Source organism: Paroedura picta, chromosome 3, assembly GCF_049243985.1.
Source record: "Paroedura picta isolate Pp20150507F chromosome 3, Ppicta_v3.0, whole genome shotgun sequence".
Classification (NCBI taxonomy): domain Eukaryota; kingdom Metazoa; phylum Chordata; class Lepidosauria; order Squamata; family Gekkonidae; genus Paroedura; species Paroedura picta.
Window position 1 is genome coordinate 164,926,797 of NC_135371.1, and position 112,700 is coordinate 165,039,496.

General features: G+C 48.1%; 2 protein-coding genes across 7 annotated transcripts; one reads left to right on the top strand and one right to left on the bottom strand.

Annotated features, from left to right (window-relative positions):
* Window positions 1-6,720: 6,720 nt before the first annotated feature.
* Window positions 6,721-87,798, top strand: STAT6 (signal transducer and activator of transcription 6). 4 transcript variants are annotated; one of them, XM_077329224.1, is made up of 24 exons: window positions 6,722-6,938; window positions 19,897-19,989; window positions 34,863-35,018; window positions 37,501-37,639; window positions 38,881-38,964; window positions 40,610-40,739; window positions 41,474-41,535; window positions 43,109-43,257; window positions 44,508-44,639; window positions 54,271-54,459; window positions 62,220-62,307; window positions 64,552-64,674; window positions 70,395-70,487; window positions 70,826-71,032; window positions 71,120-71,214; window positions 73,207-73,343; window positions 75,538-75,684; window positions 76,660-76,723; window positions 78,185-78,277; window positions 78,593-78,658; window positions 79,514-79,606; window positions 82,892-82,981; window positions 85,214-85,363; window positions 86,301-87,798. In XM_077329224.1, exons 2-24 carry the CDS (start codon window positions 19,955-19,957, stop codon window positions 86,413-86,415), a joined length of 2,637 nt encoding a protein of 878 aa, XP_077185339.1. In that variant the 5' UTR covers window positions 6,722-6,938; window positions 19,897-19,954; the 3' UTR covers window positions 86,416-87,798. The 4 variants fall into 4 exon arrangements, with proteins under 4 accessions (XP_077185341.1, XP_077185339.1, XP_077185340.1 ...); XM_077329225.1 differs by having other exon boundaries at window positions 19,901-19,989; XM_077329226.1 differs by lacking the exon at window positions 78,593-78,658 and having other exon boundaries at window positions 6,721-6,938.
* Window positions 87,799-90,226: 2,428 nt separating this feature from the next.
* NAB2 (NGFI-A binding protein 2) lies at window positions 90,227-108,244 on the bottom strand. 3 transcript variants are annotated; one of them, XM_077329228.1, is made up of 7 exons: window positions 107,502-108,244; window positions 102,683-103,448; window positions 101,143-101,276; window positions 99,741-99,792; window positions 97,742-97,865; window positions 95,028-95,228; window positions 90,227-93,213 (listed from the first exon to the last, which is right to left on the bottom strand). In XM_077329228.1, exons 1-7 carry the CDS (start codon window positions 108,227-108,229, stop codon window positions 93,113-93,115), a joined length of 2,106 nt encoding a protein of 701 aa, XP_077185343.1. In that variant the 5' UTR covers window positions 108,230-108,244; the 3' UTR covers window positions 90,227-93,112. The 3 variants fall into 3 exon arrangements, with proteins under 3 accessions (XP_077185343.1, XP_077185345.1, XP_077185344.1); XM_077329230.1 differs by having other exon boundaries at window positions 107,510-107,647; XM_077329229.1 differs by having other exon boundaries at window positions 107,506-107,638.
* Window positions 108,245-112,700: the final 4,456 nt, after the last annotated feature.

Below are 112,700 nucleotides of genomic sequence, written 5' to 3' on the forward strand. Positions count from 1 at the left end.
GGAATTCCAGCTGAAAAAAAAAAAAGGAGAAACATTGAAGCATGGAAGCTAAGCTACAAGCAAGAATAATTGCACATCCTTGGAAGATATCAAATATATTCACTTCTTACTTTGTTTAGACATTATGGTTTAGATGCTAAGGTAGAGCATCTTAACATTATTTCCATGGGTTTCAGTGCATGACTGAATTTAGTTTCTTAATCCTAGAATTGGCTAATTTAACAAGGGTGGCTGTGTGACTCTTGTAATGGCTAGCAAGCATAGGATTTCATATCTGAGGAGTTCAGCATCCCCCAGAGTAGGGGTAGACAACCTGTGGTCCTTCAGATGCCCATGGACTACAATTCCCATGAGCCCATGTCAGCATTTTATGTCAGGGGCTCATGGGAATTGTAGTCCATGAACATTGTTTGCTGGCAGAGGCTCATGGGAATTGTTTGCTGGCAGTGTTTGCTGGCAGGCGCTCCTGGGAATTGTAGTCCATGAACATCTGGAGGACCACAGGTTGACTACCCCTGCTCTACTGAGTTCCCTCCCCAAGCTCCACCCACAAATCTCCAGCTATTTCCCAGTCTGGGGCTGTCAACCCTACCCAGATGCAACCCCTGATGAAAATGGAAAGCCGATCCTGCAGTGCTGGCTTGTCATGGATGCCCCGGAGACTCCTCAGCCTGGCTTCAAAGTTCCCAGTCTGCCCTCCCAAAGCAGCCCATTTCTCATGGAAACTGATCTCTGCAGTTGGGGGAACACTGGCAGAACTCCAGGCCCCACCAGAAGGTCGGCCACCCTACCTGCAGGGCAATGAGCAAAGACTGGGCAGACCCGAGTCCAGCATCCTCCTGCAATGGGGGCAGCTGTTTCCAAATAGGTGTTTCCTATGGTGTGTGCCCAAAGGAGAAGCCAAGGGTAGTCAACCTGTGGTCCTCCAGATATCCATGGACTACAATTCCCATGAGCCCCTGCCAGCAAATGCTGGCAGGGACTCATGGGAATTGTAGTCCATGGACATCTGGAGGACCACAGGTTGACTAACCCTGATCTAGAGGAGAGGTTATCACCTTCTTTGAGACAGTGGGCATCTTTGCTGTTCTTGTTAAGGCCCCAATATACCCTCTGCTTTGCAAGGAGAAATGTGGCATTCATTAATATTTCTGGGACACTTTATAGTTAGACTATGCTCTTCATCTGCTTAAGAGAGCCAGCTTGGTGCAGTGGTTAGGAGTGTGGATTTCTAATCTGGTGAGCCATATTTGTTCCCCGGTCCTCCTCCACATGGAGCCAGCTGGGTGGCCTTGGGCTCACCACAGCACTGATAAAGCTGTTCTGACCGAGCTGTGATATCAGGGCTCTCTCAGCCTCACTCACCTCACAAGATCTGTTGTGGGAAGAGGAAAGGGAAGGTGACTGTAAGCCATTTTGAGACTCTTTCGGGTAGAGAAAAGTGGCATTTAAGAACAAACTCTTCTTCTTCTTAACACATGAGAATGCACTTTGAATGAGCGTTGCCCCACAACGGTGGCTTTTGAACAATATTGCACAATATGGGCTCCGTGTTAGACATTCTTATCCACAATACATATCAGTTGGAGCTTCCCTTTCTATATTTTATTTTAACACCCAGCAAGCCCTAAGGTTATGCATTGGTGTACTGTAGAAGTGCATTTAAACTTATTTGACCACTGAGGCAGACCCCTTAGGGGTTGAAGCACATCTGGGTTTTGTTTCTTATACCTTTGCTGATTCTGTACTTTCTGCATAACACAGTTGATGGAACTGAGATTTTACCTATGTTTTTAATTTTTATTGTGTGCATGCAATTATAGTAAATGTGTTCGTATTTTAAACAAAAAAAAATGTTTTTGCAGCTCAGCCTTTAGATTCCTAACGCTTTGTGGTTTGGTCACATAGCCTTCCCAGAACTCTTTGCATACCAGGAATAGGCCAATGCTGGCTCTATGGGAGGTCAGTCCCATCCAAGAGAATTTCTGGCTATCCCAGGAGTGATACAATTGGGGCCATTCTGCACTAGGATCTATGTAGCAAATTGGTTGCGGAATGAAAAAATGCCATTTTAAGTAGTGGAATTCGTTGTTATGCATACCTGCCTTTGTAGTGGAATCCAGTTGCGTTTCTATCGTTTCCCACAGGCTTCCGGTCTCGGCAAAAATCGCTAGCCAGGAAGCGATATTGCCGACCTTTGTCCCACCCCTGGCCATCAAGCAGCCAATGGGCGGCCGTTATCATGCTCCCAAAAAGCCCCTTTCCCTTTAAGGAAGGTTTAAAAAAAACACACACACACGTTGCAACAAATCTGTGTTGATTCGTTGCAATGGAGAGACCCATCCAGCTAGCAGGTGGTGTTTGAGCTGCTGTTTCATCATTGCCACGCTCCCCCCCCCCGAGTGAAAAAAAAAATAACACCCCCCCCCCCCGCATGGGCGCAATTTTCGGTTGAAAATAGAGTGAAAAATAAAGGGAAAATAAACCAGCAAACGGGGCTGTGTGTTGCTTGGTGCTTGGTGACTTAAAACAGCTCTGGGGAGGGACTGCAGCCAGGGAAGCCTCGCTGGGTAAACGAAGGCTTGCCGGTGCGTTGATCTCCTCTCACTCCGAGAAAAGAAAATGGCGATCGCTTCGCCAGAAGATCAGAGGAGAGAGCTAGGGGGAGGGACTTTGCAGAAACCGCAACAATGGTAATGCACAGAACTTTCCCGCTAGTGTTGCAGATTGGTTGCAAGAGTGTAGCGCTTTCCGGAGGGTGAATCCACTTTTTGGGATTTCCCTGAAAGCGCTACAACAAAGCGCTTTTTGCTGATCAGGAGTGTTGCAGATTGTCAACGACATTGTGCATAACAGCAAATCAGTAGCGATTTCAATTTGCAACCATTGTGCAATTTTGAACGAGTGCGGAATGGCCCCTGGTCTGTACCAAGGAAGGGCTGGGCCATGTACTCTGGAATATTGATGACAAAGGAAGGTGGATAATCTCTCCAATGACCCTCCACACCTGTAAGGATCATTCCCTTTAAGATCAATTCCCAATGAAGTAATCTCCCTCATCCTTAATTGCTGGCACATCAGACTCCTATTAGGGTGGGTCCACCATGCCTACAGCACCTCTTCAGACTTAAATAAAAATGTGGCAGACACCTGAGAAACTTCCTGTTCCCCTGTTTGTTACGTCAACACTGGAGGTTTCCCAATGAGCCAGGCTTCTTCATCAAAGATGGGCTCAACCATTAGCACAGTCTCTTGTTGGCAGCAGAGGAGAGGACTTGCAGGAACGGGTTTAAACTATGTGGAGAATGATATCAGCTAGATATCAGGGTCAGGTTCTGGGATTCAAAGCAGCAGCTGGACCGAAGCTTCTCCTGGATGCGTTAGGCTAAACCTGCATTGAGCAGGTATCATAATCGCCCCCCCCCCCAATTTCCTCCGGAGTGTTGACATAGAAGTTTAACTGGCCTAGAGATCTCCACCCCTCCCTACCACTATGTTCCTTTCATTTTTTTTCCTGTGCCTTCCCACTCACCCCCATCCCAGATTATGACATGTAGAGACTCTTTTATCTATCCCTTTCCTTGGTTCGCATTGTAGGGGTTGGAAATTTACTGCCAGGGATGACAGGGGAACCAGAGTAGATCATAGAGTTGGAAGGGGCCATACAGGCCATCTAGTCCAACCCCCTGCTCAACGCAGGATCAGCCCTAAGATGTCTCCTAGATTCAGACCTTTTAGATCAGAAGCCTCCCCTATGGGAACTGGATTTCCCGCCTAAACTGTGGGCCATTTCGCACGGCTTAAAAATAGCACAATGGTTGCTAATTGAAAACGCTACTAATTTGGCATTACCCACGACGTCGTAGACAATCTGCAACACTCCTGAAACCGATCAGCAAAAAGCGCTTCGTTTTAGCGCTTTCAGGGGAATCCAGAAAAGTGGATTCACCCTCCGGATAGCGATACACTCCTGCAACCAATCTGCAACACTAGCGCTAAAGACCTGTGCGTTACCATTGTTGCGGGTTCTTCAAAGTCCCTCCTCCTGAGCCTGTCCTCCAAACTTCCGGCGAAGCGATCGCCATTTTTTTTTCTCGGAGCGAGCGGGGATAAACGCACCGGCGAGCCTCTTTCTGTTTAGAGGCTTCCCTGGCTTCAGTCCTTCACCTTTAGTCACTAAGCACAAACCACATAAAAGCCCGTTTGCTGAAATAAAGTCCCTTTATTTTTTACACATTAATTCAGCCCAAAATCGGGGCCGTGAGAGGGGGGGGGGATTTTTTTTTTATCACTCGAGGCAGCGTGCCAATGATCATACAATCAAACGACAGCTCACATTAGGCAGCTGGATGGGTCTCTCCGTTGCAACGAATCTACCTAGATTCGTTGCTATGGGTCTGTTTTTTTTTTTTTTTAACTTTCTTAAAGGGAAAGGGGCTGTTTGGGAGCATGCTAACGGCTGCCCATTGGCTGCTTGACGGCCAGGGGCGGGACGAGCTTGGCAATAGCGCTTCCTTTCTAGCGATTTCTGCCGAGACCGGAAGCCTGTGGGAAACACTAAAAAACGCAACTGATTCCACTACAAAGCCAGGTGTGCAAAATGACGAATTCCACTATTTTAAATGGCGATTTTTCATTCAGTGACCAATTTGCAACAAAGATCCCCGTGCGAAATGGCCCTGTGTCCTCTCCCCCCCAACATATATAGACCTGAGAGGGTTATCCGTGCTTGTCTCTGTCAATGTTCCTGTTCTTGCCCTGTTTTGTCTCGCTTTGCCTTATGGAACCCTTCAATAAAGACTGACTTCTTAGCGCTTTGTATGGAGCAGTTCTATGCCATGGGGGGAGGGGGTCTTTTCTGGTTAGCCAGACCAGCCCACGGTTTGTGACTGCAGGGGGTGGGAATAGATGACTTGTCTGTCCCCTTCCAACTCCAGGGTTCTATGATTCTAAGTAGCAGGCACTCTGTAGGGGAGTTTGATCACGTGATGTGTCCAAAGTACGTGAGCTTTAGCCGTAATATCTTGCTTTCTAATGACACAGTTGGTTTGCTCCTCTCTAAAACTGTCTTGTTGGTCACTTGGGCTGTCCATGGGATTCACAGCATTCGTCTCCAACACCAGAATTCGAAAGCATCTCTTCTCCTCCTGTCTTCCTTCTTCAGGGTCCAGCTTTTGCATCCATAGGTTGTTATGGGGAAGACAATGGGGTTGACTAGCCGGCATTTTGTATTAAGGCTGGATATCCTTCCTCTTCCATATTCGGTTCATGCCTAGCATTGCGTTCCGGCCCAGTGTTATTCGCCGTCTGATTTCATGGCTGCATCCAGCACTTGGAGTGATCATGGAGCCAAGAAAGATGAAATCATCAATACATTCAAAGGAAGGAGGCAGAAGGAATCAAATCATTTGAGTTTCTCCTCCCTCCCTCCCTGCCCCAACCTATCGTCCCCTTTGAAGCAATTCAGATCCGAGAACTAACCCCCTTAGCAACAGAAAACGGTTTCATTTTTCCAGGGCATTAGTGGTTAGATTCCCAAATGGTGTCCAGGCCTTCGCAAAGCTAGCCACCAGAGTTAGCAGGAGACTGGGGCACCTTGCAGGGCAAAAGGAGAACTGGGTCATCAGTTTAGGTGGGGCCTGAAGATCTCCCCAAAAGACAATTCATCTCCAGACTATGGAGATAATTTCCAAAAATATCTGCATTGGAGGGTGAATTCTATGGCATTATAATCGGGTTAAACATAGTTTTAAAATCATAGAATCATCACCCTGGCAACAAAAGTGCATCTAGTCAAGGCTATGGTCTTCCCAGTTGCAATGTATGGCTGTGAAAGTTGGACCATAAGGAAGGCCGAGCGTCAGAGAATTGAGGCTTTTGAACTCTGGTGCTGGAGAAGACTCTTGCGAGTCCCTTGGACTGCAAGGCGAACAAACCGGTCAGTCCTAGAGGAGATCAGCCCTGCCTGCTCCTGAGAAGGCCAGATCCTGAAGATGAAACTCAAATACTTTGGCCACCTCATGAGAAGGAAGGAAGGACTCCCTGGAGAAGAGCCTAATGCTGGGAGCGATAGAGGGCAAAAGAAGAAGGGGACGACAGAGAATGAGGTGGCTGGATGGAGTCACTGAAGCAGTCTGTGCAAACTTAAATTGACTCCGGGGAATGGTAGAGGACAGGTAGGCCTGGAGGATCATTGTCCATGGGGTTGTGATGGGTCGGACACGACTTCGCACCTAACAACAACAACAACAATACAGGCCATCTAGTCCAACCCCCTGCTCAACGCAGGATCAGCCCAAAGCATCCTAAAGCATCCAAGAAAAGTGTGTGTCCAACCTTTGCTTGAAGACTGCCAGTGAAGCACCCTATCCCTGATCCTCCTTGCGGCCCGCTTCTAGGCGGAATTACAACCTCCCACCAACCGAAGTTCGAATCCCAGCATCACCTCCAAAGCCCCAAAAAGTTAGATTCCGGTGTGTGTTTGTGTGTGTGTGGGGGGGAGAATCCGTTTCCGCGGACCCGAAGAAACCCCCGAAAGCGGCCTTTGAGGATGATCTCCACAGTCCCGCCGGACGCGATCCGATCCCCCCAAAGCCCCCTTCACGCATTTCCCCGTCTGGAGTTGGCAACCGGGGGCTCGCGTCTCACACGCCTCCGCGCTGCGCTGCGCCCTTCCCGCTTCCTGCTCTCTCTCTCGCCTACAAAAGAAAAAAGAAACACACACACGAGCGCCACTTTCGCTTGCGATTCGGTTTCTCGGTGACGCCAGCAACATCCTTCCCTCCCAGCTCTCGGAAGCCCTCTCCTTCCTCCCCGCGCCCCAGTCGCACGCGTCTGGCCCCGGGGCTGCTGCCGGCGAAGGAGAGCTCTCGGGCCGCGTTAACGCCAAGGGGGCTTTTCTCGGCGAGCGAGCGGCGACAGAGCGCCCGGCGTGAAAGGTACCCGCTCCGGGGTCGGGCAAAACCCGCGGGGAAAGGGACGGGCGGGCGCTTCCTGGGAAAGGGGATGGGGGCGAAGAGCCGCTGAGGCTGCGGTCCGGAGAACGCCGTCCCCCTGGGAAGTCAGGGAGTTCTTGGTCGGAGGAAGGGCGCTCGCACTCGAAAGCTCACGCCCTCGATAAATCTTTGTGGGTCTTGAAGGTGCCCCTGGGCTCTGATTTTATTGGGTGCAATGTTAAGGTGACTAGATTTTAGCATTGGTAAAGGGAGACACCATTGACGGGGGAGGGGCTTCTTGATTAAAATTTGATCTATATGAAAGAACGCATAGAACACAAAGATAGTATTGTCACATATATATATATATATATATATATATATTTATTTATTTATTTATTTCAACATAAGTACAATTTGCCAGGTGCCCCCAGGTGTTCCTCCAAAAGTTGGACCATCTGGTCGCCTTAAACCAGGGGTAGTGGCCCTCCAGTGGTCCGTGGACTACAATTCCCATGAGCCCCTGCCTGTGTTCGCTGGCAGGGGCTCATGGGAATTGTAGTCCATGGACCTCTGGAGGGCCGCAGTTTGACTTAAACAGAGTCCAGCAGCAGCTTGAAGATCCACTGTGTTTTAGCCAAGGTTTATGTGCCTTGGTGTGCACACGGTCTTCCTCACAGTGTCATGGAACTCTGAGGATTTCCGCACGGAATCGAGCGCAGGGAAGCGCACACCTTGAAACAAACTTTGTTGGTTTTAAAAGTGCTGCTGGATTCTCGGTCTGTTCTGCTGCTTCCGACCAACGTTGCTACCCACTTGAATCTACTGTCCTGGGAAGTTTTATTCAAGGTATGACTTTTTGTGTGCATGCACACTTCCTCAGATATGCGAAAGCTCATACCTTGAGTAAAACTTGGTTGGTCTTAAAGGTGCCCCTGGACTCAAACTTTGTCCTGCTGCTTCAGACCAACACGGTTACCCACTTGAATAATTTCCCTGGGAGTAAGCTCCACTGAATCAAATAGGTAAATTCTGAGTAGACCCGGGCCCATTGTGTACACAGTTGGATAGTGCACTTCCAGTGTGCTTTTATAGCTGGTTTTTCCTGTGTGGAACAAGGAAACCTACTTCTAAGGTGCATTATCCAGCGTGTGCATCGCTCAAGCACCTTTAATACAGACACACCTCAAATGCAGCATGAGCATCTTTTAAACTACCATTGAAGATTTGTCTTTTGTGCTTTCACAGACAAGACTGCAGTTTGTTTAGAAAAAAAATAACAAAACACAACAGTTCAGATAGGTAGGTGGTCTAAAGCAGGAGAACAGATCCGGAGTCCAGGGGTACTTTTCAGACCTGCCGGCTTTGATTCTGGGGAGCTTTCGTGGATCTGAAAAAGGGTGCCTGCCCAGGAATGTGTATCCCCAGAATCAAACTTGCTTGGTCTTAAAGGTGCCACTGGTCTCAAACTTCGTTCAAAAGAAAACACTAAAAGAGATTATAATCTAGTGTGCATGTGTGTGTGTGTGTGTGTATGTATATATATGTGTGTATATATATATATATGTGTGTGTGTGTATGTGTGTGTGTGTGTATATATGTATGTGTGTGTATATATATGTGTATATATATATGTGTATATATATATATATATATATATATATATATATATATATATATATATATATATATATATATATATATATATATATATATATATATATATATATATATATATATATATATATATATATATATATATATATATATATATATATATATATATATATATATATATATATATATATATATAATAAATAAAACCTTTATTGGCATAACAATAAGAGGCAAGTACAGCCAAGCAGGGTAAAATTATAATAGAATAAAATAAGCTAATATTATAGACTAAAATACAGTAAAATCAACTGATTAAAACATCTTAATTCTAGCTCGATAAACAGCCATTTTTAAAAATCTAGTATTTTTAAAATCTAGTATTAGAAACCCTGTACCGGGTTTCTAAGCATCAAACAGATCATAAAAGAGAACTCTACAATAATCGATTCTGGCCTAAATTGGTCTTAAAACACTTCATCAAAAGTCAGGGGGGGACCATGTTATTGTCAGCCCTTGTTGAAAATAACTATCAGTCCCGAACTGAATACACAGGCATTGGTGGTGAAGGTAGGAGTGTCAAGTGGGTGGGAAGCTGGTATTATATCAGTGCTTTGTTTTTGTGGCCTTTTCTTGCATGCCCAGGGAAATGCCAATCGCTACTTTGGGAGGAGAATTTCTTCCAGGCCAGACTGGCCAATGATTCTGTTTTTTTGGAGGGGAGGGCGTGCATTATCTGGACATGGAATTGGAGTCACTGTAGGTGGGCAGGTAGTTGTGAATATCCGGCATTCTTCCGGGGGTTGGACTACATGACCCCGTGGGATCCCTTCCAAAACTATGATTCTATTCTAAGTCACAGTTGACTTATGACCGTCCTGTGGGGGTTTACAAAGCACGACCCACTCGGAGGCGGTTTGCCCTTGCTTGTTCCATGTCATGCCCTTAGCATTCCTTGGAAATCTCTCATCCAAATACTAGCTGGGGCTGATCCTACAAAACTTCCAATATCTGATGAGATTTCCCCCACTGGTGAGCAAGTAAAAGAAATATGTGCATTTGTTTGAAAAGGGGGAATGCCCCGTGAGGCTTTCGTAACAGAAAACAAGTGACAGAATCTTGTGGTACTTAAAGACAAAGTACACCTTGTAGTGCAGTGGAGCACTTGATCGTAGTCTGTATGTGTGAGGAGTAATTCTCAAGTGACATTCACCTGTGATTGAAACCACATTTATACAGGGACCCATCCGGAGTTTTCACTAGTGAACAATTGCATGTTGGTTCTTTCTTACAAGTAGAACTCTGCTCGGCTCTGGTTCGGTGGAGTCCTGTGTTCTGTTTTGGGCACCCCAGTTTAAGAGGGATGTAGACACACTGGAGCGCGTCCACAGGAGGGCCACAAAGATGGTGAGGGGTTTGGAGACCAAGACGTATGAGGAAAGGTTGGGGGAGCTTGGTTTAGCCTGGAGAGGAGACGACTGAGAGGGGAACTGATAACTATCTTCAAGTATTTAAAAGGCTGCCATGTAGAGGATGGAGCAGAGTTGTTCTCTCTTGCTCCAGAGGGACGGACCAGATCCAATGGGATGATATTAATTCAGAAGAAATTCCGTCTAAACATCTGGAAGAAGTTCCTGAGAGTTAGAGTGGTTTCTCAGTGGTTCTCCATCCTTGGAGATTTTTAAACAGAGGCTGGATAGCCATCTGACAGAGAGGCTGATTCTGTGAAGGCTCAAGGGGGAGGCAGGTGACAGTGGATGAACGATAGGGTTGTGAGTGTCCTGCATAGTGCAGAGGGTTGGACTAGATGACCCAGTAGGCCCCTTCCAACTCTATGATTCTATGTATGTGTGGGCTCCACAGGTATTCATTGCAACAGAGATAAAACAATAGCTTAAACTTTTTAGAGGTATATGTTCACCCTCAACAGACAGAAAACAAAATTTAAAACGATTCCTTTAAATAAAATGAAAGGTCGAACAATGCTTTGGGAAGCTGCAGCTATACCATGTAGGAGTCTATTGAACAAAGACGAACGTTTAGTCTCGGATCTGTAGATGCCATGAGATCAGGAACACAGATTAATGCGTTGTATTGAGGCTCTAGGGAAATCTCCACAGTAAAAGAAATCTGGAGTACTGTGGCATCTCAAAAAACCAGTTCCAGCATCAGCTTGCATTCTGCCTGAGGAAGTGAATTTCTTCCAGGCCAGACTGGCCAGGGATTCTGGTTTTGGGCATAATCTGGGCATGGAATCGGGGTCACTGCTGGTGGGCAGGTAGTTGTGATTTTCATGCAGTCTGCAGGGGGTTCAACTAGATGACCGTGGAGGTCCCTTCCAACTCCCTAAGTGATCTTTGTTTTCCAGGATTTTCCTTTTCTGGTGGCTGCATGCTATTGGAGCTGATAGTTTGTGATCTGATTCTGCACGGCTATTTTTACATATTTATATTCTCTCCACACAGTTTTTTAAAAAAAACACCCAAATATGGTTTTGCAAAGTGGTTATATGTGCAATCCTGAATTACGAATCAGAATCGCTCTGACACAAATCTCACCGTGGCTGTGATTTGAGGTTCTCTCCACTTCTGTCCCCCTCTTCTTTCTCTCCGACGGGATAACAATCTCAGCCTCGCAGGGTTGTTGTTCAGGATTACAGCACGAAGGTGCCCTTTATAGTGCTGAGGACTCTGTGAATCCTATGGAGTGTTCAGCAGTCAGGGAGGTTATGCTAAGCCCATATTGTATTGAGATCAAGGGGAAGTGGTCGGAAAAGATATTTGAGAACTGCACAAGCAGAATGGTGTCTTTTGAACAGGAACAAGTAGTCGTTCTGAAGGTGATGAGTAAGACCCTTTTCATCAAGTGGGTGGTGGTACAGGAGGATTAGCAAAATCTCACGGGGAGTCAGGGGTTTCCCGCCGGTCACACATGAGTTACTAGCAGTTTACTGGCCGCTCCAGAATTTCTGACGAGTCTTTTGGAACTGAGGTTCTCAACCTTTTAGCTCTGTTGTTGTTGTTAGGTGCGAAGTCATGTCCGACCCATCGCGACCCCATGGACAAGGATCCTCCAGGCCTTCCTGTCCTCTACCATTCCCCGGAGTCCATTTAAGTTCACACCGACTGCTTCAGTGACTCCATCCAGCCACCTCATTCTCTGTCGTCCCCTTCTTCTTTTGCCCTCGATCGCTCCCAGCATTATGCTCTTCTCCAGGGAGTCCTTCCTTCTCATGAGGTGGCCAAAGTATTTGAGTTTCCTCTTCAGGATCTGGCCTTCTAAGGAGCAGTCAGGGCTGATCTCCTCTAGGACTGACCGGTTTGTTCGCCTTGCAGTCCAGTCTTTTAGCTCTAGTGACTCACAAGTCCACATTTTAAAAGGTGACCCATTTAAAAACAGCAGAGGATGCGCAGATTGATGAAACTGAGAACGCCCGCTTCCTGCTTTAACAAACTTTGCAACCCAACTTTTTTGTTGGGATACGCAGGCTGCAAAACCCTTTTCTGGAAGGCCCAGGAAAAAGTGTAGAAAAGATCTGCTCTAGCCTTAAAACATTTTTTTTTTTACTTCACAGGGTTTCCCCTTTGCTCTGTTTAGCCAGTGGCTTCATTTCTGGTACTGTTCCTAGTCCCTGTACTGATAGATTCAAGCAGGTAGCCATGTTGGTCTGAAGTAGCACAACAAAAATAGAGTCCAGTAGCACCTTTGAGACCAACAAAGATTTATTCAAGGGGCGAGCTTTTGAGTGCATGCTGTTGGTCTCTTGATAAATCTTTGTTGGTCTCAAAGGTGCAACTGGACACTGTTTTTGTAGTCCCTGCCCTGTTTTTGTCGGGGAAAAGAGCTGTCAAGCAGTAGCTGATTTATGGCAGTTTGGTAGGCTGATCCCGTTTGCCTTCCAGAATCTGAAGAGATAGACCTGGCCTCCACCATCCAGGACATCCAGTGCTTTAGGACTCAACAGAACTTGGTAACAGGCCAGTTTGGGAGTAGATAGGAATATTTTTCATTGCTGAGAAGTAACTCCCACCAAAGAAAAACTTGGCAAGCCATGTGCTGGGGGGAGAGAAAGAAAGGGAATAACAACTGGGTTTTATTTATGGACTTCACTTGTTCCCTGCCTTTGTGTTCAGTGGGAACGCCAGAGCAGCGTAAGTCATTCTCCTCTCCATTTGATTCCTGATGCAACGCTGGAGGTTGGTTTGTCTGACAGTGAATGTCACGAGCCCAAGGTGGCCCAGCAAGATTCCATGGCAGGGTCGGGATTTGAACTCGAGTCTTCCGGATCAGATCTGACACACTAACTGACGTAGTTCTGTCCCGCATATTAGGCACTTTGTCCTCTGTCTGGCAACTAGGCACAGGGTATGGAATTCTCAACAAACAGACTAACTTTAGCTCTGTTAAACCACTGCAGCTTTCTTTTCCATCTGTTACCCAGAGCTTGTAGTGCTGTACCCCTCCACCTTTTCAGCGCTACTGGCTTGAATGTCTCTCCCTTACCAGCTGCTTAGATTGGCAGTTTTTCCACATTTTCTACAGTTTTTCCTATGGAGTAATTTCTCAGAGGGAGCATCCAAAGCGTTTCACCGCCCAAAGGAGTCTCAGAGCACCTTACAATCACCTTCCTGGCCTCTCTCCACTACAGAAACCCTGTGAGGTAGGCAGGACTGAGAGAGCTCTGACAGAACTGCTGTGGCCGGCCCAAGGTCACCCACCTGGCTGCATGTGAAGAAGAACTGGGGAATCAATCCTGGCTCTCCAGAGTAGAAGCTGCTGCTCTTAACCACTACACCAAGCTGTAGTGTTGAAAGTGGTCTCCGGTGAAGTTAGAAGCAGGGTGGAAATATTTATTTAAAATTAATTAATGAATTCAGACCAGTGTTTAACCCCAATGAGCAATACAAAATGCAGTTTTCATGTTTGTTCTTTGAAAAAAAAATTTCCTTCCTTCTGAGAGCCATCTTGGTGAAGTGGTTGAGAGTGGCAGCCTCTAATCTGGATTTGATCCTCCACTCCTCTTCCACATGCAGCCAGCTGGTTGACCTTGGGCTTGGCACAGTTCTCTCAGGGCTCCCTCTGCCTCACCTACCTCCCAAGGTTTTGTTTCAGGGAGAGGAAGGGGAGGCGACTTTGAGCCACTCTGAGACTCATTCAGGTTCTTCTTCTTACAAAGACTGTCATTTTGGTGATGCCAGAAACAATCCAACCTGGGCTGAAGAAAATTTAAGACCACCTCTTTAGGGATTAGAGGAGGAGAAAACATGGCATTGCCAATCTCCAGGTGGGGCCTGCACATCTCCCTCTGGCACACCTGACCTAAAAGAGCAGGAGTCCAGAAGTACTTTATAGATTTGTGTCAAGGTATGAGCTTTTGAGAATCGGCAGTGCCCTTCCGTCCTCTCTATTGGACAGTCTGGTCCTTAAAACAAAGAATAAGTGGATAGAAATCTGAAACCACAGCATTGAAATGAGCATTTAGGCAGTTATGTTTCTCTGGATAAGGGGAGGGGAGTTGGGCAGGAGCTCCCCAGTTCACCTTTATACAAAAGCAAGGGGCCTACAATTTAGTATCATCAATACAGCTTCTATTGCAGTCCGTTAAAAGTCTGAAATTAGTAAGCAGCTTTATTTTCAGGTCTGGCCTGGAGAGATAATGTATCCTCAGTGTAACAATTCCAGAAGCAGTCCTTAGATTAATACACAGTAAGCACAGCAGGTAGGTAATCTAGATATATATATTCTCATAATAAATCTCTGTTTCCTAATAACTCTTCCTCAACTGCTTACGTAACCAGACCTATAGTCCCACAAATCTCAAAGATGTCTTCTGTTGTGATGTTCAAAATAACAGAAGCTTGGAGATAATTAATCACTTGTCTTTCCAGCCCATAATAACTCCAAACAGTATTTATTCTTATGCCCGATTTCAGTGGTCCCCAACCTTTTTATCACCGGGGACCACTCAACGCCTTTTACTGAGGCCCGGTGGGGGGGGGTAGTTTACTCCTCTACTCTCAACCACTGCCCTAGCACTCTCTGATCGCTATGGTAATGTTTAAACATCCCTTCAAAATAAGATACAGACACGCCACAACAATGAAGTGTGTTGTAAAGGGCTGGGGGGGGGGATGAAGTAAAGGGCCGGGGGGGGGGAGAAGGCGTCCTTCGGGGCCCACCTCCAATTAGTCGAAGGACCACATGTGGTCCGCGGCCCACTACCCTATTTAATCCAAGGCTCTAGGCACATCCCACTTTAAAAAAAATGTCTCAAGGTCATCCAAATTCTGGACAAAGACTAGATTCTGCAACTTGTGTAAAGATGCAATTGTGTTCATTCCCCCCCCCCCCGTTCTTTCTGTCACTTCTTCTACATGCTTATAACAGGTTAAAAAGAGATAACCAAACATTTATTGGGTGACATGGCCATATATGGTCCCCCTCCCAAATTGGCCCATGGCGGGCCTGGAGGGTGTGGGAAGGGGAGGTACCCTGGTGGGCGTGTCCACAGCTCTGCTTCCCAATCCTATTCCGCACGATCGTGCCATTTCTGGGGATTCTCAAAGCCTGAAGAATGTTTCAGGAGTTTCTCAAGGTTAACCAAGTTGAGAAAGGTTGAGTTACAATATACCCCTTGTCTCTGTTGGAAAAGACAATGCCTGATGTACAAAGATGAGGAGAAGAAGAAGAAGAAGAGTTGGTTCTTATATGCCGCTTTTCCCTACCCAAGGAGGCTCAAAGCGGCTTACAGTAGCCTTCCCATTCCTCAGAAGAGAAGAAGACCCTGAAGGGGGCAGCAAGGGGGCTGTTAGACAGGTCAGAGAGTTCAGGACCTTTCTCTATTAAGTGTGCTTTCTTGTCTGTCCTTAGATTGCTACTCTTAGGGCAATTTCCTCCTTCTTCTCGGAAGCTTCGGTCTCTCTTCTACTTGGGTAGCCATGTAGAGCAGGCGCCTGTCCCTATCTCTCCGCTGCACCATCACGGTGTGCAGTTCCATAAATAAATCCTTTTGCATCCCTTATCCTAAAATACAGCATGTGCATATATTTATTTACCCTGCTAACATCGACAACCTGGTGAGATAGGATAAAATAGTGTGGTAAGACATTTAATGAAGGCTGAAAGCGGCAAAAACAAAACGGTGCATATTCCTAGCTCCCCTTAGGAAGAGCTCCCCAGAGGTTTAGTACTAGAGCAGGGATAGTCAACCTGTGGTCCTCCAGATGTCCATGGACTACAATTCCCATGAGCCCCTGCCAGCTTTTGCTGGCAGGGGCTCATGGGAATTGTAGTCCATGGACATCTGGAGGACCACAGGTTGACTACCCCTGTACTAGAGGGTCTGTTAAGCCGGGGGGGGGGGTGGAGGTGTGGAGGGAGTTTTTGGCCTTCAGGGGGATTGTAACTGGGGAATTTTAATGATTGTTTCATGGGGTTTTTATTATTGAGAGTTGTTAACCACCATGAGCCACTTTGGGAGTGGCAGCATAGAAATCTAAATGGAAATAAATAAATATTCCAGTGTGATGCAGTCTGCCCTCACAATTGTACCACCACAGAGTCTGACTGGACACATGTCATTCTCTGAAAGCACCTTAATGCCACATTCAAATTTAACTAGGGAGCTAATTTGAGCACCCTTGAAAACATGCCACCACTCCCCACGCCAAAAAAAAAATACCCCTCCAAGATGGTAAAGTTTCATGAGAGGAACTGTACCATATCGAAGGAGGCGGCATGAAATAAACTCCAAATAAAGATTTAAACAGCAGCTTCTTTCATATGTTTTATTAAGAATACAACGTGTAGTTTTCTTTGTAATAGATACAGAAAGGGAGAGGGCTAGGATTGCCAATCAGGTCAAAGAACTACAGATGGGGAATAGGGGATGAGATCTCCGACCAAGAAGGCTCAGCTCCATCACCAAACTACAGTTCCCAGAATTCTTTGGGAGAAGCCATGACACTTGAAGAGGCAGATAATCAGAAATAATATAATTGTTAGGGATTCCAGACTCCAGATGAGAACTGAGGATCCCTCAGAATTACAGCTCATTCCCAGAGATCTGTTTAACTGAAGAAAATGGATGCTTTGGAGCAGGGGTAGTCAAACTGCGGTCTTCCAGATGTCCATGGACTACAATTCCCATGAGCCCCTGCCAGCATTTGCTGGAATGGGCTCATGGGAATTGTAGTCCATGGACATCTGGAGGGCAGCAATTTGACTACCCCTGCTTTGGACTCTTGGGCGTTATATCTCCCAAATTTCTAGGAGTTTCCAAACTGGATGACAATCCTACTATAATAACAACAACAATTTTTATTTTTGCATCCTGTTCCTAAGACTTCAGGGTAGGTGACAACATGGGTTAAAACACAGATTGTTTAAAAATCAGTATACATGTTAAAACTTCTCTACATTAAATCAGCCCCATTCAGCAGAATTTTTTTTGGGGGGGGGGGTATTCCAAGTTTTTATGGGGAGGCAGGACTCCCCTCTATTTCCAGCAGTGAGACTAGAACATTTTATTGTTCTGTCTAGTCTCATCCACAGGCGACTGGCAATTAGAAATAGTTGAGATAAAGATATTGTAGGTTATTTATACCGAGACAGATTACTCATTCTTAGACTGGGAAGCTTATATTGTGTCAGATTTCACATTCCCAGAATTGGGAATATTAGTGTTAAATATAACCGAAAGATTGTCAGGAAGTGAGAATTTTTTGACCTCATATATTTTTCCAGCAGCTGCCAAACTTTAAAGAGAACCTTTGAAAGCAGATGATTAGAACTTGCTGGTTTCTGTTCCGGGAAGTTAAATTTTTATAACGAAAGTAACATTTCATTCGCCTGACAGAATTTTTTTTCATAGAGAGAGAGAGAGCTTTCCCACCTCCACGTGTCATTTTCAGGAAAGCAGAGAGCCAGAATCTGGGACCAAAGTCTGATGTGAAAAATACATTTGTGTTAATATAGTTGGTCTATTGAAGCTATTGTGCTTGCCTTGATGAATAATCATATCTTAAAATAAACGAGCCTGCTTTTTAAATGGCGTATAATCAGATGTACAGCTTGGATATGCTGTGGATGCTTCTTAATTGCTTTCTGGCTATGCTCAGCGGAGCTTCACCTATTACATCAACATTTTATGTTAGCAACTTATTAACTTTAGTATTTAGTGATAAGTGATTTGTTGGCCAAAACAAAGTATCTCATAATTCCGAAGTTTCAAAGGGCCTGCAAAATGGCACCCTTCCACCAGACATTCAGTGGAGGTCTGGCTTTTACCTCAACAATCTATCTGGATCCCTTTGCCTACCTCCCATTATGGGGGTTCTGTTGGAATCCCCCACCTTTTGGAAAATGTTGAGACTTTTTGAGCTTGGCTCTTATGAAATGCATCCTAATAGCTTGTAGGATAGTTTAGCGTGAAGTGAGTTTCGTAGGAATTAAGAAGCAGATTTTAATAAAAATTGTAGTATTTCTATTTGTTGCTTTATATTTCTATTTGTTGCTTTATATTGGTACTTTATATTTTTATTATTATTGTACACCACCCCGGGACCAATTTTGGAGAGGGGCAGTTTAGAAATTTCAAAATAATGATTTATTATTATTATTATTTATTTGATTTATTGAAGCAACTAAAAGAAGCAGTCAGAGACAGGGGCACATGGCAGAGACCTTCCTGCAGAACAGTGGTCCTCAACCTTTTTATTACCGGGGATGACTCAACGCTTGACAATTTTACTGAGGCCCGGTGTGTGTGTGGGGGGGTAGTTTACTCCTCTACTCTCAACCACTGCCCTAACGCTCTCTGATCGCTATGGTCATGTTTAAACATCCCTTCAAAATAAGATACAGACACACCACAACAATGAACATAAGGAACATTTTATTTTCATGGAAATTTTAACTCATGACAATGACAAATCAATGGGAACCCTGAGCTTGTTTCTCTGCAACAAGATAGTCCCATCTGGGAGTGATGGGAGACAATGACACCCGAAGTGTAAAGGGCTGGGGGGGGATGAAGTAAAGGGCCGGGAGGGGGGGGAGAAGGCATCCTTTGCGGCCCACCTCCAATTAGTCAACAGACCACATGTGGTCCGCGGCCCACGGGTTGGGGACCGCTACTGTAGAATCACAGGTCGGAAACAACTGAACAGATAACAACATTTGATTTATTGCCCGCCACTACCATACAATGGCTTGTGGTCGGTTACAGTGTCCTCTTTAAAAATCCCATTAAAACCCCCATTAAAAGGACAGACTGATGCAATATAAAATACATAGCAACAGGTGATAAATAAAACAAGCCCTGCACCCAAGACTGATAAGCAAGGAAGTAAATAAATAACTAGGGCTTTGGAGAATGTGTCTTCTGATAGTAGCAAGAAACCGGAACAAAAAAAAATGTGTTGTTGAGTTGCAAACCCAAAGGAGTGTTCAAGATGAGTGGACATATCCTCTGCATGGCAATTTCAGCCTTTCTTAGCTGTCTCCCACCCAAGTACCCAACATGGCCCACCTTGCTTAGCCCAGAATCTGACAGATTTGGGCTAATCTGGGCTATTCAGTAAGTGTTCTCCAAACTTATAGTTGAATGGCAAATGACTTGGGAGCTATTAAGGTTGTAGATTTAACCACTTAGAATCATAGAGCTGGAAGGGACCTCCAGGGTCATCTAGTCCAACCCCCTGCAGAATGCAGGAATTCACAACAACCTGCCCACCCACACTGACCCTAATTCCATGCCCACATAATGCCCCCCACAAAACCAGAATCCCTGGCCAGTCTGGCCTGGAAGAAATTCACCTTCTGATCCCATAATGGCAATTGGCATTTCCCTGGACATGCAAGAAAGGTCCACAAGAGCCAAGCACCGACACAATCTCTTCTCTCCCCTCCCCCCCCATTACAATCTGCCTAGGTTCACAGAAGCAGCAAACAATCAACAAACTTCTAAGAACAGTACTAAATTAAATATCTCCAATATCAAGACCAACTTCAACCACATCCAGAACTGCTAACAGGCCTGGAGAAGAATGTTCTGCCTCTTTTAACAGAGGCTTAATGGGAATGTTTATTGATTTACCTGTGTATCATGGAAAGTTTCACCTGCCCATTTCCTGCATTAAAGCTCTTATTAAAGAGGGCAGGGTTTTTTTTTCTGCTGGCCTATATCAGCAGCTTTCAACATGTCGATAGCAGAGGCGTCAGCGGAGGCGTCAGCAGAGAGACGTTATCAGGAGAGAACAATTTCACAGAGCCTGTTGCTTTCTTCGAAGGTTTTGCTAATGGAAGTGGAAATGTTCTTACAGGTGACTTGATTTTTTTTTTTAAGACAGAAACATTTGGCAGGAAGTGGAGCACCTTTCAGTGGGCGGCCGGCCGCAGACGAGATGTACAAATCTTACCACGTTCTATACCTAATTAGGTAACCGACATTGTTCATACATTCCAGGACTTTGAATCTGATTCACTTGCACAGCTTGAACACCTAGTAAGGAGTTAAAAAAAAAATTAAAGGAAACACTTATGCCCTGCCTTTGCTCATGGTTCTAGGCAGCTTGCATCCACAAAATCCAGATTGTGTGTGGGTGTTACTTCCAGGTCAGGAGGTTAATTTCTTCCAGGCCAGAGTAGCTTGGGATTCTGGGGGGGGGGGGGGGGTTGGGGGGCATCATCTAGGCATGGAATTGGGGTCAAATGTGGGTGGGCAGGTAGTTGTGAATTTCCTGCATTCTGCAGACTAGAGAGCCAGCTTGGTGTAGTGGTTAGGAGTGTGGACTTCTAATCTGGTGAGCTGAGTTTGATTCCATGCAGCCAGCTGGGTGACCTTAGGCTTGCCACACCTGTGATAAAGCTGTTCTGACTGAGCAGTAATCTCAGGCCTCTCTTAGCCTCACCTCCCTCTGTTGTGGGGAGAGGAAAGGGAAGGCGAATGTAAGTCACTTTGAGACTCCTTCTGGTAGAGTAAAGCAGCATATAAGAACCAACTTCTTCATCTTCTTCTTCTCCTCCTCCTCCAACTTGATGATTCTCTGAAAAGCTCATGCAGAATAAGGTTTGCTTCGTCTTTAAGGGCCCCCAATACAGTTTATTTTTATTGCGGCAAGCTAAATTGGCTATCCTTTCTGAAACTACATGTGAAAAGAAACAGTTAATTAGAAAAGGCAGCGTTGTTGTCCCTCCCGAAAGGAAATTTGCTTTGGCATCACATACTGAGTTTTAATTTCTATCCACTCTCTTTTAATCTTTTCGTAGTGAACATCCAGCCTGCATCACACAGTTTGATGACCTTTTGACAGGTCTTTATAAAAAAAAAAAAAGTACCCTATGAGCTTCATGTTTGGGATTTATCATCAGACCACTGAAGCTACTGGCTACCTCTGCCTCAGCAAAAGGAAGTCCCGAATTTCCTATCACTGAGCAAAGTCAGGATCTTTTGGTGTTTGTAGCTTCTTATTGAGGGCGTAATGAGAGGTTATGGCCCACATGTGTGGGATCACGGTTTCGTGACTAGACTCACAGTGAGGAGGGAGAACCAGTGCTCTTTAATGGTGAGTTCCCGCAAGATACATCCCACTCTGAGTCTGGTAGTACACTCACTAGCTGACCTTCTGCCCTCATGGAAAAGCCATCCTGAAATTTCCTGCCACCAAGAGAAGTGAAGGGTCATTTCAGTGCCTGGACTCACTTACGGGAAAACATACATTCTGTACTGGCATTAATTAACAGGAAACCTAGATGCCAGAACTTGTCTCCTGCAACCAAGACTTGGCTTTCCCTCCTCACTGAAGAGAATACTTAATTGTCGTTTTCAAAAAAGACTCTGGCATTTGCCCCTGGGCTTTTCCAGCAAGGATGTTATGCTTGTTGCTTCAGGAAGTCAGTTCACAGAGGCAGTGAGAATGGCTGGGTAGATGAAATTAAAGGGAAGAATTAAATTGGGAGGATCTTTCTAACAACCTCATTGAGACCCATTTGGCTAATCTGTGAAACAGCAGGGCCTGTTTATTTCTAATTTGCCTCTGATTAAGCGCGGCTTAAAGCAAGCAGAGTTGATATTCGGTGGACGTCACTGTAATTTCCTCCCCTGATAATCTATATCAGGATTGTTAAAGATTGTGGAATCTTGTGCTTCTACACATGCCACTGCAAAGCACCCCCCCCCCCAAAAAAATCTCAGGTTGGCTTAGAACTACCATAGCTCATTGTTCATGTATTTATTAATATATTCCTTGCTTTTCTTCTACATCTTTCTCATCTCCTCCATTTCACCCCGACCACAATCCTATGAGGTAAACTAGGCTGGGAGTGTGTGTCCACTCCAAGCTCGGTCAGTGATCTTTCATGGCAGAGTAGAGCTTCAAATCAGAGGCTAATGTCACACATCTTGGGCAATTCACATCCAGTGTGCTTTTGCAGCTGGGTTTTCCTGTGTGAAGCAGGAAAATCTACTTTTAAAGTGCAGTGAAAGCGTGTTATCCAACAGGTGTGGAATAGATCCTATGTTGACACTGGAACCACGGTACCACACTGGCCCTCAACTGTACCACACTGGTATGGTTTGACCACTTTTGTGAGTTGTTATATACTGCATGTTTTGAGGGGGAAATAGAGCCAGAGGCCAGAAAGTGGAAAAGTGAGGGCTGGCAGGAGAAAATTGGATTTTCTCTTTCCTAGAAGTACTTGCATCTTCCTTTCTTGTATTTTCTAACGGAGCACTTCTAGAGAAAAGTATGAGGTTGAATCCAGTTGGATTCACTTTTCACTTCTCACTCACTTTCCTCCGTCTCATGTAACCCCCTGCGTTGAGCAGGGGGTTGGACTTGATGGCCTGTATGGCCCTTCCAACTCTATGATTCTATGATTCTATAACCCTACTCTCTACCCAATTTAGGGTCCTGACACTAAAACATTAAAATGTTTGATATAGAGAATTCAAAATATAAACACACAGGGAATGTTTAAAACATATAAATAAAACATAATAGGAACACAGGAAAAACGTAAACATGCAAATCTGGGCTCCCCAACCTTTTTGAGGCTGTGTGTATGAGTATAAAATGGCCATGGTGGGAGGTGGAGCCAGCCATGAACACAGAGGATACTGCAGGGGACGAGGAGTAAATGTTAAAAATACACTGGGAGAGATGTCACAGATTGAATAAAACCAGGACTGTAGCGGTAGATGTCTTCGGTGGGCTATCAGAAGCTCTACTGGGCAGGAGCCAAACTGGCTACACCCACTTCCTAAAAAATACTCGGTAGGTTCCCGGAATGGTGTTGCAGGTATCTGGGTGCCCCTAGGCACCATGTTGGGGACCCCAATGTAAAGAGATGTACACCATAAAACACCTCCGTAGTTCCCATATTCCCCAGGGGTGTTACGTTGCAGATCATCAAGCTATGCATACCGTGGTTTTCCTTCCTTGCTAGCAGACTTGACCGTTGAACTATGTTGTTTTCTGTTATGGTAACACGCAATCCCCGCTCTTGAAGAATAGTTTCAATAGTGAGAAGAAGACGGGTGTTAGTCAATTTTGTCTGACTGTTTTGGAAAAAAAAAAAGCTTTCTAACCATAACATAGAGATGGGAAACATTCCCACAGCTCTTGAGGCTTACTTAAATTAGTTGGGATAAATTGTCTTGGGACTGTCTGAAAGTAAACCTCATGAGATGGTTTGGCTGGACAGACAAGAGTCAGGGCACGTACGCAAGATTTCAGCCCAGAATATCTTTAACGCTACAGAATCGTTATATCTTTCGGGCAGGGGTAGTCAACCTGTGGTCCTCCAGATGTTCATGGACTACAATTCCCACGAGCCCCTGCCAGCGTTTGCTGGCAGGGGCTCATGGGAATTGTAGTCCATGAACATCTGGAGGGCCACAGGTTGACTACCCCTGCTCTAGGGTATCTAATCTATATACATTACATTGTGACGGTGCACTCTGACAGAATGCTGAAGGTTCCAAAGCCTCCTATTGGTGGGATCCCCCCCCCCTCGGGGCCAATTGCTGCTCTTGCTCAGGATTCCACATCCCTCCCCCCTTCCCTTCAGGCCTGCTGTGAAGGGAGCTTCTGACAGCCCCTGACTGAAGGGAAGGACGTAGTTCTGAGAGCAAGGCAGGGGAGTCTGTGGGCATGGGTGTGGATCCCTTTTGAGGGAGGGAAAGCTTCCCCCTTCTGCCTAACCTCTGGCTGACAGGGAGGCCACAGAAAAGCCCCTTCTCACGTAAAATACTGCTGTGGCCAGCCTCACTGCTGGAGGGGAGACGCAGCCAAGCCACGAGTGTCTCTCTGAACCACTCTCTGAACATTTGAGGCCTACCGCACAAGGTTGTTGTGCAGATGCAACTGGATGCTGTTGTGTGTGTGGGGGGGGGGGTTGCCTCCTTTTTCATCTGCACAAAAACCCTGTGCAATAGGCCAAAACTGTTCCATCTCCACAACAACTTTTGTGGGAGGCCTCAAATGTTTATTTTGCATAACAGCCCTGTCTACCCTCCCAAGCAGCCATTTCTGCCTGGGAAGCTGATCTTTATTGTCTGGAGATGAGCAGTAATTCCAGGAGATCTCCAGGCCCCACCTGGAGGTTGGCTACCCTTGGGTTGGAAACGTTTGGAAGTGGGGCCTCAAAAGGGTATAATGTCTCCGCAGCCCCTCAACCAGCCACAGCACCCCCTGACCTATTTCAGGTCAAGAAAACATTGCAGAGAGGAGGAAAGGTTGCCAGATAGGTGTAGGTTCATGTCCTGGAACGCATTTCCTCAGTGTGCATAAACTGACTTGGGTCAGGACTGTGTTGCAGAGAGAGACCTCTTCTTAGGGTTGCCAGCTTCCAAGTGAGGCACAAAACCCAGACCAAACAATGAACTAGTGCCTGTTGTATTACAGAGCGCAAAGGGCTTTACTACTAATAGTCGTATGGAAGTCTGAATTTATTAATGCTTAAAGCAGCCTTTTCCAACCTTTCGACCTTGGAGGAGCCCCTGGAAATAATTTTTGAGGAACCCTGGAAGTGATGGCAGCTGGCCGTGCTCTCTGCCATACCCTCAGAAGTGACATCACTACCTGCACCCTTATCCCTCCTCTTGCTCCCTCCCCTGGCCTTTACTACTGCTATGGTGGCTCTGCCTCATGCAGGCCAGAAAGAAGAGTAGGAGCCAAGAAGACAACCCAGGCCTCCTCCTCAGACCATGGCATGTAAGAACTCCTGCAAGACCCCCTTCAGAACTCCCATGGACCCCCACGGGTCCATGCACCTCTAGCTGGGAACCCCTGGTTTATAGGTTAACAGTGGATTCTAATCTGGTCTACTAAATAAGCTAATACAGATGCCTATGTACTAAAGCAGAGGTCCCCAACATTTTCTGAGCATGTGGGCAGTTTTGGAATTCTGACGTAGAACGGAGTGCTTAACCACAAAATGGCTGCCATGGGAGATGGAGCAGCCCCACCCACCCACATGCACTCACATAGAGAAGATGACCAAATGCAAGGGGCAAGAGAAGGAATTTTAAAAACATAGTCTGGGAAAGGAGAGAGAGAGAAAATAAAGCCAACGCTGCAGCATCAGCTTCCTCACTGTTATTTTGATCCATGGAGCCATTTAGTTCTCCAGTGGCCAATCAGAAGTCTTGCTGGGCATGAGTCCCACCTGGCCTTGCCCACTCTCTAAAAACACTTGGGTGCCAGGAAGGGTGTTGGTGGGTGCCGTAGCACCCACGGGCACACAATGGGGGCCACTGTGGCAAAGTCAGACTCTCTTGTTGGCGTGCTGCTAACTTGAAAAACGGGTCCCTGTGCGCTGATATAAACCTTTCACAGGTGATGCATAAACAGTTCTCCAATGTATTTTTAGATGAAAAATAGCCGCAAAACACTGACAGAGGAACTGGGGAGTAGGGGGAAGGGGAATGTGACTACTCTGCTTGCCAGCGGTTTTAGCAAGCTGCAGAGATACGGTAAGAGGCTGGCAGGGGGATACACAGGGTTGGCTTACTGAACAGTTAGATGCACATGAGCAGTGAGGTGTGCCTTTGATTTAAATAAAGGGGGTGGGAGTGGGGAGCAGGGGAAGGAGAGCATGCCTCACCTATCCAAAGTTCTGAACAAAGTGAAATAGCAGGGTACAATGATTGCAAGAAGTCTTTGAGAACTTTCCAGCCCAGACTTCCCCCCCCCTTTTTTGCCATCGTAATTAATCCTGTAGACTTTTAAAAGCAAGAATTGCTCACAGGTGGTTTGCAATTACTTGTCTCTGCATCTGGATTTCCCTGCTGGTTTCCCATCTGAATAGTACCCAGGGCTCATTCTGCACACATAGGATAATGCACTTTCAATGTGCTTTGGCAGCTGGGTTTTCCTGTGTGGAACAGGAAAATCTACCTCTAAAGTGCATTGAAAGTGCATTATCCTACGTGTGCAGAATAGGCCCAGGGCTACCAAACTCTGATGAGGTCCAGATCAGGGTGGCCTTGTCTGTAGCCTATTTCCCCTGAAAGAATCAGTCTAGAATAGATTTCTCATCAGTTTCCTTGCCCCGGTCGAGCGGTCTTTCAGGGCGAGCTGCACCCAGATTTGTACTTCGGACTGTTGTTTATCTTGAAAACACATTCCCTTTTAGGTTGTCTAGCTAAGTCAGCAGCCCTGTACTTTCACTCTCGAATAAATGCCTGTTCTACATGGCAAGAGCATGTTTGCCTGTTTCTCTCCCTCTTCCGATAAGGAAGGTCACGCTAAGGGTAAGATGACTCCTCTGAAAAAATTGTACACAAAAGGTTTCTTGTTTTTGTTTTAAATTACAGAACATATTTTACCTTTGATGCAAATGTAAGATGACCCACCCACTCTTTTCTTGATGGAACACTTGGGGGGGGGGACACTCATCTTGTTTGGGGTACATACAGGGTACCTGTTCAGAAGAAAACAACAGGTGCGAAGTGACCTGGATGAAAATAAAGGGTACTCTGTATCTTTGTATAATGTTTAGCCCTGTGGCCCTTTCTCAATTGTCAGGCTCCCTTGAGAGGAAGGAATTTGTAATGAGGCATGGAAAAGAGGGGTGGAGGGCTTAACTCTCCCAGCAGCTTGTTTGCCTTGGACCTCCTTGCCCACATTAGATATATATGGGTCCAAAGCCCCTGTAGATGAGAGAGTTACTCACACAGAGGAGGGTTCAAGGCATTCCACAGAAGGGTTAAGCACTCTCTTCCCCCACATCTTCCCCCCCCCCACACACACACACAGAACAAAAAAGTGTCCTGCGTCGCTGTATGCTGTGAAGTTCGATCGTCAGAGTCACTTTGCAGGTTCGTTTCCCACGCCTGTCAAATTCCGGTGAAAATATCTCCCTTGGTTGTTCATTTAGAAAGGTTAGAAGATTTGTCCCTCCCTCCTTTCTGTATGTTTAGTGTTAGGTTCCTTCCTCCTCTTCCGTCAATCACAGGTCGGTTCCCACTTCCTCTTTCTGTGGTTTTGCTTGTTTATTGCTGTTTCCTAGATTCATGCATTTTCATTTCTTCGCCCTGCCTGATTTTAAGAACGCCCGTATTACCTTGGCTCTGACCTGGATGGGCCGGGGCGATGCCCGTCTCATCAGATCTAGGAAGCTAAGCAGGGGAGGCCCTTCTTAGTACTTGGATGGGAGATCACCAAGAAAGTCTATGCAGAGGGAGGCAATGGCAAAGCACCTCTTAGATGCACATGTGCAGTGAGGTGTCTCTTCCCTTGAAAACCCTACTATGGCATCATCATAAATCAACTGATTTGACAGCACTTTCCATGATAAAGCACTACTAGGGTTTCCAGGTCCTCCCCAGCAACCAATAGAGCAGGGGTAGTCAAACTGCGGCCCTCCAGATGTCCATGGACTACAGTTCCCAGGAGCCCCTGCCAGCTTCGCTGGCAGGGGCTCATGGGAATTGTAGTCCATGGACATCTGGAGGGCCGCAGTTTGACTACCCCTGCAATAGAGGATGGGAGGGGATGGGGTTACCAGATCCAGGCTAGGAAACTCCAGAAGATTTGGGGATGGAGCCTCAGAAGGAGTGGGACCTCAGTGGGGCACAATGCCATGGAGTCCCCTCTCCAAAGCATCTGTCATCTCCAGGGGAACTGATTTCTGTAGTCTGGAGATGAGCTGTAATTCTTGGAGATCCTCAATTCCCTCCTGGAGGCCGCCATCTTTATGTATCACCTTCCGGGCTGGCAAAATAGAGAAGCAATCTCATTTTTTTTTCAACAGTACATTGATGCATAAAGTTAAAGGTGAAGGTATCCCCTGTGCAAGCATCGGGTCATGTCTGACCCTTGGGGTGATGCTCTCTAGTGTTTGCTTGGCAGACTCAATGTGGGGTTTACCCCCCAGCAAGCTGGGTACTCATTTTACCGACTTCGGAAGGATGGAAGGCTGAGTCAACCCTGAGCCGGCTGCTGGGATCGAACTCCCAGCCTCATGGGCAGAGCTTCAGACTGCATGTCTGCTGCCTTAGCATCCTGTGCCACAAGAGGGTCTTACATTGCTGCATACATAGTATTAAACCAAAGGAGATGCAGTCCCTCTTCACCACAGATAACACCTTGAGGGAGATTTGTAAATGTTTCAGCCACATTTTTAAAAAAATCTCATTCATGTGGGAAAGCATGTATACGGTCTCCCTCATTGAGAAAATGAGCAGACCCACAAATTACTTTGGACATCTAGTGCAAGCCTCGACCAGGGCTTCGTGAAACCCTCAGGTTTCACGAAGGGTTTCGTGAATGGGTGAGAGTTAATTAATTTTAAAAATATAAATATGTATGTATGTATGTATGTATGTATGTATGTATGTATGTATGTATGTATAATTTGTTAAACATTTATCAGTGATATGACCCATATCATCATGTTGACCTATTTTCCCTTTCCAAAATGGCTAATGGGGGTGGGGAGCGGAGAGAACCTGGGTGATTGTATGCACAACTCTGCTTCCCAACCCTGTTCGGCACGATTGCGCCACTTCTGGGGGTTCTCAAAGCCTGAAGAATGTTGCAGGGGTTTCACAACGGTAAAAAAAGTTGAGAAATGCTGATTGCGTATGACTCCAAATGATGTTTGTATGGGTTTGCGAGAAAGAAAGGGTCATTCCAGGAGAGGCTCACTCCCTTTTTTTTTAGTTTTAATGCTCTTGGAACACTTGCTTTGCATCCTTGCATGCACACTCTGAGGCTGAAGTGATGCATGATGTTGGTTGTTAGTGAGAGATAGGGCCTCTTGTGGCGCAGAGTGGTAAGGCAGCAGACATGCAGTCTGAAAACTCTGCAGACATGCAGTCTGAAAGCTCTGGCCATGAGGCTGGGAGTTCGATCCCAGCAGCCGGCTCAAGGTTGACTCAGCCTTCCATCCTTCCGAGGTCTGTAAAATGAGTACCCAGCTTCCTGGGGGATAAAACGGTAATGACTGGGGAAGGCGCTGGCAAGTCACTCCGTATTGAGTCTGCCATGAAAACATTAGAGCAGTGGTCCCCAACCATCAGGCGGCGACTTGGTGCCGGGCCGCGAAGGCCCTGGCACTGGGCTGCGGCTCCCTCTCCCTGCCCCCCCCCGCAGTAAGAAACTTACCAGGCTGCAAGCTTGCGGCCCAGCAAGCTTCTTACTGTGGGAGGGGGGGAAAGGGAAGCAGGGCCGCGCCCGTGCTTTCCACATGCGTGGCTGAGCCGCGTATGTGCGCATGCACCATGCACAGCTGAAAACGAGCATGCACTGCACTATTGCGCATGCGCGCATGCACGAAACTGCCGTGCATGTGCATTTTTGGTCACACATGGTGCATGCGCGGTGGCACGGTCTCTCATGGTGCATGCGCAGCTGCGCATGCGCGGCCGGGCAATCACCCTGCTTTCCGCCACCGGTCCCCAGCCTCAAAAAGGTTGGGGACCACTACACTAGAGGGCGTCACCCCAAGGGTCAGAGATGACCCGGTGCTTGCACAGGGATACCTTTACCTGCTAGTGAGAGAGAATGTTACATTATTTGTCAAAAAATGTAAAGGAATCACTATGTCTGTATTGTGAATATAAAATGAAACCATGTAATAACCAGGTTGTTAATGTTATGTGAACAAGGGAAAAAGAAAGTGTATCTCTGAAGAGAAAAGGTTACTGTTAAAGATTGTGTCTATTCTCTAGTATGAAAGTAAAAAATATTCAGTATTACTAGAGAAGATGATATACCTTATCTGGCGAGCTGGGTTCGATTCTGCACTCGCCCACATGCAGCCTGCTGGGTGACCTTGATAACCGGGCTGATAAAGCTTTTGCACTACTAAAGTGCATTGAAAGTGCGTTATCCAGAGTGTGGGGAACAGATCTCAGCTATCTTCCTGTAGGATTTCAGAGGAGGGCAAGTGTGTTGTGTGCTTTCATTTTTACTGCTCACTCTTGAGGACATTCCTTGAATTGGTCATCTTTCTAATCTGGACAGCCAGAAGTTGTATTACATGCTATGATCACACAGCATTTGCAGCCCAGGGTACTAGTGGGAATTGAATTTAACTCTCAGTACAGCATTCTGAAGAAGACACAACTGAAACAGACCTTGGCTGACCTCATGCAAAACTAAATGTTGATCTCAATATTTTAGAGTTTATCTGATACGTGTCGCTTTATTTTTTGCAACAAAAGCCGCACTCTCGCTGGCCCATTTTCTTCTGTGTTGGCTCCTCTCCTTGGCTGAGGCTTTACCTCCTTCCTCCCCTTGTCTAATTCATCTTCTCTGGGGGCTATTTTTTAGTTGTTGTAACAAAACTGTGGTTCCAACAGTGGAGTTTTTTTCAATATCTGTTCCTGTGCAGACATTGCATTTCTCATTCTTGGGCTTCTTTTTCAGACTAATTTTGTTTTTTTTAATCACCTTTTCCTCCACATGTGGATATTCCCTATATATCCCCATTGTGCGTATTTTTTAATCTGCATGGCTCCTGCAACCGATGGCTATTAGGTTTAAGGAATTCCCATGGTAGTGTGCGTCAGTATTGTATTGTATCAATGACGTTAATGCCTATATGCATTCTACATTTTAGATGTTTAGACAGTCATTTCTGTTCATCAGTGTACATTTATAGAGAGGCTTCCAATCAGCCCTGTTCATACCTGTGAAAGTGAATGCATATGCATTCCACATGTACATCTGTAGGTGTTACACTGATATTCTGTTCATGTGGAAGGAGGAAGCCCTCCAAGCACATGTTTCAGGAGCATAAGTTGTGCAACTGCATAACATGTGGAATGGAAAAAAATGTGGATTTTCCCTGTGGATGCAGCTTCCATCCCTCTGGACTGGACTGTTGTCCTAGCGAATGCAACCTGCATAGAATCACAGAATCATAGAGTTGGAAGGGGCCATACAGGACATCTAGTCCAACCCCCTGCTCAACGCAGGATCAGAATATTAGAATATAGAATATCCACCCGTTTCCCAATGGACATGATACAACAATTGCATGAATTGGATGCATGCTGAGGACTCGTGCTCTCCTAATACACATTGCTGGTGGACTCCTGCATCAATAGAATGTCAATTTAATATCTCCAGAGGGTTGCACAAACTTTTCAGATGAAGCTGGCTATTGCTGCCTGGATAAATACAGGGTTGAAATCGCATATTTATATATCACGTAGGAATTGTTCAGTGCAATCACAATGACTAATTAAATGTTAAGTGTTCAGATCTTAAGTGCATTCAGTGTTACTTGTGTTCAGCGCTCATGTGTTCACTATAATGGCTTAGTATGTTGTTGTGGTTTTCATTTTAAATGTTAGGTACCTTCATAGAAAGAGCCTCTTGTGGCGCAGAGTGGTAAGGCAGCAGACATGCAGTCTGAAAGCTCTGCCCATGAGGGTGGGAGTTTGATCCCAGCAGCCGGCTCAAGGTTGACTCAGCCTTCCATCCTTCCGAGGTCGGTGAAATGAGTACCCAGCTTGCTGGGGGGTAAACGGTAATGACTGGGGAAGGCACTGGCAAACCACCCCGTATTGAGTCTGCCAAGAAAACGCTGGAGGGCGTCACCCCAAGGGTCAGACATGACCCAGTGCTTGCACAGGGGATTCATTTACCTTTACCTTTTACCTTCATAGAGATTTCTACTGTGCAGCACCTCTCAGTTGTGAGCATGTGTCCCTGTTAGGCACATTAAGGATACTGCAGGCAGCATGGCTGTCACTTTTCCAAAAAACGCACGGCTGCAGTCCTGCAAGCCATGTTCATTCGCTCCACAATGGCCCTTTATGACCTCCCCAGCAATGTCTGGTTGATCACTTGCAGAGTGCACTGAACTGGATGGACCTTTGGCTTGATTTGGCAGAGCACTTCTGTTGTTGTGAACTGTCGGAGTCAGCCTAGATGCTGTATCAGCATTCCATTACTGGGCTGGTACCTCTGTTAGAAATGTTTGTGGAGGGGGAGGGGCTGTGTAAGCGTTGTGGGAGGGAACAAACCAGAAATGAGTCCTGATCTGCACATGAGGTAGCCATATGGGGCCCAATGATTCACTGCTGCTAAACCCGAATCCTCCCAGAAGTTGCTTCTGGTTATTAGCCAAGCATTTATCATTCAGGGGTAGTCAAACTGTGGCCTTCCAGATGTCCATGGACTACAATTCCCAGGAGCCCCCGCCACAGTTTGACTACCCCTGATTTATATCATCAAAGCCGTGCCCTACTGAAATCAAGTAGCTTAAACACACTTGAGAGCTGGGTTGTAGCATTTAAAACTCAGCATATTTCTTGTCAAGGACTTTGTATAACATTACAAAACCCTATAAATACATTTGCTTAAGTTTGTCACGCCTTTCAAGGAAATGTGGTGCAGACCCGTTTCCCCACACACACACACACATACGCACCAGCATGAAATATGGAAGAGGGGAAGGATGAGAAAGCGGGAGGGCCAAAAAAGAAAAAAAAGACAAGATGAATAGCTTATTTATTGAGGAAAGCTCCTTGAATGGTTTGCCAGGAAAATTAGTTATGCAAGAGTAGAATCTTGCGGCTTATAATTTTCAAAATAAATGCTCTTCCTTTGTTTCTGATATGGAAGCATCCATCCTTCCTGGGCAGAGTCTGCACTTATTTTCTTTATTCCATTGTCAATCCTGTTGAATTCAGATCGCTTTGAACTCGGGTCTTCCTCTTTCCCCCCCTCCCCATTGAAACAGGAAAGTCTTCTGCATGTGGTTAGTGTAGTTCAGAAGGGGAGGGGCCAAGCCTCTTTCTTTCTTTTCTTGAAGGGGGGGAGGAGCCAGGCAGGGAGCCTCTTTCTTTTCTTGGCGGGGGGGGGGGGGGAGGAGAGGATCGAAGAAGGCAGAGAAGGGAGAAAAAATCCAGGACCGACAGAAGTTGAGAGCAATTAGGGGCTTCTCCTTTAAGGCAAGCTTATCACATGACCAGGTGTGGCCTATCAGAGGTTCTCTACCACGGAGCTTTCTTTCCCAAATGGATATTGAGCATTAAAAGCACTAAGATATCGCACAATAAAGGTAGGGTCACTACGGATCAATCCTTCTTGCTGCAGAAGGAAAATTTAAATCGCCCAAAATCCAAACGGAAATCGCATTCTGTGTAGAGGGCAGGGACTGAATCGACCTGGGGTTGGAATAAAAGCTCTGTGCAGTTTACACCCTGATGTGGAAGTATCAAACAAAATTCTTCATCAGCCTTTCACAGTTGTTGAACCATTGAGAACCCCTGGAAACATTCTTCGAGAAACCTCAGAAGTGGTGCAATCATGCAGAATAGGTTTGGGAACTGTGGACACGCCCACCTGGGGCCTCTAACCTTCCCAGCCCCTCCAGGCCTATCATTGGTCATTTGGGGGAAGGGGTGTGTTGACATGACCATATAAGGTTCACATCATCCGATAAATACTTTAACAGATTAAAAAAATATCTGTAACAAATGAATTAACTCCCACCCATTTGGGAAACCCTTCCAGGGCTGTCATGAAACCCTGTTTGTGAGAGCCTGTGCTAGATTGTAAGATAGCGTAGCCATGCTGGATCAGACCAGGGTTCCAACAAATTTTATATCCTGTTTCAAGCAGTAGCCAACCAGACACCCTTAAGAAACCCACAAGCGGGGCATGATGAAAGTGTTATACTCAGTAGCATGGCCTCTCTGAACAATTTACTGAAGGGTACACCCCCCCCCCCTCCCCAAGGAATAGCTGCTTGCCAAGCGTCCTCTTCTGACACTGGGTTTTCTCCTTGCGCTGGACGAGTGCTTCCGAGATGGGGGAGCTTTATGTGGATCAGAGAACCACTGCCAGCTTCAAATTTCTAAAGGATTTATGAAAATAGCAAGGTTTATAAGCATATAGACCAACCAAGCCAACATCTGCAGGGCCCCTGCCCCCCCCCCCGAAGCCCACTAAGACTCCTGGACCTGTTTGAATTACTATTGCTTATGTTATACTGTTACCCGGTTATACCAGTTAATAATACGAATGTTATAATTATTATATGTCTGGTTCCATGTATAGTTTTAGTTATCGTTATATGTAAACCGCCCTGAGCCTTCGGGAAGGGCGGAATATAAGAATGAATGAATAAATGAATGAATGAATGAATATCTTTAGCACAGGACAGAGTTAAGCAAAAGAGTCAAAAGAAATTGGGTGAAACACAGTTGTTCTGCCCCCCTGCTAAAACATACCCTATCTGATGTTAAATATAAGGGTTCCAAGTTCCTACTCCATGTTCAGTGCTCACCTGGCAGCCACGTGGTCCAAGATGGTTGCTCACCACTTCTCAAATCAGGGCAACTTCCTCCTTCAGTGGTCAGCAGGCAAAAGAGATCACTTTCTGTGGTCAGCAGCAGCTATCTCTCTCTGTCCTCTCCCACCTGGGTTACCCAAGGTCCTGCGGGGAACAAGAAGTCCCATCCCCCTTTAAAGGATGCTCCTATGTGTCCTAGGTAGTTCTGGGAAGAAGTTTCCCTCACCCTCCAGATACCTGATTCCTGGCTAGGCCAATTTGCAATTGAAGGGAGGTGAACAAGTGATTAACATTGCCCCTCCCCTCCCTCCAAAGCTCAGGGGGGGGGGAATGGTATATTTCTGAAATAGCAAGGAAAGGGGCATGGGCATTTTGCCACAGTGACTTACAATTTTTTTTCTGTAAATATGGTTATCTCTATATTGATGTTTATGATATGGCCTCTTGCAAGTGGGAATTCTTGTAAGTGGGACCTCCCTGAATTGTAAATGAATAACCGCATGTTGGCCAATATACTGCAACTTCCTTCTCTTTGCTGTGTCGTAACAGCCAGCTTCTTCTTTTCCATCTGTGGAGGACCAGTTCCAAGATGGCCTTGTGGAGCTCGGTTTGTAAACTTCCTCCAGAGCTGTTCAATGGCTACAGTGAAGAGTTTCCTCGTAGCCTGCGCTGCTTCCTCGGAGACTGGCTGGAGACGTACCCTTGGTAAGTTTAGGAGGCGATGTAGCAGCTTTGGTTTTGCCCAGACTTATTCTGTCCATACCAGAAGCGGCATATAAGAACCAACTCTTCTTCTTCTTCTTCTTCTTCTTCTTCTTCTTCTTCTTCTTCTTCCTCTTCTTCTTCTTCTTCTTCTTCTTCTTCCTCTTCCTCTTCCTCTTCCTCTTCTTCTTCTTCTTCTTCTTCTTCCTCTTCTTCTTCTTCTTCTTCTTCTTCTTCTTCTTCTTCTCTGGAAAAATTCTAGATGGGATCCAAGCCCTGGCTTGATGGCATTCCTACACCATTATCACATTTTAGGTCGTAAAACAGACATTTTATTGGCCTCTTTAACAGTTCCACAGCTACACAACAGAAAGTTGCCATTCCACTTTCTTGGCATCCTCCTTTCTCGACTCCTGCTGCCTGCCCCCACATGCTGTGCCAGAGTGACATGTTTGTATCTCCAGCAGGCATGCTGAACAGTGGGCAAAGGCCCCTGTGTGTTCGTGTGTGTATGGACTGTGAATCTGAGCAAATATAATTCCCCAAAGGAAGCTTCAAAGTGCAAGTGTACTCTCACTTGATAATGCTCTAGGCCTAAAGCAAGCTGAGAGAGAGAGAGCAAAAGGGCTATTCTAATTGCTGTGCATAAGTTAGGGATCATTACCATGTTTGGTGCAGGCCATACTAATCTACTCTGTGGATTTCACAATGAATGATGACCGTCGCTCTCTTCCATAACTAGAATGTTGGTCTTGATAGAAGCTTGGCTTGATCCAGCAAGACAAATATGATTCTGAAGGCAAGACCTTTTATCCAGTTTAATTGGTGTGGCATTCCCCACAAAACCCTCCATCAGTTATGGTATCAAAAAGGCTAGTGATCTCTGATTGAGACACATCTCCTACTTTAAGGTTGTCACTTGGAGGAGGGCAGGATGCTGTTTCTGTTGTCTGCAGAGGAGAGGACATGCAGTAATGGGTTTAAACCAGTGGTCCCCAACCTTTCTGAGGCTGGGGACTGGCAGGGCAGCGGGTCGCGCCCACGCCCCGCGCATACGCCGGGCTGCGCCCGCGCATCGCAAATGCGCCATTTGCGGCTGAAATTGCGCATGCGCAAAAGTGCCGCGCATGCGCAATTTCGGCCGCAAATGGCTCATTCGCGCATGCGCGGCCCTGATTTCCTCTCCCCGCCCTCCCACAGTAAGAAGTTTAGAACTTAAGCTTGCAAGCTTGCGGCCCGGGAAGTTTTTTACTGCGGGAGGGGCGGGGAGAGGGAGCTGCGGCCCGGCGGCATGGCCTTCGTGTCCCGGCACCGGGCCGCGGCCCGCAGGTTGGGGACCACTGGTTTAAACTACAAGTACAACGATATAGGCTAGATATCAGGAAAAAATTTTCACAGTCAAAGTAGTTCAGCAGTGGAATAGGCTGCCTAAGGAGGTGGTGAACTCCCCCTCACTGGCAGTCTTCAAGCAAAGGTTGGATGCAAACTTTTCTTGGATGCTTTAGGATGCTCTGGGCTGATCCTGCGTAGAGCAGGGGGTTGGACTAGATGGCCTGTGTGGCCCCTTCCAACTCTATGATTCTAAGCTGGGGAAAGCTCCTCCAACTTAAGTGGGTACCCCTGCAGGGCTGAAGGAAGGTTTTACGCTTTGCTTGCAGAATGGTAGATTCCCAGGCAAGAATTGGCAGCATTCTTCCATACTACAATTCCCAGAATTCTTTGGAGAAAGCCTTGGCATGTAGACCAGTTCACATTTTTAATGTAGATCAGCTTTTAGGATAGCCATTCTAGAATTACAAACAGGGATCCTATCTCCAGAGAAAAACACTCAACACCGCTGTTATACTTTCTTTAAGCTGTTTTTGTTTTATCATTACATGGCCACAATCGAAAAAGGGTTTTCAATGGGGTGAGGCCAAATTTGGCTAACAGACTCCTTGTTCCATAGGACTGTTCTGGTTTGCCTACACTTGTGGATTGTAACAGCCTGTGGCAGTCCTTAAGTTCTAAACTTTTTCACCATTGAGAAACCCCTAAAACATTCTTCAGGCTTCAAGAAACCCCAGAAGTGGCTTAATCATGCAAACTAGAGTTCCCAACTAGAGTTGGGAAACAAAGTTGTGTACACACCCACCCGGGGCTCCTCCCCTCCCTCCCCTCTCCAGGCCAATCATTGGCCATTTTGGGAATGGGGGCAGGTCGACATGACCATCTATGGTCATATCACCCAATAAATGTTGAACAATTTTTTTTAAGAAAAAAAATAACTCCCACCCATTTGGGAAATACTTCCAGGGCCATCAAGAAACCCCAGGTTTTCACAAAACCCTTGTTGGGAATCTGTCTTATGGATTCCTCCACATGTTTTGTAGGTCGTAGGTGGCCACTGGGGGATGTGCATGTTCTGAAAAGAGGTGGGTTCAGCTGTGACGTTTGTCTTTTCAACGTCTTCATCTTTGCGTATGTTTCTTCTCGTTCTCCTCAGGGAATTCATCACCGGGTCGGATACTTTTGATGCCTTCATGGCTGACAGCCTTCTTTCTGCCATGGTGGAGAGACTGCAGGACCTGGCCAGTAACCACTGCCAACCCAGCTTAATTCTTCAGTTCACTTCTAACTTGGAGGTACGTCTGAGACCTGAGGGGACTGGGCTGGAAGGAGATACCATCAGCGCCTCTGGCCTTACCACTCATCATGGTGTTTTCTGGGTTGGTTGCTAGCTTTCTCAGCTTTGATAAACTCTCTTTGTGGACGGTACTAGCTGTTTCAGGGCAGGCTGTCCTTCCATCTTGCATAGGCCCTTGTCTCCCTTGATGGTATTTGGGGCAAAGGCATGGAGGTATAGCCTGGGCTGCATCCTTAAGTGACTTAGCCTCATAACCGGGTTGAAGGACTAGGTTTCCCCCTCACCAAGATGGGTCTGATAACTAAAAGTGTTGCTGAATTGTTCAGATAGACCGTTTATGCACTGGGAACTTCACTCCCCCAGCTCCCGTGCAGGAGCACAAATTGGGAGCGGATGAGGTGCACCAGGCCAAGTGCTCCCCCATGTGGGTACAGGAAGAGGTGGGGCAACCTGCCACTACTAAAACTCCAGCCTGCAGCCCGGCATGAAACCTCCAGTGCATAAACGGTCATACGGGGCATCCCCTAGGAGCAGTCTCTGTCCAGATAGAGGGGTGATTGTGGGACATGGGAAGCCCCTCAATCCAGAGGAACACTCATCCCCTCCAGGTTTGGCCTGTGGTTTAATTGCAGTTCTGGGAAGATGAGTCCTTAATCCTGGTCTCCAGATGCAGTATGAGGAGATCCAGAACCTTTAGGTGCTAAAATGGATTGTGCCATTCAGCCATGGGTTGCGTTCATAAGAAAGCTATGTGAGAAAAAAACTAGGAAAGCACAGAGATGGGCTGAATTAGAACCTTGCAGCCTGGCCTGCTGGTTTTCTCCATGCAGAAACCTGTTTTTCTTGTTGTTTTTTAACATGGTAGAAGCAATCAAACAACTGCTCTACCTACTTCTAGGGTGAAATGCTACAATCCATGTTAACTACTAACACCTCATCCTACTGCCTGCATAGACTAGGTTTCATAGGCACCAGGTAGCCTAATGAATTACAATCAGCTCCACCCTTTATACAGAAAGACTGGATTGGCCTTAGCCAAGATTGGATCCTTCTGTGTGTAAACGTGTTTTGGGAGTTGGAGGCAGGTGCATGGACCACCCCAGTGGCTTCAGAATCCTCTTTCTTCACAGGCTCAACTCCCCAGCGCCCTAAAACAGTGTTAGCTAATCTCTGGAAGAGCTGCTTTTCAGGTCGAAAGGGAAACACAAATTGCATTTCTCTTCTTCTTTCTAATGACAGAACGCGTATCGGCGAGAACCACTGAAGCTGGTGAGGACTGTGAAACAGATTCTAGAAGCAGAGCGGGTCATTGTGCAGAACAAGGTAGGGTGGTCAACCCACACACATACAGACACAAAAAACTGTTCTTCAGTTTCAAGTTCTAGTCCTGGATTATCACCTTGGTCCCTAGATACTACATCTACAAGACAACGATGGGGACAATCGGTCCTACCACCCTCAATCTCACAACACCTAGAGGACCGCCAGAGGGTTTAGCCCTTTGGAAGATTCTGCCGTTTCCCTACTGCATCCTGCTTCTCCGGCAGTCAATTGGCGCCTTGGTTCATTGGTGGGCCATGCCCCAAGAACAGCCGTTCTCAACTTTTTTACTGTTGAGAAACCTGTGAAACATTCTTTGGGCTTTGAGAAACCCCAGAAGTGGTGTAATAATTCAGAATATGGTTGGGAAGCATCGCTGTGTATACGCCAACTCTATCTATCTATCTATCTATCTATCTATCTATCTATCTATCTATCTATCTATCTATCTATCTATCTATCTATCATCTATCATCTATCATCTATCATCTATCATCTATCATCTATCATCTATCATCTATCATCTATCATCTATCATCTATCTATCTATCTATCTATCTATCTATCTATCTATCTATCTATCTATCTATCTATCTATCTATCTATCTATCTATCTATCTATCTATCTATCTATCATCTATCATCTATCATCTATCATCTATCATCTATCATCTATCATCTATCATCTATCATCTATCATCTATCATCTATCATCTATCATCTATCTATCTATCTATCTATCTATCTATCTATCTATCTATCTATCTATCTATCTATCTATCTATCTATCTATCTATCTATCTATCTATCTATCTATCATCTATCCATCCATCCATCCGTCTATCATCCGTCTATCATCTATCGTCTATCATCCGTCTATCATCTATCGTCTATCATCTATCCCTCTATCCTCTATCCATCATCTATCTATCCTCTATCCATCATCTATCTATCATCTCTCTCTCTCTATCATCTATCATCTATCATCTATCCATCTATCCATCTATCCTCTATCCTCTATCATGAAATGCTGATTGAGAAAGTCTACCCTACAACCTCTCTGCATCCAGACTTCCTTGTGCCATGCCCTCTCACCACAGTTGTGCCACACATCCCTCAGCTCTACACAATGATTCACAAGGCTTACTTTACTTGGGCGATCTTGCCAGTACGTCCTGCCACCCCATGAGGGTCACTTGTTTTACAGCTGAGCAAAGCCTTCAGTGGGCAAACCGCTGTTACCATGCACGTGTTGAAAGCAAAGTCATTGTATGACTGGTGAACAGCAGCAGGTGAGGTTGCTTGATGGAAAAGATTCCTCCATACCGCAGGCCCTTGGTTTGCACCCTCATTACAGATGTTGCTCTACTCGCGTTTCCTGTCCCTGGATCCCTCGGTCCACTGCTTTGACTCCAGTGAGGTCATAGCTCTGCCACACCCTCTTCCTATGATTCTGAAGTCAGGTGGTTTTCCCAAAGAAGCACATTGGACCTCAACAAGGGCCAGAGCCTTCTCTGTCCTAGCCCCCACCTGGCGGAACGAGAGCCAAACACCAGTACAGTTTCTTCTGCCCACTTGCAATCTGCCTAAGTTCACAGAATCAGAAAAAGAAGTTGGGAGGACCGTCTCTTATTTCTGCGTCTTATAGTTTCAGCGGCTGACCCTCCACCTGCACCGCCAGCAGGAGGAACTGAAGTTTGCGTTTGATCTGCAGCGGCTGCAGTACAAGCTGCAAGAGATCCGGGCCCTCTGTGGGAACCTGACAGACGGCTCAAGAGGTGAGCGCTTGGAAGGTCGTGAGGGCAGAGTGTCGAAGGGGACCCGTCAGGGATGGGGGTTCAGAGGAGTTTGGCTTCCAGCCACGAGAGCTTGGCAGCCAATGCTAACTGGAAAGCCTTTGCAGGTATTGAGGTAGGCTATCCTTTTACTGGTTGAACATGGCTTTGAAAGACAAATTAACTTGAAAGACAAGTTGCCAATGCATGGTGGCTGTTAGGTTTAGTTTTCAAAAGAAATATTTATTTAAAGCATTTGTTAGCCGCCTTCTACCTTGCTACAGGAAGCAGAATTGTTGCTCTGAGACATGAACCGACAAAGATATAACTCCGCTTACGATGGCACTGGTCAAGCCCCGGGGGGCATGGATTCAAAGTGTCTGAAGGATTATCTCCAATGCTCAGAGGTCATCCACAGGGGTTCTGCTATAAGAATCCACCTTTGCACAGGCCCATCTTGCAGGAATTGAAGCTCAGACATTCTTGAAAGTTGCATCTAATTGTGGAACTCCCTTCCCCAGTAACTTTTCCACGTGCCCTTGTCATACACCTCCCTGTAGTTCTGACACTCTTGTGTGTAGGATTTTAGGGTATCTCTGCTTGCCCTGAGGATTCCATGAGGTCTTTACGGTTTACATTTACGCATTGTAATTTTTGCAAGCTGCCCGGAGCAGGTGTTATTGATGGAACGGAGGAATGCACAGCCCCTAAATGAACCGTTGCTTTTCCATTGTCAGTTTCTCTGCAGACAAACACAGTGGATCCACAGTTCTCAACACAAGGGGACCTGCAAGTGAATGTGAGTGCTTCTCTTTGACAGGGCGGGGAGGGCCTGTGGCTCAGCAGTAGAGCATCTGCTTGGCTTACAGATCAGTCTTAGAATCTCCAGTTAAAAGTGCATCTGCCAGTAAGTGATGTGCAAGACCTGGGGCAGTGATACTCTGTATTCTTACTGGTTGGGGGGCAATAGTGGGAAGGCTTCTGGAGCTCTGGGCCCACTGGAGGGCCTCCTGATCACTGTATGGCATAGAGTGTTGGCCTGCATAGGCCATCAGCATGATCCAAGAGGGCTTCTCATGTTCTCAAAGCCACTGGTGGACCTCATGTTGGCACCTGGGTTTGGGCCACTGTGTGACACAGAGTGTTGGACTGGACGGGCCATTGGCCTGATCCAACATGGCTTGTCTTATGGTCTTAAAGTTGCTGGTGGACCTCCTGATGGCACCAGGGTTTGGGCCACTGTGTAACACAGAGTGTTGGACTAGATGGGCCATTGGCCTGATCCAACATGGCTTCTCTTATGTTCATAAAGCCGCTGGCTGACCTCCTGATGGCCCCTGGTTTTGGGCCACTGTGTGACACAGAGGGTTGGACTGGATGGTCCATTGGCCTGGCCCAACAGGGCTTCTCTTATGTTCTTAAGGCTGCTAGTGGACCTCCTGATGGCACCTGGGTTTTGGTCACTGTGTGACATGGAGAGTTGGACTGGATGGTCCATTGGCCTGATCTAACATGGCTTCTCTTATGTTCTTTAAACTCTTGGTAGACCTCCTGATGGCACTTGGGTTTCAGCCACTGTGTGACACACTATTGGACTCTTGGTCTGATCAAGATGGCTTGTCTTTGGTTCTTAAAGTCACTGGTGGTCTTCCTGATGCCACCTGGACTTTGGCCACTGTATGACACAGAGGTGGACTGTATGGACCATTGACCTGATCCAACAGGGCTTCTCTTATGTTCTTAAGGCCTCTGCCTGTGACCCTGGAGAGCCACTGCCTTTCTGAGTAAGCTCTACTGACTTTGGTGGATTGTGCATCCAATTCAGTATGGCAGCCTCGTGTGTCCTTTCTGCGACTGTTGCTTATCTTGCGGCCCCATTTCTATGTTAACAAGAGTTTGTTTGTTTTTTAATTGTGGTAGGCTTGGGAAGAATTGCATTTTACCAAAAGTACTAAATAGGAGCTGAGGTCGTGGGAAAAAATGCACTTTCTCTCCATTAGAAATGAAAACAGAGGACATCTGTGCCCCCCTGCAACAAAAGATTTTCCAAGTCTTTTTTTCAAGAGGGGATTTTGCAAATGTCCTTAGGTGGCAGAGACAATGTTTTTGGCAGTGCTAGTAGCCGACGTGGAAGGGTGCTTAAGGGAGCTGGGTAGAGCCTTACAGGCAGTCTGTAAGACTATGGTCTATGTTCTTCCGCTCACCTTACATCAGCTAAGCAGACAGCGATACCTGCCTGTTCTAAGTGAAAGCAGAGACTGTGGCTTCTGGAATTATATACTGCATACCCTGGGTGCCTTGTGAATTTCGCCACTGTGCATCCGGTCCGTCAGTCTATCAAAACAACTTGCCTTTTCCCCTTCTCCCTCCAGGCTCTTTGTACACTGTTCTCAGAAGTAACCAAAGAGCTAGAAGCTGCAAAATCCCAGCTGCTGAAGAGGCTTGACATCTGGAAGAGGCAGCAACAGCTGGCTGGGAATGGAACTCCCTTCGACGAGGACTTGGCTCCACTGCAAAAGAGGTGAGTCTCACGTCACAAGCGCCATCTGCACGGCTGCTGTTCTGGAATTGTGGGAGGTTTTTAAGGCAGGCTGCAATGAAAGTTGCCCCATTTGTATTGATGGTAAAGGTTCCTAGATGTAAAACTGTGAACATCTCTCTTTGGCATTGTACACAGTGCTTTAGTGCAGGGGTAGTCAACCTGTGGTCCTCCAGATGTCCATGGGCTACAATTCCCATGAGCCCCTGCCAGCATTTGATGGCAGGGGCTCATGGGAATTGTAGTCCATGGACATCTGGAGGACCACAGGTTGACTACCCCTGCTTTAGTGGACAGCCTGGAAACCGATGTCCAATACATTCCTTGTGGGGCAGATTTCTCAAACGTTTCCCCACTGCTACAATCCAGAAGAGCTTGGCTGCCAGTGGCAAATATATAGATCCCTACATGCCCCATACCCAGATTCTGTGCCAAGAAGTGGTGAGTTCTGCAACCTGTGTGAATTATGCAAATAGAGCAGATTTGCATAGTTTATTTCATATTGTGGGCTCTTTTGCATAATAAATTCTGTTTTTGCTCTTTTTGGCAGCACACAAATAGCTTTACTGGACATTGAAATGCCTGCAGAAAACCCCATTTAGCCACTTCTTTGGCTCCCGAGATCTCAGCATGCATATAGCTTTGGAGCCACATGGACTAGAAACTTGTTTCTTTAAAGTAAAAATTTGCGAGCTCAGCAAGCTTTGCTGCTCTCCTGCAGAGGAAGTTCAAAGATCTGTGGGAAATGCTGGCAATTCTAATTGCATTTTTATTTCCTGCATGATGCTGTTTTTGCTGCATTTCTTAAAATCTTGCGATTCATCTTGGCCCTTAGTGAGAAAGGCAGACTATACATGAAGCAAATAAATAAACTGCAACTTGCACACATCCCTACTTACGTCACATAACCATAGATCAGGGATGGCCAAACTGTGTCTCTCCAGATGTCCACAGACTACATGAACCCCTGCCAGTTGGCCATGGCTACAGCTTGGCCACCCTTCCCATAGATAGGCAGGGAAGCTTTCGTTCAGAACTGCATGCTAAGCACATCTGCTGGCAAGCAAAGGAATTCCTTTTTCTTGGCCTAAGACCAAATGGCACCAGTCAAAATGAATGTCAATATAACCACCACTTGTTCCTTGCAGCTTGTGAAAACTTGGCTTGGATATGGAATATGGTTTGGGGGTGGGGGAGAAGCAGCCCAACTGATCCAGCATCTTTCTTGACAGGTTTGAAAGCCTGGTGGACGTCTGTTTCCAGCTTAGCCAGCAAGTGGCAAGCCTGGTAGCTCAGCTGGGCTCTGTTCTTCAGTCCTGTGTCAAGGAGCGCCTGGAGAATGTTTTCAACGGTCTCATCAAAAGGTAAGGCTGAGTGCTCTCAGATTATAAATTGTAGGGGCCCTTGGTGGCAGCCACTGGCTATTGTCTCTGGCAGAGCAGGCTTTTCCTCTTACCAAGTCCTGAGAATTAGAGCATCAGCATTTCATTGTGCCTCAAGTGCGGACACTCCTGTTACTGAGCAGGTTAAATAAGACAGCCTCAATAAAGTTGCAAGAAGGGAAATCCGGGAGTCTGTGAAATGTTCATGCCCCCAGTGGTGAGAGAGGGAGTCCAGTCACCAGCCTACGTAAACCATGAAAACTTACCCATAGAATCATAGAATCATAGAATCATAGAATCATAGAATCATAGAATCATAGAATCATAGAATCATAGAATCATAGAATCATAGAATCATAGAATCATAGAATCATAGAGTTGGAAGGGGCCATACAGGCCATCTAGTCCAACCCCCTGCTCAACGCAGGATCAGCCCTAAGCATCCTGAAGCAGTGGTCCCCAACCTTTTTATCGCCGGGACCACTCACCGGGGACCACTCAACGCCTTTTACTGAGGCCCGGGGGGGTAGTTTACTCCTCTACTCTCAACCACTGCCCTAGCGCTCTCTGATCGCTATGGTAATGTTTAAGCATCCCTTCAAAATAAGATACAGACACGCTACAACAATGAAATGTGTTGTAAAGGGCTGGGGGGGATGAAGTAAAGGGCCGGGGGGGAGAAGGGGCCCACTTCCAATTAGTCGAAGGACCACATGTGGTCCGCGGCCCACAGGTTGGGGATCGCTATCCTAAAGCATCCAAGAAAAGTGTGCATCCAACCTTTGCTTGAAGACTGCCAGTGATCACTTCCATAGCAGAATCTGTGACAGAACCAAGGAGTCCTGGTTTCCAAACACTCCGTTATAGCCCAATAAAGAGCCCCATGACCCCCCCCCAAGCCTTTTGTGAAGGGCTTGATTAGTGTTCCATCTAGTCCAGCACCCGGTCTCTCATAGTGGCCAATCAGTTCCCCTGGACAGCCAACAACAGGGCAAAGAGGCCGAGGCCTTCTTGAGAACTTAAGAAGAGCCTAGCTGGATCAGATCAGTGGTCCCTCTCGTCCAGCGTCCTGTCTCTCGCAGACCTTTTCCACGCCAGGAATTTGCCCCACCTTACCACTCGTCCATGGTGAGTTAAATTCTAGATGACGTTGTCATTGGGCTGGGACCATCCCTGTAGTGTCTGCCCAAGAGCAGACTCATTCTTTGATGAGGTCTCCCATCCCCACCTTGGAATCTTGGCATAGTTACATGCAGCACGGGAGTGTCCCTCCACACACTGCGTAGCTGTGGTTATTGCTGGGGTGTGGAAGGAAGAGAAACAGACTGGCAGCGGCACCCTCTCTCTTGCCACCCTCTCTTCTTGGGCGCTGTGATAAGATCGGTGATGAACCCTGGCGAGGAGCTGCTGGTTGCTTAACAGTGACTTGCTACCGCCTAAAGATTGAAGATGCATTCCTGATAGACAACAGCTGCCTGAGAGAACTTAGGCATTTGTTTTTGTGTGTGTGTGTGCAGTGTTCTCTCTTTTTTTTTTGCTTTTTTTTAACAGAATTTTTATTTTATTTTCCAAAATTAAAGATGAAACAGTATGAATAATCTACATTATTAATACAGAAAAAGATTGGTTATGCTCTTCATTTGATACACTTAATTCCCCATTTCAGTCCCCTTTTAGATTATTTTCTTAAGAAATTCAGATAAGGGCCCCATAGTTCTTGGAACACCTCTTCTGTTCTTCCATTAACTATCAGTGTCAATTTGACCATCTTGGCAAAGTCCACTAGTTTGTTCAACCAGTCTTCTATCGAAGATAGTTCTTGCGTTTTCCATTTCTTGGCCAATTCTAGTTTTGCTGCCGTCGTCGCGTAGAAGAATAAACTTTGTGTGTGAGTTGGGAGGCACTGCAGAGGTATACTTAGTAGCATAGATTCAGCTTTCATAGGAAATCTAAGACCCCACATTTTCTGCACAATGGTGTGTATTTTTGCCCAGAAATTATAAACTTTTTCACATTTCCACCACATATGAAAGAAAGAACCTAGTTTATCATCACATTTCCAGCATTTGTTATCACAGTTTTTAGCAATTTTGGCGATCACTTTTGGTGTCACATACCACCTGTAAAACATTTTATACCAATTTTCTTTAAGTATTTGACTATTAGTATACTTAGGTATTCTAGACCATGCTAGTTTCCATTGTTCCATTGTCACATTTGTCTCAATATTTTGCATCCATTTAATCATACATGGCTTAACCCGTTCCGTTTCTGTCTCATACCTTAATAGCAATTTGTATATTTGGCCCTGTAAGTGTGGTTTGTCTTGGATTACTAAGTTTTCAAATTCTGGTATTGGAGCCTCTAGATTTAATGGTTGCTGAAACTCTGCTTTGAATCTAGATAGTAATTGGATATACTCTAACCATTGAATTTCTACTCTTTCTTTCTTTATTCTTTGCATATCCTTAAACTTGCCGGTTTTTAATATTAAGTCTTTGTACTGGAGACAAGTCAGCCTTTTCTGTTGAGCTTTTGCCAAAATATGCTTCGATTGGCGATTTCAGTATTGATGGTGCTGGAGTGCCACTCGGAGGAGCTTCGCGGCTCCTGATTCGCTCCTCCGAGTTTTTATCACGGACAGTGCCCGCCCCCTCTCCTTCCACTTAGCCCTTAGCCTTTTATTTATACTGCTCCGCTGGAGCGGTGTAAAGATTTGAGAAATGGTGGGGGTTTTGCAAGTATCATCCCTTCAGCCATGCAAGGGTTAAACTGAATTTCTGTGGGCAAATAACCCCAAGTTTAGTGTAGAACCAATTAGGTGTAGAGTAGATCCTTCCCACCAAAACCAGGGAAGTTTTGTTCTTAATGAGGTGACCTAAAGATTGACTATTGGCTAATCAGTATATTGGAGATAGCTGGTGCTATTCTGCAAGTACACAAGAGTTGGAGTTTTGGGGGAGAACTTCCACTCCTTCTTTCTTAGGGTCAGTGGGAACAAAAGAACCAAGATGGAATAGGTCAGAATGAGAGAGATGAGTTACTTAGATGGTTGTTTTCTTTCCACATGCTCGATTCCCTGTTTTTAAAGGGTTTTTTTTGGGGGGGGGTGGAGAAGTTAAACACACACATGTCCATGCTGTGTTATTCTGCTGTGTTTTATTTACTCTGCTAAATATCTGACATGTGAGGTTACAGACCCAGAATATTCTAAGAAGCAGCTGTTTTAGCTTGCAGGCAACAGGGAGCAGAATAATTTATTTTTTGGGGGGGTGTGGGGGGGTGTATTTTCCCAAATAAACCTATTGGATTTGCAAGCAGAAGGACTTTTCCCTAGAGTTTGAAGTGACAGCTGGAAGACAACCCTTTGATTTATGCCAAGGAGGGACAGGAGAATTTAAATTGCCCACCTGCAAGAGTCCAGTCAGGGATGTATCCAGTCAGCTATCCAGCTATCCAGTCAGGGATGTAATGCAGCTCACCAGCCTGTAGGTAAAATACCCCCTTCAAGTTCCAAATTAAATGGCCAGATCTACCCACTGTGGAAATCATAGAATCATAGAATCATAGAGTTGGAAGGGGCCATACAGGCCATCTAGTCCAACCCCCTGCTCAACGCAGGATCAGCCCAAAGCATCCTAAAGCACCCAAGAAAAGTGTGTATCCAACCTTTGCTTGAAGACTGCCAGTGAGGGGGAGCTCACCACCTCCTTAGGCAGCCTCTTCCACTGCTGAACTATCAAGAGTTCTCTGTGCACCAGTGAGTGAGAAAGCATTGCATGCTATTAAAGATGATCACCCTCAGAATGCAAGAGCAAGGAGGGGGAAATTCCCGGAAGCCGTTGTGAAAGCATGCTATGTAATACTTACCTCTATAAGTGCTAAGGAGAACCCTCTAGTGGCTAGCAGTAATACTTAGGTTGAAGCTGGAGAATCAATACTCCAAAAGAGTGGATAAACTCGCACGGCTCTTGAGACAGAACTTGTACACTTTTAAGCTGCCGTGAGGGAAGTGACGTCTCTGCACATTTGGATGCCACAGGAGAGCCAGGAGAAATGAATGCTATGATTCCGAATGGTTTCTGTTCTAATCAGATTGCCTTTTTAGTTCGGAACCCAAAGGCTGAACTGCAAAAATAGTTTTTAACATTTGCAGGTATTTATTACATAAAGTGCACTAATTCAGCATATTAAAAACAGTCGTCATAATTTAAAAACATCACATTCCTAACTACACTTGGAAGAGTGCATCCCTCACAATAATTTGACCACTCACAATAATTTGACCACTGAGGAAGACCCCTTGGAGTCGAAATGCATTTGGTCCAGTCTGTGTTGGTCTATTCCATGTGCAGATTCAAGTGGGGTCTGAAGTAGCACAACAAAAATAGAATCCAATAGCACCTTTAAGACCAACAAAGATTTATTCAAGGTGTGAGCTTTTGAGTTCAGGCACTCTTCCTCAGACTAAATGAAAAACCATCGTAACTATTCTGTGTTCTTCTTCTCTATGTGTTACATACACTGTCTGTCTTGTGTGGGTCCAAGAAAGCCAAGAGATGGGAATTGATAACATTGGGTGTGAAAAGCAATGCCAGGTGTGGCAAGATCAACACACATACCTGGCATAGCTTTTCACCCCCAATGTTATCAATTCCCATCTCTTGGCTTTCTAGGCCTCACATGAGACAGTGTATGTAACACATAAAGAAGAACACAGGATAGTTTATGATGGTTTTTCATTTAGTCTGAGGAAGGGTGCTGGCTCATGCCTTGAATAAATCTTTGTTGGTCTTAAAGGTGCTACTGGACTCTTTTTTTTTAAATTCCACGTGCAGTTAGAAATGTGATGTTTTTTAAAAGTATGATGACTATGTTTTTAATAGGTTGAATTAGTGCACTTTATTTAATAAATCTTTGAAAATTAAACAACAAAATTATTTTTGCGGCTCAACCTTTGGGTTCCTAACTTTTCTGGTTAGGTTGGGTTTTGGTTTTGCATTGCTAATCAGATTGCCGCCTTGGAGTCACAAGATCAAAAACATGCTGACTGTAAATCACTACCAAGCGGAGGACAGGGGGGAACTGATTAAGAGACAACGGGAGCCATATTCTTAAAGATTGAAATGTAGAAATGGAAAGTTTTGCATGCTATAACTACCGACAGAAGAGGCACATTGCAAAATTCTGTAGATTCAAAAAAAAAAGCGGGGAACAGCAGAAGGATAAAGATTGCAGATGCTTCCTGTTTGTGTAGGTGAATCCACACAGGACTGAGCTGGAGGTCCCAGGTAGGATTCTAGCAGCCTCAAAAACAGCCAATGTGCTTCAAGGCTCCCAGCTGCAGAAACCTATCCTTTTAAACTAATCAAGCACCTCTGGGCCTATGGCTCAGCTGCGGGAGATTCTCTTGTTGTTTAAACGTATCTAAGTTGTGGTTTGTTCTTGGAGGGGGTTTGTTCAATCTTGCTGCTTCCTTCAACATGCACTGACCACTGAGATCAATAAAGAGCTGTTTGGTTCCTCCTTGCAAACCTACACGTTACAGCAGGGGTAGTCAACCTGTGGTCTGCCAGATCTTCATGGACTACAAGTCCCATGAGCCCCTGCCAGCATTTGCTGGCAGGGGCTCATGGGAATTGTAGTCCATGGACATCTGGAGGACCACAGGTTGACTACCCCTGTATTACAGTACTCACACACAATGAAGCTCCAAGCAGGAGGAGAGACAAAAGTAAACAGGAAAGGACGCTTCCTTAACAGTTTACATAAGTTATCTCTGACAAATGTGAAGAACCTTTGGCAGTTAGATTCTCGATCTTTTTTCTCATATTTGCCATGAGAAAATTGCTTTATGGAACTGAATGAATTATGGGTATAATTTGGTCCAGGGAGTTGGAAGTCCATTGCCCATAGAAGGAATTGGGGCAGTTAAACTGAGCGTCTTAAGTGCTGCAGAAGAGTCTGCCAAAATTCTTCCAAAGGACAGTGCTTTTGCTCCACGAGCTAATCAGAATTTATTGTCTATCAGAAGGCTTTGTGAAAAAAAGGAAAAACAGTTTACGATCAAAGATGATGTGTGTAGCATTTTTCATTCTGAGTTCAGTGTTGAAATACTGGGAGAAAAGATTGGCCATTATTACTATTTGAAGCATGTCGGTGAGCCATACAAGACAAAATAAAGGATCCAATTCTAAATGCTTCCTAGTGTGGCACAAGAGACTGAGACCTATTCCACATGATAGCCACCACACCATGTTGCCTCTGGGTGTTGGAGAGTGTTTAGGCCAGCACATCTCCCCTGCCCCAGAGTTGGACCTCCAGACGAGGCAGCTGGGGCAGCAAGATTCCACTGCAGGGGCCATGGAGCAGCTGGGGCATTTTTTGTCCCTTCTGGGACGCCATAGGTTGGGGAAGGAGCCGGGCCTTGACAGGGCATGGAATGAAAAATTAAACTGTGCTGCTACAGAATCAAAATTTTCAACAAGGCGGGAGCCCTGCCTATCGGCAAGCCTGAATGATGGACAACATCACTATGTGCTGACAATCGTGAATGACCTGATATTGTGCTGTCAAAGCAAAGAGGATGTACAAGAAACTGCTGAGAACATCAGCAAAGTGGTAGAAGTGAAACAGCTGGGAGAATGAATCATTACATTGGAATACGAATCAAGAAGACCGAATGGAAATTTCCTCTTGAGCCCCAAACAAACGCCAGTTGCCGAATCAACAATGGAAGCGGAGTCCGTATTCTCCTTCAAATGCATCCAGTGGGCTTGAGTGGATCATCTATCTACTGAGAGCAAGAAGGTTTACACAAGAGGATTTGATGAAGATGAGCCTATGCCAGGAATCTTGTTTGAAGCTAATCAGGCATGCACAGCTCTAGCCAAGACTGTCTGAAAGCATCAGTGTGAGAATCAAGCATATTGCTGCCAAATATCATTCTGTGAGGGAGATACGCAGCCACAAAGATCGGATGAACTCCAACATTTCTCTACCCGAAGGAATCTCAAAGCGGCTTACAGTCGCCTTCCCATTCCTCTCCCCACAACAGACACCCTGTGAGGTGGGTGAGGCTGAGAGAGCCCTGAGATTACTGCTCAGTCAGAACAGTTTTATCAGTGCTGTGTTGAGACCAAGGTCACCCAGCTGGCTGCATGTTGGGGAGTGCAGAATCAAACCCAGCTCGCCAAATTAGAAGTCCACACTCCTAACCACTACACCAAACTGGAAGCTCAGGTGCTTGCACAAGAAGCTGGACCGTCATGACTTCAATAGAAGAGGTGTAGGGTTTTGCAAGTCTCATCCTTTCAGTTATGAAAGTGTTAAACTGAAGTTTCTGTACATCAATAATCACAAGTTTAACATAGAACCAATTAAGTGTAGACTAGATTCTTCCTACCATAAAGGGGGAGGTTTTGTTCTTAATGAGGTGACCTAAAGATTGATTGTTGGCTAAGCAATATATTGGCAATAGCTCTTGCTATTCTGCAAGTACAGAAGGGATGGAACTTTGAGGGGAAACTTCCTTTCCTTTCTTCTTGGGATCAGAGGGAACAAAGAAACAAGATGGGGTAGATTTAATTTGCTTTACTCTGCTCAGGTTCGGCCTCACTTGGAGTACTGTGTTCAGTTTTGGGCACCACAGTTGAAGAAGAAGTTGGTTCTTACATGCTGCTTTTCTCTACCAGAAGGAGTCTCAAAATGGCTTACAGTTGCCTTCCCTTTCCTCTCCCCACAACAGACACCCTATGAGGGAGGTGAGGCTGAGGGAGCCCTGAGATTACTGCACAGTCAGAACAGCTTTATCAGTGCTGTGATGAGAGGGATGTAGACAAACTGGAGCACGTCCAGAGGAGAGCAACAAAGATGGTGAGGGCTTTGAAGACTAAGATGTATGAGGAAAGGTTGGGGGAGCTTGGTCTGCTTAGCCTGGAGAAGAGATGACTGAGAGGTAATCTGATAGCTATCTTCACATATTTAAAAGGCTGCCATGTAGAGGAAGGAGCAGAGTCGTTTTCTCTTGCCCTGAAGGGACAGACCAGAACCAATGGGATGAAATTAATTCAAAAGAAATTTCCTCTAGACATCCGGAAGAGGTTCCTGACAGTTAGAGCAGTTTCTCAGTGGAACAGGCTTCCTCGGGAGGGGGTGGGTTCTCAATCTTTAAGAATTTTTAAACAGAGGCTGGAGAGCCATCTGACGGAGAGGCTGATTCTGTGAAGGCTCAAGGGGGTGACAGGTGACAGTGGATGAGTGATAGGGTTGTGAGTGTCCTGCGTGGTGCAGGGGGTTGGACTAGATGACCCAGGAGCCCCCTTCCAACTCTATGATTCTATGAGCTAGGAAGATGAGTTAGTTAAATGTTATTTTCTTTCCATGTATTCCTTTCCCTAATTTTGAAGTAAACTTTTAAAGAAGTTAAACCAGGGTTTCATGAAACCGTGGCGTTTTGTGAAGACTCTGGAATGGTTTCCCAAATGGGTGGGAGTTAATAAATTTTTATATTTTTAAAAAATTTGTTATTGATATGAGTATGTCAGCCTCTGCTTCCCGACCATATTCTACATGAGAGTACAACTTCTGGGGTTTCTTGATGCCTGAAGAATATTTCAGGGATTTCTCAACAGTAAAAGGTTGAGAATGGCTGAGTTAAACACACACATCTGTGTTGCGTTATTCCTCTGTGTTTCATTTGCTCTGCTAAATAGCCAACAGACACAATTTGTCCTTTTTCTCCCACTCTGGGGACTAAAAAAGGTTTATAAATTGAAGTGTGCAAACCCAAATACAATGTAAATAAAGACCTACAACCCTGCAGGTCCTCCCTTTTCTTCCAGTATACCTGTGAAACCAGGTGATCGGTCACTGAGTTGTACCAACCAGGTACTAGTCCTATCACCACAGTCCACACAGGGCCCATGGCTGTGAGGCATGGTCTTAAGATACAAGGGGGCTAAGAGCCCTTTGGCTCATTCCAATGCCACAATCTGCAGATAGAGAGGGACAAATGCTTTTCCAGGTTTGGGAACTTTGGGATGGTTGGGTTTGGAGAGAGGAGGAACCTCAGCAAGGTACAATACCAGGTAGTCCACCTTCCACACCTGGTGGAAAGAGCTCCCCAATGAAATCAAGGCCCTCTCAGAACTCAAACTGTTCTGTAGGGCCTTCAGAACGGAGCTCTTCCACCTCCATGTGAACCAAGGACACTGACTGATAAGGCCGATTTCCCAGGGCGGGAGAATGGCCTACATCAGGGGTAGTCAACCTGTGGTCCTCCAGATGTCCATGGACTACAATTCCCATGAGCCCCTGCCATTGTTTGCTGGCAGGGGCTCGTGGGAATTGTAGTCCATGGACATCTGGAGGACCACAGGTTTGACTACCCCTGGCCTACATGCTATCTGGTTGCAAACCAAAGGATGTAGAGAAACCAAGAATGCAGGAGCAGGGGTGGGGTGGGGGGTGGAAGAGGAGGATTACTGTGGGCCACTCAACCACAGAACGAACTTCCCAGGCCTCCCGAGAGACAAAACAGGGCATCATATCACAGCCAAGAACATCCTCATCAATGGTGGGTTCCCTGACCTCTTCTCATGTCTCCTTTCAGCGCCTTCGTGGTCGACAAGCAACCGCCTCAAGTTCTGAAGACCCAAACCAAATTTCAAGCCACCGTCCGTTTCCTGCTGGGCTCCCTGCTGTTCAAAGCCACCCAGACGTCCTTCTCAGTCACGGCCAACATCGTAACGGAGAAACAGGCCCGGGAACTGGTAGCCGGGCATCCTGACGCCAGCCTCAAGTGAGTGAAACTCTGGCGGCAGCATTGCCTGTTTTCCTAGGCTGCTTTGAGAAAGCCTCAAGCATAACTGTGATATAAATCAACAGGGCCTTACTTCTCTGGTTCTCCTCGGTGGCTCCTTGTACGTAATCATCTGTCTTTCCACATCACCTTTTCCTATGGCCTTCTCTTTGTTTAGCTCACTGCCACTCTGACCTGGCTGGCTCAGGCTGGCCTGATCTTGTCAGATCTTAAAAGCTAAGCAGGGTTGGTCCTTTGGATGGGAGACTACTGAGGAAGTCCAGGGTTACTACGCGGAGACAGGCAATGGTGAACTACCTCTGCCCCTCTCTGCCCTGAACTGATCTCATCGTATCTCAGGAGCTAAGCAGGGTCATGCCTGGTTAGTTGCCATGCAGAGGCGGCAATGGCAAACCACCTCTGCTCCCCTCTGCCCTGATTTGAGTGGCCCAGGCTAGCCTGATCAGGTCTCGGAAGCTGACCTTGCTTAGTTCTTTTATGTTTAGACCACCCCTCTCTAACAATAGCTAACAATAGCTAACATAAAATTATTCGCAACTAAAGCTAATCAATTTAGAAACCTGTTCTGTTGCTACTAACAAAGAGTCTGGGATCAAATCGTTCTAAAATTCAGGTTACCTTCCCAGATTCAGATGGGGGTTAGGAGTGAGGGGTAGGGATGGGAGGGGGGACCTAGGGTGGGAGACCACCAAGGAAGTCTAGGGTCACTGCCCAGTTGCAGGCAGTGGCAAACCAGCTCTGAATGTCTCTTGACACCACCTCTGTATGTCTCTTGACACCACCTCTGAATGTCTCTTGACACCACCTCTGAATGTCTCTTGAAACCACCTCTGAATGTCACTGTGAATCAGCTGCAACTCGAGGGCACATCCCACCCACCACTCTCCCGCTGTGATTCATTTTCCACGCACACAACACTGTCCATTCAATCCCCAGCCCACATCCCAATGTTTGCTGCACATGAAGGGAAATGAGTGGTTAAGCGTATCCAGCTGTGAACAGCTGCTTTGCCGAGGGAAAACCATAATCAGTGCAGATGGAAGACTGATAGGTGGCTGAGAGGGCCATGCAGAAAGGCAGCAAATCTTAGAATCATAGAATCATAGAATCTTAGAATCATAGAATCTTAGAATCTTGGAATCATAGAATCTTAGAATCTTAGAATCATAGAATCTTGGAATCTTGGAATCTTGGAATCTTGGAATCTTGGAATCATAGAATCTTGGAATCTTGGAATCATAGAATCTTGGAATCTTGGAATCATAGAATCTTAGAATCATAGAATCTTGGAATCTTGGAATCATAGAATCTTAGAATCTTAGAATCATAGAACCATAGAGTTGGAAGGGGCCAGACAGGCCATCTAGTCCAACCCCCTGCTCAACGCAGGATCAGCCCAAAGCATCCCAAAGCATCCTAAATCTTTCTTCTGAGCACCCGCTATCCTAAGCCAAGTGGCACATTCCCAATTCCATTGAGGCCAAATGAGCTGAGAAGGGTGTGACTCTGTCGATGGCATTCTGTGCTGCTGGAATGGGCTGCAGCTGGGTTTGGCAAATAGATAAATACTTATTATTTGATTTAGGATCCAGTTTCAGGCTCAGTGTGTTGCCAAGCCTGTCCTACGTACGCAATTTTACAAGTTTCAACTTTCCATCAATTAGACATGCCAGGTGCCTGCCAACCCAAAGAATCCCTTAGAGCAGGCTGCCTCAGCTTTGTCACTGTTGAGAAACCACTGAGACATTTTTAGGGCTTCAAGAAACCCCCAGAAGTGGTACGATCGTGCAGAATGGGATTGGGCAGCATAGCTATGTATGCACCCACCCAGGGCCCCTCCCCTCCCCCTCATTGGCCAATTTGAGAGCAAGGGTCTGGTCAACATGACCATGTCTGTTTAATAAATTTTAAAAATATATTAAAGATTAATTAATTCCCACCCATTTGGGAAACCCTTCCAGGGCCAACAATAAAGCACAGGGCTGTCAAGAAACCTGCTTGAAAGGTCTCAAATGAGGCAAAATTAGAAGAAGAAGAAGAAGAGGAGGAGGAGGAGGAGGAGGAGTTGGTTCTTATATGCCGCTTTCCCCTACCCGAAGAAGGCTCAAAGCGGCTTACAGTCGCCTTCCCATTCCTCTCCCCACAATAGACACCCTGTGGGGTGGGTGAGGCTGAGAGAGCCCTGATATCACTGCTCGGTCAGAACAGTTTTATCAGTGCCGTGGCGTGACCTTGATCAGCCCAAGGTCACCCAGCTGGCTGCATGTGGGGGAGTGCAGAATCGAACCCAGCATGCCAGATTAGAAGTCCGCACTCCTAACCACTACACCAAACTGGCTCTCGCTAGAAAGCGAGGCAAAGTTAGAAGGCAAAAGGTGTTTGCCTTTTTTGACTCAAGCTGCAATTGTGAAAGCTGCAGTTAACGTGCTCATTAAAAAAAAAACGATTTGAAAGAATTTTGATAGCATTAATGAGTTATTGTTTCAGTGCTGGCAGCTGCCAAAATCATGATTATAGGTCTTGCGGGTGAAGGCTTGCTTGCATAATTTGCAGCAGAGGTAGAAGGTGAGGCAAGTGATTTCATGCACCTGATAACCTACCCCAATTAATGCAAGGAAGCAGATGTTTCATCCGCAGCATTCTTACCTTACCTTTGCCCAACCTGCCCAGGCTAGCCCAATTGTCTGGTTGGCTGGAAATTTACCCTGGTTTGAGACCTTTGCTACTGTGCTTTAGAGAGAAAGGTGGGTCCTTTTCCTTCTCCCTTAGAGAGAAGAAGAAGAGCTATTCCATGCTCTGAATTAAGTAATTTCCGGAGATGTAGGGGGTTGGCTCGGTTCTGACAAGTAGTGCTGGTTTTTCACATCCTGCTCTTGACTATCTGAAGGAGTCACAAGGCAGCTCACAAAGATGTTTCCCTTCCTCGCCTCACAACGGACACCCTGTGAGGTAGGTGGGGCTGAGAGAGCTCTAACAGAACAGCTCTGCAAGAACAGCTCTGTAGTGGTTAGGAGTGCGGACTTCTAATCTGGCATGCCGGGTTCGATTCTGCACTCCCACACATGCAGCCAGATGGGTGACCTTGGGTTTGCCACGGCACTGATAAAACTGTTCTGACCGAGCAGTGATATCAGGGCTCTCTCAGCCTCACCTACCCCACAGGGTGTCTGTTGTGGGGAGAGGAAAGGGAAGGTGAATGTAAGCCACTTTGAGACTCCTTCGGGTAGAGAAAAGCAGCATATAAGAACCAACTCTTCTTCATCTTCAGTAATATCAGGGCTCTCTCAGCCTCACCCACCCCACAGGGTGTCTGTTGTGGGGAGAGGAAAGGGAAGGTGAATGTAAGCCACTTTGAGACTCCTTCGGGTAGAGAAAAGCAGCATATAAGAACCAACTCTTCTTCATCTTCAGTAATATCAGGGCTCTCTCAGCCTCACCTCCCTCACAGGGTGCCTGTTGTGGAGAAAGGAAAGGGAAAGGCAATTGTAAGCCGCTTTGAGCCTCCTTTGGGTAGAGAAAAGTGGCATATAAGAACCACTTCTTCTTCTTCTTCGAGAACTGTCAAGCTCAAGGTTATCCAGCTGGCTGCTGCATGTGGAAGAAGAGTGGGGAATCAAACCCAGCTGTCCGGATTAGTGGCCGCCGCTCTTAACCAGGACACCAAGCTGTTACACCGGCCAGGTCAAAAACATGCATGAGCTCTTGCTCATTGTGAGATTGAAACCAGATGCTCGGCCACAATAACACTCCATGATTATTTCATTTCATCTTCACCTTGCCAATCCACTTTCATCCCTCCTTCAGAAGCAGAAAAGCCCTGCCAAGTCCCATCTTCTAGCTTTGTGCTCTGCAAGAACAAGAGCCAGTTTGGTGTAGTGGTTAGGAGCGCGGACTTCTAATCTGGCATGCCAGGTTCGATTCTGCACTCCCCCACATGCAGCCAGCTGGGTGACCTTGGGCTCCCCACAGCACTGATAAAACTGTTCTGACCGAGCAGTGATATCAGCGCTCTCCCAGCCTCACCCACCCCACAGGGTGTCTGTTGTGGGGAGAGGAAAGGGAAGGCAGTAATATCAGGGCTCTCTCAGCCTCACCCACCCCACAGGGTGTCTGTTGTGGGGAAAGGAATGGGAAGGAGATTGTAAGCCGCTTTGAGCCTCCTTCGGGTAGGGAAAAGCGGCATATAAGAACCAACTCTTCTTCTTCTTCTTCAACTGTAAGAGAACTGCGATAAGCTCAAGGTCACCCAGCGTGCTGCCTCTGGAGGAGGAGTGGGGAAACAAACAAATATTTAAATACCACTTTTCTGAAAATAATAACCCCTAGAAGGCATTTCTAACCACACTGATGGGCAAACAGAGACTCCCCAGGGACTTTTCATGCCAGGAAAAAGGCACGAGGAGAGGACTATGATTTGAAGTTGGACAGGGCCATACAGGCCTACCTGTTGCTCAATGCAGGATCGGCCTAAAGCATCCCTGACGGGAGTGTTTATCTAGCCGCTGCTTGAAGGCGATCAGTGAGGGGGAGTTCACCGCATTCCTAGACAGCCGATTCCACCGCTGAATTACTCTGACCGTAAAAGGCCCCTCTCCTGATGTACCATAGTCCTGATCTCACAGAGCAGTTCTCCTAGAGCTCTTTCAGCTCCACCTACTTCACAGGGTATCCATTGTGAGAAAAGGAAGGTTTTCGTAAGCCACTTTGGGTAGTGAAAAGTGGGGTATGAAAAACCAGCTCTTCTTTTTCTCTTCTGATCCACCCCAACCCCTAAACATCTAAGAATTATTACATTCTGAGCATGGAATTTCCCATGCTTGTCTGGTAGGCAGGACTGGTGGTGGACAAATAGGACTTGATAACTTGTGACTATACTATGAAAGGAGAGTGTGCAAGATGTTAAGCAGAACAGATTTTTGCTGTGGTGGGGAGAGCAGTTTCCCCAAGGACTGAGATGGTGTCTGAGAATCTGTCTGAAGATCTCAGATGTCTGTGGACCATTCAAAGCTTACCTGAAGCAAAGAGAAAGAGGCTGCATTCAGGTGTGTCATGTATCCTGTTTCCTGCCCCTCTCTTAACATCGCACAGGTACACAAGACAGTTCTGGATGTGCTTTGGACGGGTTTCTGATCTCTGTCCATGCAGGAGGACTGCTATACAATTGCATGTCCACCTTCCAGGGCTTTAGAGCACGATTTCAGACAAGGTTTTGAGTGTACTGGGATTCTGGAGCGAGCCCAATAAACCTTTGCACCTGCCCAGACATGCTAGCTTTGCCTGGAAGCACCGGCAAAGGTCACCAAAGAGAAGAAGAAGAAGAGTTGGTTCTTATATGCTGCTTTTCCCTACCCCAAGGAGGCTCAAAGCAGCTTACAGTCGCCTTTCCCTTTCCTCTCCCCACAACAGGCACCCTGTGAGGTGGGTGAGGCTGAGAGAGCCCTGATATTCCTGCTCGGTCAGAACAGCTTTATCAGTGCTGTGGCGAGCCCAAGGTCACCCATCTGGCTGCATGTGGGAGAGTGCAGAATCGAACCCGGCAGCCTTCCCATTCCTCTCCCCACAACAACAAAGAGGAAAGAAAATTTCCCAGCTTACTGAAAGGTCCTCTTTAGAGTAAAAGCAGTGAAAAGTTTGCTGGCACAGATTTATCATTCTCTCTGATTAGCCAGCTTGCCAGTCAGGGTTACAAACATAAGCATGTTACAAGATAAAACAGCCTGCATGCTTACTCCAGCAAGCACACAATGAAAATGGCTGCTGCAGCATCGCAGACCGCATCTCAGCAACAACAAGCTACAACTGATAGGAGAGAGCAAAGCTCACTTCTCTCCCTGTCCTGAAGGAAATGGGTGTCCTCACCTGAAACAAAAAGCGGGTAAGCATGTTCAGGCACGCCCGTTGGAATTACCTGCAGTTTTCCTCCTGCAGCCCCTGGGGTGTCTCCACCTGGCACACCACCAGGACCTTGTTGTTTACCACAAACAGCCCTGCAAGGTAGGCCTTTTCCAAATCACTTGCCGATGCATTCCAGCAGAGTGGCCTTCATCTGCCATTATCACTGGGCTGTCTCTGTCGGCCAAGCAATTAGGAAAGAAAAACAGCTTGGAAGCGGCTTGGCGTCTATTTGGATTCCTTGTCCTTGTTTGATTTATGGATTCAAATTCCTCGAGGACTGGGTGGGTGTATGTTGTTCTCTGACAATACTGTGTACTAGTTAATGCCAACGACATCTTCCTCCGTTCCTTCTGTTCTTAGGGTTAATGATGAAGTCACTCCTGTGTACATGTGTCCTTGGTTTACATGAATAAAAAGCCACAGCGGACCTGAAACTCTCCCAACTGAACCCAGCCCTCTCTGCTACAAATCATATTTATAGAGCCATGTGGAAATAGTTGATAGCCTGTCAGTCTGGGATCCTGGGAGACCCAGGATCTGAATTCCCACTTTTACTACGGAAACCTGCTTTGTGACCCTGGGCCAATCACATCCTCCCAGCCTAACAGTTCATGTGAGAAAATGGAGGAGGGGAGGACATTGGTCTAAGCTGCTTTGCATCTTTATTAAGAAGGGAAGTGGGATTTAAATCGATGCATGTGACAGTAGAACCGTTCCCATATGCTTTCCTCAGCCCTATCCCATTTGTCAATAACTTTTTGTCGATCTGTCCTGCAAATTTTGGGTGCGGCACGGGCTGAACCAAAGAGGAGCTAATTGCTTCTTTGAAAATTAAAGTGAATGCTAATTCATTAGTCACCCTTTATGTCTGCACGGCCCTCTTGGCCGGCAACTGTGTCGTCATTGTAGCCTGGTACTCTCACTAACCTTAAGTGTTTTGAATTTGTTTTAGGTATAATGAAAGATAAGTCTGTATATGTTGCTGTACACTTTTTTAAAAAGTGGAAAACTTCATGGTTGCTTCTAAAACTCTGTGGTGGCTTCCTGTGTTGCCGACAGGGATGGAACTATCAACGTTCCAAAGGGCCTGCAAAACGCTGCTGTTCCATCAGGCATACAGCTGAGACCTGATCGGACAGATGGACTGTACGCCCCCCACCTCAAGAGCATCCTATACCACCCAGAATTAGACACACTGAGATGGAGCATCAGGATAGAGTTTATCATTTATTACTAGTTTTATAGTTGACTAGGGGCAAAGCCCATTGCATTCAGGAATACAACGGGTGCTACATTGGGTGGGGTGGGGTGGAAGAATGCGGATAGTCTCCCCCCTCCCCCCAGGACCTGGAAAGGCTGCAGGTAGCTGTTAGGGGATTCACCAGCAGGGGCAGCTCTCATACAGGGATCTGCAGCCTCCAAGCCTAAGAAGGAAGTGGAAAGAGGAGGGGGGTGATCAGGGGTGAGGGACGGAAGGCGTTTGGCTGGCCGTTGGACAGGCAGGCAAGCCGGTTAAGCGCTGAGTGGCATTAAGCTCCTCCTCCAAGGCCTTACCAGAAATATATTATGTGGAACAGATATGATTTTGTCATTGTTGAAGAAATGGATGTTGTTCACCTCCCCAAGCTTGGATTCAGAGAGAGGCGGTTAACAAATCGGGTAGGTAGATAGGTGAACGGATAGGGCATTATGCAGTGGGCAGTAATTTTTTCTAGGACTACCGCAACCAAACTGTTCAGTCACTCTGAAGAAGTTACACATGTATCAGGCCATCTGCACTTGTGGGTGCAGACGTACATAGCTCTGTGCTTATATGCTGATCTCTCTTTCTTTCTGCGTTTCAGTGAAAGCACAGGGGAACTTGTGAACAACATAGCCTCTCTGGAGACCTCTGCCACAAGCAATGCCTGCTGTGCTGTCTTCAAGAATATGGTACGTGAACGAAGACAGCCCTTCTATCCCAGATTGGGGGGCAGGGCAGAGCTACAGATGCATGGGTGGGCGGAAAGGACATCCACTAATGTTGCATTAGAGGTTGGGATCAAGGTATGCAGGTAGAAGTGGGGTAAGGCACTTGCCTTTTTGGGTTTGTTTGTTAGTTGCTCGTACACGTTTCTCCTCTTCTTCCTCAAAGGAGTCGAGCGCAAGGATGAATACTGTGGGAAGGGAGAAACCGGGGGACAGAGCCATGAGCAGACCTGTATCTCTGGTGGGGCACAGGGTCAGAACCTCACTCAAGATTCGCCAGACCACACCAGCCAGTACTGTTGACTTGCCCTCATCCTGTCAGCTTGGTATAGTGGTTAGGAGCACTGACTTCTAATCAGGCAAGCCAGGTCTAATTCCCTGCTCCCCCCCCCCATGCAGCCAGCTGGGTGACCTTGGGCTCACCACAGCACTGAGAAAGCTGTTCAGACCAAGCAGTGATATCAGGGCTCTCTCAGCCTCACCCACCTCACAGGGTGTCTGTTGTGGGGAGAGGAAAGTGAAGGCGACTTTAAGCCTCTTTGAGCCTCCTTCTGGTAGAGAAAAGCGGCATATAAGAACCAACTCTTCTTCTTCAGTAATACCAGGGCTCTCTCAGCCTCTCCTCCCACACAGGGTGCCTGTTGTGGGGAGAGGGAAGGGAAGGAAATTGTAAGCCGCTTTAAGACTCCTGGTAGAGAAAAGCGGCATATAAGAACCAACTCCTCCTCCTCCTTCTCCCTCATTTGATTTAAAGGCTCTGGATAGGCTGCCAGAATCACTTGGCTCCTCAACTGGAAGGTACCCAGAAACGTAACAAGAGGAAAAGCAAGAGGATTGCTGGAACAGCCAAAACCCAAGAGAGAGAAAGAGGCTGATTTCTCTCTGTCAGCTGAGCCTCAAAGACATTGAGCAACAGAATGTTAGATTAGAATGTTCCTTTGCCTGCCAAAAGCCCCTCTGACCTGCTGCTCGTGTTCCCGTGCTTGGTAAAGGTGCGGCACTCTTACCTTTGGAGCAAAAAGCAGTATAAGTGTCTCTGCAGGGCAGCCTTTGCTCAACATTTTACCATTGAGAAACCCCTGAAACATTCTTCAGACTTTGAGAAACCCCAGAAGTGGCACGATCGTGCAGAATAGGGTTGGGAAGCAAAGCTGTGGACACTTAAAAATTAATTGACTTCCATCCATTCCAGAAACCCTTCCAGGGCCGTCAAGAAACTCTACTTGAGAAAGCCTGCTGTAGGAACACATGATAAAACAGGCAGAGCTGTATAACCAACCTGTGTCCCAACCGTGAGCTGAAGAGCATGGTTCTAGGGCATGGGTGGCCAAAATGCGCCTCTACACGTGTCCATGGGCAACAATTCTCATGAAACCCTTCTAGCACATGAGCTGGTGTTTGGCCACAGTTGGTCCACCGCTGTCCTAGAGTAACAATGGACTGTGGGGGTAAAAAGAGCTAGGAAATGAGATTGATTTATTGATTTATTGATTTATTGATTTATTGATTTATTTTTTATTTTTTATTTTTTATTTTTTATTTTTTATTTTTTATTTTTTATTTTTTATTGATTTATTTTTATTGATTTATTTTTATTGATTTATTTTTTATTGATTTATTTTTATTGATTTATTTTTGGGTTTTTATACTGCCACTCATGACAGGCCGTCTTGTGGCGGTTTATACTATAAAACCAGTAAAAATGACAATATAAAAGCCCCTTAAACAATACAAATAGAAATGGAAATAGTTGGCAGCATCATCATTCTTTAACCTTAGGGCCTGAGTAGAGGACCCTATTCATCCAGGGTGTTGGCTTGTTAAAATTGGGCAGGATCCACAGATTGACAGCTCCGGTCTCCACCCTGGCCTCAACCAAAAGCCTGGCAGAAAAGCTCCGTCTTACAGTCCCTGCGGAACCCAGCGAGCTCCATCAGGGCCCTAAGCTCTTCCGGGAGCTCATTCCACCAGGTTGGAGCCAGGGCTGAAAAGGCCCTGGCCCTGGTTGAGGCCAAGTGAATATCCTGGGAGCCCGGGACAGCTAGCAAATTCGTACCCGCAGAGCGGAGAGCTCTGCGGGGAGCACAAGCAGATAAGCAGCCCATCAGGTGGGTGGGACGCAGGCCACGTATAGCGGTGAAAACTTCAGCCTTGGGTGCCCCAGCCCCACCTGACAATGCTGTGTGGCTTGTCTTTCTCCTCCTTCAGCTTCTAAAGAAGATCAAGCGCAGTGACCGGAAGAGCACAGAGTCAGTGACCGAAGAGAAGTGTGCGGTGCTCTTCAGTGCCAGAATCAACCTAGGCTCCAATAATGCTACCTTCCTGGTGCAGGTAATGCTGGAATGGTCTCATTCTTCAGGTGGTGGTGCTCGGATATGTGGCAGTACTGTATGACTCATTTGGAGGGGAGCCCTTGGGTTCCTGTGTGATCAAATACCTTGGGATGTGTGCATAATTGAGAGTAAATGTGAAGAAAGATCATTAAAAAAAATTCTTCTCTGCTTTTCTCCGCATTTTGGGGTGTTATGAAAGGGAGGCGAAGCAATATGGGTCCCTCACAACCTGGATACCCCTTCCAAGGATCTTTCCCTTCTGATGTACCCCACTTTCTCCTGCCCACTTCAGGCCTGGAGCAGATGAGAGCCTTAACTGTCTGGTTCCAGGGCTCAGAACATCCTCCCTGCCTGTAGGCAACTCCATCTTTAGTCAGGGCATGCCCTGATGTAGAGCTGAATTTGAGGTGTGAAGAAGCCAGGCAGAGTGAATTAGGGTTACCAGGCAGGACAATTTACATGCAGCAGGCCCTGTTGCCAGCGATGTGCTGATGTCACTTCCTGTGTCACTGGGGAATGCTCTGGAATTTGGACAAAACCATTGGCATTTGGTTAAACCATTGAGGTTTGCCCAAATGCCAGAGTGTCCCCTGGCAATGCATTGATGTCACTGCTAGACAGTCAAGTCAATATGTCATGTTTGCTGCTGACATTCCCACCAGTGTCCTTCCCCACCCACCCCCCAGTCAGCTGAGCAGTAGCAGGGAAAGAACCTGCTGGGGGCAGTGATTGAGAAACCATTTGCTAAGCAACTACAATAGCAAGTAAGTATGCAGGAGAAAAAGAGTCTCTTGTGGCGCAGAGTGGTAAGGCAGCAGACATGCAGTCTGAAAGCTCTGCCCATGAGGCTGGGAGTTCGATCCCAGCAGCCGGCTCAAGGTCGACTCAGCCTTCCATCCTTCTGAGGTCAGTAAAATGAGTACCCAGCTTGCTGGGGGGTAAATGGTAATGACTGGGGAAGGCACTGGCAAACCACCCCGTATTGAGTCTGCCATGAAAACGCTGGAAGGCGTCACCCCAAGGGTCAGACATGACCCAGTGCTTGCACAGGGGAGACCTTTACCTTTACCTTTTAGCTAGTAGTGTACTGTGCATATCTAAGAATATTTTCTCACATTCTTTAAAATCTGTGCTCAGCCAGCTGACAGAGTTTCCAAGGTTTCTTTCTTTCTTTCTTTCTTTCTTTCTTTCTTTCTTTCTTTCTTTCTTTCTTTCTTTCTTTCTTTCTTTCTTTCTTTCTTTCTTCCTTCCTTCCTTCCTTCCTTCCTTCCTTCCTTCCTTCCTTCCTTCCTTCCTTCCTTCCAGACATGACCTGGTGCTTGCACAGGGGATACCTTTACCTTTTATGCAGGAGAAAAGTTATTTAAAACGGGCAAAATTAATACTGGAGGAAACTCGCAAAGAAACAAGCTGTCCTGAAAACAGCTCCATCTTGCCGGCCCTGTGGAACTGTTGAAGTCCCGCAGGGCCCTGATCTCACTTGGAAGGGTGTTCCACCAAGCTGGCACCAGGGCCAAAAAAGCCCTCGCTCAGGTTGAGTCCAATTTAACTTCTCCAGGCTCCGAGGATCATGAGCAAGTTTTGCATGCTCAATTGCACATTTTGTTACAGTGATGCTTGGTCACAAACCCCCTCCCTATTGGCCCTTAATTATACTACCCATTGCAATATCAGTGGTGGTTGTTCCTGTCTCAAGAGATTGTTGTGTGTATAAAGTTCAGCCTGTCAGATTCAGAGCAGCTGTGTGAATGACAGAGAAGCATCAGGCTATCTTGGGATTTTCAGGCAAGAGCACAATTTGTATCCAAGATTGTGATAGCATTGATTGAAATTACAGCATCAGGCAGGGCTTTTGTTTGTTTGTTTTTTGGCAGGGGGAATTAAGTTATGAGGGAGGAAATTCTGACTTTTTAAGGGTTTGTAATGTGGCAGGACTTCAGGGGATTGATCAAGGAAGCATTTGTACTCTAGTTCTGGTGAAGATCCAGTGGGCATCGATTGTGGAAGAGCACCAAGGGGAACAGATGGACCTGGCTTACTGGCTGTTTTAAAAGCTGTGAGGGAGCCAGGTTGCCGTGTCCTTTGGCTGTGGAAAGAACGTGGGGAGCTAAGCTGAGGGGAATTAGAGACCCAACAGTTCTATGGAAATTAGCGATAATTATTTGTTTGTCGAGGAGATTTGTGTCCAGCTTGTTTGGCCAGCTCACCGCAGGATTCTGTTTTCAAGACAAAATCAAATTTCGGTTTTGGGGAAGGCTCTGGCCAACGGAGCAGATGTGTTGAAGGTCTGGTCAGCTTTGTGTCTCCTTCTTCAGCTTCTCCCTCTCAGAAGAAAATTAGTTTGACATGGCTGCTGTAGAGAGAGAGAGGGGTCAGTCTGGGAGGACCAGATGTCTTCTGATGGTGTCTTCACACACTCCTTCCTATTTATGTTTATAACTTTTTTTTTATCCTGCCTTTCTTTTAAGTGACTCAGGGCACCATGTATTGGTCTCTCCTCCTTGGTTTTAACCTGACCAGACTCCTGTGGGATAGGGGGACCTAAGAGTGTGTAACCAGTGTCGTGTAGTGGTTAAAGTGTGGTGGCCTCTAATCTGAAGAACCAGGTTCGATTCCCCACTCCTCCACAAGCAGACAGCTGGGTGAACTTGGGCTAGTCTCTTGGGCAAGACTGATCCTGTCTGAGCTCAGAAGCTAAGCAGGGCCAGTCCTGGTTAGTATTTGGATGGGAGACCTTCAAGGATTTGGGTGGTAGTTTCTCCAGGGAACACTGGGGTCATGATGCGGAGGCAGGAGATGGGAAACCATCTCCGAATGTCCCTTGCCTGGCTGCTAGACAATCCTCAGATCTCCTGGATATGATAAATAAATAATTCGTAGAGCAGTTCTTAATGCTCTCAGCCTCACCGACCTCACAGGGTATCTGTTGTGGAGAGAGGAAAGGAAAGGTGTTTGTAAACCCCTTTGGGACTCCTTCAGGCACTGAAAAGCAGGGAAGGTAAACCCAGCTTTACTTCTTCTAACTGGTCTAAGGTCACTCGGTGAGCTTTGTGGCAGAATGAGAAGCTGAAGTCAAGTCTCCCCGATACTCTTCCTTAAAAAGGCCTCTCAACCTGAAGAATCATAGAAACATAGAGTTGGAAGGGGCCATACAGGCCATCTAGTCCAACCCCCTGCTCAACGCAGGATCAGCCCAAAGCATCCAAGAAAAGTGTGTATCCAGCCTTTGCTTGAAGACTGCCAGTGAGGGGGAGCTCACCACCTCCTTAGGCAGCCTATTCCACTGCTGAACTACTCTGACTGTGAAAAAATCTTTCCTGATATCTAGCCTATATCGTTGTACTTGTAGTTTAAACCCATTACTGCGTGTCCTCTCCTCTGCAGCCAACAGAAACAGCATCCTGCCCTCCTCCAAGTGACAACCTTTCAAATACTTAGAGGGCTATCGTGTCCCCTCTCAACCTCCTTTTCTCCAGACTGAACATTCCCAAGTCCCTCAACCTACCTTCATAGGCCCCAGATCATCTTCGTCGCTCTCCTCTGTACCCTTTCAATTTTATCTACGTCCTTCTTGAAGTGAGGCCTCCAGAACTGCACACAATACTCCAGGTGTGGTCTGACCAGTGCCGTATACAATGGGACTATGAAGAGTGCTAGAGACCTCAACATGGACACTATTTTGTGTCATTTTGGTCAGTCTTAATAAAAGGCGTTATGTGGGCTGCAGTTTGTTTTTGGATTTGGGTTTTGGACCCGTTGGGCTGTAAGCCGACTTCGCTTACTGTAATAGTTTGAGTTACATTCAAATCCCGTAGCACCTTTCCACCCAACGGTGTTGTAAGCATTCAAAAGTGAAAACTACTTTCGTCAGACACGAGTGGGCGGGGCTGGAGAGCCGAGCCTTTTTATCCCATTCAGGCAGTGGGAGGGATGTTGTAAAGAATGCTTGTAAAGACGTGGAGGTATGATGCATAGTGTAATCACCGGATTAGAGCACCGGGGAAATGCCTGGGGGCATAAAATTAGTATCTGTAATGAGATACATGTCCCTGTTCCCCCTAATGTCCTGAACCTGTGAATGAACTCATGTTCAGCCATCTCATGTTGTAATTTTCCCTTTTAAGTTTCTTTATCTGAGGATGGCCACTGTTCAGTTTGCAATGGAATGACCTCGAAAATTACAATATTCTCCCTCTGTTTTTTGTTTTTTGTTTTTTTTAGTGTTGTGGTGTTTAATGTTGGATTTCTGCCCATTAGTTTTTTTGTGTAGGGACTGGACTATTTGCTCAGTGTAGCGAGCCAGAAGTGCATTGCTGACATCAGATTACATCTAGATCAACTATTATCCGTTATTATTCATTAATTCATTGGCATTCCCGTGTCCAGTGGCAGTTTAAGGCGTAAAGTTTGTGAACGTAAATTCCAACCTGAGGCTGTAACAAGCGATTTCTTGACTGAAGCTGGAAACCTGTGCCAGCTGAAGTTCTTTTTTCACTCTTGCATTAAGATATTCTAGTGTCCTCCTTTTGGTGAGATATTTGGGTCTCAATGAGGGGTTCTTAATCCAGTAGTCACACTGAGGCAGTGACAAATTCTTCTTGCTCTTTCTAGATTTATACCCCAATTTATGTTTCCTTTAGATCACCTCCATTTCCCACCAGTTAGATAGCACGCCATTTGCGGAAATTTGCTGATTTTGCTAGTAGTGTAGAGCCTCTTGTGGCGCACAGTGGTAAGGCAGCAGATATGCAGTCTGAACCTCTGCCCATGAGGCTGGGAGTTCAATCCCAGCAGCCGGCTCAAGGGTGACTCAGCTTTCCCTCCTTCCGAGGTGGGTAAAACGAGTACCCAGCTTGCTGGGGGGTAAACGGTAATGACTGGGAAAGGCACTGGCAAACCACCCCGTATTGAGTCTGCCATGAAAACGCTAGAGGGCGTCACCCCAAGGGTCAGACATGACTCAGTGCTTGCACAGGGGATACCTTTAGCTTTACCTTTTAGCTAGTATGTACTGTGCATATCTAAGAATATTTTCTCACATTCTTTAAACTCCGTGCTCAGCCAGTTTCCAAGGTTTCTTTCTTTCTTTCTTTCATTTCATTTCATTTCATTTCATTTCATTTCATTTCATTTATATACCGCCCTCTCCGGAGGCTCAGGGCGGTTTACATTGAACTTATGAACCATACATGAAACAATCTGCATTGATAACAGTGGTTGTAACGGTATAACAATATAACTTAACAGTACAACAATGCAACATTGCAATGTCACAACAGGTCCAGAGCGCTCTGGTGGAGTTCTCTGGGGTGGGGGGAGCAGAGGCCCTTCATTTGTTATTGGTTATGCCTGGTCTCAACCAAATGCCTGGCGGAAGAGCTGCAGTTCCAGTTACCAATTCCTCGTTTGGATTTGGGATTTCCAGCAGCGTTCCTACCGCTTCTGAATGTCTGTGGAATATTCCTGTATTTTGTTTGTGCTTTCAAAGCACTGGATCAAGCTTTTCTCTACATCGTACAAATTGTTATTGAGCTGTGTTGTCTTTACACAGTGGATTTTGTCCCCTTCTGTATAACCCAACGCAATAGGCAGAAATATGAGGAATATGTGTTGTGTGAAGAGATGTGTTGAGTGTGTGTGTTGTGGGGAAGAAGGGGAGCCCTCCTACTGGAAAGAAGAAAAAGTCACAAGCAGTTTCTGTCTTCTCTTTTTCTCCAGGCGCTCTCTCTGCCCATTGTGGTGATTGTTCATGGAAACCAAGACAGCAACGCTAAGGCCACCATCTTGTGGGACAATGCCTTTGCTGCAAAAGTAAGAGGGTGTCGGCGGCTGGAATTTATTTACATTTCAGTTTTTATTCCACCCTTTCTCAAAAAGAACTCTGGGCGGATTACAGTGTCAGTAAAATACATAAGTGGCCCAGGGGGTGCCTTTTGCCTTGTAGTTGAAGTGTCCTGATCCAAGTCATGTGCAAACCTGTCATTCAGACCATATATTGCCTCTTTGCTGCTATTGTATTAGGCATCCATGTTAGAAGGGGGGATACAGAATGAAGAGAGGTTGGAGGGGACTATGGGTATGCTCTCTGACCATCTTCTGCCATCTACCATGCCCGTGATGCAAGACTCAGTCCCTTTGGCTTGTTTCAGGATCGGATTCCCTTTGTGGTCACGGAGCGCATCCCTTGGGGGAACATGTGTGAGACTCTCAACCAGAAGTTCATGGCTGAAGTACAGACCACAGAAGGCCTTCTCAAGGATCACTACTACTTCTTGGCTCAGAAGATCTTCAACGACAACAATGCCAGAGAAGAGGACTTCCAAAACCGCTGTGTTACATGGTCACAGTTCAATAAGGTTATGGCAGTAGGGTTTTGAAGGATAGGTTGGGAGCCTATAATGCCATGTCCCTTTATCCTCATGCTCTTCTCTTGGAATTTACAGGAGATCCTTCCTAACAGGGGATTCACCTTTTGGCAGTGGTTTGAAGGCATCCTTGACCTCACCAAGAAATATCTAAAGGACTACTGGACCGATCGGTAAGGGAGACAGTGGCTCCAACTCATAGAACAAGTGTGTGAGATCCTCAGCACTTGTTTTTCTGTTGTCCCCCTAGAATGTCTTTGTAACTTTGAACCTAGCATGGCTGGTAGAGCGGACACAAATGCAGTCCAGCACATTTGACAGACCCAAGGAGCCTGCATTTCCTCTCCATTCCCAGGGAGTTTGGAAGGGGATTCTTCACAAATGGATCTGGGTTCAGCCGTAGTGGAGTGGGGACTAGCGGCTCCTTCCCTCCGAGCATTATGATCGTTGTTGTTACTGCATTTATTCTCCATCCTATCTTGGGGGACTCAGCACAGGTTACAGTGAGAGTAAAAACGTACATGAGCCTCTTGTGGCGCAGAGTGGTAAGGCAGCCGTCTGAAAGCTTTGCCCATGAGGTTGGGAGTTCAATCCCAGCAAGCCGGCTCAAGGTTGACTCAGCCGTCCATCCTTCCGAGGTCGGTAAAATGAGGACCCAGCTTGCTGGGGGGTAAACGGTAATGACTGGGGAAGGCACTGGCAAACCACCCCGTATTGAGTCTGCCATGAAAACGCTAGAGGGCGTCACCCCAAGGGTCAGGCATGACTTGGTGCTTGCACAGGGGATACCTTTACCTTTAAAAACCTATAATACAAAGTAATAGATTTGAAATAAATACATCAGACAATAAATATTAAAACAGGAATTAAAAGACTAGCCCACTCTTCTGTCATGGGGGAGAGGGGGATCGTAAGATGGCCATCTGAATTCGGCAATAGATTTTTACAGGGTTTTTTTTAGGTCTAGCTCTAGTTTTTTTGGTAAACTAGCTCTGTCTAACAAGCCTTGCGTAATTGTCTCAGATCCACCAGGGCTGTGATCTGTGATCTGAGTTGGCAGAGCTTTCCACCAGGCTAGAGCCATGGCCGAAAAGGCCCTGGCTCTGGTTGAGGACATTCTTATCTCACCCAAGAGCTTTTGGTGCCCCAGGTGTACTATGATTTTAGCATCCTATGCTCTCGTTTATATATTTTTAAAATTTGTTAAATATTGATCAGCGATATGACCATAGAGGGGTCATGTCAACCTGCTCCTCCTTCCAAAATGGCCAATGATGGGCCGTAAAGGGGGTGTGAAGGGGAGGGTCCCCAGGTGGGCGTGTCCACAGTTACACTTCCCAGTCACATTCTGCATGGTCACGCCACTTCTGGGGTTCCTCGGGGCCTGAAGAATGTGTCGGGGGTTTCTCAATGATTAAAAACATTTGAAAGGGGCTGGGCTAGGCCCTTACCTACAGCTGACATCCTCCTCTGATGGGAACACGCTTTCAAGTTCCTTGTTCTCCTGCAGAGGGAATTCATTTCAGCCCACTGGTTCTGGTCCGGCAACAGAAAACAAATCCACTCCAGCTTCTATATCACGGGTAGTCAACCTGTGGTCCTCCAGATGTTCATGGACTACAATTCCCATGAGCCCCTGCCAGCAAACGCTGGCAGGGGCTCATGGGAATTGTAGTCCATGAACATCTGGAGGACCACAGGTTGACTACCCCTGTTCTATATGACAGCCCTTCAAGTACTTGATATCCTATCACTTCTTAGTCATCTTCTCTTGAGGCGAAACAGATCAATGACTGACTGACTGATTGACTGACTGAAATGAATGAATGAATGAATGAATGAATGAATGAATGAATGAATGAATGAATGAATGAATAAGAGACTCTCAGGGGCCATTTCTGATCCAGAAACATGGCCTTGTCTGAATTGGGCCTCTGCCCAGCTGATAATTATGCTTGGAAGAAAGGCTGGGAGCTGCATCCAGTTTCACTCTGTGACCCACTAAGGGTCAGAAAGTTCAGCTCCATCTCTTCCATGAGCAGCACAACTGTAGGGACGTGGCTTCTCCCTTATCCACGTTCCTTTCCACCTTATCCTCTGAAACGGAGTGTTTTCCGTGCTGTCGGCTGATTCCCTCTCCTTCTCCTCCTCCCCGCCCCACGCAGGCTCATCATGGGCTTTGTCAGCAAGGAGTCCGTCTCCACTTGCCTGAGTGCCAGTCCACCAGGTACCTTCCTGTTCCGCTTCAGCGACTCCTTGATAGGCGGCATCAGCATCGCTTACGTCACCCACTTGCCAAACGGTAGGTGCTTGTGGAGGAGGGAGGTGAAGGGGAGGAACAGCCCACAAGCGGCTCCATCTATTGCTTAAAAATGCAATTTAATATATGCATTGAGAACATTTTGTGCGTCAAAGACGGGGCTTTCTGGCCCACCCCGTCTTGGCAATAAAGCCACAAAATGTGCAGTCCTCCAGACGCATGTATACGTGGAATCAGTCAGGCCACATCACCTTCGGATCCGCATAAGAGGAAGAAGATAAGAGTTGGTTCTTATATGCCGCTTTTCCCTACCCGAAGGAGGCTCAAAGCGGCTTACAATCTCCTTCCCTTTCCTCTCCCCACAACAGACATCCTGTGAGGTCGATGAGGCTGAGAGAGCCCTGATATCACTGCTCGGTCAGAACAGCTTTATCAGTGCTGTGGAGAGCCCAAGGTCACCCAGCTGGCTGCATGTGGGGGAGGAGCGGGGAATTGAACCCGGCATGCCAGATTAGAAGTCCGCACTCCTAACTGCTACACCAAACTGGCTCTCAGCCATAAGTAACAAAGCAGCAGGTTGGGAATGCAGCATGATGTTCCCTGGCCCGGGTGCTGCTGGTGAACAGACACATGGACACAGGGAGCTGCCTCATACTGAGTCAGACGCTTGGTCCATCAGAGTGAGTATTGTATACTCAGACGGGCAGCAGCAATCCAGAGTCTCGGGCAGACATGGCTTATGCCCTGATCCTTTTAGCTGGATTGAACCCGGGACCTTCTGCACAGCCAGCGGATGCTCTACCACTGAGCCACACCGGGCTGCTGCCGGGCATTGCGCCAGGGCATGATGCAACGGTGCTTCCCGTGTACTCATGGGGGAGGAATCCCCTGGAGTATGTGGGCTGCCCCAGCGTAGTGCGGGCGCGCGCACACATAATGCTGGGGGCTGGAAAGCCCGACTCGCTGCTTGAAGGCAGCAACAGAGAGAAGGTGAGTGGGGCCAAAAGGCCGGGCTCTTCCCATTATGCACGGGGCTGGCTTACGCTTATGCATGGGGCGGGCCCAACCCAGCCCCTGCTGGCACCCGCGGCATCCCAGGGACCGCAGAAGATTTTGTGTTCATCTTCGTGGGTTCTGTGCAGTCCCACATGGGTTCTGCTAAGATCGCAGGCCTGCCACGGAGAAATAACTAGCCAGCTCAAAGCAAAAAAAGTCTTCCAAGGGTGCTCAGCCGTCCCCTCACAGAGTGACCAAAGTCACGTGATGATTTAGCACTCTCCCCTCAGTCCTTTTTTTGCCGCTGCAGGAGAAGGACGCTAGCCAGCTAGCTCTTGTTGTTCCCTCACAGCTTATTCTGAGGAGAAAATTCTACAAGTAAAGAGATTTTAGAAAAACATTTCTTCGATGGCGTTCTTTAAGAAGTGCTCGGAATGCAGTGCCAAAGTGGCACAGACAGACAATCATTCTTTGTGTCTGTTATGTTTGGGTGAGGGGCACTCTACATCGAACTGCCCCTCGTGTAAGAAGCTCAAAACCAGGAATGTTTTCCCTTGTTGCTGGTCTTCCAGGGCGTTGCACCGGGCTAGGGCTGGGATGGCAGCAGCAGGGTGCAGAATCGGGGCTGCCTTCTGCTGCCATCCTGGATTTCCAGCCCCGTGCATAATGGGTCTCCGTGAAGGCCCAGAGTAGAACTGGCTCTCTAGGAATGGCTGGAGCCAGTGGATCCTCTTGTGAGTCACTCGGCCTACAACAGGAAACAACCCAAATAAACATGAAAAGCGGCTGTCGGTGCCAGCCTGGCTTAAGCCGGCCTTCGTTCAGCCAACTCTCTGTATCCACAGCACCAAGCAGAGGCATTTTTTTCTCTCTTTCTCAAAGCGGCAACCATAGTTTAAGGGTTGTCACTCACTATTAATGTTGGTGTTTCCTATAATCATAGAATCATAGAGTCATAGCATCCTAGAATCATAGAGTTGGAAGGGGCCATACAGGCCATCTAGTCCAACCCCCTTCTCAACGCAGGATCAGCCCAAAGCATCCTAAAGCATCCAAGAAAAGTGTGTATCCATAGAATCATAGAGTTGGAAGGGGCCACACAGGCCATCTAGTCCAACCCCCTGCCCAACGCAGGATCAGCCCTAAGCATCCTAAAGCATAATAAGACAATGCTCAGGGTAGAGGGCATCTCCTTTCCAATGTAGCCTCTCATGTTGCTTTCTTCTTTTGCTCACTTCAGGTTCATGTCAAGTAGGGAACATCCAGCCGTTCACAGCAGCCAGCTTGTCCACACATTCTCTGGCCAAATGTGTCCAGGATGTGCAACAGATTCAGACGCTGTATCCTAACCGGCCTAAAAAGGAAGCATTCCAGAAGTACTTCATTGGTAAGCCGAAGGGGAGAGCAGCAGGGCTTCATTCCACCTGTCTCCACTTCATCTACCTCCAGGAATGCAGGATTCCTTTGCTGGTCCTTGATGGGTAGCGGTGTCAGACTTGAATGTTCTTAGCCAGCGCAAGAAGGGAAATGAGAAAGAGTGAGGGCTCGTGGGTTGGAGAAGGAAGAGGGAGTGGAAGACAGAAGATAAACTGGTGGCCCATCTAATCTAGCATCCTGTTTGACACAGGGGCCAACCACTTGAGAACCCATGAATGGCAGATCTCCCCTTAGATCTCCACAACAGAAGATATTCAGACTTACTTTCAAAAAAATAACGAAGCTGGGATTGTAGAAATCATGTTACACTTATTGGTATGACTTCGTGTCGACATAACGTTATTCAACGGCTGATTAAAAAACAGAAAAAAAACTAAAAGGCCCCCTTGTGGCTGGGGAGAAAATGGCCACTGTGGCCAGGGAAAATGTCAGAGAAAATGGCTGCCGTGCAGGTGGGGAAACCTGAATCTCCCTATTCGCATGGCAGCCACCCGAGCTTTCCGCTTCCCAGCAGCATTGAACTCGGCAGGTTACCTGCAAGGAAGTGGCCCAGTTGTCCAAGCCCAATCAGGAAGAAAAGGCTCAGGTGATCTGCCACAGTCTCACTGGCATTGGGATGTAGGATCGGAAAGAAAACCCCTGCTGGGAGCTCCAGCATTCATTGTGCAGTCGGACAGTAAGAGTCATCTGCCAAGAATCTCATTTGGATGGCCTGAGGAAATAATGGTGTTGTTTGAGGGAGCTTTATTGTTTGAGAAAACGGGGACTAGTTTGTGCATGGAGCATTTCAGCATTGGGTGAATGTCACCCCACAGAAGAGTCAAGTGGGTGCATTCAAAGAGTGCCTGCACTCGAAAGCTCACGCCTTGCATAGATTTTTGTGGGTCTTAAAGGTGCTATTAGACTCTTATTTTGTTCCCTACAGAAGAGTTACCAAAGAAGAACAGTAAGGAATACATCGGAATCCAAATAAAGATAACGGTGGGCACGTAAGTGCTTGGATTTTCCATCCACGCGGCTCTGATGAATGAAAATTTGCCCTGCTCTTCTGAAACCTCCCTTGGGGTTTGGCGAGCTCTCAAGACCACTCCTAGCTTCCAGTTAGCTGACCACTCTCACAAGCCATGCCTTAAACATATTGTTAATACAACACCAATTGTCCAGAAGTGAAGTGGATTTTTAGTGTACTAGTGGCACTTTAGCAGGACATGCCCGAAAGCTAGTTCTCTGCCCCAAAGACCTTGCAATCTAAATGTTATCATACCTGAAAGAGAAGAGGAGAGGGATTTCTCCACTGTTATCCTCAACTCTTTTCATCCACTGTTGTCATCAGGTAGGCATTTTGGGTATCAGATGCTGTTACGAAAAGCATGCAAGGCTAGATGGAAAATTGATCAGACTCCACCAGGCACTGTCTGAAGTTGTTTGGAGCCAAAGGTGTGTTTGTGTGCATCCCATGTCCTCCATGAATTGGTTCTGCCAGTGGCCATCTCTCTAGAACAGGCCTTCTCAACCAGGGTTTCGTGAAACCCTGGGGTATCTTGACTGCCCAGGAAGGATTTCCCAAATGGGTAGAAGTTAATTAATTTTAATACATTTTTTAAATTTGTTAAACATTTATCAGGTGATATGGCCGTATATGTTAATGTCTAAACCCCCCTCCCTGCCCCCCCTGGCCAATGATAGGCCTTGGGGGATAGGAAAGGGGAGGGGCCCCAGGTGGGCGTATCTACAGCTACACTTCCCATCCACATTCTGTGTGGTCTCACTTCTGGGGTTTCTCAAAGCCTGAATACTGTTTCAGGGGGTTCTCAATGGTAAAAAAGTCAAGAAAAGAGGGGACATGATAGCCCTCTTTAAGTATTTGAAAGGTTGTCACTTGGAGGAGGGCAGGATGCTGTTTCTGTTGGCTGCAGAGGGGAGGACACACAGGAATGGGTTTAAACTACAAGTACAACGATATAGGCTAGATATCAGGGGGGAAAAATTCACAGACAGAGTAGTTCAGCAGTGGAATAGGCTGCCTAAGGAGGTGGTGAGCTCCCCCTCACTGGCAGTCTTCAAGCAAAGGTTGGATACACACTTTTCTTGGATGCTTTAGGATGCTCTGGGCTGATCCTGCGTTAAGCAGGGGGTTGGACTAGATGGCCTGTATGGGCCCTTCCAACTCTATGATTCTATGAGAAAGGGTGCCCTAGAACTTGTAGGAGTGAATGCCATAAGTAAACGGCACACTGTGCCAAGGAACAGGCTGTGTGACTTGCCTTGGTTAAAAAGTATTGCGAGAGTTGTGGGGATCCAAAATCTCTGTTCCCACTTTTAACTTCATTCGCCCAGGCCAGACATCCCTAGTCTACGAGTGATAAACTGGCTGGCGCAAACCCCTTCTTCATTGGTCGATTCTGCATTTTAAAACAATGGATGCTCACACAGCCGGTGTTCAATTCCAGACCTTCAGATCCAGCTCCACCAGAACAGAACTTACACGGCGCCATGTCAACCCCTAACAGGAATGCTGAAAACCCTACAGAAGTTTACGCTGAGTAAGTAGCGAGTCTCCACCACTAATCTGCTGGGTAGCTTGCACTGGGAATTTCTCCGTACAATATAGTACCAGAAAGGCTGCCAATGAAATTTCTTATTTCTCATTGCCCTGAATTTGAAATGGAGGAATTTAGTAGTTCACCTGGAAAGGATTACTGCTAAGATTGCCAGATTTTGAGGAGGCGGGCGTTAGGCTGGCCTGATCCAGGTTGGGAAACTCCTAGAGATTTGGGGATGGGGACTGGGGAGGACAGGGACCTCAGTAGGGGCAGTGACTCAGAGTCCACCCTTCAAAGCATCCGTTTTCTTTCCAGGGGAACTGATTTCTTAAGTCAGGAGACAGCCTACAATTCCGGGGGATCCCCAGATACCAGCTGGAGGTTGGTATCCGTATTTACAGTCCAACTTTTCAAGAACAAGGACATAAAGGGCTGCTCTGACGTTCTGATGCAGATTGTTTTATGAAATCCCTGCCCTAATTCTCAAACACATATCAAGAATCCTGCAGTACCCACAGCTTTGTACGTAGAGGAAGTAGAAAGGTTTCTACAAATTAAAAGTCAGCATGACTGTGCTAACTGAACTGGTGAAAAGAGCTGACATGGATATCTTTGGCACGGTATGAAATAAAGGCAGCCTTAGCAGATTGTGCCCTGAAAAAAATAGTTCTCTGCCCCAAAGACCTTTCCATCTAAATGTTATCGTGGGGCAGCAACTAAGGAGAGGGATCCCTCTGTTGTAGCCATCTGGTGTTTGCGTTTCATTGAGGCATTTTCACTTTTATGAAAAGCCTGCTGGTCTCTGTGGGAAACTGGTCAGGAGCATCTTCGCCTGGCTCGGCTACTAGCGCCCTACCCTGAACATCTAACCATGGTGATCCATACGATGGTCACCTCCAGAATTGATTTCTGTAACTTGCTCAATGTGGGCCTACCCTTGTCTCTGACTCGAAAATTGCAGCTGGTACAAAATGCAGCTGCTAGGACACCTCCAAGAACACCTTGGAGGGGCCATATCTACCCTGTGCTGAGGCAGCTGCATTGGTTGCTATTTGCGACCCGGATCAGGTTCAAGGTTTTGACCTTTAAGGGCCTTCACGGTCTGGGACCCACATATCTGAGGGACCACATCGCTAGATCTGTGTGACGTTGTGCTGGCAGGTGCAACACTCTTATTTAGTAAATTTTTGCATTTTAAAAAAATGGATGCTAACGTAGTTTTGTGTTCCATTCTAGATCTTCTGGCGTGGCTCCACTAGACCAGAACGTAATGGGTTCCATGACCAATCTCAGTGGGAATCCAGGAGTCTCTCCTGATTCTTTTTATGAGTAAGTGGGGAGTCTGCTGCCGATCTGCCACGTACTTGTGTATTTATTGTGCGGGCACCCGGATGAACCTGGTTGTTCGGCTATAATGTGCTTTTAAAGAATGGAGGGCGTAAAAGGCTGCCTGGACATTTCAGCGTGGATAGTTTTATGCCGTTCCTGCCCTTTGTTTTAAGCATACTTAAAGAGTCCAGGTGTATCCATAGCCTAGGGCAGTGGTCCCCAACCCCCGGTCTGGAGACCGGTACCGGTCCGTAGATCAGTTGGTACCAGGCTGCGGTTTTTCCTCTTCCTCCAACCCGGCTGCTGCCTCAGGGGCTGCCCTGCTACTCTGGCACCGGCTCACCTTTGGTGCTCTCCAGCGGCTGCCATGGCTGGGGCTCCCCCTCGGCATGGCACTGCGCAGCTGCTGCAGGCAGCGCCCTCCAGTGGGCGGCGGGAAGTCAGGGGCGCTGGTGGGAAAGCAAGTGGAACGGGCTCAGGCGGTGGTGGCAACATCCCTCGGCAAAAGACTACCCTCTCGGGCCTCAGTAAAATTGTCAAGCGTTGACCGGTCCCTGGCGATAAAAAGGTTGGGGACCACTGGCCTAGGGAATAGAGGCATGAGAAAGCATTCTACATATTAAGAGTAACTTTGTTAATTGAACTGCCAAAGAAATAACATGCCATTCCTTGTCGCACAGTATGAAATAAGAAGAAAAAGAAGAAGAGCTGGTTCTTATATGCCGCTTTTCTCTATCCGACGAGGCTCAAAGCGGCTTACAGTCGCCTTCCCTTTCCTCTCCCCACAACAGACACCCTGTGGGGTAGGTAAGGCTGAGAGAGCCCTGATATTCCTGCCCGGTCAGAACAGTTTTATCAGTGCCATGGGGAGCCCAAGGTCACCCAGCTGGCTGCATGTGGGGGAGCGCAGAATCGAACCCGGCATGCCACTCCTAACCACTACACCAAACTGGCTCTAAAAGTAGTTTCCTGAGGAAGAAAGCTTGTATTAACAAAATAAATCCTGTGGTTTTGAGCTGTGGGCCAGGAAGAGCCGTGGGATACCTCTGCTTTAATTAACTGACAGCAGCCCACATATCCCCCTAGGGTCGTGAAAACAGAGACAGAAACTCATTCCGCCCCCCCCCCTTTTCCGATGCAATTGTATCAGGAAATCCCAGTATTTCTGAACCTGAAGACACCTTTGTAATTCTGTGGGGTCCTATGGTGGGTGCTGGCACAAAATGGACACCCCTGGAGGCAGTGACAACCACAAAATGGCTGCTGCAGTCGACCTTCAGCCACACAGTAGAAATCCTTGTGCTGCCGTAGCAATGGCTGCAAAGGCAACATTTAAAAAAAATCTGCACATTCAATCAAATTGCCAGTAGCCAGTCATAAAGTCATTGCTTTAGGATGCTTAGGGCTAATCCTGTGTTGAGCAGGGGGTTGGACTAGATGGCCTGTATGGCCCCTTCCAACTCTATGATTCTATGATAAGCCTTGCTAGGCAAAAGCTCATTTGGACCCACCCGCTTTCTAAAGATGTTTGGTGGGCTCCATAAGAGGTGTTGGAGGGAGCCATGTTGGGGACCCCTGTGCGATACGTTCTTAGATGTGTAATGACTTCAGTCAGTGACGTGAAGCACTGTCCTAAGCGGACATGACAAACTTCTTGAGCCCACTGACTTCAGTAGATCAGGAAGGTGCTCCTGGGCTTGAGATGGCGCTGTTGTCAAATGTATTCAGTCCTCCAAGTGAAATCACAGATGCACGATGCGTTTGTCCAGGGAATCTGAATATTCCATTTGCTGCACAAATCAAGCATTCGTCTTGACATGACACAGAAGTGAGGAATGCCATTTTCTTGGCGTGCCTGACTACAAACAAAAGTCTGCATCAAACCTCTCTAGGGCATCAGCTGATCTGGACAGCCCACTGGCTGCTGAAGAACATTTTGGTTTGGACCTTCATTTCTTTGGAATGGTTTTTGAAATAGCCCTCCATCCCAAAACTGGGAATATTACTGAAATTGGGAGCAAGCATGTAGTATTACTGAGAACCCTCTCCCTCCCTCCCCCCCTCTCTCTCTCACACAGAGAGAGAGAGAGAGAGAGAGAGAGAGGAGATGCACTTCCATAATGTCATTTAAAAAGGTTTCTTTGCTGTTGCCAGAAACCTCAGAATCTAAATACATGAGCTGCTACTCAATCCAATGAGCATTTCTGTGGAAAGTGGTGTAGATGAGTTCAGAGGGGCATATTCCCAAGCAAATGTGAATAAGACTGAACCTGTAGTAGACCCTCCACCCCCTAATTGCCACCTAATCCACAGCTGCTGCTTTGCAGGTTGGTAGCAGGAGGGGGCCTTTAGCACAGGGATGGCATTTGTAACACTACCCCCACCCATCATGTTTTTCCTTGCAACTCCGCTGCCTGGATACTTTTGATTATGGCCAGGTTCTAGATGTGTGTTGCAAAGGTTGAAGGGGGGGGGGGATTCCAAGAGGAAAGCAGTGAGGGGGGGGCTTAATCCTTTGCACCCCATCCTTTCTATGCCATGAACTGTCTGCTCGTGTCTGCTCCTTAGCAGAGGAAAAGGCCTGGTTGTTTTAGAACAGAGCAGTATCAGCAACTCCTAGTAGGGAAAGAAATGAGTCAGATAGACATGAGTAGGCTCCTAAGTGCTGGAAACGCATATCTTATACAGACTTGCCCCAGGCAGGAGAGGAACCTCCAAATTTCTCCGGGAACGAATGCTCTGTGCTGCTTCAAAGTGACTCTCAGAGTCCACATCGCTCCTAGGCCTCCGCGCATGGCCTGCCGCCTCTCTCCCCCCAGGATTATTCCTTGAATTCTCAGCTTTGATTATTTTTCAAAAAGGAAAAGCATCGAGCTCCTCAAGAGGTACGAAGCAAAGCATGCAGATGTTTTTCTTACCGGGTTGCTTGTTAAGTAATGAACTCCCCAGCCTTCTGGTCGGCAGAGGCAAACGCACGCAATTTATTACTGAGACACTTAGCAAAACAACTTCAATGTAAACGAAAACAGGAGTTGGGTTTCCTGCCATTTCTCGGTGATGTCATGGTGGGCGACATTTTGTCCTCAGCTCCTCTCTGTGATGCTGTTTCTTGCAACATATGTAGTTTGGGGTAGTATTTGGCAGCATTTGCTGGCAGGGGCTCATCGGAATTGTAGTCCATGCACATCTGGAGGACCACTCCTGGTTTAGACCATTTGCCCCTGGTTTGTTTCTTGTTCCTTTTCCAAATCTTTGATCGTTGCTTTTGCTTTGTCCTCCTTACAGCCCCGCACAGGGAATGTATCCTCAAGGCATGAACCAACTGAACATGCCCTCCTCTTTGAATCCAAGCTATGAAAGCCCAGTAATGGAAACGTAAGAGTCCCTGCCTTTTTGGTTTTGTTTAAGTTAAGATCCAAACAGATGAGGTACAGGGAGATCTGTGACTGCATCTTTCCAATGATTTCTGAACGGCAATTGCATCTATTCTTGTCTTTTTGCTGCCTACACATCAGGCTTCCTCAACTGGGGTTTCCTGATACGCCTGGAAGGATTTCCCAAATGGGTGGGAGTTTATTTTTTATATATGTTTTAAATTTGTTAAACATTTATCAGGTGATAGGATCATATATGGCCGATGGGCTTAGGGGGGTGGGAAGGGGAGGGGCCCCAGGTGGGCACGTACACAGCTATGCTTCCCATCCATATTCTGTACCATTGTGCCAGGCCTGGGGTTTCTCAAAGCCTGAAAAAATGTTTTGGGGGTATCTCAACAGCAAACCAAAGTTGAGAAAGGCTGCTATATGTTTTTATCGTGCCCTTCTTCCTAGGAACTCAGAAGAAGGTTCATTGTTCCCCTCCCACATGTATTTTTTAAAAGGAAAATGTGTATCCCTTTTCATTGTGGAGTTATAAGGGGAAGGACATATCTCCACAATGGAGGGGAGCTACAGACTTACTTTTTAAAAGGCAGATGAGAATTTGGAGGACCTGGTATGTCTGTTGTTACAATAGTATTTTGATAATAATATACTAGTGAAGCAAAAACCTTGGTATCCTGGGGAAGGAGGATATCCAGTGTTGAGGGATCAGAGCAGGAAAACTTAATGGAAATAAGCAATGGTGAATTCACACATGCCCTCCCAGTGTGGAAATGTGCCACTAGTATTGCTTGCCCATGATACGTTATGAATCATCAGTATATATATTTCCATTGTATTTATCCCGACGGTTCTTGGATACAGTTTTGCCCACTGAAACGAATTCCACGAATCAGAGAAGCCTAAATAAATTTGTGTTTTGATTCATTGATTCTTTCTGCTTCCCTCCTTTTGGAAGGCGGGAAAGCGAAAGGGAGTCCTGAAATGGCGGCTGGCCATTTAAACCCTCACTTTTGCTCCCCCTCCCCTTCCAAAGGGAGAGAAGTGAAAGGGACTGCTGGAATGGGTTGTAAGCTTACAACCGTGTCAGCCTTACAGCAGAGAAGCCTCTTGGTTGGATCAGTTGCTTGGCAGGGTCTGTGGGGCTGTCAGGCTAAAGCTTGGCCTTCCTGCGGTTTTAGCAGCCGGGATCAGGGTAATTGGTGCGGATCTGACTTGTCAACTCCATGCCTGCTTCCCCCTCCTCCTCCTCCTAGGGGCCAGGTCCAAATGGCCAGGTCTGCTTGAGAGAAAGACCCCGTCAAACAGCCAATCCTGAGGATCAGCTGTTGGAGGGGTCTTTAACTATTCCTCCAGCAGACCCCGATGCTGCAGAGAATCAATTCACAGGACATCTACTGAACTAAAAAAAATTTTTTTTTTGCACATCCCTAAATATCCCTAATGAGCCTCTTGTGATGCAGAGTGGTAAGGCAGCAGACATGCAGCCTGAAAGCTTTGCCCATGAGGCTGGGAGTTCAGTCCCAGCAGCTGGCTCAAGGTTGACTCAGCCTTCCATCCTTCCGAGGTCGGTAAAATGAGTACCCATCTTGCTGTGGGGTAAACGGTAATGACTGGGGAAGACACTGGCAAACCATCCCGTATTGAGTCTGCCATGAAAACGCTAGAGGGCATCACCCCAAGGGTCAGGCATGACCCAGTGCTTGCGCATGGGATACCTTTACCTTTAAATATCGCGAAATAATGGGCATTTTTAATGTGCGAACATCTTATGTAGCAGCCATATGGACAATGCAATGAAAATTCATTACAGAAGTAATTGTCAACTGGCAAAATGTAAAGGACGTGGAGACACAAGCTGTAAACATCCAGGAGGCCGGGCATGAAATGTGCTCTTCATTAGTGAGCCAAATTCCATACGGTGCATGTAGAAGCCACAAGCGTAAAGCTCCAGCATCGTATCACAGGATCTCCGTTATGTTTCGGACAATTTCAAAAGTTTAAAAACCAACAGTTTGACACAACTTGACGTGAAAATAATTTGACGTTTAAAAATTGAACATTTTAAAAAACAATTTTTAATGATGTTTTGATGTTTTCACATCTTATGCAACAATCTGATTCTTGCAACTTCCCCCCCCCATCCACTTAGCCAGCCAGATGTTGAATTCAAGCTAGAATTTCCACTTCGTGGTGTCTCTTCTGATGGCCTTTTTTGCCCCTCCAGTTTACCTCTTGCTCACGATAACGAATGGATGTCTGCTTTGCCCCTTGGCCCCACGGATTCACACCTCTTTCATCTGGAGCAAGCCATGAGTATCGGCCTGTCTGACTCACCCCTGCACGGAGACATGGATTATCCCATGCTGGACCCATCGTAAGTGTGGCAAGAGCTTTCAAAAAACACTAGTGGGTAGGAAAGAGCAGATCCCTTCCCACAACAGCATTCATTGGGAGTTTTCCCACTGGGCTTGGACCGAGCATTCATCTCATTCCTTGCAACCCCTGACCTCCAAATGCAGAGAGCGTGGTGAGCCCTACCCCTTTCCTGGAGGTCTTTAGAAGGGAGCCCCAATAACGAATCAGAAATGGGTTCTATTTACATGGGCAACACACAGTTCTTTACAGTTGTGGGTTGTGGGAAGAGGGCACAGTCGTTGCAGGAGGAGTCATGCGGTTAGCCTCGCAAAACAAGCTACAAAATGGAAGGGGTAAACAGGTGGAGAGAGAGATGAGGGGGCTAAATCCGTGGGGAAGCTTTGAAACCTGCAGAAATAGGGCTGGCTCCTCTGCCATTGGAGAGGGAGCCAAAGATGACAGATAGGTCTATCAGTGGGCTGGCTGGTAGCCATGGGGACTGAGGGGAACTTCCTGATTCAGAGGCACTAATGCTCTGAATCCTAGAGACAGGAGGCCACATCAGGGGAAGGCCTCGGCCTCTCTGCCCTATTGTTGGCCCTCCAGAGGAACTGGTTGACCACTGTGTGAGATGGCATACTGGACTAGATGGACCACTGGACTGATCCGGCAGGGCTCTTCTGATGTTCTTATTAGAGAAGACGTCAACCTCTCTGCCTTGTTGTTGGCCCTTCAGAGGAACTGGTTGGCCACTGTGTGAGACAGGATGCTGGACTAGATGGACCAGTGGCCTGATCCAGCTGTTCTTAAGGAGGGTGGATTCATGGGAGATACCTGGGAAAGTGACCAATCACAGAACATTTCAGGGCAGAGGAACTTGGCATGAAAGAGTCATTCCTGAATTGTCCTGCAGGTCTTAGCATCGCAGCTACCCACCTTCTCTTTTTCCTCCCTAGAGTGCCTGAGAACGCGCAAGAGTCCTCCATCTACGATCTGGAACAACTCACCTTACAACCCCTGTATAACTATTCCCACAGTTCCGGACCCAGCCTGACCAATCTGTGTTCATAATCTTTGCACCGGATATTTTGGGAAAGACTTTTATGGACCTTCGTGGACCGACGACGGACGCCTTTGGCAATTTTTCCATCTAAGCCGAGGGAGGAAGACCACACTTTGCCTCAGAGCAGTCAGCCCGAGCGCTGTACAGAACACAGGCTTGCCTCTGCATGGTGTCTCCTTTGCTACTTGGCACCGTCCTTGGGAAGGGAGGGGGGGATCGTGGCCTTGGCTGCTTTGCACTTTGCGCTCCTCTCGAGAAGCGACCCGCTATCCCTGGGCTGCAGCCTAGATGACAGCTTTAGACTCAGGCTCTTCTTCCGCTTGGCTGGGCTACTGCTCTGGGGAGAGTAGAAAGGCGGGATGTTTTGCGAACTAAAAGAAAAGACATACTGGTGCTTTTATATATCCTCTTGGGCAGCGAGGCACAAGGAGGTACTCAGACCAGCTGTTGCTGCGTCACAGTCCCTGCAGCTGGAGAGGAAGTCGCTCCAGTCTCCTGCCCGGAATTAAGATTCCGCACCCATAAATGTCTCCTCCTTGCACTCCTTCCTTGTCTGCTGCACCAAGAGCTTCCGTTGAAACCCTATTTCAGACAGGACTTCTGGTTGCAAATCCATAATGGGAGGATGATTTAGGCCTCAGGAGGGACAAGGCAAAAAATAGCAAGGGGGAGGGAAGGGAAGGATGTGACATGGGGAAGAAGAAACGCAACTGTGCTAAACCTAGGAAGTGAAGTGGGAGTGGGGATTAACCCCCTAATTCAGGGGTAGTCAAACTGCGGCCCTCCAGATGTCCATGGACTACAATTCCCATGAGCCCCTGCCAGCGTTCCCTGGCAGGGGCTCATGGGAATTGTAGTCCATGGACATCTGGAGGGCCGCAGTTTGACTACTCCTGCCCTGATTACTTATTTCTTCTGCCTGTACCTTGCTGAAATTTGCTTTGCAGTGAATGTGAACGAATGTACGCTCTTATGCCCGGCACCTTTGGTGTTGCTGTGATTAGCAACGCTGAACGCAAGGGGAAAAATCACAGCGAGTATTGACTGCCTGTTAGGATTTGCTGTCTTGCAGGAGTGCGGAATGCATTCCGCGGGAGTGCGGAATGCGATGAATGCTGTGATTAGCAACGCTGAACACAAAGTGGAAAATCATTACACCGCGAGTATTGACTGCCTGTTAGGATTTGCTGTCTTGCGGGAGTGCGGAATGCGATGAGGGAAATGGGGTCGTGTAGGAAGGGAGCTGCCGAGACCTACCACGGGGCCCCAGACAAAGGTCCCCCCCTGGGTCCCCCCATATGACCATGATTTAAATGAAATATCATAACCAAACAAATCACTTGCCTTACTGTTACCTTGAATCTAGAGTAATTAAAGAATCTGCCTGTCTGTCCAGTTTGTATTGATTGATCTATATCCTGCCTTTCTCCCCAATGGTGACGGAAGTGGCAGCTCTGGGCTGGGAAATCCTGGGAGATGTTGGGGGTGGAGAGGCAGGGCTGTTCAGCTGGGTATAATGCCATAGAGTCCTCCCTTAAAAGTGTTTTCTCCAGTGGGTACGATTCTGGTCATCTGGACCCATTGTAAGAGCGATGGGGTCCCCTGGAGAGGAGCATAGTCCCCTGATTAGTTCTTCTGACGTGATGAAATGTTTTCTGAAGGCATATTTCCTGAAAATAGCTTTTAATCAGTAGCTATTATTTTGGAAGAGCCTCTTGTGGCGCAGAGTGGTAGGGCAGCTGACATGCAGTCTGAAGCTCTGCCCATGAAGCTGGGAGTTCAATCCCAGCAGCCAGCTCAAGGTTGACTCAGCCTTCCATCCTTCTGAGGTCGGTAAAATGAGTACCCAGCTTGCTGGGGGGTAAATGGTAATGACTGGGGAAGGCACTGGCAAACCACCCCGTATTGAGTCTGCCAAGAAAACACTAGAGGGCGTCACCCCAAGGGTCAGACATGACCCGGTGCTTGCACCGGGGATACCTTTACCTTTTATTATTTTGGAAGTCTCAATGCATTTAAGAGTCACTGAAGCAGTTGGTACAAACTTAAATGGTACAAACTTAAATGGACTCCGGGGAATGGTAGAGGACAGGAAGGCCTGGAGGATCATTGTCCATGGGGTCGTGATGGGTCGGACACGACTTCGCACCCAACAACAACAACAACAATGCACTTAAAAAACTGCTGCGAAGAAGCTTGGGCCAGAATAAATCACGTTCACCTTCGTGGCTTCTGTGCAGTCCCCCCTGCCACGGAGAATTAACTAGCCAGCTGAAAGCTCCCAAGAATGGTGGCCCCTCCCCTCACAGCGTGACTTTCCCGCCCAAAGTCACATGATGTGGGAGGAGCCAAAACTCTCCCCTCAGTCCTCTTTTTGCCGCTGCAGGAGAAGGACACTAGCTGATTGACTCTGCTAGATCGCCTATCTGAGGAGAATTTCTGAGGAGAAATATTTTTTCAAAAGTTAAGAAAAATCAATTTAATTGCTCATGGCACTCTTTAAAAAGTGTTCCGAGTGTGGAGCCAAGATGGCCCAGTCAGACAATCACACAAAGTGTCTTTTGTGCCTTGGGGAAGGGCACTCTACACCAGGGGTAGTCAAACTGCGGCCCTCCAGATGTCCATGGACTACAATTCCCAGGAGCCCCCTGACAGCATTCGCTGTCAGGGGGCTCCTGGGAATTGTAGTCCATGGACATCTGGAGGGCCGCAGTTTGACTACCCCTGCTCTACACTAACTGCCCTTCCTGCAGGAAGCTAGTGATTTTTGCCGAGACCGGAAACCTGTGGGAAACGATAGAAACGCAACTGGATTCCACTACAAAGCCAGGTATGCATAACGACGAATTCCACTATTTAAAATGGCGTTTTTTCATCCCGCAACCAATTTGCCACATAGATCCTTGTGCGGAATGGCCCCTAGTCTGCTAGTCTCAAAACTTCCTTGCGCCCCCAGTGGCTGCTTCCAGAATGACATGTAACAATAAGCAAAAAGACATTTGACTAGTTTAAGCTTGAGGTTGACTTCAAGGGCCTTCCAGCTGAATTAAGGAGCCCCCTAAATTTTGCCCCCCCCCAAGTCTGCTATCAGCAGCCCTTGTAACAGAGCCTCGTTTTCCCACATGGCTGTTCTTGTAGTGGGGTGTGATGGCAGAGAGGCAGAAGGGACAAATATTTGACAGGTCTGCATATTACACAGACCCACAAGGACTCACCCAGGCTGGGAAAGGGTACCCAGATGAGCAAATTTTACAAGCAGCAGGGAAACCTCCCATCTCCTTGATGCATATACAAAATTTGGGGCTGCAGAACCTTAAACCCAGATTGACTGATACCTCCTTTGACATTTAGGGTTAGGGAAGACATGATAAAGGACTGTGTAGGGGTGACTGCATGGGTGAAACCAGAAACTACGGTTCTGAAACCAGAACCGGCATCTATACTGTGCATGCCCCCATGAGCCAGCTGACAAAGGGAAGGAGGCGGAAGAACTGTTAGGTGTCACCTAACTTACTAACCTTGTCCATGTACCTTTCTTCATCAGTGACTGAAAAATTCAAAACCCTGCTTAATGGGGACTTTCTGCTTCATGGCAGTGAGAAAATCTTTTAAAGTGCTGGGGAGAAAACCCTTAGAAGCCCCATTTAACTTCCTGTCTCCTTCTCCCTTGGAAATGAAAGACTTCAGTCCTACACTGGCTTACTCAATTCACACTCATCCTTCTGTATTATCCAGACATTCATCCCCTTCGGTGGATACCTACTACTCCTATCACACAGCCTGTACATGGGTAGAAGCAGATTATTAAATAGAAAAAGATAAGCCATAAAATAAGACTTTTATTTCAAAATAACAAAATAAATAATCTACTGTACACAATACAAAGGAAAGGGTGCTAATTTTTTTCTATGAAATACACCAGGGCCCAAAGGGAGAGGGAGGGGACTCCCAAGTGAAAGCGGGTGGCAATTTTTCAGTTGCGCCATTTGGCGTTCAAAGGCTTGCCAGGCCAACCTGTGTGTGCACTCTGCGCTTTCAGAAACGCTCACTTCTGCGCTGTTCCCAGGGGCTGGGTTATTGGGGGACAGCTAGACCATGCCTGAAAGCAGGAGTTATATACCTCAGCCCTTCCTGTGAATGAGAGACAGCACTGCCTTTCTCAGGACCAACCTGACAGGCAGTACAGACATCGGCCTGGGGCATCAGAATTCAAGAGAGGCCAAGCTACTCTGAGAAATCCTCAATGGGGACCCTGTTTCCCCATCTCCACCGGAGTTCCTGACTAGTCAGCCCACTTTGCTCACTCACATAGCAGGAAATAGCCCTCAAGAAAAGGTGGGAGAGAAACATCTGGGTTAATGCTCCCCCCCAATCACTGTTCAAAGATCTTGCGGGTGCAAAGGGACACTTCAGGGCCTTCCGGCTGTAGTTTAACACTAACCCGAAGCTGAACAAGTCCAAACCTTGCTCAGAAGCGATGCTGTAGCAGCAAAACTGCTAGCATAAACGCATCACGTCACCTGAAAACCGTCCCAAGTTTATACGCTCAACCTGTGGGCTGAACAAGACACGGTGTTTAACACTGGACTGCTGGGGACGTAGCAGTGAAGTGACAGCTGCAAGTTCCCTGTGGGGAACACAGTGACCAAACACCGCAGGGGCCCATTTCTGAGTAGGACCACAACACAGATGAGAGCCAGCATGTTGTAATGGTTAACAGCAGTGGCTTCTAATCTGGCAAGCTGGGCTTGATTCTCCGCTCCTCCACACGCAGCCAGCTGGGAGATCTTGGGCTTGTCACAATACTGATAGAGCAGTCCTGTCAGAGCAGTCCTGTCTCACAGAGCAGTTCTGTCAGAGCTCTCTCAGCCTCATCTACCTCAAAAGGTGTCTGGGGTGGGAAGAGGAAGGGAAGGCAATTGGAAGCTGCTTGGAGACTCCTTTGGGCAGTGAAAGACAATGGATAAAAACCAACTCTTCTTCTGGAGGGTCTTCAGCCTCCCCCTCCAGCTCCGTATTTATCTTGTGTGGACAAGGAGTTCTTACGGGGAACTTGCAGCAGCTGTCAGACAGCTAGTCCATCAAACATCACGTGTGACTGAGACCTGTCTTTCCATGGCTGCTGTTTTCCCCCCAGGCCAGCTGTGCCCTTTCTTCTAGCTTAGGAGTAACCGTTCCAAACTCTTGTTGCACGGCGATCCTCTATCTACGTGATTTTAAACAGCAATGCTGGCGTTTGGGGCCAGCTGACGCCTCAGCCCCTTGTTCCAGGGGCATCTGATTCCTCTCTTGGCTGATCGGTCCACTTCCTGAAATTTTAAGATGGCAGGGAGGAAAAGTGCAGACAAGTCACACGAGGACGAAGCGGATCACCGTAGGGGAGAAAAGGAATGAGAACAATACTGCTTCAAGGACCGCTTGCCCTCCCTCCTCCTCAGGATACCTTGAGACCACGCAAATGGAGAGGCAGAGAAAGGCACACACAAAAATTCCCTATGCTAATCCCTGCATCTACTTGAATTTCTATAAAACTGCCAAAAAATCATATTTATCTGCTGCCGCTGCTCACGGCTGGGCAGGGCGCACCCTGGAACAAACCAGATGCCGTGAAATGAATGAATCTCGGTAGGCGTCCCGCTCGCGAGCAAGTCCTCACAAATGGTTACAGGAGCCCAGGGCCTGAGAGCGTTCACGGAAGGGCCAGGCAGTGGTCGCAATCCGTGGGAGGCAAAAGCCAAGCAGAGGCCAAGAGCAGCAGAGTGAGGCCAGAGCATCCGTGAGGGGTTTCAACCTCAGAGGAAGTGGTTTGTGGCCTTCTTGGGAGACCGACGACAGAGGGCGAGAGAACGGCCATGTGAAAAATACTTTCAGGATGTGCCGCTTTGTGCGTCTGTCTGTGGGTGGGGGGGGGGGGAGTCATCACTGGCAGTCTTCAAGCAAAGGTTGGATACACACTTTTCTTGGATGCTTTAGGATGCTTAGGGCTGATCCTGCGTTGAGCAGGGGGTTGGACTAGATGGCCTGTGTGGCCCCTTCCAACTCTATGATTCTATGATTTCTCTGTATGCAGGGAACTGTGTGTGTTTGTGGGGAAGGACTGACCAGCTGAAGGGACAAGGTTCACATACAAGAGGGCACGCATGAGTCCTGGCACGATTGCATTTTTTGGGAAGGGCAGTGGAAATTTTGCGGGTGATGTGGGAAAGTAACTGAATGACTTTCTGCTGAGGATATGAAATACGAGTGTTTTTCTTTAAACGTTATGGCTGTATACATTATAGTCCCAGGCCTCCCCTGAAGGGAGCAGCTCTGTGTGGCTCACCTCCCATTACCCACCCCTCCCTCCCCTGGCAAAACGGAGTAGAGAGGTCTCCCTGAGGTCACGGCTAGCCGCTGTAGCCAAGACGCCCTTTCTCCCATAGTTCTTAGGATGCAGAAGTCCCCGCCTGCCCGCACGCTTCTGCTTGGCGCTGGGAGGGGGTCAGGCCAAGCTGGTTTCCCACTTCTTGGAGGGGAATGGAGACCAGGGACGAGAGAGTTGTGCTAATATATGGTCGCTCTCCTTCAGTCAATGAAGCATGCCTCCTTGTGGTGACTCGCAGAATTGCATGTCCCCCTCTGTGTTCCCACAAAGAGTCTTTCTGATGTGCGGAGCTGGCTGGCACATTATTGCTTGGTGACTGAGCGCCGCCAGTCACCCGCTGCTTATTGACGGCCGGCCTCCGGTTCCACTTTGATGCTGTTCCTTCTGGCCTCCAGCTGCGCTGCCGGGGCCTGGCAACGCTCCGAGAGGTTTTCCCCAAACTCTGAAACAAAGGAAGCAAGAGTCAGGCCATCTCTTCTCTAAACTATGCCCCGCTCAGCAGCAGTCTGGAACCACGCTGCGTCTTGCAGTGCCCAGGGCCCATTTTCAGATTACAACACCCGTCAGCCGTAATCTTAGTGGAAGAATAAAAAAGTCTCATCCTTGCTCTGGCGAAATGATTCATTCCACTGAAAACAACGTTCAAAGCAATTCCAAAACGGACTCCGAGGTATAGTTGGTTTTCGATATCGTCATCAGTCATATTATCAACATCGTTAATAATTCAAATCTCCTCTAAACACATTATTTAGGGCAGGGGTAGTCAACCTGTGGTCCTCCAGATGTCCATGGACTACAATTCCCATGAGCCCCTGCCAGCGTTTGCTGGCAGGGGCTCATGGGAATTGTAGTCCATGGACATCTGGAGGACCACAGGTTGACTACCCCTGCTTTAGGGCGAGGAAAACAACTTAGTCACTGATAATATTTTGCTTTGTGTAGTACAATCCACAAATCCATATCCATGGCTGTGCCAGCCCCGGACAGCTGCAGCCCGCAGCCACTGGCCCAAGACAGAGGCGCCCCCATCCGCCAGGAGCCACCCCAAGCCCGGAGCACCGCCCTTAACGTGTACTTGGCCGGGCCCGCCAGAAACCTCCTTAGGCTTCCTTTTATTATTCAAGTTTGAAATTCTAAACTTTCAATGGCAGCCACTTTGAATTTTCAACTTTGTGATTAGCACCCTCCCAAATTACTTTGCCTGTAGCTAATTTCCCCCCAGTCCTTTCATGCTTTGTCATAGCTGTTTCTGCCACTCAAGGGCTTTGCCTCATAGCTTCGATGGGAGAAAGGAGAGGCTGCACCATACTAGCCTGGCCGACTGAACGTAAGGACACAAGAATGGCCACGTAAAGCTCATCTACTCCAAGACTCTGTCTCATGCAAACAGCGGCCTGCCGCATGGCCTTGGGGAACTGGGGAAAGTGGGGATATAAAAAATGGCTCTGATTCTCCAGTAAAGGTAAAGGTATCCCATGTGCAAGCACCGGGTCATGTCTGACCCTTGGGGTGACGCCCTCTAGCGTTTTCATGGCAGACTCAATACGGGGTGGTTTGCCAGTGCCTTCCCCAGTCATTACCGTTTACCCCCCAGCAAGCTGGGTCCTCATTTTACCCACCTCGGAAGGATGGAAGGCTGAGTCAACCTTGAGCCAGCTGCTGGGATTGAACTCCCAGCCTCATGGGCAGAGCTTTCAGTCTGCATGACTGCTGCCTTACCACTCTGCGCCACAAGAGGCTCGATTCTCCAGTACTGTAAGGCTAAAACATACTGACATTCCCCACCTACTCCCCCAGGCTTACAAAGCTGGTCATCCCCGTATTCTGTAAGATCGCCTCCTTGTTTCTTCCCTGGGACCAGTTTCCTGGGCGACAGTGAGCCCCCCAGCAAGATGAGCATGGTACCGACCCACATCTTTCGTGCAAAACCACAAGGCTTTGCGAGAAACGAGCCCCCCCCCCATAGACAGAGAACCTCCTACATGCGCCAACCTGCCCACGATTGTGCACAGGTGTCTCCCGTTCTAAGACTCTTTGAAGCTACTCCTCTTGTGAGCCGCTTGGAATGGAGTCAAATTTCCTTAACAAATTTCCTTCTTCATTGTACAGCCCTGCGTTTATGCCCCTCTCCATGGTGAATCATGTACCTTGTGCCATCCCACCCCATTCCCATTCTTTTGCAGGTATCAGTAGAGGATTCAGACCCTTGCTGCCCCAGGTGTGTGCTGCTCACCAAACGGAAAAAAGGCTGCTCACCTGGTCCTTGAGGCTTGCCCGGGAGGCATGGGCTGAGGCGTCCCACCCGCTCGTGAGAAACCAGCCGAGCCAAACGCAGGCCTTCGTCCATCAGAGTCTGCTGTAGGATGTGGCGGCTCCACAGCCCGTGGGGTGGCAGGCCCAGCAGCGCATCAGAGGCAGCACTGGGGGGCGGAGTCAGGCGAGGACAGGAGCCTGTGGCTGTGGAGGGAGCGAGAGGTTCAGAATCAACAAAGGGGTCTCCTCAGTTGTAGCCACAGAGCCGGTGGCAGTGCAGATTCATTCATCCATCCATCCATCCATCCATCCATCCATCCATCCATCCATCCATCCAATCCCATCCCATCCCATCCCACCCCATCCCATCCCATCCCATCCCACCCCTTCTGACATTTTTATTCCGCCCTTCCCCAAAGGCTCAGGCGAATCAAATTGACTTTAAAACGTATGATATCATATAAATACACATACACATAACATTGAAAAATCAAATCATAATTTCAAATCTCAAATTAAAGCTATTTATTTATTTATTCTATTCTATGTATAGCCCCCCAACCTGTACCTGACGGCTCGTGACGGGCAACAAAGATACAGCCCCACAATAAAATACCAGTAAAACCCCAATAAAATCCATTAATCCTTCCCATCGATGAATACTATCCTTCCCTCCAGTTGACTCTACAGACCACCCCATTTAGGCTAGCGATACCTGAGCCGCCTCCTGTATAAAGAGGAAAGAGAAGGGGGCTGCATATATGGTTTTCTGATTAGAATTATTGTGGGAGGTTCGGGGAGGGAGGCTGGTGGACTTAGATGTTGTTTAGGGGCCTCAACCACAGGCCCAGTGGAACAGCCCTGCCTTACAAACCCTGTGGAAATGTTGGAGGTCCTTCAGGGCCCTGATCTCACTTGGCAAAACATCCCACCGGACCAGGGCCAGTTTTATTTCTTTAGAGCCGGGGGATCCTGTGCAGATTTTGATCACTAGATCGTAATGCTCTTTGGGGGACATAGTGGGAGAAGATACGACGGTCCCAGACTATTTAGGGCAGCCCTTCTCAATTTTTTTTACTCTTGAGAAACCCCTAAAACTTTCTTCAGGCTTCAAGAAACCACAGAAGTGGCACAATGGTGCAGAATGGGGTTGGGAAGCAGAGCTGTGTATGTGGACACCAGGGCCCCCTCCCCCCAATCCCTCCAGGCCCATCACTGGCCATTCTGGGGTGGGAGGGAGGTCAACATGACCATATATGGTCATACCACCTGATAAAGGTTTAACACGTTTAAAGAATATATTAAAAATTAACTCCCACCCATTTGGGGAACCCTTCTAGGGCTGTCAAGAAACCCCAGGGTTTCACAAAACCCTGCTTGAGGAAGCCTAGTTTAGGGCTTTAAAAGTGGGATCCTGAACCTGTTCCCGTCCTGGGAGAGCAGCTGGGAGAGCACAGGTCTCAAGTCCAAGGAAGGACCTGGGCTGTTCCGTTTGGGACCAGTCAAAGATTCTGGGGCAGCTTCAAGCAGCTTCTGCTTTCAAAACTGCTCTCCAAATAGAATCATAGAATCCTAGAGTTGGAAGGGGCCATACAGGCCATCTAGTCCAACCCCCTGCTCAACGCAGGATCAGCCCAAAGCCTCCTAAAGCATCCAAGAAAAGCCCGGTATTGTGATGTACCCTGAGTCCAAAAAGAAAGGTTTGGTAATAAATACAATAAATAAATACATTTAAATGGTGGAGGGAAATCCTGGCCCATGCGCCACAGCACTTTCATCCACCTGCAGTTCTGTGGGGGATGATGGGGAACCTCCAGGTCCAGAGGCAGTCACCCTCTGAATCCCAGGGCCAGGAGGCAACATCGAGGGAAACCCCCGACTTCTCTGCCCTGTTGTTGGCCCTCTGGAGGAACTGGTTGGCCACTGTGTGAAAAGGGACACTGGACTAGATGGACCACTGGCCTGATCCGCTAGGGCTCTTGTGTGCTGTGAGGAGAAGGCCTCGGCCTATATGCCCTATTGTTGGCCTTGCAGAGAAACTGGTTGGCCTCTGTGTGAGACAGGATGCTGGACCAGGTGGACCACTGGCCTGATCCAGCAGGGCTCTTTCGTGAAACTGTGAGAGTGAAGCTAGTTTTGATTAATGGTGTTTACCCAACAAGGAGATTTTAACAGGGGAATGAAACTTTAAGATCTACTTTTGAAATTTTTAAACAGAGGCTGAATCGCCATCTGATGGAGAGGCTGATTCTGTGAAGGTTCAAGGGGGTGGCAGGTGACAGTGGATGAGCGAGAGGGTTGTGAGTGTCCTGCATAGTCCCGGGGTTGGACTAGATGACCCAGGAGGTCCCTTACAACTCTATGATTCTGAGCGTCTGGGAAAGAGGCCTGTGTGATGAAACTAAGAGTGGCCAATTGTACAGGCAGACAAAAGCCTCTCTCAGATGCAACTCGGAGTTTTAAGTAAGAAGAATCTGAAGCTAAATTACACACAAGTCCAAGCACGTTCCCAGCTTGCAAAGAACAAGCAGATTGGTGCAGCGGAAACAAGTCCTCCAATAAACATAAGGATTTTTTCGTGCATGAATTATATCAGCCTCTACGGAAGCCTGCGAGGGGAAAATCCATCTTCAACCGGCTTGGTCCCCGCCATCTCCCCCCTCGCTTTTCCCTGCGGCTCGAAGTCCTCAGCAGAAGAAGGCGACCAGCCCCCTCACCTTGTGGGTGTCCGTCTAAGCTTTCCCCTGACAAGCTGGCGGTATCTTCCTCTACGCTGGACCGGTACTGAGGAAGGAACGGTTCGCAGACCAAGGGAAGGTCAGGCCGGCTGTGATCTCCAACCTGGAAGGAGAGAAGATGTCAGGTCGGCAAAGGCTACCCATCCCTCCTCCTCCTGCACAGCTAAAAATAGCATCTTGGGCTTCAAGACCAGACCCCATCCATGCCTAGGAAGAGACTTCCGTGGTATTTCCAGTGCCAGTTTGTCAGTCTAGACCAGAGATTCCCAACCAGGGGGTCCTCCGCCTTCCCTCTCCTCCCTGGATGGACTTGGCCACATGCTTTGGAAGCAGCCACTTCCATCACGCTCCCTTCCTCCTCCCAAGCATGAGCAAGTGAGGTCTCTCATGGCTTGTTTCTTGGAGGGGGCGGAGCCTGCACGCCAGTCCTGCCTAAGACCGTCGCCTGTCTCTACTCCATCCGGTCCTCCTTGAGCCTGCCTGTTAAGGCAAGTGGTGATGTCACTTCCGGTGACATGCCACCTTCAGGGGGCGTGGCAGGGAGACGTGGTCAAGTGACATCACTTCCGGGGCGCCTCAAAGCCTGAAAAATTCTTTCAGGGGCTACTCCGTGATCAAAAGGTTGGAAAAGGCTCGTCTAGACTTAACAAAGACAGAGCAGGGCATTGGGTGCGAGGCACATACCAGAGCCGTGCCCAGAAGCAAAACATGGTCCAAGGCTCATCGCCACAACTGCATTAGCAGGTAAGGTTATATAGAGCCCAAGTAAAGTGGGAGGCACTGTGAGCTCTCTCTTGCTCTCTCTCTCTCTCTCTCTCTGAACTGGGGGTGGGTGTTGATGCTAGGAATCTTGAAGACTTCACTTGAGGCTGTACGCTAAACCCAGAAAAAGAAACACCCAGCCTGAACGGTGTGCCAGGAATATCCGTCTCCAATTCTGTATTACCCATCCCTCAGCAAAAGTTCCAGGCTAGGAGAATTTTCCTGCATGTCTCTTTGGCTCCAAAACATGTACATTTGTGACAACATGTAAGGAGTATAGTCTGTATGCATAAAGAATCGTGCAAGCACTGAAATGGATCAGAGCGGGTATTATGAACAGGTAGGCATTGATTTTGCAGGAAGGACAGCCAGGAAGATTAGGGAGCTGGAACAATTTCCCTGTGAGGAAGGACTGAAGAGTCTAGAACTTTTCAGTTTAGGAAAGTGACAACTAAGAAGAGACTTATAGGATAGGTCTATAAAATTATGCAAGGGGAGAGAACAGACAAGAGACTTTTTTCTCTCTCTTCCAAAATGTTAGAACTTGAGGACATCCAATGAAGCAGGAAGAGACCCTAAACTGGGATCTTCGCATCCACGGGACCGTTTTGTCCTATATATCCCCCCCAAAGAAAAGATCTAGAGAGCAAAAGCTGCTCAAGATCCCCAGTGCCAAAGATATGAAATGGGCCTCAACCAGGGCCAGGGCCTTTTCAGTCCTGGCCCCACACTGGTGGAACAATCTCTGATTAAGGCCCTGCACGACCTTGGACAGTTCCACAGGGCCTGTAAGGGCCTACAACTGTTGAGGCCTAAAAAGAGTGCTGAAATCCTGAGCTCCTTGTTCAAAACACGGGCCAAATTATGCCTGAGCCTGAATATTTGATCTATATCAACCCTCCCGCAACAGGAAAACAAGTGGTTAGAGCTATTTTAAGGGATTCAGTATGTTTTATTTATTTGTTTGACTTTAGGCTGCCCTGCTCCAAAACAGTCTTGGGGAGGCTCGCAACATTTAAAAACCCTACGTAGTAAGATATAAAATCATAAAATATTAAATATTTAATACCCACTTGCTTCTTCATATATGGTCATTTGTATACTAATCCAGAAAACTTTTTTGAATGTTCGTAGTGCTTTCTCTCTCATGTGAATGCACACAAACGCATGCAAACGAGCACTTCCAGGCACACAAAAAGTTGCCCCCGGGGCTCACCTCTTGCTTGAGTCTCTTGGCTTGGCCAGCCCCGCCCTCTTCCGGATGCAGCCTGAAAACAAAAGGCGAGAGGTGGTCAGAGTTCTCTGCAGTGCCCCCAGATAGTCCCTTAAGCCTGGGCACGGACAACATTCACAACAAACACATGATTTGACACAAGATGCTTGGAGAGACCTTAACCGCGCAGGGAAGCATGGCATGTCAAGCATCTAATCTGAACCAGGCTTCCTTTGATTCCATCTTTGGAGACTTTTAAGCAGTAGCCGGATAGCCATCTGACGGAGAGGCTGATTCTGTGAAGGCTCAAGGGGGTGGCAGGTGACAGTGGATGAGCAATAGGGTTCTGAGTATCCTGCATAGTGCAGGGGGTTGGACTAGATGACCCAGGAGGTCCCTTCCAACTCTATGAGTCTATGATTCTAAACTCCATCTAAACATCCAGAAGGAGGTCCTGACAGTCAGAGTGGTTTCTCAGTGGAACAGGCTTCCTCAGGAGGTGGTGGGTTCTTCGTCTTTGTAGATTTTTAAGCAGAGGCTGGATAACCAGAGGCTGATTCTGTGAAGGCTCAAGGGGGTGGCAGGTGACAGTGAATGAGCGATAGGGTTGTGATTGTCCTGCATAGTGCAGGGGGTGGTCCCTTCCAACTCTTGGTGCTGCATTTAGCATGCCAAGGCACGGTAGCCAGCTGGGGACAAAAAGGCACACTTAGCAAAGATTTTCAGCCTGGAGGAGAGGAGGCTGAAGACGGTCATGATTGTTCCCTTGCAACACCTGAAAGCCTGTCTCTTAGAGGAGGGGCTGGGAGCGGCAGATAGGACTTGCAATACTGAGGTTCACTTATTTATTGCATTTTGAGATTCATTTTCCGCCTAGGTCTTTGAAAACTCGTGCAGCTTGCCATGTTATGAAAGGCATAGAACGTTCCAATAAACAATAAACTTTTTAAACATTCAGAGTAAATAAATTCAACATTGAACCTTTGAAACATTAAAATGTCAAATTAAATATTCAATGTTAAAGGATTAGAATCGTCCAGCGTGGGCAGAGCCTTCCCACATGCAGCCTCCAAAGACTTTTAGAACACAGGGAAATTGAGTCCCACGGCTTGATTTCACCCAAGAGGGAGAAGGCAGTAGAAACTAGGCGGTCAAAGGTAGAGGGAATACTATGGACTGCTCTGCTTTGTAGCTAGGGGAAGACAAATAGAAAACCAGCAAAGACTAACAGAGGGGTGGCAGTAGGATCTTTGGCGTCCTGAAGGGCTAAGTTTCATCCTTGCAAGGTTTGTTTTCCCCTCAAAAGCTAAAGGGACATCAAAACCTGAAATCCATCACCATGCCAAAGGGGGTATAGTCCCTTCTGCCGCCTTGGGGCTCTGCATCCTCGTTACCTCATTCTCACCTGGATCCCTTCAGTGAGGTCAGGTAGCTGCTCTCTCGAGCCACCTGGCGCGACAGGGAAAAGAGCTCCACCCGGCGCAGCAGCAGGGAGGGGTCCCGCAGACAGAACTGGGCCGCAGCCTCGTTGATGGTCAGCTGGGAGGAGAGAAGGAAGAGCAGAGTTATCCTGGGAAGCAGGAGACACGGCCAGGAGAAATGTGCTGCATGAATATCAGTCCCTGGGGCCCCGGAAGGGCAAGAGGATTTACAGGGGGGACGTTGTTGGACTCCTGAATGCTGAGGATGCGAGAGTCTTATTGGCTAGTATCCGTGACATCATTGGTCATGATTGACACGCTACTTGCTTGCATGGCCAGTTTGAGATTCGTTAATCTACTTCATTTCTCCCCAGTGGGGGCCCAAAGCAGATTATCCTGTTCTCATCTCCTCCATTTTTTATCCCCACAACATCCCTGTAAGGTAGGCTAGGCTAAGGGCCTGTGACTGTCTCAAGGTCACTCAGCAAGCTTCCATGGCAGAGTGAGGATTTGAACCTGGATCTCCCAGATCCAAGCTGGATACTCTGACCAGTACGCCACACTGGCTTGAATTTCACTTTGAACAGACTGAATACTCCCTTCCACACCACCGTTGCTAGAAGCTTTCTCTACCCTTTAAAAATATTATATTAACCACACACACACACAAAAACCCACACAGAGAGACAAGCAAGTATGACTCCCACACAACCAAGTTATGACTCCCATACAAGAAAATATGACGCATGCACACACACCCCAGCAATCCCCAGGCATTTGGTGAACTAGTTTTAAGACATAAATAGCAGAGGCATTCTGCACATTTCCCCTTTTGGGCTGTGCAGTACAGAATCTCCATTTTTGTAACTCCTTGCTCAAGAAAAATGGGTAAATAGGAAAATTCCTCGCATTAAGGCCGGTGATATTGTTCTGCTTGGGCTGTTTCGTTTTGCCTGCCCTGGAAGGGCCCAGGCTAGCCTGATTTTGTCAGATCTCAGAATTCAAGCAGGATTAGCCCTGGTTAGTGCTTACATGGGAGACCACCAAGTTAATCCAGGGTAGCTATGCAGGGGTAGGCAGTGGCAATGTACTACGTCTGCTTATCTCAGGGGTGGTCAAACTGCGGCCCTCCAGATGTCCATGGATTACAATTCCCATGAGCCCCTGCCAGCACCATGGGTTTAGGCAACAGCATGCTACTGGCAGCGGCTCATGGGAATTGTAGTCCTTGGACATCTGGAGGGCCGCAGTTTGACTACCCCTGGCTTATCTCTTGCTTGGAAATTCTACAGCTGCAGTAGGCAAACTCTGGCTCTGCAGCTGTCCATGGACTACAATTCCCATTAGCCTCTGCTGGGGCGAGCTCTACCTGGGCTAGAGACAGAAAAGCCCAAGACTACTTGTTCTATAAGATTCAGGATGGGACACAGTGGAACAATCTGAGACGGCATTCCCTGGGCACCCTTAGGCTGAAAATGCGCTGGCCAGATCGCCCTGCCCCCTACCGCCCTCCTCTTGACCCACCTCGTGCAGCGTGAGCTGCTTGCTCTCACATCGCCGGGCTTCTCCTCGCCCATAGATGGCGCTGTGGCGCCGGATCTCCTCCTCCTTACGCGGGTCCCCGTTGTCCAGGCGGAAGATATGTCCCACGGTTTTGGCCAGCTTCTTGTTCATCTTCATGAGGGCCCTAAGCTCAGCGTCGCCCCCACGAGGGCAACTGCGCAACAGCCGCTCCACGCTCTCGGACACCGCCTGGATCAGCTCCGGGTCCAGATGCTCTGCGGACACAGGGTGCCCCACAGGTGAGGACACCCCTCCTTCCTCTTCCGACTCGGCTGTGCTCCACTGAATGGCTGGCAAGGGAGAGAGTTTGTCTCCGGGCTCCGAGGGGCTCTTGGCGGGAGACGCCCCACTCGCCTTGGTAGGGGTCTCTCCCGGACTAGCGTGCCCGTTGGTGAGGGATTTGCGACCCCCGGACTCAGAGATCTTGAAGAGGGGGATGCTGCTCACGGGGATGGAAGGCACCGGCTGGTTGAAAAGCCCCGGGTTGGTGGCCCACTCCCGCAAGGCTTTCTGGAGCCGCCGGACGTGCAGCGGCTTGGTCGCCATGCCGACCAAAGCCATGATCTCCAGGAATTCCTCTTCGCAGGCTTCGCATAGCTGCTGCACGTCATCGCCGCCCTGCTGGATGAAGGTCTCGTAGTAGGAGAGGAGGTTTGCTCGCTGGAGGACACGGTACAGCTGGAGTTCACCCAGGGTACGCGGCAGGGACAAGGCCATCGCCAGCGGCCTGCGGAGATGAGAAAACCAGTACGGTGATGAGACAGAGACCAAGCCTTCGCGCCTGCCCCCCCCCCCAGGCCGAAGACAGGCCACGATGGAATCTGAGCAGGGGAGAAGTGAATTAAGCGCCTAAAGGTTAAGAAAACATAAATGTTCAGGGCCAATAATACTTATTCAAGGAGTGAGTTTTTGTGTGCAGGCATACTTCTTCAGGGAATGGAAATCATACATCTGTTTCACTTAATATTTCTGGTAAAGGCTCGGAGGAGGAGCTGGTCTCATGGCTTAAGTGCCACTCATTGCTTAACACCCACTGAGGGCTGTTGTCCCTCTCCTGAGTGCCGTCTCCTCAAACCAGCTTGCCTGTCTGTCCAACGGCTAGCCAATCACCTTCCATCTTCCACCTGATGACCCCCTCCTCCTTCCGCTTCCATCTGAGGCTCGGAGGCTGCAGACCCCTGCTGCATGAGAGCTGCCCCTACCGGTGAGTTCCCTACCTGGGGGTCTCCAGCCTGCTGCCTTTCCATGTCCTGGGGGGAGGGAGACCATCCGCAGAGTTCTTCCACCCCCACCCCCCCCAAACTAGTGCCTGTTGTATTCCTGAATGCAACGGGCTATGTCCCTAGTATATCCTTATCCATACATTTGCTCCTCTTAATATTTGTGAAACAGCCCTGGGGGTGGAGTGTGACCCGGCTGTCCGAGATGGAACAGGGCCAATCAGGGTGCGGCCAGGGTACAGCTGACTGGTCCTCCCTCTCCAGCTCCCGCACTCCTTCCCTGGACGCTAGCCACTTTGCTCTCAGATGCCTGAGAGAGACACACAGAAACATAGCCCTGCAAAACCGAAAATGGCCCCGATTACCTGTAATGGCTCCTGTTGCGAGGGAGAGAGAGACAAACTGCAACCAACCCTTGCTTCCCTGCTACAAAGGAGCCCATGGCTCCTGATGTGAGTGAGAGAGAGAGAGATTTGCACTTCCCGGTGTCCCCTAGGTCCTAGTGCCCATTGCATTCCTGGTTGCAATGGGCTTTCCTGATAATTTACTCTCTGCTTTTATATGCAGTCCAGCGATAACAATTTCATTATCTGAGGAAGTGTGTCTGCACACACAAGCCCATACCCTGAATAAAATGTGGTTGGTCTTCAACCTTGTTCTGTTCCTTCAGACCAACACTGTGACCGACCTGAATAGAGCCCAACCATTCTGTTAGTCAGTGTCAAAATGAAATTGAGGCAACTGATGTTGTCAGGGCCAATATTTGTCATTTGTTGTGAAATGAACACGTGTATTTTTGTATATGTGGTTGTTGTTTTTTTTAACTGTGCATTATTTGCCTTGAATGTTTCTGTTTTCTTAACTTTAGCTCCTTCCTCCAATTAGTTTGGGGTTAAGTTAAAGGCCAGCAAAATTTCCAGGGAGTGAGCTTTTGAGAATCAAGGGTTTTTTTCGCATCCTTGCTACTCAAGAGCTTATGCCCTCGAAGTCCTGGCAGCCTTTAAGATACTCCTGGAACCAAATCTTGCTTGCCTCTTGAATTATCTTACCCACACAGGGAAATCCACAGGTCTGCAAATACAGCTTAATAATGCAAACCTTTATTGCTCAGATCCACTTATGTAGCCCCTGGAGGGTACTCTTCCCAATATGTCAGGCCCAGCTCCAAACTACGTCCTTTCCCCCTCCCTCCTCTGCACAGTGAAGCTCCTAACAGCCTTGCACTGTGACACACACACAGATGCCACACAGCAATCTCCCACTGTCTTGGGAACTGTCTCATCTTACGTATAAGACACGGAATAGCAAGTATAATTATTATTTTACTCTTAGCTTAGGCCTTTATCAGCCTAGCTCTGGCTTTCCCTGAGGTTTCTTGATGGCCCTGGAAGGGTTTCCTTACTGGGTGGGAGTCAATTTTTAATGTATTTTTAAACTCTGTTAAACATTTATCGGGTGATATGACCATATACGGTCACGTTGACTCCCCCATGCACACCAAAATGGCCCATGATGGGCCTGAAGTGCGTGGGAAGGGGAGGGGCCCCAAGTGGGCGTGTCCACAGCTATGCTTCCCAACCATATTCTGCACGACTGCACCATTTCTGAAGAATGTTTCTGGGGTTTCTCAACGGCGAAAAAAAATTGAGAAAGGCTGGCCTAGCTCACTGCGCATGCGGCCAGCCTACCAAAGGGGGCCGTGGAACGGGAGAAGAGCCATGGCCGAAAGAAGGTTGAGAACAGCAGTTTTAGACAGCACTGGACTTTGGTTTCCTTTGGGCTCAAGGCTTGCCAGCAAGGTTGGATGGAAGATCAGGAATTTGAACTCAGCTTTCCCGGATCCTGATCCCCCACCCTAATCCCTTACACCAGGGGTAGTCAACCGGTGGTCTTTCAGATGTTCATGGACTACAATTCCCATGAGCCCCTGCCAGCGACTGCTGGCAGAGGCTCATGGGAATTGTAGTCCATGAACATCTGGAGGACCACCGGTTTACTACCCCTGCTTTTGAGGACACTTTCAACATGGCCTTCCGCTGAGACTACAGGCCACAAAACGGCACCCAGCCGGGATCTGGGCTACAAAGCCCCACCTGCCACCCACTGAAACACGTCCCTGGCGCAGCCCGCTACTGACACACAGGCCTGCAGTCCATTGGCACATGCCAAGAGCCTCCACCAGCCACGCACCGTACGCAGCTGCCAGTTTCTCTCCCCCCCCCCCCCCCGTTAGGCCTTAGAAGCTGCGGGGTTTGGTCGATGCTTGTTTGCGTTTCCCAGTGGGAGGCCGCAAGATATATTTCTGGCAACAGAAGTGTGGGGTGGAAAACGCAGGAGTGGAAGAGTGGAGTGATACACTGAAGGCCAAGCAGGGGGAGGGAGGGAGGGAACAGCGCTGCCTGGCAGGTCATGCGTGGTGGTTTTGGAGGGGGAGGAGAGGCTAGCCAGCTCACAGCTCCGTTCCTCCCCTTCCTGCCAAGCCTCTCCCCACCCAAAGCTGCTGGAGGGAGCATCCAGAGCCTGCAAGGTCCTCGCAGTTAAGATTCAGTCAAGGCGATTTTTATGATTTGTCCCTCTGATCCCTTCGGTCTTACTAAGCCAGGGCTAGTCGAACTGCGGCCCTCCAGATGTCCATGGACTACAATTCCCACGAGCCCCTGCGAGCATTCGCTCGCAGGGGCTCATGGGGATTGTAGTCCATGGACATCTGGAGGGCCGCAGGTTGGCTACCCCTGTACTAAGCAGAATCATCCCCCCCCAATCCATTCATAGGCAGATCATTGCTTCCAGAGAGCAGTTGAGTTCAATTTGTCCCAAAACAAACCAAGGGGGAAATGGCCCCCACCCGTAAATGAAGGGACCATTCCCCCCACCCCACATAATGTCAGTCTTAAAAGGCAGCTCCTTTGCCCCCTCCTTCCCGGGATCCCCCCCCCCCAGACTATAAGGCGCCTGCGATGGGCAGTCCCCCCTTCCAGAAATTTCTCTCCTCCTCGCTGACAAACCCGCAATCCCCCTCCCCTCCCCGCACCGCCTTCCTCTGGGTTTGAATCCGGGCTCGGTCCCGGCGCAGGGAGCGGAACAGAACCAGAGGGGGAGGGGGGGCGCTGAGTTCGGCTTGCCGGGCCCGCCCTCCAAAGGAGCCATTTTCTCCCGGAGAACTGTAGTCTGCGGATGAGCTACAATCCGCGGTGGGGAGTGGGGAGGGGGGGGGGAGGATGGCCATTCCCCAGGTCTCACCTGGAGGTTGGCAACCCTCCTCCGAGCCCCCGCCCTGCCCAGCCCGGCTTGAAGGCAGCCAGTGCGACGCGCAAGGCCCGGGGCAAGGAGGAGTGGCTCGCAAGGCAGGGCGGCTGGAGCCCCGGCGCCGTTGGGTAAGGCGTCGGGGCTCTCGGCCAGTAGTGCCTGGGATCTGCCCCGACCCCGAAGCCCTGCGGCCGGCTCTTCGAAGGGGAGGGCCAAGGCTGCCCAAAAGCACCAACAACTCCCCAAAAATCCCCCCTTGGGGAGCCTCCCCCCTTCGCTTCCCCTCCCCTCCCCGTCGCGGGTGCCGCACTCACTCACTCACTGGCTCGCTGCAATCCCTCGGCGCGGCTGGTTCCCGGGCGAGCGTGGCGGGCGCAATCGCGGCGCATGGACGGCCCTGCGCGCCCCGGTCCGCGCTGCTCGGCCCGCCGGAGCCAGTCTCGCCGGCCGCCCCTCTCCGTCGCTGCTGCGCCCGTCGTCCCCGCGCCTCTCGTCCTCCTCCTCCGCCCGCCCGCCTTGCTTCCTTCTCTGTGCGCGCCCGGAGCCTGTAGCACGGAATCGCCTCCCACGCCGCCGGATTCACAATGGAGCGGCGGCGGCGGCGGCGGCTGCTGCTGCTGCTGGCGCGCGTGGGAGGGCTCCGGGGGCGGCAGGCAGCCGCGGCCTCGGACCAGAAAAACGGCAGCCAGCCAGGCAGGCAGGCAGCCGCCGAGAGGAAAAACACCGCCGCCCCCGCCGCGCCCTGCCCTGCCCGGCCGGCCGCCCACGCCGCGCCTCTGCAGGTGCGGACGCGCCTGGGAAGCGGAGAGCGCAGCGCGCTGGCCGCCCCCGCCGGGCACGGGAGCGGGCCTTTCGCGGCCTCCCGCTTGCCCCTCTCTGGCAAGGGGAGTGGGGCCGATCCGGCGCACGCACGCCTTTCCCGGGAGTAGAGGCCGCCGACGGCATGCGGCGCTTGCAGCGGGATAAAACGCGCACGGCGTTGGAAGCGGCGGGGGCTGGGGCCGCGCGAATGGACACGGGTCTTTCCTTTCCTGACGTGCATGGGGGCGGGAGGCGTGCAAATGGAGGGGGAGGTGGCGCGCCCGCCGTGGCTGGCCGCCTTGTACGCCGGTGTCCTGGCGGGATTGTGCAAACGGCGGGCTTGCTCATGCACGTGGGGGCGGAGAGGCGAGGACGTGCAGCGAGCTCCCGGGGTTATTTGGAAGGGGGCGGTGGAGGCAATATTTTAACTGCCGGGACACCAGCCACACGCTGATTTTTTCAGATCTTTTTGCTGGTTGGAATCCAGATCTTCTGGCTGCCATATATCGTTTGGTCATCTAAAGAGGTTCTGAGGAAGGATCTCGCTTGCCATCCTCAAACTGGGACTTACGGTGCATTCGTGTGCATTGCAAATGTCCAGTGCATGGGAAATGCGCTGGTTTATCCTTTCTGCCTCAAATCCTAGGGAGGGAAAAGCAAACACCAATCTGTGAACCAGAATTATTTTAAAAAAATTTTTTTTTGTTTAGCATTCCCGCTTTGAGCTAATTTGAGCCTAAGGGGGCGAGGCAGCGAGCAGTTTTCTCTAACCATATGCAAGCTGAGCTGCTGCTGAATTAAAAGAAAATGTCCCTTACGACGTGAAAGAGAATTACTCCCGTGTAAACATGTGCCAGCTACAGGGGTTGGGGAATTCTTGAAAAGCTTTGGGAGAGCCATGCCTGCAAAACAACAGGGGAAGGCCCTAGGAGTGTGGAAGCCGGTAAAGAGCAGCCTGCAATTTCTGAAGAAATGACAAATAAGAAAACGGTATGCAATCTTTTCCTCATGACTTTTAACTGTGCACATTGTGGTGGGAGAATCTGCTAAGGGAAGATCAGGTTCTCCATTCACCTTGGCTGGTCCTGCTTCTGTTGAGTCTTGTAAAGATGCCCACCTTAAAATCATTGTCTTGGAAGCACCTCTCCGTGGGTCCATTTGAAGGGGGCTACGGACTGGAAAACGTGAGAACGAGAGCCTATAGGCTTTATGGGGGGGGGGCGCCTGGTAACTCAACCTTTTTGTCATGTATGACATCATTAATTGCTACAAAGCTTGAAAGAAAAAGAAATCGTGCAATACATTGTGTGTGCTTGAACTAATGCACTGGAGAAAAACAACAACACACAATTGAATGTTCTAGAAATCTGCCTTGAGTGTATCTATAAGACAAGGTAAGTAGAGTGTAATTCTTTCGCTCTTAGCTTAGGCCTTTTTTAGCCTAGGTGATTGTGCAAGCGGCCAGCCTACTGTGGGGGCAGGGGCTGGAACCCAAGAAGAGCTGCTAAAAGCGTCCTGCCCAAAACGTTGACAGGGGTAGCTCCAGAGTATATTTGAGGATCCTCTCTGCAGCACTAAGAATATATCGGCTGTTGTGGACTGCATAAGACTGGAAGTTTGGCTCCTTTTTGAGCTGCCCATTCATCATGTATTCTCCTCGGACCCTTCTGCACCCCACCCCTGCACTGTCCAGTCCCGGAGCCTCCTGGCTTTTCAGCAGCTGAGGCTTCGGGAACCATTCCCCGCCTGCAGAGGAAGGCGTAGGCAGGAAGCTGGCTCAGGGGAGGCCGGATCCTCCTGGCCAGCTTTAGCGGCTGAGCGAAGGTTTCTATTCAGAGAGGCTCGCTCGGCACCATATGGTTCCCACTCTGCAGCCTCCCCCGGCCAGTGACAGCATCGGCTTGGGTGGGGGGCAGATTCTAAGCTGCAGATGTGACTTGGTGCCAGCCCCCTTGAGAATCAAGCCAGAGAGTCCCCCACTTTGGCAGAGGCATTTGATACTGAACTTCCCACCAAGGCTCCCCCTGACTATACGCCAGGCCCAGCTGCTAGTCCTGGTTCTTGCAGAAGCAGAGATCTGTAAGTCTTTGGAGAGAACCATGGTTTAAATGAAGAAGAGTTGGTTTTTATACCCCATTTTCCATACCCAGAAGAATCTCAAAACCCAATCGCCCACAATAGGCACTCCAAGAGGTAGGTGGAGCCGAGAGACCTTTGACCAAGTTGCTCTGTGAGAACAGCTCTAACGGGATTGTGACTAGCCCAAGGTCACTGAGCTGGCTGCATGTGGAGAAGCGGGAATCAAACCCAGCTTTTCCAGATTAGAGGCCACTGCTCCGTACCACTACACCAAGCTTCACCATTCTGACAATGAATGGAGTCTTCTTTTGACTCAGTGATATAGAGCAGTGGTCCCCAACCTGCGGGCCGCGGCCCAGTGCCGGGCTGCAAAGGCCATGGCGCCCCCCCCCCCCGCAGTAAAAAACTTCCCAGGCCGCAAGCTTGCGGCCCGGCACGCTTCTTACTGCGGGAGGGCGGGGAGAGGGAATCAGGGTCGGGCTGCGCCCGTGCGTGCCGCGCATTGTGCATGCGCACAGTGCATTCACGTATGCACGGGCACAGCCCGTGGGCGTGGCCCATGCGCAGGCGTGGCCCGTGGGTGCGGCCTGATGCCCTGCCGGTCCCCAGCCTCATAAAGGTTGGGGACCACTGATATAGAGTCTTGGGGCCTCAAATCTGGTGGAATCAGTTGCCAGCTGAGATCCAGGCCCTGACGGAACTACTGAACTTCTGCTGGGCCTGCAAAATGATGCTCTTCCACTAGGCTTATGGTGTAGGCAGGATCAAGAAAATAAAACCATATGAGCCTGTCTCCAGAACAAAATCCCTCCTCTGGACCCATGGAGGAGTAGGGAAATGGAACATTATGGTGTGCATGTTGTTTAACTGATAGTATTTAAAGCGACCCCAAACCTGTTTGCAGAGAAGGGCAGTCTATGCCTTTTTAATTAATAAATAAATGAACTTATCCAGGCTATGGTAACTCTGCAGCCCTCTGGAATTTGCCATTTGGAATCTGTGCCTCATACAAATGTCAATTTTGGCAGCGGAACCCTGTTAAAGCCAGGAATGTCACACCTGTTTTCTCCTAAGAGAACTGCTTTTGCAATGCGGTGGCTAAATATGAAGCACTTGTTTGCACCGCTGCCTTTCGGAGAGCAACATGTGGGTCGTGGGCCAAGGAAACTGCTTTTTGCTGTGAAGTGCAATATGGCCGCCCACACCCAGTACCTCTCAGGAAGATGAGAAAGGTGGACCTACTACAGAGGAGGTGGGGATCCAGGCTCGGTGCCAGCCCTTCCTCTCCATTGCAGGGCCAGCAAAACCAAGGATGGTAGCAGGGCTGTGAGTCATTCTTAGCTCCATCATCCCAGTGCAGTCAGCAGACTACAACCACCACCACCTTTCCTGGTGTTGTACGTCGCTCTCTACCGCAGCCTGGCAGCAGCAGAATACAATCGTACCTCCACACGCACACATCAGTCCTGATCCTGTCCAATTCATCCTTTCCCATTATAGAAAAGCGTTTGCAGGGGTGCGCGGGAGGAGGGGGGCGGTGTTGGTTTAAAATTGACATTCACACGCAAAGTGGAACGTGCAAACTTCAGTCCCCGCTTATGGCGACGCTGCTGATGCCAACCAATCGGGAGCAACTCGATGCAGATTCACTCCGATTGCCTTCGAGTGGAAAGGGTGCCTCTTGACGATCAGCTGCCCCGGGCATCGCTCTGAGCGCCCGGGAGCAAAGGGTTCAACCCCCCCCCCCCCAGGAAATCCGGCGTGCGAGGGAGCAAGAAATAGCCTTCCCCGTCCCGGGGATCGATTGCGGTCGGCTGCGCTCCCACGACTTGGCCTCCCCCGCGCGGGGCTGACGCACATCCCGCCGCCCACGCGGCCAGTGGCGCGCGGCGCTGTTCTGCCGGAGGGGCTGGCTGCAAAGGCGCTCGCCCACGCGCGGCCTCTAGTTGCGAGCCTCTCCAGGCGCTAATGGGAAGTTGGCGAGGAGGAGGAGGAGGAAAGGGGGGGGGTGAGCACGGGGGTGGGGCGTGGAGGCGGAGAAGGAAAGAAGAAATACCAGTTGGCAAGTTAATGGGGACGAAACAGCTCCTTCCTCCCCCCGTCTTATAGAAACAGACCGAGGTGTGCAGAATGAGCGAGTTTACCTGCCGGAGGGGTGTGTGTGGAATATGTACTGTTTCCAATCAGTGGATTTTCTCCCCACCTACCCCCATTCCATGCAAGAGGATCTCTCCCCCCCCCCCAAAAAAAAACTTTTGCTTTGACCCATGTTGCAAAATGCATGGGAAGGTATATTCATTGTTAATTGCAGATTGGCCGACTACAAAGCAATAATTTTAAAGATTTGGGTAGTTTGTGCGTGGCTTGCAGCACCCCGCGTGGCTATCCGTGAACCAGAATGCCCCAGAAGGACTCAGCGCATCCACGACAGCCCTGCTGGTTTGGTTGCACCTGCAGTGAGGAGGAGGGGGCTGAAGCGGATCGCAACACTCTTGTGAGGTAGCCCTCTGTTAGACTCATGTCGGGGGCGCTGAGCATGGGCGGCCTTGTAGTGGAGGGGCCGTCACTCCAGGCCCAGAGTAGTCTCTGACTTTAATGGAAAATCCATTCCATGTTTTCTTTGCAACTGTTTG

Bases quoted from the DNA above. Each gene is read 5' to 3' on its own strand.
- STAT6 (XM_077329224.1), top strand. From the start codon at position 19,955: ATGTACAAATCTTACCACGTTCTATACCTAATTAG. The intron at 19,990-34,862 runs GTAACCGACATT...GTGTCGTAACAG, and splicing joins CACGTTCTATACCTAATTAG to CCAGCTTCTTCTTTTCCATC. The intron at 38,965-40,609 runs GTAGGGTGGTCA...TGCGTCTTATAG, and splicing joins GGGTCATTGTGCAGAACAAG to TTTCAGCGGCTGACCCTCCA.
- NAB2 (XM_077329228.1), bottom strand. From the start codon at position 108,229: ATGCACGTCAGGAAAGGAAAGACCCGTGTCCATTCGCGCGGCCCCAGC. The intron at 103,449-107,501 runs GTGAGTGCGGCA...TCATCTCCGCAG, and splicing joins TGCAGCGAGCCAGTGAGTGA to GCCGCTGGCGATGGCCTTGT. The intron at 93,214-95,027 runs GTGAGCAGCCTT...CCTTTGTTTCAG, and splicing joins GGGCAAGCCTCAAGGACCAG to AGTTTGGGGAAAACCTCTCG.